Raw genomic sequence first — 121,896 nt, 5'->3', positions numbered from 1 at the left:
ACGTCACCAAAGAGCGCTTGGGTTGAATTTGTTTACAACAAAGATGGCTGCCGCTGGAGAACTGAGATGTAGATTCTGCCATGGAGTCTGTTCTAGAAGATATCGACAGCGCATTAATTTTAAAAGAGGAACAGATAAATGCGATCAAGGCATTTGTTAATCGGAAAGATGTTTTTGCCGTCCTTCGTACGGGATTCGGCAAAAGTTTAATTTATCAGCTGGCTCCGATGTTTTTTTTTTTTTTTTTTTCAAACTTTATTTAACGGACAGTCAAACAAGCTGGCTCCGATGGTCGCTAAGAATATGGGACACAACATGCGTCGCACACTCCGTTGCTCTGATTGGTTATAGGTCTATCCAATTGAGTGCAGAGGCATTTTTTTTCCTGGTTCGGTTGAAACACGCCCCATAATCACAGCCCTATGGAGCGGTACCAGACTCACATTCTGACTAGAATTGAGTATGGCTACGCCAGGCTACTGTTCTGCTGCATCTGGACCAGGACGGCTTGTCCTCATTGATGGACCAATGAATTGTGAATTCTACCAGTGAACTCTAAAAGAAAATGTCAGGACATCTGTCCATGAGCTGAATGTGAAGAGAAACTGGGTCATGCAGCAAGACAACGAGAACCAAGAACACAAGTGGTTCTACAGAAGAACGGTTAAAGAAGAACAAGATGAATGTTTAGGAACGGCCAAGTCAAAGTCCTGACCTTAATCCAATAGAAATGTTGTGGAAGGACCTGAAGCAAGCAGTTGATGTGAGGAAACCCACCAACATCTCAGAATTGAAGTGGTTCTGTTCTGAGGAATGGGCTAAAATTCCTCCAAGCTGCTGTAGACCACTGATCAGCTGTTACCAGAAACATTTAGTGACAAGGAGGTCACAGCAGAGACTGGACACAAGGAGGACATGATATGTAATATTGGCTCATTTTAGTCTAATAGTTTCTGTTCCATGTGTCTGACTGGCTTCTCTTTCTACTTTCAGGATGTTTTGAGTCATTTTTATTCAGACATGCAGAACCTTCTGATGAGTTGATAGAATAAATCCCTTGTTACCTCTGATCATCTGATCGTATCATATTGACCAGGTGTTTTTTCTTACAGCGTTTTATTTACAGTTCTTCAGTGTAGAACATCTTCTGTACATATTAACTTAAAGGATGACTTTCTCTTTTCTTTTATCCACTTCCAGAAACAACGGTCTCGTGACCTCGGAGCCGTAAAGCCCAAATCCGCTGAGTTTACAGACAGGGTTTCTACCGTGTTGAGCGACTGTCACAGGTTTGATGCCCAGTCATCAGAGTTCAGTTTCACTTCTGTGTCGGCGCTTCCTTCTCCTTCAGCCTTTTACTATTTCAGCAATAAATAAAAACTGAAACCATGAAAACATCTATATACACTCACTACATTAATCTCAGTCTGTTCTCCAGTATTTACACTAAACTCATTCACATTCAAATATATGTGTTTCCACGGCAACTGATCAAAGTCATCAGCTGATGAGGACGGTTTCATTTTCACATGTTTCCTTAATTTCCACTCCTGTTGTCCCGAGGTTACCTCCTCGTCCCCCTGTCCCCCTGCCCCCCCTCCTCATCTCCTCGTTTCATCTCCTGAGGCCTCTCCTTCTGCAATTTATGTGTCTCCCTTTCTCCTTTCTTGCTCTCCTCCTCTCCTCCTAGATGTTGCTCAGGCTCTGGGCGGTGGTCAGGGACCTCCTCCTCTCCTCCTAGATGTTGCTCAAGCTCTGGGCGGTGGTCAGGGACCTCCTCCTGTTCCGTCCCGACAGTTTCCTGAGCAGCGACTCCCTGAAGTTCTGACACAGGAGGAAGTAGATGAGCGGGTCGAGGCAGACGTTGAGCGCCGACAGGAAGAGCGTCCCCTCCTTGGCCTGGAACAGGATGAAGCGGGCGTCCCAGCTGAAGTCCGACACCTTCACCTGGCTCAGGGTGTAGGGCACCCGGCAGACGTGGTACGGAACGAAGCAGACAAAGAACACCGCCAGGATGCTGAAGATGCTTCGGTTGGACTTGCGGCAGACGTCGCTGCTGTCGCGTCGGACCCGGCGGTAGGACTGGTAGATCTTCCAGGCGATGGAGGCGTAGCAGAAGACGAGGACGAGCAGCGTCACCCAGAACAGAGAGATGCTGAAGAAGTTGGAGACCTGGTGCCACTGTATGCCCAGCGGCGTCTTCAGCTTCATGCACTGCTTGGCGTTCTGCTCATTGGCCGGCTGGCTCGTCAGGATGGCGTTGGGCAGGACGCAGAGGAGGAGGAGGCTCCAGGTGACGAGCGCCAGCACTCGGGCAAACCTGGCGTTCTGGAGGTGGCGCAGCGAGAAAACCCCGCCCACTCTGGCCCTGCAGGAAGAGGGGGACGAGGAGGAGGTGGAGTGTCCAATGATCTTGTCATAGCGCTCCAGGCTGATGAAGCCCATGAAGAGGATGCCCACGTACATGGAGGAGTAGAAGAGCACGGCGGTGTAGCGGCACATGATGACGTCGAGACGCCAGCCGCCGAGGCCCAGCTGAGCCCCCACCTTGAAGGGGAAGCTGAACAGCATGAGCAGGTCGGCCACCACCATGTTCTTCAGGAACACCACCAGGCCTGAGTCGGCGGGGACCCGGAAGAAGATCCAGGCGGCCACGCTGTTCAGGGACACGCCCACCAGGAAGATGACAAAGTAGAGCGACGGGAGGATCTGGTCGGTGAAGATGCTGCTGAAGTCTGATTGGTTGGTGGGGAGGTGGGTGGAGTTGATGGGATCCATCCCTGGAGACACAAACACAGACGGTCATGATACACGCTGAAGGTTTTCTAGTTTGAAGGTTTGAAAGGTTTTATTGTTCATTTGTGTTAAGTTTTGAGTCTCCTGCATCTTTTTGTGGGTGTTTAGAGTTAGTTTGTGTTTCTGTCCTTTGTTGATCTCTCATGTAGAGTCTTGAGAGTCTTTGTGGAAGTTTTGAGTCTTTTTGTTTAGATTTTCTTGTTGTTTCTAATGTTTTTGTTGCTGTTTTTTGTCTCTTTGTGTTTTTTCTTGCTTCAAACTGAAGCTTTGGCCTCTCAACTCTCCAGGACCTGTTCATCTCCAGACCTGAACCCCTGTGTACGGCTCATCATCGTCGTCACTCTGAGTCACAGTGTCAATAAACTAATGTATGAATGGAATAATTTCGTGTGAAATCACTGTGATTCAGACACTGAAGCGCTGGTTAAAACCAGTTTTAGATTTTCTCCACAGCTGCTTCCGTCTCTGCTGCCTTTTATGTCCATGGACTGGACGCTGCCGACTCTCAGCCACGAGCACAAATAAATAAAACTCTTGTTGGTCCGGTTGTACGCACACAAGCTTCCCCCCGGCCGCCGACTCATCCCGGTCCAACACAAACCAACGGCCCACTTCATTCCCTCTTATGAAAACAGGACGGAGGACGACGCCCGGCTGTCGTCTTCTTTCTGGTCTGATTTTAAACTCCTCTGATTTCTGCCGTTATTTGATCGAAGCACCAACGACAAAATAAAACGTCATAATCTAAAAAAGATCAATCTTTTACAACTTCCTGTGTTTATACTGAGAGGATTATTTTACATGAAACACCTGTGACTCCACAGCTGCAGCGACTTTCTCTGGAATATGAAGATTTACAGTTTTCAGCAAGCAGCTAAAAATAAAACTGAACTTCTAGAGGTCACCTGTTGACTGAAACGTCCTCGGTCTGAGTTTATAGTGTCGAATAAATACATGTAATATACACGATGCTGACAACACAGCTGCAGCAAATAACACATGAAGCACTGACTTCAGATTAATGCAGCAGAATAAACAGCAGCACATTCCTTCACCAGACCGTGTGGCTATAAAGCGATGTCGCTCCACTTCCTCTGTTCGCTCTCATCATAACTACCACAGAAACCAGATGCTGTTGTCATCTGAATGGTTATGAAACGTGTTTGCTCAAACAAACCGAGGTGGAGGTCACCTGACTAATGAACAAACGTCCTCCACCAACACATCTGATTTTATTCTGGAGAGTTGTTCTGGACTCTCTCCGTTGGGAACTGATTCTGCCCCTGCAAAGATCTGGGGGCGGGGCTTAATGTGGTGATGGACATGGAAGGTTTTCAGTCATCCAGGTCACAGGTGATCCCAGACCTACACCTGAAGAAGACGTACAGGTGTAGGAGGAGAGCTGAATCCTGACTTGACAACTTCCTGCAACTATGGATGTGATCATTAAGAGATTCTAGTCAGGAAGATAGGAGGAGCTACTATTAGCTGGGAGGCTATGAAGCTAAGAGGAGCTACTATTAGCTGGGAGGCTATGAAGCTAGGAGAAGCTACTGTTAGCTGGGAGGCTATGAAGCTAAGAGGAGCTACTGTTAGCTGGGTGTGACCTTCAGGTGGACTCCACCCACAGATGTTCCTGATAAAATCCTAAACTCTCCACCTTCATTTAGAGCTGGACACTTGGAGGAAACGTCGTCTACAAACACAACAAGTCCAGATGAGTTTGACTCAGCTTTATTTTTAGTTAAACTAAATGATCCTGATTGGTTGGAGGACTGTCCAGTCACATGTAGAGTATTTTTCCCTCTGTTATCAGCTCAAACTCGTCCCATAATGAAATCCAGATGTCTGGAGACTCTGATCCTGATGAGAGCTGAGTCTAGAGAGTCCTGCAGCGATCAAACTCCAGATCTAGGCTTACAGCTGATGCACACAGATGTAATTTGGCTTCTAGAGATGAGCTGGTGCAGGATGTGAGTCATGTATTTTAGAGAATGTGTGACTTCTGTTTACTTTGAAGGAACCAGAGTGGTATTTCATCGGTAATGTTTTCTGTCATCAGCATCATTGTTTTCTCTATAACTTGCAGTTTCCACAGAGTTTCGTTTTACTCTAAGATCAGTGGCCTACCTGTCAGAACTGTCCCACACACAACCACTGCACAATCACACCTCCCACCCCCACTCAATCACCACCAACCACACAAACAACAGACCAACATTTAATAACTGAAGTCTTCTATCAACAGGCAGACCACAGACACAGTTTTTAAAGTTGTTTTTTTATTATATTTATTACCCATACTGCCTCTACAATAACAGAAATAAATAATCCCTGTACTTCCTGTTTGTATTTGCACTTTATTCAGTTCAAATCCTCAATGGACGCTTTTTGTTCTTGCACATTATGATGCTCACATGTGCCTTAAAAGGCCCCAGGGGACAAAGAAAGTTTCCTGAATCTGAATCTGAATCTGCAATCCACAGTCAGACAGACTGAAGACGACTGTTCCTCTCCACAGGAGTGGTCCACCAACAAAGATCACTCCATAATAGTCTGAGAGGTCCCAGAGGAACCCAGGGGAACTTCTAAGCAGCTAAAGGCCTCTCTCTCATTGGCTGATGTTAATGTTGATGAATCCACTGAACCACCTTGGTGTGATGCAGAGGTTGCGCTAGACTTTTTTGTTGTCTGTCATTTTGGCTGACACGGTCATAAAAATCCAGTCATAACCCATTTTTATCCGTCACTTTAATTTTTTAAAATGATAATAATGACATATTCAATAGCATTTAATTTTCATTCATTTTTAATTAATATTCAGTAGCGGTGGAAAAAAAGATTCGGTACATATAACTGGTCATCAAAGACGACTCAAGAATCATGAATCTAGAGTCTATTTAACTGAGTCAGTTGAGTCCTACCATGTTTGATTGATAATAAACTGCACCATTCAAACATCTCACTCAGCAGAAAAACAAAACGTAATACCCAACTTGACCACTAGCAAACTAAGGCTCTCAGACACTCACCAACTTACGCACAATACGCAGAGAAACGAAACATAACCGACTCATAACCTCTGCTCATGGATTCCTGCTTAACCGAGTCAGCAGTTGATGTGAGGAAACCCACCAACATCTCAGAACTGAAGTGGTTCTGTTCTGAGGAATGGGCTAAAATTCCTCCAAGCTGCTGTAGACCACTGATCAGCAGTTACCAGAAACATTTAGTGACAAGGAGGTCACGGCAGATACTGGAAACAAGGAGGACATGATATGTAATATTGGCTCATTTTAGTCTGATATTAGTATTTAATGTGTCTGATTGGCTTCTCTGTCTACGTTCATGATAAAGAGGTACATTGAAACATTTTTCATGACTGGATAAAAAACTAGTTGGTGGAAAACTCTCCATTAGCTCCAGTAGCTGCACTGAGGTCATGGAATAAATAACTGCATCCCACACACACACGACATTTGCATGAACTAACAAATAACTGAATAAACAAACAGGACTCTAATTATAGCATGTGACGTTTTGTTTTGAGAATTAAACACAGGTCTTCATGTGAATCTTGTCAGCCTCTTTAATCAGCTCTTCTTCCTCCTCTGCAGAAAGCACAGCATCTGGGTTCACTGACAGGAAGCAAAAATATCGGAAGGAAAATACTCGAAGAAAACCAGAATCTAAGAGATAAAACCTCAACGCGCTAATTAATCTGCTAACGACCAACAGTTGGTTTCACAACCAGTGACAGAAATTTGATGCAGATGTTTAAGAAAAACAAAGATGATTAGAGTTCGTTAAGGAGCCGCTGCACATTCTACCATATAGAACAAGTAGTTTAGTTTAAGTAAGTGGGCGTGGCCTATGTAATGACATGAGGCTGAATTAAAGGAATGAAGGGATGTAAAGCTCTTGAGGGGCCAAACTGCTGTTCATGACTTATTTAATGAAACACATGGTGACTATTACTGCAGCATCAGCTTCCAGAATGTTTTTATTTAAAATATTTTGACCTCTTTTACTTTCAGTTAATTAAAGCGTCATCTAGTCCCAGTTTAGGCATCAGCAAAAGAAGGTTAATAATAACAAGCTTAATAAGAGTAATAACGACAATAATAATTTGAACAATGTTTCCCCGTTCAAACAGCCTCTGATCGACCCAGGACAACAACCTCCTGATCATCATTAGTTATATTATTTAGCAGTGACTGTACTCACCATGTAAACAGATGTGCAGATGTCAGGGTCCCATACAGACGTGGCCTTTACTTCTGATCTAATCTCTGCAGTGTGAAGTGAAGAGCACAGAGGATAAACTCTTATAGTCTGTGGAGGAGTTCCACTTCCTCTTTCTCTCTCTCTCTCTCTCTGACTATCCCTCCCTTATTTAACCTCGTCCTCTTTCTCTCTCTCTCTCTCTCTTTGTCTCTTTCGCTCTGATGGTCAGAAATACTCAGAGCAGATGAAACTTTCTGCGAATGTTCAGAAGTAAAAACAGTTGAGTTCATCATCAGCTATAATTTGATGCATGTAAGCAGCCACTCATCCAGACTCATCAAACCGACCTCAGAGACCTCAGAGACCTCAGAGACTTCTTGAACGCACCACGGAGACAATAGCTAACGAGCAGCTGATACATGACAGGAGATATCTCTTCATACCAGCAGGTGGCAGCAGTCTGGATTTGTCATTCAAAAGAGGAAACAGGTGGCGCTACTATTAGCTGAGAGACAAGGAATTTAGGAGGCTAGGAAGAGCTACTGTTAGCTGGTAGGAAAAGAAGCTAGGTAGAGCTACTATTAGCTCGGAAGCTAGGAAGCTGGGAGGAGCACCTATTAGCTGGGACACTGGGAAGCTAGGAGGCTAGGAAGCGCTAGTATTAGCTGGGACACTAGGAAGCTAGGAAGACCTACTATTAGCTGGGATGCTGGGAAGCTAGGAGGCTAGGGAGAGCTAGTATTAGCTGGGATGCTAGGAAACTAGGAGGAGCTACTATTAGTTGGTAGGAAAATAAGTTAGGTGGAGCTACTGTTAGCTGGAAAGCGAGGGAACTGGGATGAGCTACTATTAGCTGGGTTGCTAGGAAGCTAGGAGGAACTACTATTAGCTGGGACACTGGGAAGCTAGGAAGCTAAGAGGCTAGGAAGCGAAGGTATTAGCTGGGATGCTATGAAGCTATGAGGAGCTACTATTAACTGAGAGACAAGGAAGCTGGGAAGCTAGGAAGAGCTAGTATTAGCTGGGATGCTAGGAAGCCAGGGGAGCTACTGTTTGTTGATAGGACAAGAAGCTAGGTAGAGCTACTGTTAGCTGGGAAGCTAAGAAGAGCTACGAACAAAAACGTATAAACTCAGTGTTTCATGAGAGAAGTCAACCACAACCTGCAGTTCCTCTAACATCCACTAGAGGACCCAACGATAGACCCCGCCCCCAGGAGTCCTCTAAGATGGAGGCACATAGAGACGCCACACTGAGCTTCAAAAGAGCAGGTCATGTAGGCTCTGTGGTGCAATGGATAGCGCGTTGGACTTCTAGCTAACCTCTGAGGAAGAGATTCAAAGGTTGTGGGTTCGAGTCCCACTAGAGTCGTTAAATCTTGTGTCTTGTCTTGTTTTCCTTTACTCCAACATTAAACACATTTCTTCAGACTGCTGTCTGGGTCTTAGGTGGAGTCAGACACTGCCAAGATGGAGACACCCTTAAACACCTCAGTGAGCTTCAAAACAGGAAAGAGAAGGCTTCATCCATCTTTATTCAGTTACAACTGAAGTTGGAAACAACTTCCAGAAGCTGCAGCTCTTCTTGTTTGAACTTGATTTAATAAAATGTTCTATCAACAATGTGAGCACTCAGCAGATGACCTCTGTGGACTCAGAGTTTTACTACATGTCCAGATAAATATAACACGCTCATGGTTGATCTGAATCCTGAGCTGGTGTCAGATAAACTCAGGTCGTCTGTCTTAAACAACAGGACATGATTCAGACCCAACCTGGACACATGTCCTCTGTCCTTTATTTAGCTCCTCATCTTCCTACCCTCACACCCCTCCTCCCCCCGTTCCTTTCCCTTCCTTTCTCCCAGTATAACCTGCTCTGTGGGGAGGGGGAGGACCCTGTCCTCCATCCTCTGCAGCTCTGCGTCAACTTCATTCATGTTTGTTTGAGGAAATTAAACAAAGTTAATTTATGAATGAGCGTTCCAGAGCTGAGAGCTCGTCCCGGCCTTTCTAAGGATTAAACAGAGGAAAGAGGGATTAGAGATGTGTTTAAAGTAAAATGATCTAAAACACGAGTCGGCCTCAAACTAAAGATAACACTGAATGCTGCAGCTGCAACCAGACTTATATCACTGCTCCTGTGTATTTACATGTTAGAGGTCTGAACAGAGCAGCTGTGTTAAAGTACAGGGATGTGAGCAGAGGGGAGGAAAGCTAACAGCAGAATTTAAATAAGAGGCAGTGATGACGTCGGAGGTAAAGGAAGGTCAGTGTCTGTTCATCGTCATCAGTCTGAACGGGACAATTTATTTATTAATCATTTTATTTGTCTATAAAGATGGATGAACCCTCCTCCTCCTGACTGAAGCTCAGTGTGGCGTCTCAGGGCGTCTCCATCTTAGCGGAGCCTGACTCCACCTAAAAAAGGAACCTTCCTTCCTTCCTTCCATCTTTCCCTCTTTCCTCCCTCTTTCTTACCTTCCCTTCCTCTTTCTTTCCCTCCTTCCTCCCTTCCTTCCATATTTCCCTCCTTCCCTCATCTTACTTTCCTTCCTTCCTTCCTTTCTTCCTCCCCTCCCTCAATCTTTCCCTCCATCTTTCCTTCCATCTTTCCTTCCCTCCTTCTTCCCTTCCTTCCATCTTTTACTCATTCTGACCCCTTGTATAATAATAATTTGACGTTTACTGATTTAACACCGTCATTGTTTTTCTCAGCTCTGTGTAACATGTGAATGGTTCTAAATCAACACAATAGATTTGATAGATATCAGTAGAAGGACCAACTCTGTGTAACATTTCCTGTTTTGTATTAAAGTCCGTTAGAGTTCCCCCACAGCGCCCCCTTCAGCCCGGGTCCGGTTTAAGGTCAGGTCTAAGGTCAGGTGTAGATACCAGTGGGTTCATGTTGCTCTGAGGGGAAACCCAGCGTGTTCTCTGGATGTTTTGTGGACTCTGCTGGCGTTCGCGTGTCTCCGTGGACTCGTCCGCCCACGCTGCCGAGCTCAGAGAAGAATGGGAGGAAGAGGAATCCAGCGGGGAGGAGGAAGATACCCGACACGAGAGGAGGAAGTGGAGGATCTCTGTTCATCTCTGCTGAAACAACAACCAACACCTGCGCTACTGTGGTGACCGAGGGACAGTGAACGCATCCCTGCTGAGCTCTGCTGCCTTCACTCTTATTTGTTTTTACTTTGACTGAATTTAAAATGAAATGTTTTTATCTTTCTGATTCGACTGTCGTCCTCATTGCTGAAGGTCAACTGATCCCAGCAGCAGATGTTCATGGTCCCAGAGGATTAATCCTTCTGATCCTTCTGACAACTGGTCTTCAGATTTATACTGTCGCTCCACCATCAGTTAAACATTATTATCCAGTTAATTTGTTCTGTTGGCTTTTACTGCTGATCAGTTTGTTGTTCATTTAATGTGGGGTTTTATCAGTATTATATTTTTTTAAACTTTATTCATTTCCATTTATTGTTCTGTTATTTGAGGCATGTCTTTTAAGTTGTATTTTATTTATTTAACAAACATTTTACAAGTCTGTTTTATTGGAGCCGTGGAATAGAAATAAAGCTTCTGATGTGTTGAAGTTTCTCTTCTCTATTGGATTATATTTTGTATTTATTTTACATATAGAATAGAATAGAATAGAATAGAATGCCTTTATTGTCATTAAACACATGTACAATGAGATTAAAGCCGTGCTGTGAACAAAAAACAAAAATACAGTATAAACAGACATGAAAAATATATACAGTATAAATATAGAGGTGCACAGTCCTGAGGAGATTTGCAGAAATAAATATGGTGAATGTACAGTATGTAAGTATAAATATATAAATATATATTGCACATTAATGGAATATATATTTTTACATATATTTTATGTCCGTTTAATTGTTTGATTGTAGTTTTTGATGGATTGAAGTTGTATTTATTTTCATTTATTTATTATATGTTATTTATAACAATAAAAAGTTAATTTATAATTGATATTTAACACGTTTTGTTTTATTTTTATGTTCTTTCTGAATGAGTCTGTAGTCCTGATCCAGGCGGAGGCTCCGGTCCGTGGTTTAGCTCTTACCCCGGATCCGGCGACCCTGCTCGGGTTTACCCTCCCACTCTTTCACCGGTCTACAGGAAGTTGACTTAAAAACACGAACGGAAGCCGTTTGTCCCTAAAAATGGATTAATATTTTTATTTTTTACGGACTCCCAGAGCCACCGATCCCTCCAGAGGATGTCTGCCTCGGCGAGGAGCGGAGACATCATCCACCTGAATGTCGGAGGGAAGAGGTGAGGCCGAGGGGCCGCTAGCTAGCTAGCTAACCCCGGCTAGCTAGCTAACCCCGGCTAGCCACCGGACAATGCTAACACAGCGTCCATTATCGGACACACCCCTCAACATTTCGCAGATTTCCAGTGATTCTATTGTGCTTTAATCTTAAAGTCACATTAAATCGAATCAATAAACACATGTTCTTCATTTAATAGACAGTTAATTACTCACAGAATAGACTTTATGTACTTTTAACCCAAAATCCAAAGGTCGCGTCCAGCGCTTTTTCAGTTCATTGTGATTTCTTTTCAAGCTTCAACATCAAATAAATTATAAATTATAATAGTTATTAGCCAAAAAAAGAAAACAAACCCATAATAGCTGAAATGGATTTTATTGACGGGATAAATCAATTTATTGTTGGCCTTGTGTCCGACGATGGAAACAGGACAACAGTCATGGAGATGTGTTGATGTTAAGCTAGTTGTTAGCTAGCTAGCTCCTGGCTAGCAAACTCACAAAAACTACTAGAAAAACACAAATAAGTTGTAATTTATCAACAAAGTTTGTCTTTATTTAATTTATAATAACTTTGTAAAAACGTATCTATGAGAATGGAAGTTATAAATGTGGCTAACGATGCATGAATGTGATTTAGCATCTAGCTAGCATCATTTACTTTGTGGTGTTTTTAGGATTTATTATAATTTACAAAAATCACATAAAGTCTGTAAAAATAAATCTGTAATCTGATTCTCTCGCTGCAGCATTTTTAATAATCTGGAGGTTTTTAATAATGAACAGATGAATTAAAGGACATGTCAGAGAGAGTTAAAAAATAAATATACAGACACACAGGTATCAGGGCGTAGTAGAGGCATTAGGGTGTAGCAGAGGTATTAGGGTGTAGTAGGGGTATCAGGGTGTAGTAGGGGTGTCAGGGTGTAGTAGGGGTATCAGGGTGTAGTAGGGGTATTAGGGTGTAGCAGAGGTATTAGGGTGTAGTAGGGGTGTCAGGGTGTAGTAGGGGTATCAGGGTGTAGTAGGGGTGTCAGGGTGTAGTAGGGGTGTCAGGGCGTAGTAGAGGTATCAGGGTGTAGTAGGGGTGTCAGGGTGTAGTAGGGGTGTCAGGGCATAGTAGAGGTATCAGGGTGTAGTAGGGGTGTCAGGGTGTAGTAGAGGTGTCAGGGTGTAGTAGGGGTGTCAGGGCATAGTAGAGGTATCAGGGTGTAGTAGGGGTGTCAGGGTGTAGTAGGGGTGTCAGGGTGTAGTAGGGGTGTCAGGGCGTAGTAGGGCGTAGTAGAGGTATTAGGGTGTAGTAGGGGTATCAGGGTGTAGTAGGGGTGTCAGGGCGTAGTAGGGGTGTCAGGGTGTAGTAGGGGTGTCAGGGTGTAGTAGGGGTGTCAGGGCGTAGTAGAGGTACACAGATGGCAGAATATTGAACAAGTTAGTGTCTTTGAATGTTCAAGTGTTTTCAGGATTGTTCAGAGTTTAGTTTAATGACAGCTCTGGGGTAGAAGCTGTTATTCAGTCTGTTCGTTTTGGCTTTGATCGTCCTGAACCGGTGGTGACCGGGGTGGGATGGGTCTCTGAGGATGCTGGGGGCGATGGGCGTTTTGGGCGGCGTTAATGACCCTCAGCAATCAGCGCCTTCCTTTCTGCAAACCACAGCGAGACGCCGTAGCTCAGCCCCGTCTCCACGGTGCCGCGGTGAAAAGATATGAGCTCGAGGATTATCACAGTAGAAGCTGATGCCAGAGAAACTAGATGATTACTGGTGTCCCGTTAGGAGGATGAGACTGGATCAAACCTTGTGTCGTTTATTTTTATTAGTCTGAAATCTGATTTGTTCGTTTACAGGTTCAGCACCTCCCGACAGACTCTCACCTGGGTTCCTGACTCCTTCTTCTCCAGGTCGGTCAGAGAAACTACAGCTCATCATCTGGTGCCTCTAATCCATCGACGCCTCCAGAGCCAGAATTCAGAATCACAGCAGTTTTACAGACGGACGCAAGTTAAGATCAGTTAATAATTAAAAAAGATTACGTCTGCTTGGGAACGCCAGGTGATAAAGAGGCTCTGGAGGCGTCTGCAGTTAAAGACTAAAGGCATTTAAAGACGTTTTTCTTTTATTATATCTGCTGCGTTTCTATCCAACATCTTAACGGTGTTTTGTTTTTGTCTTCAGTCTCTTGAGCGGACGCATCTCGACCCTGAAGGATGAGACCGGAGCGGTAAGCGCCGCAGAGACGCAGCGTCTTAGATCCTTGTCGTTCTCGTCCTGTCTCTGACTCGTTCCCTCCTCTCTCGCCGTAGATCTTCATCGACAGGGACCCCTCCCTGTTCGCCACCATCCTCAACTTCCTGCGGACCAAAGAGCTGCACCCCCGCTCCATCAACGTGCACATGCTCATGCACGAGGCCGAGTTTTATGGCATCACGCCGCTGGGTGAGAGAGAACGACTCAAGACCCTGAAAGAAACCTTTAAAAACTCATTAATGCTCCAAACCTGTTTGTTTGTTTGTTTGTTACTAATTTGAATCTTTAGTTTAAAAAATAAGAGCCCCGTAGATATGAGTCTAAAGGGAACGTAACCGTACCCACAATCCAACTGATATAGTTTTTATTATCGTCTGTGAGTCCATCCACACGGTTCTCCATCTTCATACATGTTCCTTTGCCTCCATCTATTGGGGCATCTTTGAGTATCCATAGAGACCAGGGTCGTAAATATGGACCTGATAGTTCTGGAGGTAGTCCTGATTTATTTTTTATCTCTTTAGGCGACACCCACCTCCCAGCGGAGACGTTTTTATACCTCAGCTGACTATTTTTTTGTTCTAAACTCCAGTAAAATATAAATACGTGATTGATTTTTTGTTTTATATGTTTCTTCCAGTCCGAAAGCTGCAGCTGTGTGACGAACTTGACCGATCGTCCTGTGGAAACGTGCTGTTCAACGGCTACCTGCCTCCTCCAGGTACTTCACACAGTCATCACAGTGAGCTAGTAATACACGTGGAACCAGCTGCTGATGGTTCTGATCCAGCTGTTGATGGTTCTGGTCCAGCGGTAGGTAGAGATCCATTATTGAGGATATATATGTTTTAACCTTTGACCTTCCGTCCTCTCAGTGTATCCGGCGAAGCGTCGGAACCGTCACAGCGTGGCGGGGTCGCAGTTCATGGCGGGCCGAGCCTTGCCCGTAGAGAGGGCGCCGGTCCGACGCAGCAACACGATGCCCCCCAACCTGGGGAACTCTGGGATGCTGGGGAGGTCCATGATGGAGGAGAGGCCGTCTGGAGGTCAACATACCTGCCGTGTTTTTATTTATCTGTGTTTAAAGGAAGCCTCGTGACCAACACGTCTGGTTTCTGATCCGTCTGCAGGTCTGGTGTCGGACCCCGGCTTGGTTCGGATCATCTGTGGTCATCATAACTGGATCGCCGTGGCCTACACCCAGTTTGTCGTCTGCTACAGGTAAAAACAGTGTCCAGCTTCTGATTGGTCGGTTTGTCACATGTACCAAGTTTAAATGTGTTTACGTCAGACCTCAGCTAGAACCGGTTGTTATTGACTCTGAGACATAAACCTTATTTAGTTTTAAGACAAAGATCAACATTATTTACTTGTTCATATTTATTGATGTAAAAATAATATTTCTGAACCTTTAATCTTCACTATTATACAAAACTCTCTCCATCCAAGCTAAAATAGCATTCATCTGTCCACTTTATTAGGTACACTTCACCATTTACTGAAGAAAACTCCTAAGATAATAATTTAGGTTTGTAAATATACTGTACCCTCTAACCTGGCCAGTTCATTAGGTACACTAGTGGAAACGAATGTAACAGCCCTGGTCTAACTTATCTTACTTGTTTTTTATTATATATTTATATTTAAGGTGCACGTTCGGTCCATGCTGTTTTCATTTAGTATTAAATGCTGAAGTGTTACGGAGCCTGGCCAGTTCATTAGGTACACCAGTGAATGCGTTTCTCTGCTCAGGGTGAAGGAGTCGACCGGCTGGCAGCAGGTCTTCACCTCTCCTCGTCTGGACTGGATGATCGACCGAGTGGCGCTCAACGCCAAAGTGATGGGCGGCTCGCTGGGAGACAACGACAAGATGGTGGCCGTTGCCTCGGTGACGGAGATCATCCTCTGGTCCATCTGTCCGGACGGCAACGGGAACGAGATCGGTTCGAGCTTTTCTTACTTTACCTGGAGTTAACTCGCTGAAAGCTGAAGATGAAACTGAAAGCACGTCTCTGTCCCACAGGCGTCTTCAGTCTGAACGTCCCCGCCGAGGCGCTCTTCTTCGTTGGTAACCAGCTGATCGCCACAAGCCACACGGGGAAGGTCGGCGTCTGGAACGCCGTCACCAAACACTGGCAGGTGGGTGGAGCTTGGTCGACCCGGACGATGGCGGCTACGTCCCAGTGGACCAATGACTGGGGTCGGGAGACGTCTCCCCGTTACCATGGAGACCAGTTTACATCTAAACAGTTTACATCTAAACATGAATCAGTGTAGAAAGTTACTGATGAAGAGGAGAGGAGGAAGAGGAGAGAAAGAAGGAGGAGGAGGAGGAGGAGGAGAGGAAGAAGAATGAGGAGGAGGAGGAGGAGAAAGAAGAAGGAGAGGAAGGAAGAAGGAGGAAGAATGAGGAGGAGGAGAGGAGGAAGAAAGAGGAGGAGGAGAGGAGGAAGAAGAAGGAGAGGAAGGAAGAAGGAGGAGGAGAGGAAGAAGAAAGAGGAGGAGGAGAGAAAGGAGGAGGAGGAGAGGTGGAGGAGGAGAGGAAGGAGGAGGAGAGGAAGGAGGAGGGGGAGAGAGAGGAGAAAGACGGAGGAGGAGAGAAAGAAAAGAGGAGGGGAGGAAAGGAGAAAGAGGAGGAGGAGAGAGAAGAGGAGGAGGAGAGGAAGAAAGGAGGAGAGGAAGAAAGGAGGAAGAAGAAAGAGGAGGAGGAGGGGGAGAGAAACGAGAAAGAGGAGTAGAGGAGGAAGGGGAAGAAGAAGAAGGAAGATGGAGGAGTAGAAAGTGTAGGAGAAAGAGGAGAAGGATCACATGAACATTAGAATCTGTTGATTGATTGGTGTGATGTTCTCCGTCATGTTCTCCGTCATGTTCTCCGTCATGTTCTCCGTCCTCTCTCCTCAGAACCAGGACGTTGTTCCCATCAGTAGCTACGACACCGCTGGTTCCTTCCTGATCCTGGGCTGTAACAACGGATCCATCTACTACATAGGTATCAGAACGTCTGCAGCACTAGAACCATTCAGTTCCACCGTGGTTCTTCTGTAAACACTGACTCTGTTTCTGTCAGACGTCCAGAAGTTTCCTCTGAGGATGAAGGACAACGATCTGCTGGTGACGGAGCTGTACCGAGACCCGACTGAGGACGCCATCACTGCCCTCAGCGTCTACCTCACCCCTAAAACCAGTACGCAGCAGGACCTGATCCAGCTTCACTCAGTCTGGTTCTAGACTCTGATGATCAGCTTCACTCAGTCTGGTTCTAGACTCTGATGATCCAGCTTCACTGAGTCTGGTTCTAGACTCTGATCATCAACCTCTGACCCGTGTGTTCAGGTGACAGCGGGAACTGGATCGAGATTGCGTACGGGACCAGTTCTGGGACGGTCCGGGTCATCGTTCAGCATCCAGAGACCGTCGGCTCGGGCCCTCAGCTCTTCCAGACCTTCTCCGTCCACCGGAGCCCCGTCACCAAGATCATGCTGTCAGAGAAACACCTGATCTCAGGTAAGAGGCAGAGAGATTTACTGGACTGAATCCAGTCGACTCTAGGAGAAGACAAGGAAGACAAGGACAGACTTTAGGAAGACACAGGAGACCAACTCTAGGAGAAGACAAGGAAGACAAGGACAGACTTTAGGAAGACACAGGAGACCAACTCAAGGACATTTAGGACCAGGTCTTAGAAGCAGCTCGTCTCCAGACCAGGTCCCTGATCTCCTCGTCCTGTTCTCTTCAGTTTGTGCAGATAACAACCACGTGAGGACGTGGACGGTCACTCGCTTCAGAGGGATGATCTCCACCCAGCCGGGCTCCACGCCGCTCACCTCCTTCAAGATCCTCAGCCTGGACGACGTGGACGGACACGGAGGCTGCAGCGCCGGCACAGAGATCGGTAACGGTTCACACCTGTAGACACGTGAGCAGGGTTTAGAGCGTCCTGCCCCGGGCTGAGGGGGTTCTGTGTCTGGTTTCAGGACCGTACGGGGAGAGAGACGACCAGCAGGTGTTCATCCAGAGAGTCGTCCCAGACACAGATAAACTCTACGTCAGACTGTCGTCCAACGGGAAGAGGTAGGACACGTCCTCTAGGATTCAGTTTATTACTGAAGAATAAAAGATTCAGAGCGGGACCAGACCGGGTCTCTGCAGGTCTGGAGAGTACGACAGAGATAAAGAAGGAAAACGACTCAGTCAGTCCTGATAAATCTGTAAACCCGTGTGTCCAGGGTGTGTGAGGTGCGTTCTGTTGACGGGACGTCCATCACGGCCTTCATGGTCCACGAGTGCGAGGGCTCGAGTCGCATCGGCTCCCGGCCCCGTCGCTACCTCTTCAGCGGCCACAGCAACGGCAGCATCCAGATGTGGGACCTGACCACCGCCATGGAGATCGCCGGCAAGGTCGACATCAGAGGTACGACCGTCTGAGTGAGGGCGTGTCCAGATTGGCTCTGTGATTGGTCGGGCACTGAGTGACCTGTGCTCTCATTGGCTGTCTTTCAGCGCTCGGTGGACCGACGGAGGAGGAGCTGCTGGAGCTGCTGGACCAGTGTGACCTGGCTCTGACCAGAACACCTGACAGTACGCCGAGGGCTTCTACCTGCAGGTACCAGCACACGCTGACAGGGTCAGACATTAAAACGTTAAAATTATAAAACAAGGAACTTTAGGCTCTCATCTAAATACAACATTAGTTAAAGATGAAGAAGTTCAAAACATGTGGAACAGACTGAACCAGAGATGAACAAGAAAAACAGAGGAATGAAAACTAGTCTCACTTCCTGTCCTTCTCTTCAAAATAAAAGCAGCAGTTTGATGTAGAGGTTCTGTTGTTGTTCACTGCTCTGTTTGTTGTTGATTCTTGTCTCTTCTTGTCTCTTCCTGTCTCTTCTTGTCTCTTCCTGTCTCTTCTTGTCTCTTCCTGTCTCTTCCTGTCTCTTCTTGTCTCTTCTTGTCTCTTCTTGTCTCTTCCTGTCTCTTCTTGTCTCTTCTTGTCTCTTCTTGTCTCTTCCTGTCTCTTCAGTCTTTACTCTCAGCTCAGCGACAGTTTCAGGACCGAGCGCCTCCTCTCTGCAGCAGGAGGACGAGGAGCGGCCGGAGGTTCGGGTTCGTCGGCCTCGCTGTGCGGCACCCTCCCCCGCCAGGCCCCGCCCCCTGTGCCCCTCGCCAAACCGGGCCGGGACACCGGACTCGCCGCCGGGACGCATTCCCTCGCCGTCCCCAGCCCCGCCCACAGCTCCGGCTCCAGCCAGACGCCGAGCCCCCGCCCCTCCAGACACCCGGACAAAGACTGGGGGTCCCTGCGCAGGGGGAGCTTCGTGGAGCGCTGCCAGGAGCTCGCCAAGGGCTCGGAGGCTAACGCCGGTTTCCCGTCGGGGTCGGAGGGCGTGAGGCGGAGCTTAGCGGTGTGCAGTGAGTTGGAGGCCAGGTTCGGCCTCAGGACGCCCACCACCTTCTCCGTGTCTCCTGGCGCTCGCCACTCACCTGCAACACATTCGCCATCGCTGTCGACGTCACCGCTATCCTCGGCGCCATCGCCACAACGCAGAGCCACGCCCTCCTCCTCCTCGTCAGCAAGCCCCGCCTCCACAGCCGCGAGCCCGTCCCGCTCTCAGACGTCCTCTTTGCCTCGCCGGGGGGCTGCTGGGTCGCCCGTCGACCCCCCCAGAGAGGCCCCAGAAAGCCCCCCGAATCCAGACAGCCCCCCCGACGCTGCCGCCGCCACCGCTGCTGCTGCTGCCCCCCCCACCAGCCCCAAACCACACATGAGCGAGACCAGCTTCTGACCCCTGTAGACATCCTGTTGCCGTGGTAACCACAGGCTCCACTAACAGAACATGAATAACCATAACCTTCTTCTTCTTCTGCTACTATTTATGGCAGCTTTCATGCTAGCCAGCCACCGTTAAGACAGAAGAAGAAGACGTAGAGGACATGTTGACGCTGCAGGGACGTGGTTTTGGTTCATTTGGACCTAAAATAAAAAAACTGCTCCGGTTCAAACCTGATTCTGATCAAATGAAGACGTCGTCACCGCGTCAACGAGCCGATGGATCAGATCTGTCGTTAGAGACGAGAAGAAGAAGAAGAAGAAGAAGAAGAAGAAGAAGACGTCGCTGGTGAAGACCAACACAGAACTAACTTTTACACTGCCTTCTGTCTCTCTCTCTCCCTCTCTCTTCCTCTCTCTCTCATTCTCTCTGGTGTTTGTAGTTTTTCTAACCTTCATTCAGACGTGAATCTTTTCCAGTTGTTTTTCTAAAAACTAAACGTTTGTACAGAAACATTATTTTATAAATTTGTACGTTTGAAGACTCTCTCAGTTCGTTCTTTGATTTTACGTCAAACCTGAAGTTTTTATACGTTTTAATAATGAACCAAGAACGTCTGGAAACATTACCTTCATTTATTATTTATTACTTGTAGACAAATCTGCCTTTATCAGTTATTTTTATTTTTAAGTCTAGAAATTGTCAAAAAAATAAAAATAAAATTCAAAAAACAGAAACTATAAATGATCAAGAAGCTTTTTGAATAAAAACTGGCTTCAGTTAGACTCTGAGGTATTTTCCTCTTTAATCTTATTTAATGACGCCACCACACCAGTTCTAGATTAAACAAACAAAAAACACTTCACGTAGACCAGGACCCAGATCAACCAAGCTGGAACCCATGTGGACGGAGACGTGGAGACATCTTGGTCGTCTTCCTGCATAAGAAGTTTATCTAGAAGAAGCTTAGTTTGTCTCTTGAGCCCAAATTGTCCGTCAGACCGGACACCGCTCTGTGCAGCTGGGTTTGGATCTGATCCGGTCTCTAAGAGAACCAGGACCTGGGAGAAGACGTCCTGGAGAGACCGAGGCTCAGTCCAGACCTCGATCCAAGAGAGAAACTTCTGGTTCCACAAAAAAGAATAAAATAAAACTCTTCAGAGATCTTGATATTTGTAGAAATCTGTTTTCACTTTGACAATAATAAGATTTATTTTATTTTATAAATCAAACATCTGAGGGGTGACTACTTGTTCTTCTATGACAGTGATACGTGAATAAAGACGCAGATCTGAGGGCTATTAAACTCTAATTCACAAACATATTTCAGTTTTTCTTTTGTGTTTTTCCAACTAAATCTTCAGGAATGTTTTCTGGCTCACGTCTTCAGTGGAACCTGCTCCTCAGCTTCCTGTTAAACCAGGACTCTGTTCCAGTGAAGAGTGGCTTCAGTCCAAAGACATGTTTTTATTCATCAGAACTAAACAAGCCGTGTCCTCTGACTCTGTCTCACTGGACAACAATGTCCATCATGTCTGGAGCGTATAGATTTGTCTTTAATCTGATCAATGCATGTCCTAGAGTTGGACACTTGTGACAGTAAACGTCCAGATTGTCTTTTTTCTCTGAGACTGACGTGACTCACTTCCAGCAGATATAAATCTCTGCTATTGTTGCTGCCAACTATTAATATGTCTCGAACAGGAAGCACTGGTTTTCCAGCAAACTGTCAGACGCTCTATGTATCCTGACACCTCAGCATCAGCTGGTGTTTATAAAAAGCTGCAAAGAAGCAGCGACGCACAAACTGGTCTGAACGCACAACTGGTACGAATCACTGAGCTTCAGCTGGAGCAGAGAGGAAGGTAAGACTGGGATACATTCATTTAGTTTAACATCAGAAACAGAAGCCCTAGACTCCAGAGGATGAGTGATTCAGTGTCTGCAGGATAAACCGTGCTGTTTCCTCAGAAGATGTTCGGCGTCGAAGCCAAAGCCGTGATGAAGAACGTGGGCGCTCACGGGGATCTGATCTCCAACGAGAACCTGAACTGTAAGATGGATCTGCTGACTCTGGTCAAAGTCAGGAAGGGAAGCTTCTGGAAAATACCAAAGTACACGACCATGACGGTGAGCCTGCCCGAGCTGATGGACGGCGAGGAGGAGTTCTCTCCAGGTGAAAACAAACTGTCCTCTGACTCTGTGTTGTGTTTGTAGAAGACGTTTGATGGAGGACTGAGCTCTACTTTAAAATGTGTGATTAAACTCAGGCCACTACCACAGTATTCACATGCTGATAGTTCTATTTATCTGCTTCCATTCATTCACCATGCTGGTCATGTTTCATCATCTGGTATCAACGAGGGTAAAATGTCTCAGCTTTCATCAGTTTCTGTGATTGCTAACCGGCCTAGAAGAAGAAGAGTTGGTTGGTGTTCAGATCTTCCACAAACTGAACAGAAATGGAGAAGAAAAGAAGTAGGAAACCCAACTGGACAGAGGAACAGTGTTTGCTTCTGGATCAACTGGTCAATGAGAATAAAAGTGTTTAAGACGTAGATTTGTCTCCAATGTCACACTACAAGACAAGAAGCAGCCATGAGGAAATATAGCACAACAGATAAATGACTCCTTTCTGCTTCAGAAACTCCTAAACCTCCTAAAAGTCCTCCTCCCTGCTCTGAACAGATCTCACCTTAGGAGCTCTCTGAAGATTCTTTAGGAATACCTTTTATCTTTACCAGGATCTACTCTGAGAGAACATCATGATTCTAGGAATGTTCTTTTCTTTTGTCGTCTAGGAGCAACTCTTTGAATCTTTAGGAATACGGCTAATAATAAACATGGACATGGTCTGAGGAGCAGTAGAGTATTTAAACAAATCTCTAATGGATTTCTTTCTGCTGTTTCAGAACCATGAACAGTGCTTTGTTTGCTTTGCTGTGTGTGCGTCATGATTTTGGCACACACTGAGTTATTATTATTATTATTATTGGTCTCTGTTCAAAGCTCAGATTATAAATCCAACCCTGGAAGCTCCTGTTGCTCCTCCCCTCTGCTCCTCCCCTCTGCTCCTCCTCTGTTCTGTCAGTGGCTGGTGTTTAATCACCTCAACCAGTCCCACCTGAGTAGATGTGAATAAAGGGGGTTGGTGTCGAGGCCTCAGATGATTTCAGAGGAAGAAGCTCACCTGTTGCTTTCTATTTTCTTTTAATGAAATATGTTTTGTTGCTTCGTCATGTGTCTCCGCTATATGTTCACTTATGTTATGCTCCCTCGAGCCATGTTGTATCATAAAGACCGAATGCTGGAGGTCTTTTGTCTGAGGGTGCAACTGGGGGGGTTGTTGGTGGATGTTCATGTCTCAGAACTGACCTGGTGTAGAAAGCCTCCAAGTGTTGGTGTGACTACTTTATTAGAAGACTAGTTGACGTCTAGTTAGTTAAGAATTCAGAGAGGAAACCAGACGAGTTCTGATTTTGTGGTTACATTCACTGGCCTTTGTTTTTACAGTGTTTTAAGATAAAGACTCTTAACTCCAAGAAACTCATTTTAAATCAACCAGTCATCAATCATTCCCTGAGTTCAGATTAGTTTCTAGTTTAGTTTGGTTCTCAGCTCCAAGGCCAGAATCTTTTAAAAGGCTCTCATTACTAATGAACAGACATCACTGATTCATGTGATCATTTCTACTAGTGGTTGAATGAGTGAGTTAAACTCCTCTTCCTCAGATCAGCCCTGTTGAGTAGCTGGTCTTTAATGTGACCCAGGACTCACTGTGTGTTCACACTACCAAAGGAAGCAGGTCACATGTGTCCCAGACCACCTCCACATGTGGACTGACACCAGATCAGTGTTCACACCTGGACCTGTTTAACCTGGACACTAGAGACCAGATCAGTGTTCACACCTGGACCTGTTTAACCTGGACACTAGAGACCAGATCAGTGTTCACACCTGGACCTGTTTAACCTGGACTCTAGAGACCAGATCAGTGTTCACACCTGGACCTGTTTAACCTGGACTCTAGAGACCAGATCAGATCAGGGGACATTTGAGTCTAGAGTTTCATTAGAGAATCACTCAGTTTAATCTGAACATCCTCCATAATTCCAGGTGAGTTTCAGGTGGACTCCAACCTGAGATGTTCCTGATAAAAACCTAAACATTTGAAAGAAACGTCTTCTACAAACACAACGAGTCCAGATGAGTTTGTTTTAGTTTAGTTTTTTGGTTAAACTATGACCTGGACGGTCTAGAACTTCCACAGACATGTTTTGGTTTTAAATTTGATTCCAACCTCCTCCCAGATTATGTAGAGGAGGAGCTGGTGAAGGACTTCTGTACTTCCATGGAGACGAGTGGGAGTGGTAGTGTTGCTGGAGGGGACGCTGTTCTGGGTGAAGCTAAACTGTCAGCCAACGTGGACACCGTGGACGGTCTGGCTCTGCCGGTCAGCATGATGAAAAAGAAAGCAGACATCAAAAAAGTCAGGAATAAGTTTAGCGGCAGGTACAGGACGTCTGTGTCTCTGTCTAAATGTCTGTCCAGAAATAATACAGATTAATAAAGACCTGACCTGCTTCCATCTGTCGATGCTTAATTCATCAGGAAAATAAAAAGGAACAACGTGGACATGCTGGGACTGAAGGAGAGAGACAAGCTGACGTTTGTCCACCAGACGGTTTACAACACCGGCCCCGTCAAACTCATCAGGAAGTCCACGAGCGACGGGCTGCTTTCAGGGTCCTGCCAGAAAATGATGAGTCTGCTGGTGAAGGTCAGAGTTTGAACAGAGTGGCTCTTCACTAGACTAGTAGACAGAGGCAAAGTATGACACCAAGAAACAGGGATCAGATTCTGTCAGGCCAGTCACCATGTGGTGCATAGTTCATAGAGATTTGTGAAGATAAACCGGGTTCAGACCCGTTCAGACCTGTTCAGAGCTTCTCTGAGAACTCACCGCAGTTCTTCAGCTTGTCTCGATGTCTTCTGTGACGAAGATGTTCAAGGTTCAAGGTTCTTTATTTGGCCATTTGTGTATAAACCAACAGTCCAGACACATTGGAAATCTTGTGCAGGGCTCCCAGAGTCAACAGTTTAGGTAGTTAAGAAAGAAAAAGAAGTATAAAATATAGAAATCACTATACAACGTGGGGCGGCACAGTGGGAGTGGTAGTGGTAGTAGACGGAAGCAGTGGTTAGCACTGATGCCTCACAGCAAGAAGGTCACCGGTTCGAATCCATGGGCCGGCTGGCCTTTCTGTGTGGAGTCTGCATGTTCTCCCTGTGTCTGCGTGGGTTCTCTCCGGGTACTCCGGCTTCCTCCCACCGTCCAATGCTCATTAGGTTAATTGGTGATTTTAAATTGGCCGTAGGTGTGAGTGTGAGTGTGAATGGTTGTCTGTCTCTGTGTTGGCCCTGCAATGGACTGGCGACCCGTCCGGGGTGTACCCCTGCCTCTCGCCCGATGACAGCTGGGATAGGCTCCAGCAGACCCCCGTGACCCTTAACAGGACTAAACAGGTATAGAAGATGAATGAATGAACTATACAACGTTAGGAAAGGCACAAAAATATAAATACAAAATATAGAAACATTATACAACAGTAAGAACACAATATAAGAAGTATGAAGGCGTTATGCAGAAGATGGTGATATGTACACATTTTTAACTTCAGGATGTCTCTGATGATGTCTCACATGATGTCTCACTCTGTCTCTGAATCTTTGTTCAGGGCAGCAAGAAGGAGGAGACGTCCTTCACTGTTCCAGAAAAGTCCACCTTCGCCTACGGCCTCACGGAGATCGTGTTGAAGGACGATGAGCTGAGTAAGAACGCTGTCACTGTGTTCATGTGTTTCTGAGTAGAACTCATTTTAACTTTTGTTTTTTTTTTCTCATTCAGACATAAAATGTGAACCCTGGACTCACAAAACTGGTTTTGGTAGGTGTCTGGTTCAACAGGACGTCCCATCAATCCTGAATGTTCATTCACTCACCTATTCTACCTTTAGATAAATGAACTGACCTTACCTTCAGACCTTACAGTACTCAAAACTGCATGTGATGAATGTTGATGCTGATGAGAACATGATGAGGATCATAAACTCCACCGTTCACGTCAACCTTCAGGTTTTATTGATCTTCATGTCTGTTCTCAGATCTGCTCCTCTCCTCTGACAGCGCCAACACAGCCACGCTACAAGATGTGAAGGAAGGTCAGTGTCTGAGTTCATGAAGAATCAGAAAAGATTAACCAGCACATCTCTGTTCAGGAAGCTTCATGTTCTTGGTTCATATCACAAAGTTTCCAGTTAATGTTTCTGAAGTCAAACTGGTTATTTCACATTTTACTGAGACTCAATGTTTCGTGACTTTAAAGGAGTAGAGATGAAGGAAGGACTCCTGCAGCCGCTGGCAGATCTTCCTGAGTCAACCCGTCGTGATCTGCTGAAGAAACTCTGTGAGGTCCTGAAGAACCGGGACGACCTCTCTGAGCTGGAGGCGACGGTGAGATGATTGACATCTGGTCTGGTTTAGATCCTGGAGAAGTCAGGACTTTATCTTTTAACATGATTCACACTCAGAGTCAGGAGTCTGATGAATACAGTCCTAAACTAGAAAGAATTTGGCATTCCACTAATTCTGAAGAAGCTCGCATAGCCTGGAAAGATAGTTTAACAACTTATAAAAAAGCTCTCAGTAGTATTAGAACAGCATATTATTCATCATTAATAGAAGAAAACAAGAACAACCCCAGATTTCTTTTCAGCACTGTAGCCAGGCTGACAAAGAGCCACAGCTCTGTTGAGCCATCTATTCCTTTAGCCCTCAGTAGTAATGACTTCATGAGCTTCTTTACTAATAAAATTGTCGGCATTAGAGAAAATATTCAAGGCATCCTTCCAACAGCTGTTAAAGATGCAAGTACAGCGACATTAGAAACTTTTGTAAGACCTTATCAATATCTGGAATCCTTCTCCCCAGTAGATCTTCTTGAGCTCTCTTCAACAATTACAGCATCTAAACCATCAACCTGTCTTCTAGATCCAATCCCAACTAAATTGCTCAAAGAAGAAGTTTTTCCATTAATTAACACCTCCATATTGAACCAGATCAATTTATCTTTATTAACAGGATATGTGCCTCAGTCTTTTAAGGTTGCTGTAATTAAGCCCTTACTCAAGAAAGCCACTCTAGATCCAGATGTTTTAGCCAACTATAGACCAATCTCCAACCTTCCTTTTATTTCCAAAATTCTAGAAAAATTTGTTGCTAATCAGTTGTGTGACCATTTAAACAGGAATGGTCTGTTTGAAGAGTTTCAGTCAGGTTTTAGAGTTCATCATAGTACAGAAACAGCTTTGGTTAAAGTTACCAATGATCTCCTCATGGCTTCAGACAGTGGACTTGTCTCTATACTTGTTCTGCTAGATCTTAGTGCTGCATTTGACACTATTGATCATAATATTTTACTACAGAGACTTGAAAGTGAGGTCAAGATTAAAGGAACTGCATTAGACTGGTTTGAATCCTATCTATCTGACAGATTCCAGTTTGTTCATGTCAATAATGATTCCTCTACTTATACAAAAGTAAGTTATGGAGTTCCTCAGGGTTCTGTGCTAGGACCAATACTCTTCACGTTATACATGTTGCCATTAGGCAAGATTATTAGAAAACATGGCATAAACTTTCATTGCTATGCAGACGACACCCAGCTATATTTATCTATGAAACCAGATGAAACTAATCAGTTGGTTAAACTCCAAGCATGCCTTAAAGACATAAAGGCTTGGATGACCTGTAATTTCCTACTCTTAAACTCAGACAAAACAGAAGTTATTGTATTTGGTCCTAAGCATCTCAGAGATTCATTATCTAATCACATGGTGTCTTTGGATGGCATTACCTTGGCCTCCAGTACTACTGTAAAAAACCTTGGTGTTATATTTGATGAGGATATGTCCTTTAAATGTCACATAAAGCAAGTGACCAGGACTGCCTTCTTTCACCTGCGTAATATCGTCAAAATTAGGAACATCCTGTCTCAGAGTGATGCTGAAAAACTAGTTCATGCATTTGTGTCGTCCAGACTGGATTATTGTAATTCATTACTGTCTGGCTGTCCAAATAGCTCTTTAAAAAGCCTCCAGTTGATTCAAAATGCCGCAGCAAGAGCATTGACAGGAATTAGCAAGAGAGATCATATTACTCCAGTTTTAGCTTCTCTTCACTGGCTCCCTTTAAAGTCTAGAATAGAATTTAAAAACCTCCTCCTTACATACAAGGCCCTTAAAGGCCTAGCTCCATCGTATCTTAAAGACCTTATTGTACCATATCATCCCAGCAGATCACTTCGGTCTGAAAGTGCAGGCCTACTTGTGGTTCCTAGAATTTCAAAAAGTAGAATGGGAGGTAGAGCTTTCAGCTATCAGGCTCCTCTCCTGTGGAACCAGCTCCCAGTTTGGGTTCGGGAGGCAGACACTCTCTCTATTTTTAAGGTCAGGCTTAAGACTTTCCTTTTTGATCAGGCTTATAGTTAGGGCTGGACTAAACCATCCCTTAGTTATGCTGCTATAGGCCTAGGCTGCTGGGGGACGATGCACCAAACACATGTCCTCCTCCTTTCTTCTCTCTCCTCTCTCGCATCCTCCACTTTCTTTTCTCTGGCACAGAGCTCTTGCCCTCTAATTTCCTATATACTACTAGTCATACAATTCTGTGCTATTACTATGTAGAATGTTTACTGCTGTGTGTGTCCCACCCCCCTTCCCCCCCTTCCCCCCTCTTCCCCCCTCTTCTTGTGAGTATCTCTGGCCTGGAGTGGTGTGTTTCCCGTGGAGCTCTATACTACATCTGTTGTCGTGGTCTCATCAGCCTGCCCAGTCTTCATGGAATCCTGCAGTTATCCACTCCTACCTGAATGAACAATTCTCCAACCTGCCTATGATTCCTCTTACATTTTCAAACTGTCATGTAACATCATCAGTTTGTATCATAAGATTCCTCATGTACACTTTAGTCAGATATGTGTATCTATGACAGATGTATGTTTATCTTGCTGTTCTCTTCTCTTCTCTCTCTGCTGTTCTCTTCTCTCTTTCTTCTGTCTGTACCCGGCTGGCCTTAGGCAGATGGGTCCCTCCATATGAGCTGGGTTCTGCTCGAGGTTTCTTCCTGTTAAAAGGGAGTTTTTCCTTGCCACCGTTGCCTTCAGGCTTGCTCTGGGGGTTTCAGGCCGGGTTTTTGTAAAGCGTCTTGAGACGATTTGTATTGTTATTGACGCTATATAAATAAAATTGAATTGAATTGAATTGAATTAAACATCTGCAGCTTCAAAGTTAAAGACATGAGTGGTGATGATGATGATGATGATGATGATGATGATGATGATGATGATGATGATGATGTCCTCCTCTCAGATGGAACAGTTCAGTAAAGGGACATATGAGCGTCCTCAGAATCAGACCGTCTCCTCCTTCCTGGACGTCCTGGAGGTTCCTAACGTCTCCTCAGATGTGAAGGATGCGGTCTACATCCTGGTCAGCTCCTTGGACGGTGAGAACATGAGTTTGATGGTTCAGTCAGAAACAAAGTGTTGGCACTTTTTACATCTCAAAGATTTCTTCTTCTTCTCGTTATTTTTGTGCAGCTCTCCCAGACGAAGCTCCGCCCCTCCTGACCTCCTGCAGTGAAGAAACCCTGGGAGTCCTCCAACATCTGGTTGGTCCACTCACTCACCAACATCTGTTTTAGGTTTCTAAATCTAGATCCACCAGGTCGTCTCACAGTCGTCCGTCTCTCGTCCTCAGGTGGACGCTCTGAAGGAGGACGGCCAGGCCAAGCTTCCAGAGTCTCTGCCTCCCTCTCTGCAGGAGGAGGGCGAGCTCCGCTGGGCGGCTGAACTTCTGTGTTCGACCAACGACAGCCTGAGAGAGTTGAGTGATAACTGGGGGCGTCCAGAGTGTCCCCCCCAGACGCTGATGGAGGTTTTATGTCTCACGGTTCAGGGACTCGTCGCTCTGCAGTGACGCTGCGCAGACCCAGAGTTCATTAACGCGACAATAACTCCAGCTTTGATTTAATCTCCTGTTTCCTTCAGAGATCAAAGAAACATAATGACTAAAACTAAACTTTATCGTTGAAAGAAATGTTTATCCATGAATAACTTCTGTTCCTGATTCTTCTTCTTTTATTTTACATAAATCACCGCGATATGAACCTGATCTGATTTAAGATCTGTCTGTAAAACTGTGGGATTGTTTCTAATTAAAAACAAAAAAACCAACAGACTTGATTTGATGTTTTTATTCCAAAAGCTTTTATTCACCAGTTATCAGCAACTTCTTCTTCTTCTTCCTCTAATCAGCAGCCGACAAATAAATAAAATAAATAAGAAATAATAAAAGTCCACAATAATAAAATAACATCCGTTGGAACGTGTCATTGCTGGCAGCAGCTCCGCCTCCGGTTACTACGGTAACCAGATCATCTTTGAGGCAAACTGGCACAAAAATATCTGATGATGATGATGATGATGAACCTTGACTAAACCCCGCCTCCTCTGAGTTCTGGACACGATCAATAGAGATACTGATGGATGAATGAATGAATGAATGAAGAGCAGCTCTGATGTTTAAATGTTCAGAAGAAAAACTGCAGCTTCTTCCAGAGAAGCTGTTTCTCTAAACTTGATCAGGTTTAAACAAACGGATGCAGGAAAAATAATAAAATGTTCTATAATTACAAAAACTATTATTGATCTGATCCAGGAGATGAAGAATGAAGTTTATTACTTTACTGTCAGCAGCGTAGCAGCAGGCTAGCTCACTGATGCTAAGGTCACTTTAAAGATACAACTCTACTGAGAAATTTTTGTTTTTATATTCAATAATTAAACCGTTTACTTTGTCTGAAACAAGTCTCTGCAAAAACCCTGCAGCTCTTTTCTACAGAAGCCAGTTTCTGCCAGAAATAGTCAAAGAGTCCTTCCAGGTGTCTGTCCTAAAGTTGAGTGTGACTGATTGTCCTGACGTGTTCAGGCCTTGGCGTCGAGCATCTCCAGCAGCAGTTTGTGGAGGGGGATGCAGCGCTGGCGGTGCAGCCTCAGGAGGGTCTGCACGGCCCGGTCGGCGGTCTGTCGCAGCAGAGGGAGGCTCATCAGCAGCCGGCCCGCTCGGTGCTGCTCCCTGCGGGACGACTCGTACTCCTGCAGGGCTTCGTGGAGCCCGTCCTGAAACCTCTGCAGCGAGTCGGGACAGTCCACCGGGTCTGCATCTGATGGAGACACACACACGTAAGGTTACTGTGGGTCAAAGTAACTCAGGACAGATGACCTTGATACCAGGTTCAGTATTTTTATGGATTCTATAATGTGCACAATGTCAGCATTTAATGATGTACAGCCCTGAGCCTTGATTTCATACATGGTCCGTTGTCTCCATCTAGTGGACTAATGGTGGTACTACAGATAATAAACACAATATACAGCCATCTTGTAGTGAAAGTTAGCTTAGCATTGATATGTAGCATGCCTTGGTGACTGGTTTCCCTGGGGAGTTCCATGTGTGAACAACATGGAGGAAATCTCCATCTTCTTCTGGATTGTATAATGATCACAATGGTAGAATGTGATGATGTCCAGGCTAAATAAAATGTCCAAAGGTTGAATTGTGTGTACGTTGCCTCCTGTAGTGGAATCAGTAGGATTTTATTTTCAGCGTGGACCAAAGGTCAAGGTCAAACCGAGCGTCGTCTTCTATTGTTTGATGTCAAACAGCTGATCGGTCCACTGCCCGTCCATCAATAAACTTTATTGATCTGAGGCTCAGACATAGAGACACTGTCCAGACCAACAGCCAGCCACCAACAGTCTGGTCTCTAGTCTGGTCTCTAGTCTCTGGTTTGAACCTGGACATGATCTGTCTCTAGTCTGGTCTCTAGTCTTTGGTTTGGACTTAAACCTGTTCTGTTAGCTGGAACAAACAACCAGCTTCCCATGATGCACTGCTTCCACAGTAGAGTTGTCATTGATTGTCCGCTGTTAGCATCGTTAGCTTTCTAATGATTTGAGTGTCCGTACCAGAGTTGGCGAGCGCCACGGCCTTCAGCGCCGCCGCCTCCTCAGGACTCAGCCTCATCGTCTGGTATTTAGCCGTCAGGTGACGCAGCGCCTCGTACATGTCGGCCAATCCCGCAGCGCGACACTGAGCCTCGTCCAGACGAAGGTTCCCAGCGAACACAAGCTCCTCCCCCGGGGCGCCTTGTGAGCGCCAGGCCACGCCCACCAGCAGCGCCTCCATCCAGCCACTCTGCAGCAGTGACATCTGGTCGACCAATGAGAGTCCAGAGAAACCTGAAAGAGGCGGGAACAGAGGTGTCAATCAGATATAGTCTGGTCTCTAGTCTGGTCTAGACCTACTCTAGTCTCTGGTCTCTAGTCTGGTCTCTGGACCTCTCTAGTCTCTTGTCTCTGGTCTATAGTCTGGTCTAGACCTGGACCTGGACCTGCTCTGTCTCTAGTTTCTAGTCTCTGGCCTCTGGTCTAGACTTGGATCTAGACCTACTCTAGACTCTGGTCTCTGGTCTCTGGTCTCTATCTCTGGTCTCTAGTCTCTGGTCTGGACTTGGACCCGTACCTGGGATCTGTTTGGCCCAGCCAATCAGAACCAGCAGCTCCCGGTTCAGGAGGTCACAGAGGGTCAGCAGGGTGCTCAGGCTGCTGTCATTGGTCGAGTCGTCCTGATTGGCAGCCAGGGGGGCGGGCTCTGTCAGCAGCAAATGAGAAATGACCTTGTTTCCTGAAAGACATGAGGAGGAGACAGATGAGAATGAGACAGGAGGATGATGAGCTGAGTCCAGGATGAAGGTCTGGAGACGTTCAGAGGACTTTGACTCACTGCTGCTGATTGGATGGTTGAACGGCGTTTTACATGAACCCAGTCCTGACTCCACCCTCCTCTTGTACTTCTGCCGTCCCCCTCTGACCCGGTCCATCCGGACACCTGTAACACACAGAGGTCATTCAGTCATCCTTCCTCCGTCTTCCGTCCTCCGTCCTCCAGTCAAACATTTAAATGTCCCTCAACCAGAACGTGTGGTCCCGTTGACGTACCCTCTCTCATCATCCCGGCCCGGAGACACTTCTGGAAGCGACAGGCCTGGCAGGCTTTCCTCCTCCTCTTCGTGATCTCACACTCGTTCATCACCGGGCAGCTGTACTCGATGTTACCTAGGCAACCAAAGAACAGGAAGTAGGTGAGTGAGACGTAGAGATTTCACCTGGACCTGGTCCGAGGACATGAGACTCTCTCAGTTATTAGAAACTAAAGCTGAAGACCAGAACCCTGACGGAGACTGGATTCAGAGCAGGACTGGGTTCACTGGTGTACCTAATGAAGTGGCCAGTCACTGTCAGTTAATTTATGTCCATCCTCTGGGTTTGATCTGCTCTCTTTGTCTTCATGTTTTCATTCTGTCTGTTCACACACAAATCTATAGAGAGTCCAGACCCCCTCCCTACCTCCTCCCTCACCCCTCCCTCACCCCTCCCTCACCCCCTCCCTCCCCACAAGTGTTTATTGGGGCTTAAACTCCTGTTAACAGGATATTGACGGGCAGAGATGCTTTTCAGTCTCCTCCTCCTCAGCTGCTTCTCCAGTTCATGTTTTCACAACTTTCATGTCACAGATAAAGTCCAGAGGGTTAATCAGCTGATCTCAGATTCTCTCTGAAAACTCAACCTCAGACTCTGGACCTCGATCACGTTCTACTGCTCCGTCACCACAAACTTCACCACCAACAACCTGTCAGCAGGTTTATTTTATTTGAAGCTGCAGTAAACTCGTCCTCAGACGTTCAGACACTCTGACATGAAGCCAGCCTTCGGCAGCGTGAGCTCCTAACGTCTGCTGCCTCTGGTTTCCTGCTCTGAATCAATCTTTCAATCAATGGTCTGACCCCAGGGACGCCGCTCTCTGCTCTGAATCCAGCTGCAGACAGAATCAAGCTTCACACAGTAATCAATGCAGCCAGCACTGACTGTATTGATCAGGCCTGTTTATTAATTCTCTTATTAGTCTCTGACGAGGTCTTTATTTAAGACCTGTGAGATGAATCCTCCTACAGCAGCTGTTTGGTCGCCGTCCCAGCGGCTCTGACTAGAATCTGACTAATAAAACTCTACCTCTGACCCGGACACTTTCATACTCTCTCACCTTGTATGGTCCTCTTGAAGAAAGCCTTGCAGGCCTCGCAGGACGCCACGCCGTAGTGATAACCTGAGGCGAAGTCTCCACAGACCAGACAGAGCCTCTTGGGGCCGGAGGCACCCATCGGTGTCAGGTAGTCCCCTCTGAGGATGGAGTTCACCTGCAGACACAGAACAGTTGAGACCAGAGCTGAGCTTCTAGTGTCTGTCTGGATGGGACATCCATAAATGGAGGACATGTCCAACATCAACATGAAGCACTGTCAGACAGCTGGACATGTCACCTACACTGTAAAAACTGAGCTTAAAACAACAAGAAGAAATATTTAAAATGTGTTTCTAAAGTTCTAACAGTTAATTAAGACAATTTAGGAACAAAACAGAATCACAAACAACGTATTTAAAACGTGTTTTATCTTGGTTAGAGTTTTTTTTTTACAGTGTACTGTATAAATCTCTGTATCTGAGAGAGAACCCTGAACATGTTCTAGATTTATTTAATCACACGTCATTTTTCAGGTTTAAACGTTAACACATGACAAATCTATCTGTCTCTGTTTTATTGTTTTGGACTTTGTTGTTGTTGTTGAGTCTCTTTGTGTAGATGAAGTTGACTGGTGTCTCTCTTTAGTTGCTCTCAGAGTTTTTGTGGAAGTTTTTAATCTGTTGTTGTGTTTGTAGAAGATGTTTCCTCCAAGTTTTCAGCTCTAGATGATGATGGAGAGTTTCACCTGGACCTGGACCTGGACCTGGACCTGGAGGAACCTGTTCTTATCCTGTCTCTAACAAACGTTTCTTTAATTAACCATTAATGTCCAGAGACTCCACCCACAGATGCTCCTGATAAAAACCTAAACTCTCCACCATCATGTAGAGCTGAACACTTGGAGGAAACATCTTCTAGTCCAGATGAGTTTGGTTCAGACTTGGATATACCACCACCAGCAGCAGCAGCAGCAGCAGCAGCAGCTCTGAATATGAGCCCTGCTGCCACAAATGATCTTGACCAGGGACCCCTCCAAAATACAGGGCCAATCTGGGGCCCTACATGTCCAACCAACCATGTCCAACCAGCTCTACTGAGTCACAATAAACAAAACCATCAAATAAAAAGTTTCTTCACCTGAGCTGAAAACGAGTCCGACTGTGAGACCGAGTAACAGATCGCAGCGCTGCCCCCAACGCTTCCTCCACTAGAACTAGATCCTGTTGGGGAGTCCGGCTCTGGAGCTCCACAGAGGAGGCTGTAAGAGGAGGAGGAGGAAGAGGAGGAGGATGCCGGGCTGGGGAGTAGGAAGGCTGGGTGTGAGGGGCTGAGAGTGGGTGTGGTGTCCAGGGGGAAGGGGGGACTGAGGGGTGAGGAGTGGAGGAAGGAGGCTGGAGACCGGGCTTCAGGAGAAGGGGAGGAGGAGGAGGAGGAAGAAGAGGAGTCCAGGAGGCTGAGGAGGAAGAATCACATGAGAAATTAAAACATATAAATAGATTTTATTTTTAAATTAACTAAACATTTAGTTGAAAGTTGTTTCAGTTGCAGAGAAAAACTTTTACAACTAAAATATAAAAGTTTAGACGTTGTTAGTGAAACTGCTGCAGACTCTAAATGATTAAACCACCTCACCTCTTTAATAAATAATAATAATTATAATAATTAACTCACCGCTGTGCACCCAGGAAGTGGAAGTCGTCGGTCAGACAGAATTCCTTCAGCTCCATCCTCAACCTGAACCAAGATCACTGCAGGAATAATAAAACTAAATCAGATGCATTCACAGGCTCAGAGCTCAGTCTGTAAAAACAAAGACTCGGTCATGACACTTCAACGTCCAACAGATGAAGTTTGAATCATGGAGGAAGAACTGGTGGCGTGGTAAAGGAACGATGGATAACTGAGAGTCTGAGGAGGCAGCAGGTTCATTTATCTGTTTGTCCCGACGTCACAGGAGGAGGGGAGGCAGTGGATGGAGGGGGCGGGGCCTGCACACTCAGCCAATCAGGGAGGAGGGGATTGCCTTCTCCTCCTCCTCCTCCTCCTCCTCCTCCGATCATCTCTATTGATTTGGACAGTGACAGATGTAGGCCAGGGCAGCCCCAAGCTCCTGTCTGCTGATGTCAACCTGCAGCTTTAAACTACTTCTACTGTTTCTATATGAACAGAAAATAAAATAAAATAAAACACACAGTTAAACCTTTAAATCTTTACTGAGCACAACTCAAAATAATAGGTGGCTAAAAATATGAGACAATGACTTAAATTTATTATGAAATACAACGAGAAAGCATGTGTCCTGATACATATCCCTGATTTATTTTATTATTTATTTAATTTATTTATTTGAATAAAGTTTTAAAATGTTCCAGTTTCTGACGCGCTATAAAAACTTGTTTCTAATATTTATTTTTTAGCATTTTTTTTGCATTTTTCTATTCTACTGCTAAACCCAAACCAATCAAACTCCTCACAGATTCATGTAGTTTCTCTGGATGCTGTTACTTTGGCCTCAAGCTCTACCTGGATGAGGATGTGCCCATACATCATGGATTTACCTCCAGAACATTTATCACCAGTGAGTATCTGCCATTCAAACCCAGAGAGATAGAACTGTGCATCGTCGGCGTAGAAACGTATCTGTGTTTTCTGCTTTTGTGACCGAGTGGCAGCAGAAAGGATCCTTGAGGAACTTCATATCTTAAATAATAAATCTGACTTAAAAGCTGAAAATTTCTGTTAAAAGTTTTTTATGAAAAAACGGTGAATTGAGGGGACATAAAAATGTAAAAATTTTCTGTCGTGTCTGGGTCGAGGGTGGGTTTATGTGAGGAGAGGTTGTATTTTTAAATCGTCATGTTTTTATAAACCTCTTCACATTCCTTCAATAAACATGGTGGGACAACAGTCGGATCTTGTGTTTGTGTCGGTTTAAATGTATTTCTGCATAAAGTTCTTAGTCTGTTGTGTGAACAGACAACTGAAGTCTCACTGCAGTCTTGCGATAACTAGTGGAGCAACGTTGTGCAACCGGATCAGTGGACGTATGAGGGAGATCAACAACACGGCAGAAGCTCCAACTCTGAGAGCAGCGTCTGGATTTAAAAAGAAGAGCTGGACAAAAGGAAAGATCATGAAAAGATGAGGAACTGGAGACGCCACGAACCTCTGGAACCAACCAGGACGTTAATACGTTAATGGAAACTAAGAACACACTGAAACATCTCAGGAAATCAGCAGAGATACGAAGCCATGGTGTTCTCAGTGGTGACCCAGAAACAGAGAGGAGGAGGAGGAGGAGGAGGAGGATGCTGAAGCAGCACTTTCAGACGGTGTGAGAAACAAACGCACACACACACACACACACACACACTCAGTCCTAATCTTACACTGAGACGTTCAGATCAGTCTCACCTACATGATCTGATGTTTCATAACAGCTACTGTCTGTCTGTCTGTCTGTCTGTCTGTCAGGCTTTGACTGGTTCTCCTCATATTTATTAGAGAGAAGGTTTTATGTTACTGTAAATAATTTTAAATCATCTGTGTGTAATATGAAATACGGTGTTCCTCAGGGCTCTGTTTTAGGACCAATTTTATATTTTATCTTCTTTATACATGATTCCTTTGGGAGACATCATTCACAGCAGACATGGTGTCTCCTTCCACTTTTATACAGATGATACCCAGATCTACCTGCCTTTCAACTCATCAGACAGGAGTTCATTACACAACTGCATGCCAACCTCCTGCACTCAGACAAAATGGAAATAATGATAATTGGACCCCAGCAGCTGCCAAAACAAGTTCCACCCTTGGCTGGTTCCTTCTGCGAGAACATCAGTAGGCCTACTGCTGTGAATAACCTCGTTGTCTGGTTTGACTGTGACAGTTCACACTTTACTTTCAGGGGAACATTTCCAGACCGTCCAAAACTCAGCTTCCAGGCTTTTGACCAGAACCAGGAGAAGGGATCACATCACTCCAGTTTTAGCAGATCTCCACTGGCTCCCAGAATGTTTTAGAATTGATTTTAAGGTCTTATTGATCACTTTTAAATCTCCTCATGGCCGTGCCCCGGGCTACATTACTGACCGTTTAGCATCATACAGGCCAGCTCAAACCTTGAGATCTTCAGGCAGAGGTCTACTGTGTTGTGTTTTACTTTTAACTTTTCTAACTTTGTTTTATGTGCCTGTTTTAAAATTGTAAATTTGTTTTTGTGAAGCACTTTGTAATGTTGATTTGAAAAGTGCTATACTATCTATCTATCTATCTATCTATCTATCTATCTATCTATCTATCTATCTATCTGTCTATCTATCTATCTATCTATCTATCTATCTATCTGTCTATCTGTCTATCTATCTATCCATCTTGTTTTCATTCTGACTCAGAGGAAACACAGAACCAACCTCTTGGTTAATCAGCTTCACGTTCACCTGCCGCCTTGTTTCCGAGCCGTGGACGGAGGGAACATCCAGTAACTCTGAGGCGTTCACTCCGCTGACCCACTCACCTCCGTCAGTCAGATCTGGGTCAGTGATGCTCTGAGTCAACCAGCTCTGTGCAGGACCTCCACCCATTACATCTCCCCGTATGCTCTGGAGCAAACACTGCTGCTCCTCCCTGACACCCTGAGAGGAGCTTTTATCCAACATGGCTCCAACAAACAAACTCATCCACCACTTTTAGACGCAGATTCTTCAGGGGTTTTTACTTCTAAGTTGGGAGTGAGTTGCTTCTAGTATCTTGGGTGGTTTTAGGTGGCCTACACGATGCTTGTGTGATCCTTTTATGCTGTACCTCATCAGTCTGGATCGCTCTGTGACAACTCCACCCAAACACTAGTCAGCGTTGTCTCTTTTTTGTCAGTCAGGTTCATTTTTGTTTCTACTTTCTGCTTCACTTTCAACAATGGGGCTAAAACTTTTACTGAAATTTAGCAGAAGACGAGTCGTATAAGCATCCTTACCAACTTTATTGATCCAAAACAATCAATTCAATAAATTGTGGATTTGTAGAAGCAGCCAGAAATACCAAAGCAGAAACCAAGTGGACCAATCACAGCTCTTGTGGTCTGCGTCTCCATGATGCATAGTTTCATTTCTGGGGAGGTGCACATCAGTTACAGCGTTAGAGTCTGGGTAGGGGTCAGCGCTGTCACCGTAGCCTCTGAGTCAACTACACACAGAAGCATAAAAGGTTGGTTGGTTTGGGTGGGTCGTCCACAACTTGCAGGGTTGGTGGTTCAGTCCCATGAGAACCTTAAATTGCTCCCAATGCCAGACGAGGTCCTTGTGTGGCAGCTTCCACCTTTGTTACTGGTGTGAAGTCAGTTAGTAAGGCATCTTATAAGAGCATGTGTTTGAGTGATGGTAGAAAGAATCAAGTGTTGGTGGTTTGAAGCTGCAGCAGGACGGTGGGCGTCTGTGTTCCAACATTCACCGACGGTCATTAATTCTGGGTAGTGACTAAAACAATGATTCTTTTTTCCTCTTGTCTTTTTCATATTCATCTTATAAACAGACTTGACCTAAATTCAAGACAAACCCAGAGTGCACACGTTGGTTTTGTTGTGTTCTTCAGTGATTTGTTTCATAAAGGGGTCTGGTCTTCCTGAGCCCCAGGTCTCCTCTGGACTCGGTCTGGACTCTCTTCAGTAGAGATATAAGCAGCGCTGCTCGTTCTGTGAAAGTGAAAGCTGATATTCCGCTGGCTCACAGGTTCAGCCTCGTACTGGGTGAACCTCTGTAATCCCATTATCGCTGCCTGAGGGTGAGAGTGTGTGGACAGATTGGCCTATAATATAAAGTGGCTTACAGCCCCAAATCCACATAAACAGTGTGAGCATTAAGGTTATGGAGCCAGGTGGAGGATTTGAACGGGCCAGCACGCGAGCATCACCCGAGGTGACTCGACAACAACAACAAACGCTAGCACACGGCTAGCCTAGATGCTAATGCAGCTTTTCCAGCAGTGGGTCAGTGTAAACCATGAGCTCAGAGGATAAAGCCGAGGGCTCAGGAGAACCAGGTAGTGACTGAGAGCAGAGGAAGAACTTTACACAACCCTGATTCTACCGACATCTGTTTAAAATGTTGCATAATAAATGAAATTAACACAGTTACACACCAAACACTGACTGATTCTTATATTGTAAAATCTGCTGTAGATCATCAGCTGTTATTAAAAGAATTCTTTAAACTTCTACAAGTCAAAGTTTATTTCTAAAGCACATTTAAAAACTGTTGAACCAAAGTGCTGAACAAGCAGAACAACAGAAATAAACAATCCCCGTTTAATAAAAAAATGAGTTAAAATAAGCAATAAAACACAAGTAAAACTGTCTGTTAATAAACTGTGTTAGTAAAATAAAATCCAAGATGTCCTGCTCAACTTGGACTGAAGGCCAATGAGAGGAAGTGGGTTTACAACAATGATTTAAAATGCTCCAAACTCTGAGCAGCTTTGATATAAAAGGGTCAGCTGTTCCAGAGTTTCTGGGGCCACCACTGTAAAGGCTCTATGGCCTCTGTTTCTGAGCCTGGATCTAGGGAGGTCCAGTTGTAGCTGGTCTGTTGATGGTAGAGCTCTGGATGGGGTGTGACGTAGGTAAGATGGTGCCCGGCCATTAAGACTCTTAAAAACTAGTAGTAAAATTTTAAAATGAATCCAAAAATGGACTGGAGGCCAGAGTAGGGAGTCCAGTACTGGTGTAACTTGACCTGGTCATTTTTAGGACTTTACTCAGAAGTCGTAATTTAATAAAGCTCGTCTTGACTACTGAACTAATCTGTTTGTCAAATTTAAAGGCGGAGTCAACAATCACGCCAAAGTTTCTTCTGAGAGTAGGATGCTAGACGGCCGATGGCACTGTCAAAACTGGGTGTCTAAATAATAGATTTTCAGTTTTGTTTTTATTTAGCTGAAGGACGTTTGCCTCCATCCATGACTGCACATCCTTCAGACAATTTAGCAAAGCCTGTATAGAGGTGTTGTTGTTTGTTTGGCAGATCAATTTGTAAAACAATTAAATGGACCCCAAGGGTGGCATGTACAATGAAAAAAGGATGGGTCCCATGATAGACCCTTGAGGAACACCACAGCTAAGAGGGGATGCTATTGAGGAATACATATTTGTAATTTACAAATTGTTAATTATTCTGAGAGCTGCATTTGTTTTGGTGACATGTCTGTTTTCATATTTATACTTATTTTTTTAAGCTGCTACAACACTTAAATCTTCCCATGGGAATAATAAATTCTAATTTTATATATATTTAATTATTTGTATCATTTTATAATTTATTTATATATTTAAATGATTGTATGGAAGGATGAAACAAATGTCAAATATCTTCTTTAACGTCACTCATGTCGTCTTCATATTTGAAGAAAACATCAACAACCAATCACACTTCTTCATTCTAACCTCAGCCTCACTCCCTGGCCACTTCATTAGGTACACTAGTGAACGTATTCTAATGCTTCATGAAGGTTCTGGTGTTCAGCTTTAGTTTCTAATGACTGATAGAGATGCTGATGCTTCTTCTAAAATATATTTCATCCTCCACAGTGATCATCCAGGTGAGTCACCACCTTTCTGGACATTATTTAGATTAGAATGACTTCACTGGTGTACCTAATAAACTGGCAAGTGAAAGTATATTAATACAGAACTAGCACGTTCTCTTTTTCTCAGTATTATTGATTAGAATCTTATTTAATAAGTTAAATATAATGTGATTAAATTCATGTTTATCTGTGGAAGGCAGAGGAGACGTATTATGATGAGTTTTTAATGTTTCCTGCTTTTATTTTTTTATACTTCCTCTGACTCCCCTCACCTGTCCTGTCTTGTGTCTTTCTGTTTGCATGCTCCGCCCCTCATTAGTCTCACCTGTCTCTCGTTATTCCATCAGCCCTTGTGTGCATATATAACCCTGCCTTTCCCTTTGTCTTCTGTCTGTTTTATTTCTTCTGGGCTGTTTCCTTGTGGTTCTTCTTTGGTTTTTGTTCTTCAGCAGGTTCTTTTAGATCACCTTGACATTCCTGCAGCACCTTGATTTCTGGTTCTTTGAGTTTTTATGAAAGTCGTTTTGTCTCCCTCCACTTCATTAGGTACACCAGTGAAACCAGTCCTGGTCTAAATCTCCATGTCCAGAGGAACAGTGTTTGCTTCTGGATCAACTGGTCAATGAGAATAAAAGTGTTTAAGGTGTAGATTTGACTCCAGTGTCACACTACAAGACAAGAAGCAGGCATGAGGAAATATAGCACAACAGATAAATGACTCCTTTCTGCTTCAGAAACTCCTAAGCCTCTTAAAAGTCCTCCTCCCTGCTCTGAACAGATCTCACCTTAGGAGCTCTCTGAAGAGCTGAGATTCTTTAGGAATACCTTTTATCTTTACCAGGATCTACTCTGAACTTTGAGGAGAAATTCTTAGAAATCAGTTTTAGTTTCTAATAACTGAGAGAGATCAACTGTGTTTTTATTTAGTAGAACTATTGAACTGACACGTGTTCCTAATATTTTGACATTGTAGTCAGTAGGCTAGGCTACTAGCCACTTTAACAGCACCACAACCTCCATCGTCCACAGTGGGAGGAAGCTGGAGTACCCCGAGAGAACCCACAGATCAGACCTGAACAAACAGCAAGGAGACGTCTTTTAGTAAAAGTGTGTGCAAATATATTTTCATTTCTTGTTATTACAAACAACAGTGATAAAAAATAAAAAGTGAGTCATTAATCATCTTGGTCTCTGGGAGATACAGTGCATGTTATACTTCAAACAGGAGGAGGAAACAGAAACGGCATCAAGGTGATAAACGTTCTTCTGTGAGAGGGTGAATTAATATATACACGATAAGACTGAGTGCAGCTTACAGCACAGTAACAGGAAGAAGCTGCACATGATGGAAAAAATATATATAAAAGTACAAACATGTCAGTAATTCATCAACACATTTAGTATTCATACACGAAAACTAAAAAAAAAAAAAATCATAAAAATCCCAAATGCAGATCCAGACGAAAATTACTTAGTGACTATTTTCAGCAGCGGATTAAGACGTGGAGTATTGTTGGCAGCAGGACGGTGTGTTATAAGGTCAGCTACTGCAGCAGTGAAGAGTTTTACATGAACAACAATGGAGGAGAATTAAAGGTGTCAGGGTCTGCATCTGAGATCTGATGACAACAAGAAAAACTAAAGATAATCACTAGACCAAACATCAGGCTAAAGAATAATGCTTTTAGTTTGTCTCGCTCGTCCAAGGAGCTCATGCACCAACGTTAAAAAGATTCAAACAAACGTGTGTCTATGAACACCTGAGCAGAATCCATTCATGACGTTTCCCAGACGAATACTTCTTGGTCTAAATGTTGTAAACCAAAAATGAAATGTGATTAAAATAGAGTCAGTATGGCGTCTCTAAAACACCACCATCATCCTGTAAGAGGATAAAACAGATATAAAATCATCAAATGGAGACATTTCAACTTTAGAAATGTAAGAAATTTTGTAAATTGTGTCAATTTCAAATTATTTGCCACCAAAAAAAAAAAAAAAACAAGAAAGATCAACCACAAAGCTAACACCATTTAGTCTCGTGGCTCAATAACAAATAAAGTCAAATTCTAATAATTCACCAATTAAAATAAATTAACATCTGACATAATGTGGATTTGTGGCTTTAATCCTGTGAGCTAACTCCTATGAAACCAAACAACTCTTCCCTAAATTCCCTACATTTCCGCACTACAGCTACCACTTCCCAGTTTGTTTGTTTGTTAGCTAAAAGCTAGCACCTCACTGTCAGAAAATATAGTTCAACAATTTAAGTTATTTAATGTGGTCATCTAGATGCATCAGTTCCATATTTCAGTCATCAAGTTATTTCCAGCACTACTTAGCTTGGTTATTAGCTCTTAAGCTAATGGCTAGCAGTTAACTGGCTCATACATATTGTCAAAATATATAATCTAGCAATTCAATTTAATTAACAAGGAAATTTGAACTCATTGTCTCAGTATCTCAGTGGCTACAGGCCTTCGAGCAAAGTGTTTTTTTAAGTGGAACGATGTTACAAGCAAACATTTACTAGCGTCTTAGCTGTGCACTAGCTAAGGAGCACCTGCTAACTTTGGATATTAGTTCCTGGGAAGACAATGACTCTTTAATAAAGCACTTTGGGAGCTTTGGGAATTATTTCAACAGTGTAATAAAGTCTGAAACTAAATATCAGCTACATATTTTTTTGTTATTGCTAGTTAACAGGTTTATTGACAGATATCGTAGCTGCACTTTAGCACTTGGTGTATCTTTTTTCCCATGCTGTCCTGAAATGGCTGAAATCATCGTGGTCATATCACCAGAGCTGATTAGCTCAACAGAAGAGGCTGAATCTGAGCTCAGCTTCTCTTTGGTTAGTTCCCTAAAAATATAAAAGAATACACTTAAGCTAGTTTCTGCTTCTGTTGCACAATTTCAACAATGTTCACACTGAAAATATCTCTGATAGAAATAAGATGGCTGTGAGTCTGCATGAAGGATAAAACACATGAGCTTTGGGCGTAGCTCGGTTTCCAGTGCTAACTTTGTTTACAATACAGGGTTAAACAGGGTTAGCCTGGTTTCAACCACTGGGCTAAACAGGGCTAGACTGGTTCAGACTCCATGCACCACGCTCTTTATGTTGACTTTCATGAAGCATTTTAATGCTTTCTTACCTTTATGCTATATTTGGTATTAGCAGTTTGTGTTTGTCTAAATAATCTGATACCAAAGAAAACATTAAAACAGGATGAAACTCTATTGTTCTGCTGCAACAAGATAGAGATAGATAGATAGATACTTTATTGATCCCGAAGGGAGCATCTTCTCTCTCTGATTTCTAAGGTTTGTTGGTGTTAATTTGTGATCACCCTCAAGGGGTGATGGATCTATAAATATACGCGTATCGCATGTGTTAAACTTTGACTGGATTTGATGCAAATTGCTGAAATTTGGCACTAAAGGTTTTGCAGTAGCCATGTTGGCTGTAAGATAAACAGAAGTTTAACCAAAATAACTGAGTTTAATTAATGTTTTTCTCCTCACACACCCCACGGACAAGGACAACCTCTGATTAAAACCAAACTAATGTCACAAAATGTGACCTGAACATCATAAGAAGCCACCCAGATCAGTTCTAGCCCGCCCAGTTAAATGAACCTGCACTGACATAGTTACTGAGCCGGAAAGGAAAACTAGTGGATGCATTGAATTAGTTGAAAACAGACTGATAAGATAAGAGGCTCTTCAATCAGGTGTAGCCATGTGTTGTACAGGCTAACCCAGCCTAGCCTTGCCCAGCTTAGTGCAATCCAGGTATTTTAGTCCAGTCTTGTAAATAAATCGAGTTCAGTCTTCCGCCGTGACGTCTAGTCGACAGTATGTACTGGTCTAAACGAACCCGGTCTAGTCCGGTCTAAGCAGCGACGCAGTGGTTCGGTCTGCGGGACATGATGTATCCTCTCCTGCAGACGCATCGGAACGAGCCGTCAGTGTTCACACATCGAGCGTTCACACACGGGAACGCCACGCCAGCGCTGTCCTCACACTCGTTTATATCTGCAAACACACAACGTCATCAGTTATGTCAAGACTGGGAAGACGGAGCAGAAAATATCTATATTTGTTTGTGTTTAGCTGTAAATTTTTTCAATTTTTTTTGTAAGAAAAAACTTCAAATTTTTTTTTACACTCTCAAACACAACAAGCTTGTATTTAACTTTTGGAACACTTCCCTCATTCCTTGTCTTAAAATCAATACCAAAATGTACTTGGAAATTAGCTGAAAAATACAGGATGAAACAAACGCTCAGGATTCAGACTTCATGATCTACCTATACAGGTCATGGAGGTCATGTCCAGCTCGTATCCTTGGTAACAGTCACAGGTGTAACCCTCTGCGACGCGAATACACCTGCCATTGTCACAGCCGTGCAGTATCCCACAATCCTCCGCTGCACTCAGGCCGGCGTACGACTCGTAACGTCCTGAAAGGCAAGAGAAGAAGATAAGTTGGAGAGAAAGAGGAGGTGGTGATACGTCCTGATGCTGGAGAAACTAACTGCCATTAAATGGTCATCCAACAGGGTTGTCTGTGTTTTCTTTGTTAAAGTCCCACAAATAAGAGGGAGCTAACCAGCTAGCCTCAGCTAACAGACAAACTTTGAATTTCACAGTCAGCATGTCAGAATTTCTTCTTCTGTCTATCCACACAAATTTCCATCAGCTATGCACCACATGGTGACTTGACTGACAGAATCTGAGCCCTGTGCCTCAGTTTCATATATAGTCCTTTGTCTCCCTCTAGTGGACTAATGGTGGTACTACTGATAATAAACACAATACAGTCATAAATGATATCATTGCTATCAGGGTGTTTTCTACTATCTGATCTAGAAGACATTTTAGTTCATCACTAATTAATCAGACACAATGTTACTGACACTGAAGTCTGACCTATCCATAGAGACCAGGGTCCATGGAAACCAGGGTCCGTAGAGACAAGGGTCCATAGAGACCAGGGTCCATAGAGACCAGGGTCAGGAACATGGACCTGGTTTATTTTGAGTCTATTTAAGGGTAAATAAAAATGAATCTGTGACTGAGCAACAAGCTGCAATTGGACTCACTCTCATACACCCTCCTTGGTGGTGCTCCTCCTCCTCCTCCTCCTCCCCCTGCTCCTCCTCTGTTCCTGTCAGAGAACGGAGTAAACGGCGGCCCCGGCCTCCACGTCCTCTCCTCCTCTTCCTCTTCCTCCTCCTGGTCATCGTAGCGAGCTCCCGGCAGCGGAGCCAGGCTCAGAGGAGGACCATCGGGACGGGATGGAGGAGGAGGCCGGGCCCCAAACGAGATCTCAGCTCGGGGGTCGGGAGGAAGGCGGAAGGATGGAGTCCTGGGGTCGGAGCTGTCAGGGGCGCCGTAGTCCCCTTCAGAGTAGTAACCAGTGCTGAGAGACGGAGAGAGATAAGTTCAGATAATATGATCCATGAAATGTGAAACAAGTGATGGAGGGTCAGTCCTCACCCATAATCAGGTCTGCGATAGGATTCGTCCGGCAGGCCGAAGGTGCTGGGGGTCCTGCCTCTAAAGCCAGACCTGCTGCCCCCTGCTGGAGAGTAATCATCATAGTCAGGACGACTGAAGTCTCTACCGGGAGGGAAGAAGTCCCGACCATAGGGGCGAGGTAGAGCTGAGGAGAAAAACAAACTCGGTTTATTAAATTAATAAAACCAGGAATCAACTGGAGAAATAAATAAATAAATAAATAAATGTTCTCTATACCGCTCACTCCTCCTCGTCCTCCTCCGGCTCCTGGTCTCGCTCCTCCTGTTTCTGAATCGGTTGAATCCGGGAAGTTTTCCATGAACAAAGAAGGAGGAAATGAACTGCACAGATTGGCGTAGTCCTCTGCAGAGAGACAGGACACGGTTATTCTATTGTTTTAATTCTTCAATTTACAGTAAAAATCAATAACTTTTATACAAACACCAGAGAACCATGCTCAATGCCTTTTAGCTTTTTTATTTTATCAGTGTTAATTACATTAACGAACATGATGATGAAAAATATTTGTCAGCGACCATGTTTTCTATGACTAAGTATCAAATATCAATATTTGAAATATCAAATGAATGTTGTTGGTTACAGTTTGACTAAATGTAATAATTAAAAGTTGACAGAAATGCAACATCGACTAAAACTATGAAAGATACAAATGACTAAAATGTGACTAATTTCATTTTGTCATTTTCCAACTAAATCAAACATGTCTGTCACCATTAACACTGTTTCAGACATGGGTTGATCAGACCACATGATGTCTGTGCTGGTCTTTACCAGAGTCGGTGAGCGGACAGAGAGCGCAGCCCATCCCCCAGCCTTCCCCATAGAGGCAGCAGCAGTCCGTGAAGGTAACCTGAGCTCCGAGCAGAGGACTCTGACACAACAGGTCTGCAGAGACGTGCTGCCAGCACACAGAAAGGTTCTCATCTGGAGAACATGAGAATAATAATGCTGTGAATTCAAGTTAGTGTCTAAAAATAACAACAAGAAAGAAAGAAATGGATGGTGGAGCCGAGAGAACTTCTTTCCAGCAGTAATGAAGAACCACAGGTTTAGATTATATGTTAATAACTTATTTTTTCCTAATCTGATCGTTAACATCCGTTTCTATGCAGATGATACAATATTGTTCACATCCAAACTAAAATCCTATTCGCACGGGATTAGTTTTACCTGGAGACATCATATGATTCAGAGATGACGCCCCTTACATCTGTCTTTCATGTGGGGCATTCACACGGGATAAACAAACTCTGTGTTTTACTCTAATTTACTATCCATAGTTATGTCTCCGCTGCATGACAGACGACATTTTACACTTTCTGACAGATTTAGTTACTTTGCAAATTTTAATGGATAAAAAAAAAATACATATGTTTGAGACTATTGATCCTGGGCAAGAAATTACAAATGACCGGTTAGTATTTAAATCAGCTCCACCTTTACATATGAACACATTAATGCTTCATTTAATGATTTCATCTGTCTAAATGGATGAATGGGTGATAGACATCTCCACTCTGAAGCCTAACATCTGTCCAGACTTTGATTTACAGAACATCCTTCATAATTCTTAAGTGACAAGAGGCAGAAGAAAAAGTAAAATCCAAGCCCCCCCTAAAAAAAATCACAGACGCAGATTCATACTGGCTGGAGTCTTACCCACAGTGAGATGGGAGGAGTTGACACAGTTGCGTTGGGTGTCGTCGAGCACTAGAGGAGGCTGACAGCTGCAGTAATACGAACCAATTGTGTTGACACAAACTCCTCCTACACAACTCTCCTCCTCACACTCATCATGATCTGAGACAGAGATCAAACACTTTTTCACTGAGATACAAAATAAACTGTGCAGTGACAACTCTGATACCAATAATATGTGTGAAAACAAGTACAGGGCAACTACAACTGGTGCATGGATCAAGAATTTCCCAAAATGGACAGAAAAGGGTTTGACAGCCACACAATCAGGGGTGTTGAGCTGGAATGCTGCAAGTCTGGCATCGTCAATGTGTCTTTGTTATTAAACAGAAGAAATAAATGTTATATGTCAGAGTGGAAAGTGTTCAGGGATTTACTGATGCATAAATTAAAGATGTTAGAGCTGTATATTCCCTTCTTTGATAAGGGACAAGTTTAAAAAAACAACCACACAATCAGAGGGTCTTAAGCTGGATTGCTGCTGCTGCTGCAACTTCACCACATTACAATGTTCAACTAATGGCACAAAAACTAAATCAGAGGCAGACAAACAGAAAGCAGACCAGACTTTAAATGAGTGTGTTGTTCTTACCGACGCACTCCAGCAGCGTGCTGTTGTAAACATATCCACTGGAGCAGTAGCAGCTGTATCCAGGGATGTTGTTGACACATACTCCATTCTTACAAACCTCCGGCTGGAAACGCTTACACTCATCCACATCTGGGGAACACAGAGAAAAACAAACATATGAGCATCCAAGTATGGCAAAAACAAACACAAACTCAACCACATTAGAATATATGCAAACACACATGCTGGCAATGCACCAAAACACAAAAACATACGCTGCACACATCTAAGAGAAATAAATACAAGTATGTAGGGAGGGATTACTACAAACTTTATAGGGGTAAAACATGAGAAGGCAGAGATAACTGTTGGGGTTAGAGGTCATGATGGGCGATATGTAATTATGACTCATTGTATAATTCCGTGCAGTGAACATCTGATAATTTGAAGACCCTTGGAGACTGTCATGGTTTGTGGGACATCGTGGGTTAATGTCTATTTACAGGAGACATTTTCTATTGGGACAGGTGGGAAAGTGTTGTCATAGCGTAGTGCCATTTTGTGTCCCAGCAAGGTAGATAGATAGATAGATAGATAGATAGATAGATATATAGACGACTTTATTAATCCCTTTGGAAGGTTCCCGCAGGGAAATTGACAACAACACTGTGAAAACATTTCTGTAATGTGAGGACATTCCTGGATTATGAGGACATTCATGATTAAAAGAAATAATTTCTGTACTTTGAAGACAGAATCTTGGAAGTGGCTAACCCAATATGGAATATTTTATTAAAATATTATTCTGGTTTTTGAGTTTGAGTCTTGATTTTTTCATGTTCATCTCCACAAGTGTTAAACATCATGAGAAATTCTCTCCATGCTGACTGAACATTTAGAGACACACAGTTGCAGTCAAAATTATTCAACCTCCACCGGAAATTACATTTATTGGCTAAATGTACAAACTAGCAGCTGTTTACAATACAAAAATCAAACAAGAATAATATAACAGCTCAACACGACTAATATTACAAGCGGTTTCTCCAGATTCAACATAAAATGTCTCTTTTAATGATTATTGCGATCTCAAAAACAATCAACAACCTGCAGAGAACTCCTCATAAGAGCACACCTTTGCAAAGCTGATGTGGTCTCGAGCACAACCAGTTAAGGACTTCATTAGTTGCATCAGGTGTGCTTGAGATACAAAACCTCAAATACCTGTACTGTTGACGTTTGATTGCAAATTAGAAACATGACTTAGTCAGCAAAACTGAACAGCTGAAGATTGGGCGTCATTGGACCTTCCAACAGGACAATGATCCCGAGCATATCTTAAAGAAGAAGCACTGGAAGATACTAGAGTGGTCATCAGAGTTGCCTGACTTGAACCCAATTGAAAATCTCTGGTGGGATTTGAAAAAGGCGGTTGCAGGACACAAACCCAAGAATATTAGTGAACTGGAGACCTTTGCCCATGAGGAATGGGCTAAGATTCCCCAGGAACACTGCCAGTAGCTGGTGTCTGGCTATGCATCACATTTGCAGCAGGTTATAACAGCAAAAGGATGCTCCACTAAGTACTAAAGATGCTCGTCATGAAGGGGTTGAGACGACAGCAGTCATTAAAAGAGGCATTTGGAGAAATTACTTGTAATATTAATTGTGTTTAGCTATTTAAGTTGTTCTTGTTCGATTTTTTATTGCAAACAGCTGCTAGTTTGTACATTTTGTCAATAGACAACTGTTTGAGTTATTTAAAGGTGACATAGAATGATTGAACGGGGTATTTATCCTTGATCTGTGATGTGACATGCAGACAACAAAATTTTGGTTGGGTCTGTAATGCCTTAGAAGCTTCCTAAAAACCTCTCTCAGAAAGCTATATTAGGGTGGGGGATTTTAAACGCGTGGTTTTGCACCTATTTGGCGCCCCTTCGGGCTTAACTGGCAACCTCATTATGAAATGCAAGCACTTGACGCTGATTGGCTGCATTTGCTGCCAGGCCCCTCTACTTACCGAAGGGAGTTTTGGTCGGTTCTGTACGTGCCAGCATGCGGGACTTGTAGTTCGTTTAATTACGTATTTTCCATAGCGTTTTACTTAACTATCTTGCGACAAACTGTGACATTCTTGACATGTAAAATCATTTTTTATTCTGAAAAACAACATATGTATAATCCAAGGCACAAGTCGATCGGGACCAGAAAATAATTTATCTTTCGCCATAGACTGCCGTTCACAAACGAAGTAGCAGTCTGTGGTTGAATGTAGTTGGAATCCGATTATAAATGAACAGCAGCCACGCATCTCGTGCATTTCTTTCGGTGGGAATGTAATGGAAAGTTTGCACACCGCTTGCACAGCCTGGAAGAGCACACCTCGGAACGCGACTCGCCATTTCGCCTTGAACTCCGCAAGCACTGCTGCAATGTACTTCCCGTTGGAGGCGAGAGGGCGGATGTATGCAAATTATTTTGAAGGGGAGGGAATTGAATGAGAGTGGGGGGGCAGTGAGATGCATTTTACGTAATATGTATCCGTTGTTCAGATTGGGCCATTTTCTGGCTGACATTTCTAAAGGAGGAATTTCTATGAAACGGAGATGTTCAGAATGTCTAGCACTTTTCGTATGTTCGTGAATGCGGGCAGACTACCGTTATTCAACTAAGACAAGGTAAAAACGTTTTTTCATTCTCTGTCACCTTTAAGATGTGTTTAATACTACTAATAATAATAATACATTTTATTTATAGGCGCTTTTCAAAACACCCAAGGTCACCAAACAAGTAAATCACGGTTTAAAATACATAACAGACATTAAAAAGCATTTAACAAACTACAAGTAGTGTTTGTTGAGTGTTTGTACCTCTGTAACTGAAGGCTTCTGGTCCAGCAGTAATATATCCTCTCCCACTGGGACACAGAGACAGAAACTCAGCTGCAACACAGAGAACATGTCTGATAAGTTCTGATAGTTCAACTATTACAACACAAAGAACTACACAAATAGAACTGCTGTAAACATGTTGTATCAGATGAACTCTTTTGGCTTCCTGAGTGTCTCACCTGTATCTACGGGGGGGCAGGGGTGGAACTGACACCCCAGCCCCCAGCCCTCCCCCACGGTGCAGCAGCACTCCTGCTGGCTGGTGTTGGTGGCCAGAAGGCTGCAGGTCCCCGGCTCGGCCAGGTTGTAGTAACACTCCCTCAGCTCGCCGGGACGAGGTGCTGGGAGCGGGGGCAGCACCGGAGACAAGTCCAGACTGACATGGTGGGAGGGGAGGGATGAGAATGAGGATGAGAAGGCGGAGGTAGAGGAGGAGGAGGAGGTAGAAGAGGAGGAGGAGGAGGAGGAGGAGGAGGAGGAGGAAGATGAGGAGGAGTCAGGGCTGGTAACTCTCACTGTTCCTGCAAGAAAATATGAGAAAATGACAGAATGAGTTATTCTGATGTGGTGCATTTTGAGATTTTGTCATGCACTGACATTTCTGAATTATGCATCTTGGAGACACTTTGTGTCCTCTGAGAGGGGGTTTCTGCACTGTAGGGAAATTGTTGAATTATGAGGACATTTCTGAATAATGTTGCAGTTATTTTGGATTAAAGTGAAGCCTGCAAAGTCACTGTCACACAAAGACAGAAAGACATGCTGTTGTGTGTTTGTGTCTACCTTGTTGGACAGTGTGGACACACTGTCTTGTTACTGGGTCAAATTGTCTCCCATTGTCACAGAAACACGAGAAGGATCCTTCTGTGTTTGCACACTTAGCTGAACCACACACCCCCGGCTGTGACTCACATTCATCCAGATCTGTGAGACGGACACAGAAAGACATCAACAACCTCGTTAGCTGAGGACACTGGAGCATCCAGTATCCTGGTGCTGAACATGTCCTCTGGTTTCTAGTCCTGGTCTGTTTGTCTCTTGGTTACATTTAACTATTGGGAGTTTGGAGGACACACCTGCTTGTGGACAGCACTGAGGCACTGTGAGGACATTAATCTACTTCCTGCGCTGTGAGGACATGGTTGAATGATGAGGACATTTGTGAATGTTTAGATTACAGTAACTCCTGTGGAGACACGTACCCTCGCAGGACTTCCCGTTGGCAGTGGAGGTGAAGCCCTTGTCACAGACACACATGTATGATCCAATCAGGTTCTGACAGACGGCGTTACGTCCACAAACCGTCTTATTGACGCATTCATCAACATCTGAGAAAGAGACGGGAGACGAGAGGGCGTCTCATCTCAGTACTTTAGACCTGTTATCGTTCATACAGACATTCGTAACGAGCTCAGACTCACCGACACACCCGCCGCTCTGAGACACCTGGTAGCCCGGCTCACAGGAAGTGAGACAGCGATAAGAACCAATGGTATTCTCACATCGCTGCGAGGCGCAAACCGAACCGCCGGACGAGACGCACTCGTCCACATCTGAGATGCAAAGAGAGAGAGACACATGAAAAAATGTCTTCACTGACAAGGTTTAATGGACGTGAAGGGAGGGAAAGACATTTAGAGAAATGACTGGACATAGATGGACATGAAGAAAGTCCTCATGTCTTTATATGTGCTGTTTGATTCATGAAAGTTATTTTAATCCCTTACAGTGAGGACGTTTTCTGCACTATGAGGAAATTTTTGAGTTATGAGGACGTTTCCTCACTGTGAGGACATTTCTAGATTATGAAGACATTTCTGCACCACGAGGACATTTTTGAGTTATGAAGACACTATTCCTTCTTTTTCCCTGAAGCCACAATAACATGTTGAAAGGGCTAGGGAATGCATTATGTCAACAAAATGTCCTCGCGTAGAGGACAAAACAGACATGAGAGGGCGTTTACCGAGGCAGGCCGTCCTCTCGGGGTTGGTGGTGAAGCCGGTCTCGCATTGGCAGTGGAAGGATCCTTCAGTGTTCACACAGCGACCGTCTGAACAGACGCCTGACTTCACGCACTCGTCCACGTCTACACAAAGAATCATTCTTCTTTAACATTTAATATTACATAATTAGTGTTCCTAATATTTTGGCTCCCTTGTGTTTGTTGATGGGATGAAATAAAACCAGTAGCTGAACATTTTATTATAAATATACACAAACGAATAAATGAGAGTGGAATAAAAACCTAATTAAACATGTTCATTTAATTAACTTTACAGTATCAATAAACTCCTGGGGACATCCACTAAATGTAGCAGTTTAATTATTCATTATATTTTATTTTATTATCTTTATGAATCATTATTGTTCAGATAAATCTCTAGTAGTAGCTTCTCAGATGTAAATATTTGCACCTTTTTTTGACTAAATAAAGCAAATTGATTAAATTATTCTGGACTTCAGTGACTTGTTGCAGGTTCCGGGCAGCATTCCTCTTCTTTTATTATGGAACGATTTTTCTTTGAGTTTCAGGCTGCTGGTTGGTTCTCCATCCTTGTATTTATTCCACGGGTCAGACAGTTTGGACACTGGACACACTGGGACTCACCGAGACAGGCCGTCCTGTTGTCACTCAGTGTGAATCCCTGCGAGCAGACACATGTGTAGGATCCAGGTGTGTTCACACACTCTCCTCTGGAGAAGCAGAAGTCTCCTTCCAAACACTCGTTGACGTCTGAGGACATTAAAATCACACATTAACCTCTTAAATACTAGAGTCCTGGAAGGTAGGGCTCACCTAGAAAGACCCAAAATTAATCAGGATTATCTCCAAAACCAGCAGGTCCATACTCCTGACCCTGGTCTTTATGGACCCCAGTCTCTAGGAGCCTGGTCTTTATGGACCCTGGTCTCTATGACCCTGGTCTCTATGGACATCATTCAGCACTTCCCTGACTAGCTCATCAGTCGAGTTCAGTATTTTTATGGATTCTATAATGTGCACAATGGTATGAGAATCCATGAAAATAGTTGGAATAACAGTGCCATTTTTTTTGTAATTTCCATGACTCACCTTTGCATTGTCTGCCCAGGCCGGAGGTTCGATACCCTGGAGGACAGTCACATCTGAACGAGCCGATGGTGTTCACGCATGTACGCTCGGCCTCGCACGCTCCGATGCTTGCACACTCGTCAATGTCTGCAGCAGAGAGAGAATGAAAATATCGTAACGTGACAATAATTCACAACTTTTCTTCATTTTTTAAAAGTTAATAACACAAACAGTAATAATTGAGTTGGAATATATATAAAAGTTGAAGCCTTTCTATCCCACAGTGAGGACATTTGCAGCGTTGTAGAGAAATAAGCATTCAATAAGTAAAAAAAATAAAAACACAAATCATATGTATGTATATTGCACGACAGATATTAAGTATATTACGGTTATGAAATGTACTATGTAAGTAGAAGGTCCTCACAAAGATAGAAGGAGTTTGTGTACCTGTGCACTGTCTGTTGGTCAGTGTGTATCCTGACCGACATGAAACACATCTGTACGACCCCACAGAGTTCACACACATCTGTCCAGGACACTGGGACGGCTCTGAACACTCGTCTACGTCTGAACACACATTGGACAGATGTTTACGTTCCTTCTGTCACTGATTATTAGAATGATGAGGAATGTGCTAGCTTAGCTTAGCACACAGACTGGGCCTGTACCTGTACAGGTGTTGTTCTGGAGCTTGTAACCATGACGACAGACACAGCGGTAGCTTCCAGGTGTGTTTTCACAGCGACCGGTGGAGCACGGAGACCGACGACACTCATCGATGTCTGAGGACGATTAGAGTTTAGGTCATGACCATGAAAATAGAAATGTTTTATTACACGTTAATAACCAATACCTGTATAGCAGGTGTGTACAGCAGGTGTGTGTTACCTGTACAGAGGCCGTTGAGCAGTCCGTATCCAGGCTGGCAGGACACACATCGGTACGATCCTTGACTGTTGATACATTCCTGACCTGGACACTGCAGAGGATCTATACACTCGTCCACATCTGAGACACACGTTAAAAACAAGGTGTGTGTTCAGGTAAAGGTGAGACAGCAAATATAATCCAGTTTGATTAACAGACCTGACGTTTCATCAGAACTAGTTAAGTTTTATTAAACGTCCTGATCAAATCAAATCAAACTCTGACTCAGAGATCATTCATTCATCTTCTACAAATCTATTAATCTGATTTTCAGTGTTCTGACGTGTTTACCTGTGCAGGTGTTGCCGGTGAGCCTGTAACCAAGGTGACAGACACACCTGTAGCTGCCGGCCGTGTTTTCACAGCGACCGTTGCTGCAGGGATTCTGCTGACACTCGTCGACGTCTGAAGATCCATCAGAGAAGAAGAAGAAACACTTTATGTTACTGGTCCTGTTGTTCACAGCTAGATTATTTATTTGAATTCATTTGTTTAATTACTTTAATTAATTCATTATTTTCTGCTAAAACTCAACTATATAGAAAACAAATGTTTTTATATATTTTCACATATTTCAAAATAGTTTTTATTTTTTATATTCTACTAACTTTCTGAATATTTTATCGATTTATTAAAGAAATGTTTACAGATTTTATTATATGTAAATATGTGACTTTAAAAAATATTGAATGAATAAACATTTCACTCTTATTTTTCAAGTAGCCTGTGTATTTTATTTAATTACTATTACAAATAAATCTTACTACTAAATACTATTATAAATCTTATTTTATCTAAAATGTTATTTTTGTTGTTTACAATTTATTTTTTTATTTACTTCTTATAATTATTGTGTGGATGAAAAATAACTGACATTTAACAAGCAGGTTATTTTAGGACCGCTAAATTAAATGTAAAGTACAAGATCTGTAAAAATAAAGTAAGTAGGAAGTAGATGTCACCTGTGCAGCCGGTCTGTTGGCTGTTGCTCCTGAATCCAGACGGACAAACACACCTGTAGCTGCCAAGGCTGTTCACACACTCTCCCACCGAACACACACCTGGAGTCTGCACACACTCATTCACATCTACACAATAAAAATAACACACACACAAACACACACATCCGTTTCATTAAGTGAATTATTTTTTTTATGCAGACGACACATTTGCTTCTTTTGTCAAATAAAATCAAAAATCTGATTGTCAAACCTGAACCTGAAACCTGTTTCCCATGTAAAGGAAAAATAAAATCATAAAAAAATTATATTTATTTAAATTATTTATTTAAACACAAAATATTTAAAAGATTTAAAATTGAAATATCAGGGGAACAAAATACAATATCCCAAAATGTTGGTAAAATATATGAAAATGTTGAGTAAAATATTTTTACAAATCTGTAAAATATTAACAAAATATCAGAAAATATAAAATAAAGTAATAAACAATTAATATGAACAAATTATAAAAAATAAAATTTACAGAAAAAGTTTTGTCAAATATTCTCCAAAATATATATCAAATATCTAAAAATGAAAGATGACAACATCAAAAGCATTTTAATAAATGTGATGATGAGATGAGTGTGTCTGACCTTGGCAGAGTGTGCGCTGAGAGTTGGGCTGGAATCCCTGATCACACACACAGGTGTGTTTCCCACCCGGCTGATCAACACAGCGTCCACGCCCACACACACCTGGTCGGCTCGCACACACACTTCGAACCGCTGCACACAAACACACAAACTTTATTATTCATTCATTCATCTGAATGCTGATTTAAAACCGTCCCGTCCCTTTAAGGAGGACCTGCAGACAAAAGCTGGTACTCACTCTGGACTCTGCCGGGTCGGGGTGTTGGCCTTGGCGCCGGTCTGTTCTGAGGGGGAGGAGGGCTCTCGGAGCTGGGACTCGACCCCCGTTCGGGGATCCGTGGTTGAGCTGGAACAGGGAGGGCGTCCCCTCTGGCTGCTGGCTGATCGGGGCGAGAACCAGAGGAAGACCGTCCACCTGCTGAGAACAGAACCAAAAAATCTTGTTGTTAAAACACAAGAAAAACAAGAAGGTCCAGCAGACGTCGGTGGGTCAGAATCCGTCACCTTGACTTCCTGTCAGCGGATGCTGAGGTCTTGGTTGTGTGGTAAAGGAGGGCGCGGTTCTTCCCTGGGAGGCCGTGGTGGTGTTGGGGCTGCCAGACTGCACGGGCCTGGAAGAGGTAGAGCCTCCGGCCGGACGGGCCTGAGGTTGAGGCTGAGGCTGAGGCTGAGGACGGGCCTGAGGTTGACTGGGTCTGGTAGAAGGTTTCTCCTGAGACCTGGAGGCTCCACTGCTACTGGACCCAGAATCAGAACCTGGGAGGACGATGAACGGATCAATAAAACATCTACAGAGACCAGAATGAAGAAGCTCTGAGCATGATGACGCGTACCCTGGTTGTCCTGGACTCCTCGGGTCAACAGCTCATCACCGACTCTCTGGTTGATCTGAAGGGCTGAAGGAGTATAGTGGTAGCCAGGACCAGCTGGACAGATCTCCTTAAAGGACACTAGAGGACAAGACAGAGGACAGAGACATCTCAACATCTGAAACAGAAAGAGACAGGAACTACAGAAACACTGTCCTCCACAGAGACAGGAACTTTCTGACTTCCATGCTGTCCTACCTGAACCAAAATAGGGACATCTCTGGCAGTCCGGTCCCCAGGCTTTACCGACCCGGCTGCAGCAGCAGATCTGTTTGGTGATGTTCCTGACGATGGGCATGGAGCAGGAGGACGGACCCAGACCAGAACCCAGGATCCGGTAACACTGACCCTTCTCCTCTGATATCACACTCTGGGCTGAGGTGGACAAGGGAGGACAGGGACGAGTTAGAGAGACAGAATGGAGCTTGAGACGAGGGGACGAGGCGCCAGCAGAGCGCTGCATGCAGAACCAGTCCATGCTGTCTGTCCTCCAGAGACACATTTAAACAGCCTCAGCACGAACCAAGCAAGACATCACAGGACAAGACAGACTCTGTGGTTGGAGGGAGGACAAATGATGCAGGGATAGACAAGACAAGACAACTGAAGACTCTTTCACCATTTAACGAAGAAACATGAGTTAAAATAAAGAACACAAAGAAAAAAACACCATCAGCAGATATTCAGAGGAAGAACGCAACACCAGTGACAAAACTGGTGCTAGAACTTCTAGGTCAAAGAACTCAACCAGCAACCTGTGAATAAACTACAGACTCTGACCAGGGGGCGCTGTAGAGACACCACAGCAAGTTAAAAGACAAACAGGAAGTGGAACAAACCAGGAAGTAAAGCTACAAGTAAAGACCATTCTTCCTCCCTCCCTCCAATTTCAGTTTCAGTTTAAATAAATGTCTCTGTTGGATATCAGAACGTTTCTGTTTCCAGGAAGAAGAACAAACTTGTTGCAAGTAAATCAGATTTTCAGGAGACGAACACAGAGACGCTGTTAATGAACCAGCGTTAAGCTTCCATTAGAGCGTTGTCATCGGTTACCAGCCAGACCAGCATCCTCCTCCACCTCCTCCTCCTCCTCCTCCTCCACCTCTACCACCTCCTCCTCTGGTTCAGTGAATGCCGGTCAGAATAAGCAGAACAACAGTCAGACTTTACAGAAACCATCTGAGCAGAATAAACTTTAAAGACGACGAGATCAGCTGATCACACTCAGAACAAAGACGTCTGTCGACCTCCAGGATGATGTCAATAAATTCATCTTCAGATTTAACATTTAATCTGTTGAGTTAATTCATGTTTAAACACACGGTTCTTCCTGCACTGATTCAAATTAAAGCTTTAATGAAGAACTCTCTGTTTCTAATAACTGATACTAATGATGAATGAAATGACTGATGATTTGGAGCCTGAGAAGCAGCAGATTAAATTCACCTATACTTTAATTTTGACCTTTGAACTCATCGACAAACATGTTGAGAAAATGTTTGAGACTTTCAACAATTAAAACTTTAAATAACAGGATTTTATTTTTAGGAAACAAGTGACTTTCAGGATATTTCTTGACCTGCAGTTTAAAGATCCAACAATGAGAATAAAATAAAGACTCATTTACACAAACAGAAAATAAATCTAAACATCTCGTCGTCTTCAGGGTCCACAGCTCAGACGGATTCAGGAAGTCCTGACAGGAGTCGGCTTCATTCCTCATTTCATTCCCAAGCCGACGGCGGAGTGTGTGTATGTGTGTGTGTGTGTGTGTGTGTGTGTGCGTGTAGGGGTGTGTGTGTGTGTGTGTGTGTGTGTTACTTACAGATGCAGATTCCATGTGTGGCGTCGAGGATGAACCCCAACCTACAAACACAGCTATAGCTCCCCCTGGTGTTCACACAGACGCCGTTCTCACACAACCCCGGCTGGAGGCACTCATTCACATCTACACACAACGACACAACGACAACACACAACAACACACAACAACACAACGACACACAATAACACACGCACACACCAAAGGTGGCACACGGTGAGAAATCCTCATGAGGAACTTTTCTCAGTAAAGATTCTCAAGTTAATTCTCTGCAAACACAACAGTAAATGTTGACTCCTACTGACTCCTCCTATCTCCCAGCTGATTCAACAATGGTCAAAGGAGCTGAGGCTAACAACAGCTAGCAACCTGTGAGGACACCCACCTGTCAATCAAAGAGGCCAGGCCCCTTAATTCTGCAGAACTTTAACCATTGAGCTAATTTAAACTGATGAGTTCTAAAAACATTCATTATGAACGCAGACGTAAGTTACAGAGACCAGGACTGATATTATTATTTTTAGAGGTGCGTGCAACAAAGTTGCAGGATCCCTACTGATCATTATGATATGTTTGCGTACAATCATGCCAAGTTTCGTGATATTCGGGCTGTAGGGGGCGCTACAACGACTACATGTTTGTACCTCACAAACCACCACAGTAAACTGCTTTAAATTTGACAATAATAATCTGTGGATGACTCCTTACAAGCCCACCAAGTTTCATGCAATACGGTCTATAGGGGGCGCTACTGGTGACGTGTAAATAATTGAGTCCTATCTCCTGCTCAGTTGGCAGACCCAGCTTTCCCCTAGTCACACTTGACCTCCTGTCAGGTCTTTTCCCACCTGCTTTAACTTATGACTCCCTCTAGTGGCAGACTGAGGCAATTGCACCTGTGGAAAACTGCATACAAGCTCACCACATTTCATCGCTTCCGACCCGCCTGACTCTCAGTCACTTCTCAGCTTAGGATTTCTCCACAGACACTTTGCCTCCTTTCAGGCCGTGTCCGGCTGTGTCCGACCCGCTTATGCCTCTGCGTCCTGCTCGCTTGCGGTCATCTAGTTATTATTATTATTATTCCTTCCTCCTCTTTTTCCTGTAAACACCTATGGAGACTGACTCACTGGTGGAGCCTCTAGTGGACGCTGGAGAACTGCAGTGTTTATCCTCATGTTTCAGACCTGGACGTTTCTCTCCTCACATCTCCAAACACCAGAGCAAATTTCTCATCATACAGATGAGTGAAATGCATTCTGGGACACTGAGCAATCCCGCTAAAATTAGGATGAGGAAAGGAGGAAACCAAAATCTTCTGCACATATAAAAATATTTTTCAGTGTTTGAGCTTCAAACATCTCCTCGTCTTAATGGAGGATCAGCGCCACCTGCTGTTCATGTGAACATCCCATAATCTCTTTTTAATCTGACTCTGACGTCTCTGTGCTGGTTTGATTAATGACCATCAACCAAGCGGTCACTTCCTGTTCGTGTGTTTGTGTTAAACTCACCGACACACTGCGTTCCATTGGCTTGTTCAAACCCAACAGGACAGTTGCTGTTGCTTTGACCTGATGACGATCAATGATGTGGATTATTAACGAATAATTATCTGATCAACATTTACAAAACCATTTAGAGACCTCATAAACCGCCATCTGGACCTCTGCGTCTATTGGATAATCCTCCAACCAATCGGAGCACTAAATTATGTGACACTAAACTGACTATGAACATCATGCTTCTTCAACAGCAGCCATTTTGTCTTACAGTAATCCAATTTAACGTCTTCTGAGCGCCGTGTTGTTAAATTAGTTATTTTATGAGACTGCCGTTAGCTTTTTTAGGCTAATGTAGAAGCTAACCTTACATTGTTTAGGATGAAATAAGGGCTAATGTTATGTTGTTCAGGCTAATTAAGTGGCATCTAAGGCTAACTAAATAGCTAACATTAGCTTCTTTGGGCTAATTAAGTAGCTAAAATTGGCTTGTTTAAGATAAAATAGCTGCTTACATAATATTTCAGTGAATATAGTTGCTTATGTTATTTTCTTTAGGCTAATGTTAGGCTGGTTGACATGACCACTCACATTAGCTTGTTAATCTTTTAAGCTAATAAAACAGCTAATGCTATCCTGTTTCAGCATCAGTAGCTGCTTATGAATGCAGATTGAGGGCATAGTGGATTCTGCTCCAGCAAAGATCTGCCGGACCAATCAGATCATTTGTGGGCGGGGCTTAAGTAACAGTGACGTAGTTATAAACGTCATCTGAGTTTAATAGTTTTAAATGTCTCTGATTGGTCGGATGACTGTCCAGTTGATGCAGAGGTTGACTTGTTTTCTCTTTATCAGCTGAAACATAATGAATTCCAGATGTTCTCAGACTCTAGGGGGCGCCATCGTGAAAAAAAAAAAAACATACAAATTCCTCTTTTATGTTTTTTCTCTGAGGAGAACAGCTTTAAAGGAACATGGTCGCCTCTCTCTGCTCTGACATTTTAACACAAATACATAATCCAGCTGGCAGAGCACGGCACAGTGTTCTTTAAAGGTGCATGTCGTCATCCTTCACACGCTGATGTGAAGCTGGACGCCAGCGAGTGAGCTAACACCACTTCCTGTGAGTGCAGATGTTAGCAGAGAGTGTGTTAAAGGCCTTCAGTCCCTCAGAGCTGCATTCCTGCAGCGTGAGTCAGCTCCACAAGAAACAACCAATCGTTACTCGCTGGGTTTAGTCGGTCCTCACTGCTACTCCAGACCCAGATACAGGTTTCAGATCCTCAGAACAGTGTGTGTCAGTTATTTGACATTTAATTCTGTCTATAGTTCTCAGGTAGTTGTTGCTGCAATTGGTCAGATGTTGTTCATCGGCAGTATGAGATATTTATCTGTATTTATCTCACTTTAAGTGTTTGCTGCTACACCTGCATGTGGGATTCTGAGGGAGCTGCAGCTTCTCAAGGAAACATTAGGATAAGTGGTAATAGATCATGGATGGATATTCATGGTTAAGGTAATATACTATGGATCAGAAACAAACACACTCTGGAGAACATGTGTGATATCGTTATACATGCTACAGCTTAAAAGTTTTCTACATTTCTGAATAAAAATGACTCAAAACATCCTGAAAATCGACAAAGACATATCAGACACATGGAGCAGAACCATTAGAGTAAAGTGAGCCAATATTACATATCATGTCCTCCTTGTGTCCAGTATCTGCTGTGACCTCCTTGTAACTAAATGTTTCTGGTAACTGCTGATCAGTGGTCTACAGCAGCTTGGAGGAATTTTAGCCCATTCCTCAGAACAGAACCACTTCAGTTCTGAGATGTTGGTGGGTTTCCTCACATCAACTGCTTGCTTCAGGTCCTTCCACAACATTTCTATTGGATTAAGGTCAGGACTTTGACTTGGCCGTTCCTAAACAGTCATCTTGTTCTTCTTTAACCGTTCTTTTGTAGAACCACTTGTGTTCTTGGGCTCGTTGTCTTGCTGCATGACCCAGTTTCTCTTCACATTCAGCTCATGGACAGATGTCCTGACATTTTCTTTTAGAGTTCACTGGTAGAATTCAGAATTCATTGGTCCATCAATGATGACAAGCCGTCCTGGTCCAGATGCAGCAGGACAGGCCCAAACCAGGACATTAGCACCCCCATGTTTGATGGAGGGATGAGGTTCTGATGCTGGAATGATGCAGTGTTGGTTCATCTCATTTAAACCAAACTATTCTACTTTGGTCTCATCTGTCCACTAAACATTGTCCCAATAGTCTTCTGTCTTGTCCACATGATGTTTAGAAATCTTACTTAGAATCTGCTTAGAAGTTTCCCTGGGTTCCTTTGGGACCTCTCAAACTATTATGGAGTGATCTTTGTTGGTGGATCTGACTGTGGATTATTTGTGGGTTCCAAACTCTTTAGAGATGGTTCTGGAACTTTTTCCAAGTCTAATGTGTTTGATCTGGTTCTTTCTCTACTTTCAGGACTTTCGTGAAAATCTGATGATGTTTTGAGTCAAAACTACAGATATTTAAGCGGTACTACATGCAGCTCCTGGTGGAAGTTTTCCAACAGTCATAAAGTTTCACAGAAACAGATGAGTGTTTATCTATCTTTGTGAGGTCCAGGAGCAGCCTCTCAGAAACACACCAGCATGAAATCACAGCTGGTTTCTGTTCTACAGCAGCTCCATGACTGACAGAGCAACGACGGGATAAAATAAATGCATCACGTCACTGATAGTGTGTTTGAGTGAGAGCTTGGCAGCACTCAGCTTCGTATTTTTAGAAAACATGGTCAGAAAACAAAGAGTTTTCTGGTTTGTCTGAGGCCGGTGTTGGTGGTGTTTGTACCTGTGTTTTCAGGACAGAGGACACAGTCGGAGATGCCCCAGGCCTTCCCGAGACCTCGACAGCACATTTCTTTGCTCCTCAGACCAGGAAGAGGAGCGCTGCACTGAAAACACAATAAACACATTCTTTTAATATACCTGTCAACATTTCATCTTAGATATAAGAGAGGATCTTTTGGTCTGATTAGATTCTCTGAGGAGGTTTTCTCTGGTTGAGAAGAAGTCGTAACTCTCGATGAAACCGTTTTAATCTGCTGCCAAAATCAGTTTGTTCTGAATGGAACGAAGCCACAGAAAACACAAAGAGCGCAGCATTTCTTCTTCTCTGGTTTTCTTTGGCGAAAACAAGAGCCTCTCTAGTTTTTGCCTCTCACCTGTCCGTCTTTGACCTCTCTGAAGCAGTACTTGAAGCCAGACTGCTGGGTGTAGGTTCCGCCTCCGCTCAGCGTCTGGGCCTGGACTCCTCTAACTGCTGGAGCCGGAGCCGGAGCGCCCGCCGACCCTGAAGAAGACGAGGAAGAGGACGCGAGCGTCCGCAGGGTGGGGCTGGAGCCAGACACCTGGAGGAGACCAACAGGAAGCTCAACCTGCAGCCTCATGACTCTGAGTCCAACCGTCCAATCAGAGGAGCCCTTAGTGTTCTCACCTTCAACACCTGGTGGATCTTCACACTGGCCTCTGGGGGGTGCTGGACTCTGACCTTCACCATGGAGGGGCCGGAGGCTGCACACACAGTTCACATTCAAATCCTTTTAAATGACCCAGTTCTTTATTAAATGAATCAACATTAATTAAGTTTAATTAATGTCAACAACCTGAATGCTGTAAATAAAAGTTTAAAAATGTGGATGGAAAAAAAAAAAAAAATGTCAGTAAAATATTTATATGTAAAAAAAATGTAAACTATTTATAAAAATGCCAGAAATATGTTAATAATATAATATAATATAATATAACTAGTGCAGTGCCCGTCGGAAGTATGTATTCCTATAGTGGGAGCCTACAGGTGCTGTGTATGAGGATTAGTGGAAATATTAGAGCGGAGAAAACCTATTTTACCGATATATTTTACATTTCTTATCCAAACAACGTCAAACTTAGCAATGCACATCTTCGTGCCCGTAGCGAGACACCTGCCCAGTTTCAAATCAATCGGGCCAACGGTTCGCGAGATATGCGTGCCACAGACACACACACACACACACACACACACACAGACGCTTCTTGATTTATAGATAGATGGCGGACTACATGCTAGTTTTCCTGCCGGAGAAGATATTGAGCCTATTAGGGTTACCAGGGCAAAATATCATTTCTCCTTGAGTTTGGTTTCTTCTAAAGCCGATTTGTAAACAGTGCTCAAGATTTGTGCGCATGCTCCGCCTCTTCCTCTCCGTTTTTGGTGAATTTCTGAAAGTGGCTGTTTTTGATGCCATGGCAACCGGAGTAGTGGAAATATTAGAGCGGAGAAAACCTATTTTACCGATATATTTTACATTTCTTATCCAAACAACGTCAAACTTAGCAGTGCACATCTTCGTGCCCGTAGCGAGACACCTGCCCAGTTTCAAATCAATCGGGCCAACGGTTCGCGAGATATGCGTGCCACAGACAGACAGACAGACAGACAGACACACAGACGCTTCTTGATTTATAGATAGATATAATATAAAATGGTAAAAATATTATTTTAGTATCTGAAAACAATGTAAAACAAATATTTGGAAAAAAACAATTAAAATCATTCAAAAGATTAAGTCACAAGTCTACCAGCTGGGGTCAGAGGTCAGAGGTCAGCCTCACCTTCAGTCCTTATCATCTCCTGGCTGGGTCCCAGCGGCAGGAGGAACTCAGACTGGGTCAGCCCCTGATTGGTTGCCATGGCGGAGATGAGTCCAGGTTTGACGATCTCGTTGGTGGAGGAGGGCGAGGCTGCAGCGGCGGCGGCGGCGGCTGCAGCTGCGGCAGCGGGGGTGGCAGGGATATGGCAAAACTTCCCGGTGAAGTTTGGAGGACAGACACAACGATCCTTCTGCAGACAGACTCCCCCGTTCTTACAGAGCAGAGGACACAGGACTGCAGGAGGAAACAGATGAAGAGTTTATTCATTTATTCAACTATTTGACTCATGTAACCGCCCACGATCATGCTCTGATTGGCCCGGCAGATATTTGCTGCGGCAGAATCAGTTCCTAACAGAGAGACTCCAGATCAACTTACTATTGGAGACATGGAAGTTGGTCTGGACTAAAAAGAGAGAAACGTCCTCTTCTTCTGGCTCACGTGTCTGATGGATGACGGTTGGTGTGTCAGATTATTTTAGCAGTATAATATAAGATGAAAATTCTCCAAAACTCCAAATCTAAACATGACGGTACCAGGAAGTTAATAATCAGAGAGCTCATGTTTTATATTTAGTTGAAGAAAGATCACATACACCAAGAAATGTCACTGCTGCACAGATGCTGCTGATGATCCTTCAGGTAATTAATGAACCATCTTATTTAATAAACTCATAAACAGGTGGAAGCAACAAACTAAACTTTGCATCCTGTTAATGTTCTGATAAAATCCAGATTATATTCACAGGAAAGTTTTAATCAATGGAAAGAGACGAGTGACTCAGGTCAAATGATGGATGAAAAATGAGGAGTTGTTGTTGATGTCTGCAGGTTTCTTTCTTTGGAGCTCAAAACTAAACCAGCTGCACTGAAACCAGCGATAGTTTATCTAATTTAAATCCTGTCTGTGATGTTTTATGATTAATTAAAGTTACTGATTTCTCTCTTTAAAAACTAACCTTTGGATTCTGCTGAGATTTAATAAACCCATAAACTAAATTTAAGTTGTTTTCTTAAATCCAGACCTGTTAGAGACTCTTCATGGCAAAGATTTATTAACAGACTGAAGTAAACTCAGTATTTGTTTCTGACGGTTCCTGGTTCTATCACGTTACTGTTCGTTGCCTCTGATCAGATTCTAACCAGTGAAACAAGTGAAAAGGTCGTGACCTGCTCAGTTACAGGTCTCTGAGTGTAACTGAGGGTCTGTGGCTCTAAAACAAAGCCTGCTGCTCGGCTGGGATGGGGGTGAAGGCGGACCGGGCGCCAGCAGCACCAGCCCGCCACTTCCTGCTTCCTGTCCGGGCTCCTGCCACAGGAAGCTGGTGTATTGTTAACCGGAGTTCGGCCGGCGTGGAAGCAGCCGCCAAGGAGCTGAAAACACGGAGGTCAATGGAGGCAGGAAGGAAGGCCGCGGGTTAATGCTGCAGCTGATCTGAACGGTTCACGGTCTGTGACCAGTAAATACCGACCTAATCTCAGACTGACCCGTTCAGAAGATGAAATTGTTCTAGAAAATATCGAGGTCATCTCATACACACGGACCAAATACTGTTTCTCAAAGTACCACAGGCAGCGTACACACAATTCAACCTTTGTTTACCCTGGACATCATCACATTCTACCATTGTGCACGTTATAGAATCCATAAAAATACTGATATTTCCTCCATATTGTTTACACTTGTAACTCCCCAGGGAAACCACCGATGGTTTTGTTTATTATCAGTGGTACCGCCAGTAGCCCACTAGATGGAGGCACTGCACCATTTATAATACTGAGGCACAGGGATCTGATTCTGCTAGTCAAGTTACCATGTGGTGCATAGTTGATGAAGAATCGTTTTTGTGTTACAGGTGTAAAGTCTGATCTTTTACAGACATTAGCAAAAAACACAACACACTCTGACCTACTTACCACCAGTTTTTCAAACACTAAAACAATATTTGCTAATGTTAGCTAACATTATGAGAACATTACTTTCCTGAACGCTTGTCATGGAGTATTTCTACATTGCTGTACTGGTCGTTTGACTTCAGTGTAATGATGAAGAACTTCCGTGAGTGTGAACATGTCCACACCATCCTTGTTTGTTTATTTGACCCAGTTATCGTCCAGACGTCATCCTACAGATGGACCACATTGACACAAACAATTTGGACACAGACAAGAGAGCGATGGAAAGAAAACGAGTGCACCGGAATAAACAAAGAAAGACTGAATAGATGGAATAATATAAACTGTAAGAAGGGAGGAAACGTGCTTTACGCTTTGCTGGCTGCAACCAACAGTCAGTATTAAAGATGGCCAACATGTCACCATCTCTACTACTGTACACCAGTGAAGTCACGTTAAGAGGAAACTACAAACTGATGGATGTGAGGCTCTAAGGATCAAACATGATGTTAACCAATGACAGGTGTTTGTTAAACAGGGTTGTGGCTGTTTTGTGTCTCTTTTCTGGTCGCTCTGCACGTCTTTGTGGTCTTTTGTGTCCATAACAGTAGTTGTATGTGTCTTTTGTGGTTGTTTTGTCATGACTGATGCCCTTAGCTGTCGTTGGACTGGTTGAAGTTCAGGTACAGGTGAGTCTCCAGGAAATAAACATCTTCTGAAGTGATGGAAACGCATGAGAGAGGTTTAAGTTAATGATAAATGAAAGACACATGTCCTCCATGTTTCTGCTCTTTAGTCTTTGGAGTCGTTTCCTTCCAGATGTTGATCATCAGTTAACTTCTAGTTGGGAAACTTCAAACATACAACAGAGAAGTTGTCACAATAGAGTCGGCAGAGTTCTTTACAGTCAGAACCGGAGTCATTGTCTATGTAGGAGGACGGACTGAATACCGACCGACAAATCAGTCTTTGAGGCAGCGTCCTCCTCTAAGGACACATCCTGGTGACACTCCAGAGTCTGAGGAGGTGCGCCACCTTAAGGACAAACTCAGACTCAGCTAAATGTTCTCATCCTGACACTGTTCTGAAAATATGGACGACTGCAGATTAATGCTGTGGTCGTTTGAGGTCATTCAACTCTTTGTGGTCGTTGTGTGTCTCTGGCTCGTGTTTTTGTCTTTGTATCATTTTGAGCGTCTGTTTTGTGTCTCTTTGTGTTCATTAAAGTCTTGTTGTGATGTCCCGAGACTCTGAACAGTCCCGTTCACTTCATGGAGGTCTGAGATGATCTTCTGTTCTTCTGCCTTCAGGTCATGTTAAACCAAACAGAGGTGGATGTTTTGTCCTCAGCTGATTCAAGAAGAGAAACTAATCGATGAGATGGATCTAAGGAGGGATGGAAGCAGCAACTCTTCAGCTCCGTGCTCCTGTAGCTTCAGGCCGTCTGCCAGTTCAGACCTGCAGCCAGCAGGAATGATTTAAAACCGTCTGACCTGGAATCAGTTCACAACTATTCACTGGCTCGGCTTCAGCCTGCAAACTCGACCAACCATCAAAGAGCTGCAGGTCACATGACTCAGACGGAGCGCTTTCATCCACGTAAACTCATTCAGTATGTCCAGAAGTCAGGACACAGGTTTGTGTGTTAAATCAGATTCAGAGCCTTTAGGAGAGTACGATCGATGTCAAACTCCTGAAACCATCACAGTCCTTATTTTTATGTGAACGGGAGGAAACGGCTCAAAGGTCCACATCCACATCTGAACATTATGTTAACAACAGCTGCGTGTGTTGGAGCAACGTTAACTTCTTTAGGCTAATATTAACTTGATTATGCTACGGTTTTATGTTCTGTACATAAAGCTGGATGCAGCGAGGTCTGACGCCATCCGTTGGAGCAAATCTGAAGCACAGAGATGCAGCTTAACATAGACGCCATCTTTTCTGTTTGAAGCCAGGACCTTGTGTTGCCTTCCACAGTCTGGAAACTCAGCACGATACCTAGCTTATCGCTCTATGCATGGTTTAACTACTTTAGCTGAACTGACAGGTCAGTCTTTGCAGGAAAAGTCACACAACAAACTCTGAGAGTCTTGTTAACGCAGCTCTTGCACATAGAGTGGCCTACATTTCTGCAGATAATTTTTTTTTCCTTAAACAGATGCTGTCAATCAATGGAATTTTATAATTTTTGATTTCCTGCATAAATTCTTAGACCATGAGGACTTTATCAAAAGACGTATTGGTTTTTGAGTCGGAGCAGCGTCTGGTGGTCGTTGGTGGAACTGCACTTTAAAGCTAGCTGAGTTAACGGCTGCTGGTCGTTAGCATGGAAGAAAAGACAAACAACCTGTTTCTGGTTCTGATTCTTGTCACAGTATAGACTGAGGAAGAGTTACAGTCCCTGGCCACTTCATTAGGTACACTAGTGAAAACAGTCCTGCACTAAATCCAGTCTTTGTAAAGGTTCAGTGTTTTCATTGTGGAGGCTGTGGTTTGTAGAACTACTGAATCTCGTCTCAACAAATCAGAAGTTTTCTGAACATTATTTAGATTAGGATGCATTCACTAGTGTACCTAATGAACTGGCCAGGGAGTGTAGATGTTACACTTACAGACTCTGAAGCCCGGTCCGTGGGGTCCGTCTCTAGTCCCCTGTCCTCCATCAGTGCTGCTGTACAGCGTGGTCACGTTTCCACTCTGGCAGTAGTTGACACATCGGCCCTGGCTGCAGCGCACCTTGCAGATGGTCGGCGTGAACATCACCTTGATCCTCTCCGCCCCTCCTCCTCCTCCTGCTCCTGCTCCTCCTCCGCCTCCTCCTGTCTGTCCATCAGCTGGCAGAAGAGAGGTGAAGAAGATGAAGATGGACAGAAAGCAGCGGAGCCTCGGCTGCAGCATGTTGAGGGTTGCGCTCAGAGTTTGTGAGGCTGCATCGCCAAGAACTCGCTCTGCCTCGTTCTCTTCCCTCTCACTGGAGTGAAAACAAGCGTCACAGGAAAAAAGGAGGGAAGGAAGGAAGAAGAAAACGAGCAGCCGCTTCCCCCTCCTCCTCCTCCTCCTCCTCCTCCTCCTCCTCCTCCCTTCACTCCACTCGTTTTTTCCCTAAACACTCCTGAGTGTGAGGGAGAGGGAGGTAGAGAGATAATTGAAAGCAGTGTGCAGGACTGGGCTCAGCTCCAAACTAAATGTTTAGCAGGGAACTGATCCATCAGTCCTCTTCTCCTCTTCCTCACTCTTCGCTCCCGTTCTCATTTTATTGGCCCTTCCCTCGGTATGAGCGGAGGCCCTCCGACTCCAAACTCAGTTTCATAACAGAGCATTAGAGGACGTCAGGCCCATGATGCAACCCCGGTTTTAGGTTTCAGCCTCGAATTCACAGAATGTTTTAAAGTAGCTGCAGACGCCAAACCTGCAGCAACATGTCAACGCAACGCGCTCCCGTCATCAGCTACAGGCCGACAGGATTCATCTGGATCCTGGTTATGTTCACTGTTTCATCTCCTTTGTCTTTCTGGTGGTTTTCTGTTTGTTTCTGCTCATTGAGGCAGTTTTGTTTCCGTTTGTGGTTGTTTTGTGTTTACTTGAGTCAGTTCTGTTCTTCCTTGAGGTCATTTTTTTGTCTTTGTGGTTGTTTTATGAAAGTTGTATCATCTCTGGCTCTGTTTTCTTTCTCTTTGACATCATTTTGTGTCTCTTCATTGACGTTTTGCATCCGTTTCAGACTGTCTCTCTGAGGTCATTTTATCTTTTTAAGGGGTCATTTTGTCTTTCTGGTCGCTTCTGGTCGTCATTTGTCCCTTTGTGAATGTTTTGTGTCTATACATGGGTGTTTTGTTTTTCTTCATGGTCATTTTGCATCAGTTCGAGGTACTTTAGTAAAAGGTCTGCATCTCTTTGTCGTTGTTTTCTGTACGTTTTTGATCATTTTGTGTCTTCATGGACGTTCACATTCTTTTAAAGAGGCAGGAATGCCACAAAACTCTTTCTAAAAGGAAAGATGAGTCAAGAGAACTGGAATACTTGAGGAATTTCAACATTATCTGATCATCTCACACACAAGGAGGCTCAGTGTTCCCTGTTCCAGAAGTTCAACCTGCCAGAGTCAATGATGGAGCGTTTTAACGCCGCTATCTTTAGTTCCAGCCTACATCACCATCTGGTTCGCTGCTGCACAGAAAACTGTAGCTGCTCATGAAAAATGTTTCCTGAGGATCGAGCAACTTGCTGCTGTTACAGGAAGAAATACAGACCTCCAAGTTAACTATCGATACTACAATACCCATGAGCCTCTGCTGCTGTAGGGGAGAAGGTATGAGTGGACACCTCAGGAACCTCCAGGACGAACTTGACTGATAACCGGACTCCAGACCTGACTGCAGGTCTCCATGTGATTAGACTGGTTTTCCCTAAAGGGACCGTGGCCCCTCCTCAGGGGCCCCAGCGGCGCAGGAGTCCCTGGTATTTGGTTGAATAGAGGCTGGTTGTTCCTGTAGATGTTTGTCTATGAGCTCATGTCCTGAACCAGTGGGAGTGGAACAAAGTAGAAACACAGCAAGAGTATTATTACAACCTGCTCCTTCAAGCTCCACCGCTCAGAGAGACCCTTGTTTATCAGGATTCAGGTGGAAAACATGGAGAACATGGAGAACATGAAGAACATGTTCTCGTCACTGTCTTCAAAGAAGCAGCAGCTGAAGGAGAGCATGGTAGAGCAGATAAAACTCATCAAGGAACAGATCGTTTCACCAGAGCTGAACTAGTTTACAACAAAATGACCCCTAAAATTAGCTCTTCCTAGCCACCTAGCTAACAGTAGCTCTTGTCTTGTAGCTCTTGTCTTTGTGGTGCGTTCAAGTGTCCGTTTGGCGACTTGTTACCTTCAGCGATCCATCACTGAGCCTCCATCTTAACCTCCATCCTTGGACCAGAGTCTCCTCACAGCTGAACAAAGACAGGAACTGTTTTCTGGTCTAATCCCAGAGATCAAGTGCTAACACTTAGCTTATCTGAAAACCTCCATTAGCTCAGCCTGGGCTGGAAAACAACAACATTCCATCTTCGTACGTCTGCTGGACATGAGCTCTGTTTGTCTTTCAGCGCCAACATATCAGCTCCTCGCTGGGAAAAATGCAAAATAATGACCTGTGCGTTGTGGTATGTTTGTTAAATACACGCTAATATTCTGTTAGCCTGACCTGGCCTGCTCTGGTTTCTATAGCAACACCAGATTAAACATGACTCACATGAATACTGAAAGTTTAAAAAATAATCAGTTAATATTTATGGCCCAATAAATGATCAAGATCTCATTTTGCTAACAGGCTAACAGGCTAACATGAAGCTAACTAGCCGTTGTCTGGTACGTGTGTGATACATGAACTGACCAGTGGGGGCGCTGATGTGGACGGTGTAGCGGCCCCTCTGGGTGTGGAAGGACTTCACGCTGGTGGTCGCTGAGGAAGAGGAGGAGGAGGAAGAAAGTCTCTTCCTCTCCTTCTCGATGTGCTTCATCAGCAGGGCAGCCATCTTGTCTCCTCTTCCTCTTTGTGACAGAGTCTTCCTCAGGAGCACGGCCTGGGCCTCCCTCAGACTGTCAGAATAAAAGTTCATCATCAGATCAAACCAGACCACGTTCTGGTTAGTATAACACAACAATCTGCCATAACATTATGACCCCCTGCTAATATCCTGTTCTGTGGAATCTGGAATGTTAGCAGCAGATGTTGGACGAACCTGGAGAACCTGGTGAATCTGGTGAATCTGGAGAAACCTGGAGAACCTAAACTAAACCAACTGAGATCCACTGAGTGTTCTGACTCTTTTCCATCAGAACCGGCATCAACTTCTTCAGTGGAACCACACGGGTCAGAACATGGCCCTCTGGTTCTCCTCATTCTTACTTGGACTGCCTCCTCCACCTTCTTTTTCCTCTTCTTCCACCTCCTCCTCTTCGTCTTCCTCCCCCTTTTTTTCCTCATCCTCCTCCTCTTCCCTTTTCTCACCCTCCTCTTCCTCCTCCTCCTCCTCCTCCATAAATCCTTCCACTTTAACATTTTTCCTGACTACATGTTTAACTTCCTGTCTCACATATATTCCACCTGCTGACTGGAGCCACGAGAACCAGACGATCACCTGTCAGTGGTCATAATGTTATGGCTGTGGCCCATGCTGCACATCTGTCATGGCTCTCAGTGATGAGAAGCAGCGCTGCAGCAGCTTTAATCAGCTGATAACCGGCATCAGTCACTCAGACGCCCTCCAGTCTGATCCCAGTTTATTTACAGTCACATGTTCCAGCTGCTGCTCTGACTCAGAGGATTTAACCTCCTACAGTCGACCAGCCACGACATCGACTCCTCACACAGAAAAGTTTGCTCCTGTTCTTCAGTGAAACCAAAGTTCAGTCACTTTTCTTTTATAATGAGTCAGCTGCACTTTTATGTTTCACATCTTTCATCCATACATTGAATCAGAGATATTTAAACTAACTCAGGTGACATGTATGACTACTGTTAATCTTCTGTCATCACCACATTAAGCCCCGCCCCCAAACAATCTGATTGGCCCAGCAGATCTTGGCGGGACTAGAATCAGTTCCTAACAGAGAGACTCCAGATCAACTTTTCAGTCATTTCTCTTTTCTCCTCGTTGATCCCACTCTCAGTCGTCATCTTCATCAGCTGAAGTTTCTCCAGATCCATCTGGACACGATGTTTGACTGTGTCCATGTTCAGCTTGAGGTCAAAGTCTGAACTCGACGTCATTCTGTTCAGATCTCAACCAATCAGAGACGTTCAGATGCCACTGCATGTGTCCAACTCATCTGCTACAGTCAACACGATGACCTTAGACTCAGTGTGTCAATGAATTAAAGCTCATAAATTTAAGGTTTAAAGATGATGATGACGATTTGGGTTCAGGGGGCAGACACCCTCTCTACTTATAGGACTAAGACTTTCCTTTTTGATCAAGCTGATAGTTAGAGCTGGGCTGAACCATCCCTTAGTTATGCTGCTATAGACCTAGGCTGCTGGGGGACAATGCACTGAGGACATGTCCTCTACTTTCTTATCTAATTCTTCTTTACTAGTAGTCATGCAGTCCTGTGCTACTACAGTACAGCATGTTAACTGCTGCTCTCTCTCCGCCCTGATGTGTCTCACCTGTGCCTCATTATTTCCCTCTGTATTTAGTCTCTGTGTTTCATTCCTCCTTCACCAGTTTGTCGTTGAACCTCGTGTCTTTTGGATTCTAGTCTTGTAAGTAAAGACTTTCTATCCACCACCTGAGTTCTGAGTCATGCCTCTGTGTTGTACTCTGACCAGTTCCACATTATAGTCTGAACCAGTCGTCCAACAGCGTGACCCCTGACCTCTGACCTCTGACCTTTGACCCGGGGTCGTGTTGATTGTCGGAGTCCAGATTCGCATGCAGACGGAGATCCGACTCCAGGACAACAACGACAGCTGTTTACAGAGGTCAGAGGTCAGCTGACCACGGTCCAGCCCTGTCACTGGTCGGAGCGCTTGCCCCCGGTTGCCAGGTTCAGAAAGAAGAGATTAGGGAGGATGGAGAAGAGAGAAGAATGTGTACGAGGAGACAAAGGAAGAAGAAGGAGAGGGAAGAAGAATGATGGGGGAGGAAAGACGAGAAAGAAAAGAAGAAGAAGAAGAGGATGGAGAGAAAAGAATAATATGTATAAGGAGAAACAGTAAGAACAAAAGAAGAAGAAGAAGTTTGTCTAGAGGGGGTCGTTGGTTCTGGAGGAGGTGGCTCCTCTGTCCAGGAAGTAAAAACACTTGAGTTAAAGTCAGTGTTGATTATAAAGAGTAGAGCTCCACCTGCTGTCTGAGCAGAGAACTGCAGTCAGGAGTTAGAAGAGGAGAAAGGTTTTATTACCTCAGAGTCGTCTGATTCTTTCCTCCGCCCGTCTTCACCTCCCTCTTCTTACTCTCCTCCCTCCTCCTCTTCCCTCCGATCGGACTCTCCTCCTCTGTCCATCCGGGATCTGACTCCAGCTCCAGGCTTCGAGAGACGACCAGTCTCCTGAGCTCCGATTCAGGTCCAGGGTTCAACTCCAGGTCAGAGCTTTTAGGTGAAGAGGCTGCAGGAGGAGGTGAAGAGGCTGCAGGAAGAGGAAGTGAAAAGGCTGCAGGAGGAGGTGAAGAGGCTGCAGGAGGAGGAAGTGAAAAGGCTGCAGGAGGAGGTGAAGAGGAAGCAGGAGGAGGAGGAGGTGATGAGACTGCAGGAGGAGGCGCTGTGCTGCCTGCAGGCCTGGTGGCCCTCGCTGGGGTCATGGCTGCTTCAGGAGGGCCGAAGGAGGACTTGAAGGGGGGCCTCGGGGCCTCGGTGGGACGGACGGACGTCAGCGGGTGTCCTGGCAGAGTGATGGTCGCCGTGGAGAACTGACAGCGGTTACCGTGGAAACCCGGTCTGCACACACAGATGTTAGCGAGTCGACACGGTGCTCCGTTATGACAGGGAGGAGAACATCTGGCTGCAGGGACAGACAAGAAGACGGTGAGAGACAGAGTTAACTGACGTCACGGAAAAAATAAAAACTAGAAAATAAACAGACGCCTCCGCACAGAGTGAACATCATTTAGATTCATTAAAGAAGACGTTTACCACAGGATCAGATCAGAAATATTAGAACTTAGGAGACAAACATGAACATTAGTCATCAGAGAATGGACACGGGCCTTCTGAGGGTGTCCTGTGGTGTCTGATCAACAGAATGCTGCCATCAAGGAGTGTCATTGCTATGGGGTGGGGGTGCCTGGTCTGGTCTAGGTGGGTGCTACATGTCTAAGTAACATCCACACCAATGAATGCCAGGTCCAGAAGTTTCCCAGCAGAACACTGAACTGTCACAAGATGGTTTAAATGTTATTCACTTCTGTTAGAATCAAAAACTAAGAGCTGACATATAAAGAACAAAGAAATATCCACATCATGTTGAACACAGATGTTCATTCAGGTAACAGGTGAGTTTATTTCTGCAGCTTCTCAGGAAAAACAACATTTTAACTTTGTCAGAGACTCTTGTTTGTTGGTTTCAGTTCCTCCAACCGTTCAGAACAATGTGGCCAAACAGAAAAAGATTTATGCTGAGCCTTAGCTCTATATGTATGTGTGTGTGGGGGTGGGGTGGGGGGGTTAAATCTCGTAGGATAAACCTGTTTCCGTTCACGAGTTTCTGCTTCACAGCTGAGCCTGATAATCTGCTGCTAACCTGAACCAGACCAAACAAAACCTTTATATTTATTTAAATTCTTGGTTTGAATGAACAACTTTAATATATTGTAATATTTATATCTAATATACTCCAAAATAAAACAGTCAAAGACAGACCTGTTATCAGTTATTATTTTTAATGGTCATTATCTAGAAGCTGCCTTCATTAAAGGACCAGTGTGTTGGATCCGAAGCCACCTAGTGGTGAGTTTGTAGATCACAACAACTGAATATAACAGTCCGTCTCCATCTTTGTCTGACTTACTCTCAGCTAATTCAACAACAATCAGAGAGGTGGAGCTAAAGACAGCTAGCAACCTGAGGGGACAACCACCTGTCAATCAAAGAAGCCACGCCCCTTCCTTCCTTCCTCCTTCTTTATTTCTCTTCCCTAGTGTTTCTCATTTATTCATTGACTGACTGTTGGAGCCTCTAGTGGACGTTAGAGGACCTGCAGGTCTGATAAAACCACATTAAACTCATTGATAACAGCTGATCAGACACCAATGAAAACAAGATTATAAAAACTTTTTTTATTTTATTTCTGCCTCAGACTGAAGCTCTATCACCGACCCGCCGTTCTGATCATTTATCATGAAGCAGCTCTGACTCACATCCATCATCCGTTCACACTTTGATCGGACACATCTGCAGCAGCTGTGATCTCTGGACTCCTCAGGAGTAAAGGTACACACACTACATTACCCATGAGCCTCGGCAGCTGCATGGACAACTTCCTCCAGGAGATAAAGAGTTGAAGTAGAACTCTTCAGAAAGTTTTTAAAAGATGAAACGGTTTAATCAGATTGGTCCAGAAGATAGAGACTCAGAGACTTTCCTCTCCTAATTCATTCTTCCTTCCTTCCTTCCTTCCTTCCTTCCTCAGTCCATGGTTTGATTCCAGGTTTTGTTTTTCTAATTCTCCGTGTGTCCAGTAGATGATTTTCCAGATGAAAAGGAGCAGTGTGGGACGTCCTGGTTCTTTCCTCCAGGTGAGTTTCATTTAGCTCCAGCAGCAGTTTCCTGTCTGTGTCTCTTAAACATCTGCAGCTGCTGCAGAGGTTTTACAACGACCTGACAACACCAGGACTGAGAAGACAGATGTAGAGGAAACGTGCTCAGATTAGAAACGTCTGGATTAGGAAAGCAACAGCAGCTGCAGCAACGACGACGATGACGACGCTCACATTTAACCTGCACTGGTTCTCAGTGGCTCATCTTCATCCATAAAAGCTTAATTAGGAGACGGTAATAGGTGTTAGGTTATTCTATTAAAATACTCATCAGCTAATGAGGACGTTTTGAATCAGACCGACTGAGGTTTGATTTAAAGTGGGATAAAAACCGGTGGCAGAGGCTCGTACTCACGTTTGGTGCATCTCCTGGTTTTAGGCGACAGACTCCATCCAACGCAACATCGATCTCCACAAACACGAGGTCTGCAGGGACAGATGAAAACACTTTAGTCACTCTGGAAACAAACGGATTCATAAAGGTGAAGTTCAACGACGTTTACTCCAATCAAACAGCTGATCCAGGACAGTTAATGATGTGTGTTCCCATCGGCCTTCTGGGAAAAAGAGTCAATTCACAGACAAACCCTGACTCCAACACCCCCTCCTCCATCAAAGTGACGCACCAACGTGACTTCACAGCTGAGTGTAACAGGAAGCGTTTAGACATCGACTCAAGTCATCCATCCTGAAGAAGAACAAACCCAAATGTCCAGAACCTTCTTCAGCCACAGGACGGACAAGGAGCCCACCAGAAGACGGTCATGGAGAGACAGAAGACACTGAGAAAGACTGAATCCAAGTCCAGAACCAGGCCTATACAACAGAATACAGGTGACTGTAGTCTGAATAAAGGTCCAACACCAGTCCAGATCTAAATCTGGACCCACTCCAATAAATCCAGATTCTGTCTAAGAACTGTCCAAACCCAGAATCCTGATCTCATTCATGGAGTCAGTTTGGATGACATGAAGAGAGATGAGAGAGAATTTAAAAGCATCATTATTTCATGTTTAGTGGCTGAAGCATTCGTTGTTAAAGATTGGAGGTGGAGGTTTGTCAGGGTTGAACTTCTGCCTGATTGGCTGAACACACGAGGTCTAAACTGGTGTGGATGTGACAGGAAGTGCTGGACTCTGAGCTGGGTTCAGGTTTTAGAAGAAGCTGTCGGTTAAATGTGTCGACAGCTTCTCTGCAGAGGATTTAATCATTACTCACAGTGTACTGCTCGTATTGTGGCAGCAGAGGAGGCCCCACGGACTCAGCTTTACCAGTGTCCCACATCCAGACGGAGGAGACCTTTATACTCAGACTAAACTAAAGCTGATAGAAAGTTTAAGACCTTTAACACCAAATAAGAGTCTACTTTATGCATGTCACAGGGCATTTTCTCGACAGTTGCCTCCAGATGAATTATTTTACTTATAATCCAGTTTATCACAGATCCAGTGGGCCAGACGTTTACATAGAGTTAGTGTTTGGTAGATTTGCCTTTAACAGTTTGACTTGGGTCAAACATCCAATCAATCCCGACAGGTTTGTAGCGTGATGCTGCCACCCCCATGCTTCAGCGTAAGGATGGTTTTAGAAGCTACTGATTGGCTGATTATATCGCTCAGGAAGAAGATGTGTTCAGTCTCCAAGAGGTGAACGTATTTTAGTGCAAAAACTACAAAGTAGAGCTGTCACAGTTAAATCCTTTCAAATCAAATCAGGAAGTGATCAAAATAACAGTAACGTTGTGGAAAGAAAGCAGAATCTGAAATGTGGTCGTGGACATATTTTCATAAGACACGAATATTTCTCCACTCCCATGGTGATAAGATTACTAAAAACTCGGAAAATGTACATTTAAGGAACATTTAAAACAGGTTTTTGTTAAAGTGTGACATAACTATGAAAACAATGCAATTAAATACTTGAATCTATTGCCAGGACTTTGTGAAGACAAACATTTCAGCATCCTCAGCAATAACAAGTAAGAAGCTCCAAAAAGATCCTAACTTCTGGAGAAATATTGACGAGAAAAAGTTTTTTCGTAATGACCATTGTAATGATCAAAACATCTCTCATGTCTCAATGTTTCATCAAAACAAAACAAAAACTGACAAAACAATCAGCAGATATTGTTTAATTATCTTGTGTGGTGTTTGTGAGTCTATCCACATGATTCTCCATCAACCATGCACCACATGGTGACTTGAATGACAGAATCTGATCCCTGTTCCTCTATGGTTTATGCTGCATATCATAAAGATTAATATGTATTTACTATACTTGTTCAGGTTAAGTCCAAGTGAGAAACATACAGGCTTGTAACTTGTACTGAAAATGGTGCATTTGGGTTTTAATTTCTGAAATAGTTGTCTTTAACAAGAACATGGAAATGTAACATGTAGATGAAACTCACAAATAATGTTTTAATAATTATTTTTTGGTGTATTCATTTATCAGGAATCTTACCTGTTGTATTCTATTTTACTTGTTAAAGGCAGTAGGATGTGTAAAGCTGCTGTTATACTACAGTATGATTTTATATCTTAAATATATGATTAAATATGTTTAATAAATATGATTATTCTCAATAAAGGTGTCATAGAGAATTTAAATAAGCTCTTCCAAGCCCGTATGCTCAGCTTCAGCTTCAGCTCTCGTTGGCTTAGATTCCACAAGAGGTTAGAGATAAAACTTTAAAACTGAGACTAAATCAAGATCAGTGCTGGGTTTAAATCCTCTCTGGTCCTTTAAATGTAGCGTCCTCTCTTCAGATCAGGTGTTACCGAGTTCACAGCTGCTGCTCTCAGAGCGTAGGAAGCAAACACCAGCTTCAAAGACATGACTCTGCTTTGGTGTTCAGATAAAACTGAGCAGCCTTTCACTCCTCTCATCCCTCACAGAAAACTGCCACAACTCAGAGGAAACCTGCCTTCAGCTGCACAGGAATATGAAACAGAGGCTTCAGCAGCTTTGAGTCTGAGATCAGATGAAAGCAGGGACGAGTTTTTATCTAAATTCAAAAAGCGTGACAAACTTTAACGTCTCCACCTCTTTTACCATCTGGAAAAAATGTTCTCATGTCCAGTAAAACAAAGACTATTGGTTTCTTACTTTTTACACTGATATAAGACACCGTCATTAACGGTATTTATGTTTCAAATGTAAGAAGAGCTACCTCCGACTATACGCTAGTTATATTTAAGATAAGAAAATTATTTATTTATTTCCCCGCTGTGGGATAAATAAAGCATTATCTTGCCTTATCTTATTTTCTTATCTCATGTTCTGATTGATTCATGGTTACCATGGTAACCCGAGCCTGGAACATCCACTAGAGGCTAACTGTAATTGGTTTATATGTGGACGGGAGTTTATGGAACATTAGCTGGTTTAGACTGACGTTGTTTAGGCTAATGTTAGCTGGGTTAGGCTAATGTTAGCTGGCTTAGGCTAATGTTAGCTGGGTTAGGCTGACGTTAGCTGGGTTAGACTAATGTTAGCTGAGTTAGGCTAATGCTAGCTGGGTTAGATTCATGTAGCTGGATTAGGTAAACATGGATGGCTTTTGTTTAAGTTAACATTGATGAAATTAATCCAAAAACCTCAGAGTTACTCACTTTAACTTGATAGCATTGTTGTGCCAATGCTAACTAAACGGATGCCTGCTGCTAGCTTGTGGATGGCTAACTGGCTAACAGTTGTTGATGACTGAGCTAACTAGCCACCTTGGTTTTAGTCTATGAGTGGATGACGTTAGCTGGAATCAGATGAGTAAATCCTACATTAGTGACCATGGCGTCATGTAGCATCAGTCAGTCCTTTCACACTCTGATACAAACTCTTCAGGGACAAAACACATTGACTACAGACCCCCAGCCTTTACCCTGACACCAGATCTGAACAGGTTTTAACTCTCTAAATGTTGTAGGGCCCAGAAACGGACCCCCACCAGGACCACATGGCCCCACAGTGTCAGTAAGCTGCAAGGCTTCGGCCCCCACAAGGTAATAAAAACCAGAGCAAACACAGAGTCAGTTCACAGGGTTTAGGATCAGACTCTCTGGTCTGGTCACGGTGTGTTTGTGTTGACTTTGCGTCCGTCACTTGACCGTCACTCAGACTTGCACTTGAAGCCGGTTACACACAGAATTTCACACATTCCTGAGGCGCCTGAAGCACACCTGACAGATGCTACATGCTTAATGTTAACAGCTTTAGTCACAGGTTAATGCAGATTTGTCTCACATATTCATGTTCCCCTGAGGATGATCCTGCACCTGCAGAGAACAGAGGGGTGTTTGTGTAACCTCTGCAGAAGAACTCTGCATTTTATTCTGTGTGATCACAGAGATTAATTATTTATCAGCTGCATTAAAGTCTGAAGGTTCAAGAGACTTTTTGTGAGAAGTTATCTGCTTGTAGATGTTTTCTGTCTCTAACTGATGAACTTTACATCCAGAAATCACCACAGTAAGTGAAGTGGATTGTTTCATATTCCTGTGGAGCAGAGTTCCTACACAGAGGTCCAGAGAAACATGAGTTTTTAAATTCATTAATAAAATATAATCATTAATAAATAATCATTAATAGAATTTTTAAAAGCGTATTTTTAAAGTAGTATTTCAGTCATTTAAAAACAATAAACCACTATAAATAACTTTTAATTACCCGCTCAGAGCTGCTCTTCTCCGGACACCGGGCTTCTCGCTGCTCGCTGTCCCGGTTCTCTGCCTCCTCCGCCCGGGCTGCAAGCCTCCGTCCTCCCGGTGAGGAGGCTCCAGAGCCGCGGTGAAAAGAGTCAGAGTCCCGCTGGTCCACAGGAGGAGGACAGAGACCCGCATGTTGGACACAAAGAGACAGGCTGGTGGTCGATGGGATCACAGAGAGCTGAGCATCCTCTGAGTCAGACCACCGAGGTTCACGGTCAAAACAGACGCTCCACATTTATATGAACTGCTGTCAGCCAATAGGAGCAGAGGAGAGCAGACCAGCAGCCAATCAGAGGGAAGTCTGTCCCCTCCCTCAGCCCTGATCTGATCTGATCTGAGGTCCTGGTCCCATCAACCTGTCACCAGGTTTCATTGCTTGTTTCTTTGCTAAATAAATATTCTGCATCATTCTCACCTGTAACATCTCAGAGACCAGTTGGATCCTACCCTAGTTTGCTGCATGTCTACTTCATGCAGATATTTCCTGAATGATTTCCTCCTCTCCTCTTTTATTCTGTCTCCACCTCAAACAGACGTTTCCCCCAGTTTGAGCTGCTCAAGGTGTCTTCCTATTAAAATGTCCAGTTTTTATCTCAGGAGCTTTGAGACTGTTGTTGAAAGCAAACATAGAAAATTAAATGAACTGCAACTGAATAAGGAAACATGTTTGTTGTGCAGCTTCTTGGTGGAGACTCATTTAAATAATTCAAAAAGACTTCAATCAAACACAACAACAAAGCAAAGACAACCGTTCATGTCTGTCTCTCACAGACACTTAAAGCATTTGTCTCAAATTCTGCAACACAACGAGCCAGCAGGAGATAAATTAAAGTGGACATCTGAATAGAGCTGCAGAAAACTGTGAACGATCGAAATCCAAAACTAGAAACTGCAGTCATGTGAACATGGCAGCAACACTGGTGTCACCGTTTCCTTCTGTCAAAACTGAAACTCTTTAAAGTGAACTATCCACTCAGCATTAAAACATATTCTATCTGAAATAAATACAACTATTATTATCCTTTGGTAATGGCACAGTATTCACCAACAGTCTTTCAGTCGCAGTGACTTTTATCTTCCACTAGATGTCACTGTTGTTATTGATGACTCTCAGCTGCACAACGAGGCAAGTCAGCTTCATTCATGTAGTTTATGTCCCAGAATGCACCTGTGCAGCAGGACTATGGACACTTGGGTCCCAGTACACTGTACGTTTGGACACTGATAACATTTTTATCTGCGGTTCACACAAAGAAGTGAAGTTACTGTTGTTGTTGAAGGTCAGACTCTCAGCTTCAGTTTGAGGTCATTCACATAGAAGCTGGAGGAGCTACAACCATCACTACATCTCAGCAGTGACAGTGACAGTCTGAACTCTGGAACCCACAGACGTCTCCAAAGAAATAGTTTCCTCCTTTGTGTTGCGTTGCCAGGTCTTTGTTGCAGCTGTCTCAGTGCAGCTCCATCAGGTTGCAGGATATTCCACTTCTTCACCTCCAAGAACTCTTCACATTATGTTTTGGGTCATTGTCTGTTTGTCTGAATCTGAGCAGACTCTAAACACTTCAGAGTTCATCAGTAAACGCTAGTGATCCACTGGAAGCTCTTGTAGAGTGTTCCTCGTCTTCTGTGGACGTCCAGGTGTTTTTATGTTGCTGAGATGTTGGTCTGTCCTCTCATAATGTCTCTGCTGTGTCTCTGGTTGGTGGATCTGTTTGGTTGTTGCAGACTAACAATGACCTGACTCACCTGAACACAAACCTCAATGCCACACTTTGAATCAACTCCATTCCTGTTGTAGGTTGGTGCTGATACCACAGTGTGTAGGTTTGTGTGTGTCGTTGGTCCGCCTTAAACAAATGTTCATGAAATAAAACGAGATGTGACATGGGATGAGCACTGTTACTGTACCTGGTCAACAACAAGGTACAACAATCACAATAAAGAATCCTTTATCAGCGTTTTACCGAGTTCTTCATAGACTCCAAAATGAAGAGCTCACGTTCATTCATTCATTCATCTTCTGCAACCTCTTGTCCTGTGAAGGGTCATGGGGCTGGAGCCTATCCCAGCTGTCATTGGTCTAGAGGGGGGGTCCACCCTGGACAGGTCTCCAGTCTATCACAGGGCTAACACAGAGAGACACTCACACCTATGGCCAATTTAGAATCACCAATGAACCTAACCAGTATGTCTTTGGATGGTGGGAGGAAGCTGGAGAACCTGGAGAGAACCCACACAGACACAGGGAGAACATGCAGACTACACACAGAAAGGAACCAGTCGGGCCACGGATTAGAACCCAGAACCTTCTTGTTCATTGTTTCCATTTTTTTGAATAACCATTGTCTGTATATACAAGGAAATAACTGTTTGTGGATCAGCTGCTTCTGCTGCAACGGAGGCAGCTTCTTTTTCAGCTGCACCAGCCATGCTGGATGCTGTAGATAGATAAGGTTTTATTTGTCACATGCACAGTGAAATGTATTTTTGTACCTGCAACCAGTAGTAAAAAAGTTCTACAGTAAAACAGTAGGCTAATAATTGCATATAGTGCACATGGTAAACAATGTAAGTGTAAATGTAAAACTGAATATAACTGATATAACTAGACGATCGCAAGTGATCATAAAGGGGTCCATGCCGTGGTTAAGTCGTCCCCAAGCGGGACGCAGAGGCATGAGTCACCAGTAGCGCCCCCTATAGACCATATTGCAGGAAACTTGGTAGTCTTGTATGGAGTCATCCACAGATTATTATTGTCAAATTTTAAACAGTTTACTGTGGTGGTTTGTGAGATATAAACATGTAGTCGTTGTAGCGCCCCCTACAGCCCGAATTTCACAAAACTTGGCATGATTGTACACAAGCATATTATAATGATGGTTTCATAAGGATTGGGTGAATACTTCAAAGGTTATAGGCCTTAAAGTCATATGAAATCCCTGTCATGAAAGCAGCAAAGTCGGCCAAGATGAACTGGGGCCCATTATCTGTGGGGATAGTTTTGGGCACACCCCAACGGGCAAACAGGGAGGAGAGGAAGTCAATGACCGCCATGTGGGATGCCATGGAGCGCTCCACAAATGTCCACCTGTATGTGGGTCCACAGCGCTGGAGGCCATGGCAGAGGCTGCAAGGGTGGAGGCGGGGGAGGGCCGGTCTTACTGCTGGTGAGGCAGGCTGTACAGTCTCTCACCATCGTCTCCACGTCCCTGTAGATACCAGGCCACCAGACCAGGCTCCTGCAGTGTTGCTTGACCTTTACAACACCCAAGTGTCCTTCGTGAGCCATGGCCAGGACATGCTCTCTCAGGGCACAGCCCTCTCGCCACGCAGACATCATTCCAGCAAGATAAGTCACTCTTGACCCTGTGAAAGGGTGCTAGTTTCTCCGGGACTCTGGTTGGGCAGCCCTCTCGGAAGAAAGTGACCTCTTGTCCTCTGGAGGGTTGCGGGGGGCTGGAGCCAACCATTCACACTCACACCTGAAGCCTACGGTCCACACAGAAAGGCCCCAGGCCAGTGGATTCCAACTCAGAACTTTGATGTGAGACATCAGTGTTAACCACCACACCACTGTGCCGCCCATAGACATCTGTAATCTGTTCATTTATAACAAAGACTTTTCTCATCATCATATAACAATGAACAGTTTGTGTCAGAAAAGTTGGTTTAGTGCTGGAATTAGTTGATGAAGTTCAACAAATAGTAATGACTGAAACTAACAAAGATTATTAGACTCAAAACATGTGGTTTATGTGGTGACAAGTAAAGAAGAACTCATTAGCATCGACTCTGAGAGTTCCTTGTTTTTTAGTGAATTCTTAAACACTTCTTCAAAGTGTAACCTCCCTTCTGACTTTTCTACAGACCTCATGACAATGTAAGTTATTCTATCTTTAATGTGGCATAGCTGTAGATGTAGATTTAACACATATTTATGATGAAACAGAGTCTAGACATGTGAGGAAGGAAGTGAAGTATGACTGTGCTGTATGATGAAACAGAGCATAGAAATATGGAGTGTGAATATGCTCAAGTTAAATTTAAGAAGAAAAGCACTTTACATAAACAGACAGTTTTGTATTGACGGCATTGATGCTGAAAAAAAACTAGTCTTGCTGTCGTACATGTATGTTTTCTTGTTGTGTAACATTGAAAGGACACAACACTGTAAACCAAAGTTGAGGATGACACAAAAATGTATTCCTAATATTGCCAGACACCAGAGTGCACAATAAACCTCCATGCTGAAGGTCCCACATCAGTTGAAGGGAGCAAAAATTAGCCTCAGTCTTTTCCCATGTGTCACACAACACATGGGAAAAGACTGAGGACTGGCTGGTTGAGTTGATAAATGTACCAAAGCACAGCAGCATGTTAGTCTGTGGGACAGTCTGGCTCTATAGCAACACAGTCCAGAGTGGGCTTAGTCTGCAAAAATGTTAACATGATTTAAAATGACACGTTCTTTATTATCATGGTAGCTATATATTCATGGAACACATTTTTAGTATGTATATTATTATATAAAATTACACTACAGGTCAAAAGTCACCACCAAAACACCACACTTTTTCCAGTTTCATGTAATCAGTTTATAGACCAAAATGTATTCTAAACTTTTGACTCATCAGAGTAGCCACCTTTGGCAGATATAACAGCTGAACACACTCGTGGCTTTCTTTGTACAACAGAAATCAAATATTCTCCAGAAAGTTCTTCCCAAGTCTGTTGCAGAAGTTCCCATAAACGTGTGGCACTTGTAGGTTGCTTGGCTTTCACTCTTCTGTCCAGTTCATCCCAAACCAGCTCCATGGGGTTTAAGTCTGGAGACTGTTCTGGCCACTCCATGTTTTCAAGCTTACCATCTTGTTCTTTTTTCCTGAGGTAGTTCTGTCATAGCTTGGACTTGTATTTTGGGTCATTATCTTGCTGTAGGATGAACCTCTGACCAACTAGGCTCATACCAGAGGGTATTGCATGGCGCTGCAGAATGCTGTGGTAGCTGTTTTGGTTCAGGTTGCCTCTCACTCTGTACAAGTCACCGACCCTGGATCCAGCAGAACAGCCCCAGACCATCACACTTCCTCCTCCATGTTTGACAGTTGATGTCACACACTGTGGAACCATCCTCTCGCCTACTCGACGGCGTACAAAGATCCTGCGTGATGAACGGAAGATCTGAAATTTTGATTCATCAGTCCATAATACCTTCTTCCAGTCTTCAGTAGTCCAGTGGTGGTGTTTCATGGCCCAGGCGAGCCTCTTTGTCTTATTCTGACATCTTAGCAGTGGCTTTCTTGTTGCAACTCGTCCTGTCAAACCTGCAGCTCCAAGTCTTCTCTTCACAATTGAAACTGAGACTTGCTACTACGACCACTATTAAGCTGTGCTCGAAGCTGTTGTTGTTGTAGCCTGAAGTTTCTTTTCTTTGCTATTAATTCAATTCTTGTTGGACATTATGAGCTTCATGGGATAATTATGATTTTCTCAATCAGGCTATGACAAGAGGCTATAATTATAGTGCTGCATGTTTTAATGAGATTTTTATGAGATAAAGTCTCGTGTTTTTTTGTCGTTTGTCATGATGACATTTGTGAAAGTTGTGTTAGCCACTGTTAGCCAAAATGAAGCAATTAAAATGATTATATTAATGACTGTAGAGTCTTTTTCTTCTGTGTTTAATAACGTCAGTAGCTTTTGTAGCATCATTAATATTTGACAGCACAAAATGCAAATTGGTGTGAACTCATTGATGAATGGGACTAAAGTTTTAAAACTGTGTGTACAGACAATTTAGAATCATTTCTGTGCATATGTGCGGTTCATGCATGAGGTTCACTCACACCTACAGCCTATGGTCCACACAGAAAGGCCCCAGGCCGATGGATTCAAACTCAGAACTTTGATGTGAGACATCAATGTTAACCACCACACCACTGTGCCGCCCATAGACATCTGTAATCTGTTCATTTATAACAAAGACTTTTCTCATCATCATATAACAATGAACAGTTTGTGTCAGAAAAGTTGGTTTAGTGCTGGAATTAGTTGATGATGTTCAACAAATACTAATGACTGAAACTAACAAAGATTATTAGACTCAAAACATGTGGTCTTATGTGGTGACAAGTGCAGAAGAACTCATTAGCATCATCTCTGAGAGTTCCTCATTTTTTAGTGAATTCTTAAACACTTCTTCAAAGTGTAACCTCCCTTCTCACTTGACGTCATGACAATGTAAGTTATTGTATCTTTAATGTGGCATAGCTGTAAATATAGGTTTAACACAAGGTTAATATAATGTACAATGATCCTTTGATTTACTGGGATTAATGGTCATATTTATAAAACTAAAGGCTAAATCATGGGTCACCAAACTACGGCCCGCGGGCCGACTCCGGCCCGCCACCCCCCTTTGACCGGCCCCCCAGCCCCTCTGCCCCCCACCACTTGAACCAGCCCTATGAGGCAATCCCCAAAAGTCGTCATGGCCTATTTTTTTTAATTGCTTTTTGGAAAATAATAGCATGCCTGCATCTGGTATTCTGTTGATTTTTTCAGTTAAAAATTGATATTTTCATCACATGCTCGAGATCATAGCCGCGGGAACATATTCTCAGCAGGGGGTGCTGAGAAAAAAAAAGCTCGGCGCTGCAACTCGATACATTAATAAAAATGTTTAGTTTATCCTACAACAAGAACAGAAGGGATTTTGAAAATGAGATAAACGGGTCCAAAACGGACCCGGGCCGGATGAGCCTTTATGAGTCCGCTGCGGGTCCGCGGTATGTATCAATTTGCGGGTCCCAAACGGACCCGCGGCGGAGGTGAGGCTTTAATCGCGGATGCAGCGCAGAGCCACGGCGGATCCGCGATCTGCCTTCGTAGCGGATCTGTTCCTGAGTGCATCTGGACCCCGATACGGGTCCGTTTCGCGGGTCCGTTCCGGAAGCCGCCATACATCCTTTTGCTGTGTGGGACACCATGGCAATATTGTTACGTGCAGCGGTGACACATAGTCAACAGCGTTATTCATTCACGAAGCACCCAGAAAATACACAATGATACAAGTGAAGCATGTGTAGCCTACATGTAGTATACACACTGATATGAATCTCATTATTAGAAATAAAGAGAAAATCATGAAACGCAAGACATGAGATCAGTTCTCAATCGAAAACCGAAAGGAACTTTTAATTCAAAGATAATTCAGAGCTGATTGGTCCTAGGTTTGTAATGACAATGAACCCGGAGCCTCGGCCACATTAATTAAGCGTCCAAAAATCTTAACTTGCACAAAACAATATATTACATACACATAGTGGAACCAGAACAAACAATGTGTCACAGAGTCCGTGTAACTGTTCATGGTGCTGATCACTTTGGCAACAGTAAACAATTTGTCCGTGTAACTGTGGTGCTGAACCTTGCGTAAAGGCGTCGTGCTGCGCGGTTGCAGCATTTGAAAAAGAAACGTGACTTACCGCCTGCATCACACAGCTCCAAATGTGGCCTTCCTCTCCGGGTTGGCGCTGATCAGACTGCGACAATTTATAGTTATTAGTGTTTCCAGTTTTAACTTTTAGCATTTTCTTTTTTTCCCCACTTTTCACTTTATTTCGTGTATTTATTTTTGGGTAAATACATTTTTGGGGTGCAGCACCCCCTGCTGGTGGGGCTGCTCGAGATCAAGCGGTACTGCTCGAGATCAAGTAGTGACAGACAACGTATGCGCAGAGAACTGCCAGTGTTCAGGACAGCAAAATGGCTAGCAATATTATTTAGGTCCTAAATAATGTCTACTGAACATGCTCACCTGGATAGGCATAAGAGCTGGCTAGTTGTTCTATTACTCATGTTATTATAATTTCAATGTTTGTTTTTTTATTCTTTTATTTATTTTATAGGCCTGTTTATTTGACCTTAAGTGCTGCACACAATTATTATTAATATTATTAATAATATCAACAGGCCTACCTATAATCTTTATCTTTATTACAAAATAAATAAATGGAATACCTGTGGTATTGCAAATTAAAACAAAGTGTGAAGACTCGATTACTACTTTTGCAAAACACTAGTAAAGATAAACAAATATGTGCCAGGAATCAAGTGTTGATATAGTTATGTGGATATAGTAGTGGGGATGGCTGTGCCAGGCTACTAATCTCTACTACACAATGCTGGTGGTCATTTTGGTCTGGGTCATACAATTCTATGTTATATAGCTGACCAGGCCCCGGCCCCCCATCACAGTCAGGAACGATAATGTGGCCCCCAGAGAAAAAAGTTTGGTGACCCCTGGGCTAAATGTTACACTAGAAGATGTGAGATATTTTCCTTTTTCTAAATGTGACACTTCAGTCCATCAGTCCACTGTGTTTTAGAGGCTGTTGTAGCTGAGTCTATTAGAAACATGTTCTGCTGGGAAACTTCTGGACCTGGCATTCATTGGTGTGGATGTTACTTAGACATGTAGCACCCACCTAGACCAGACCAGACACCCCCACCCCATAGCAATGACACTCCTTGATGGCAGCAGCCATCCCCAGCAGGATGCAGCCTGACACAGACACACACACAAAAACACTTTAGGAACAACTAAAAAAAAAAACATGAAGAACAGCACAAGGTGTTGACCTGGCCTCCAAATTCACTAGATCCCAAACTGATCAAGTATCTGTGGGATGATCCACAGAGGCCCCTCCCCTCAAAGACCGCCCCGCCTGTTTTGAACCTTTGTTGGACATGGTAACCCTAATCATATCTTTTGAAGTCAGTAAAGAGTTAAAACAGCCCTGATACTTTCAAGTACTCTTTAAATATGTTTCTGTGTTTCAGGTGTCCAGTGTGAACAGTGGAGAGTCAATATGCTGCAGACTGTAGAGGCTCTGAAAGGATCCTGTGTGACCATCCCCTGCTCCTTTGATATAGAGAAGAAACATGACAACAACTTAGATCAGACATGTAAAGCAATGTGGAATAAGAAAAGTAATGATGAAGTTGTGTTTGATACCAAAAGTAGTACACATGGAGAATTGATGGAAGTACTGACAGACAGAGACTGCACCACAACCCTGAATAACATGGTTAGAGAGCACCTCAGCATGACACAGGGCTGAGGGTCTTCATCACAGTGAATCAGTCACAGGAGTGGGAACCTTTCACACTGCTCTGCACCTGTCAGGATTCAATTCAATTCAATTCAATTTTATTTATATAGCGTCAATAACAATACAAATCGTCTCAAGACGCTTTACAAAAACCCGTCCTGAAACCCCCAGAGCAAGCCTGAAGGCAACGGTGGCAAGGAAAAACTCCCTTTTAACAGGAAGAAACCTCGAGCAGAACCCAGCTCATATGGAGGGACCCATCTGCCTAAGGCCAGCCGGGTACAGACAGAAGAAAGAGAGAAGAGAACAGCAAAGAGAGAAGAGAAGAGAACAGCAAGATAAACATACATCTGTCATAGATACACATATCTGACTAAAGTGTACATGTGGAATCTGATGATACAAACTGATGATGTTACATGACAGTTTGAAAATGTAAGAGGAATCATAGGCAGGTTGGAGAATTGTTCATTCAGGTAGGAGTGGATAACTGCAGGATTCCATGAAGACTAGGCAGGCTGATGAGACCACGACAACAGATGTAGTATAGAGCTCCACGGGAAACACACAACTCCAGGCCAGAGATACTCACAAGAAGAGGGGGGAAGAGGGGGGAAGGGGGGGGGAAGGGGGGTGGGACACACACAGCAGTAAACATTCTACATAGTAATAGCACAGAATTGTATGACTAGTAGTAGATAGGAAATTAGAGGGCAAGAGCTCTGTGCCAGAGAAAAGAAAGTGGAGGATGCGAGAGAGGAGAGAGAAGAAAGAAGGAGGACATGTGTTTGGTGCATCGTCCCCCAGCAGCCTAGGCCTATAGCAGCATAACTAAGGGATGGTTTAGTCCAGCCCTAACTATAAGCCTGATCAAAAAGGAAAGTCTTAAGCCTGACCTTAAAAATAGAGAGAGTGTCTGCCTCCCGAACCCAAACTGGGAGCTGGTTCCACAGGAGAGGAGCCTGATAGCTGAAAGCTCTACCTCCCATTCTACTTTTTGAAATTCTAGGAACCACAAGTAGGCCTGCACTTTCAGACCGAAGTGATCTGCTGGGATGATATGGTACAATAAGGTCTTTAAGATACGGTGGAGCTAGGCCTTCAAGGGCCTTGTATGTAAGGAGGAGGATTTTAAATTCTATTCTAGACTTTAAAGGGAGCCAGTGAAGAGAAGCTAAAACTGGAGTAATATGATCTCTCTTGTTAATTCCTGTCAATGCTCTTGCTGCGGCATTTTGAATCAACTGGAGGCTTTTTAAAGAGCTATTTGGACAGCCAGACAGTAATGAATTACAGTAATCCAGTCTGGACGACACAAATGCATGAACTAGTTTTTCAGCATCACTCTGAGACAGGATGTTCCTAATTTTGACGATATTACGCAGGTGAAAGAAGGCAGTCCTGGTCACTTGCTTTATGTGACATTTAAAGGACATATCCTCATCAAATATAACACCAAGGTTTTTCACAGTAGTACTGGAGGCCAAGGTAATGCCATCCAAAGAAACCACATGATTAGATAATGAATCTCTGAGATGCTTAGGACCGAATACAATAACTTCTGTTTTGTCTGAGTTTAAGAGTAGGAAATTACAGGTCATCCAAGCCTTTATGTCTTTAAGGCATAAAGGCTTGGATGACCTGTAATTTCCTGTGATTCGGTTTTCCACCTCCTTTTCATTGTTGGGTGTGTCTGTCGCTCCGTATGTGTTTTCTGACTGGAGGTTTGGACTCTGTTGGCAAGTCACTTGAAATTAACACAGAGCCTATCCCAGCTGTCATTGGTCTAGAGGGGGGGGTCCACCCTGGACAGGTCTCCAGTCTATCACAGGGCTAAAACAGAGAGACACTCACACCTACGGCCAATTTAGAATCACCAAGCATGTCTTTGGACGGTGGGAGGAAGCTGGAGAACCTGGAGAGAACCCACGCAGACACAGGGAGAACATGCAGACTACACACAGAAAGGAACCAGTCGGCCTGGATTAGAACCCAGAACCTTCTGGCTCTGAAGCATGTTTTTATTAAATGTTTTTATTAAAAACATGAATGTCTACAGCAGCTTCAAGGTGAGAAAAAAGGGTGGTCCATGGTGAAACACATTTCTGATGACAAGTCCATAATATCTCATTCTCTCTCTCTCATTGGTTTCTCTGTGAGTTCCTCATTTTTTAGTCAGTTTATAAACACCTCCAGTGTAACCTCCCTTCTGAGGAAGCTGGCTTTTCTACAGACCTCATGAAAATGTAAGTTACTTTAATGTAGAATAACTGTATATCAAAGACTAATACGAGGTTAATATAATGTTCAATGATCATTTGATTTAGTGGGATCAGTCGTCATATTTACAAGTTTGAAGTCAAAGAAAAAGGTCAAACAGTTCCACTGGAAGAGGTGAGATCTTTTCTTTTCTAAATGTGACACTGTTAACAGTACTCTGTGTTTTGGAGACATTGGAGACTCATTCGTTTTATTGTCAGTCCTACCTCTTAATAAAGCATCGACAGGTCTAGAAAGCAGACTGCACAGTTGATCTCATGTTAATATCAGGTACTTTAAAGCTGGACAGGTGACCAGAGACAGACTTCATCAATAGTTCTAATAGACATTCATACCAGTAACATCTGATTCTGTTCTAACATTGACAGTAGAGTCTGGTCTAATCAATGCATGTGTCTTATGTAGAGAAGCTCAATCAGTCGACGAGTAGAAGAACCCAGTCCTTGGTGAACAGTGTTAAACATGTCAGCCCATTGACTGTCTTCACCTTCTTCTTCTTGTATTTCAGGTTTTCTTCTCAGGATGACGTCCTGTGTGTTCACCCTCTCCTTCCTGCTCGCCCTGTTTATCTCCAACACAGCTGCTGTCGATCCTACCGGCGTCAAGATACAGGTCACAGACAGAGGGGTGGATGTTTGTAAGAGCTGCACACTGTAAAACACAAAATCATAGTTTATTTAATGATTGTTCCAGTAAAGAAAGATCTGGTAGGTGCAGAATGAATGTCTATTACATGAAAACATGAGGAGGGCTGCTCAAATTTAAAGTGAATTTGAAACACGAGCAGGCAGGAATGACGTAGAACCTTTGATTTGACAGAAAAGAGAAAAGAGATGAAGAATGAGAGGACGAGCCCACATTCACCAGAGAGGAACAGATATGAGAATAATTATCTGTTTTATTTGTATGATGAAGTGAAACATATCTGTTTCAGAATTATTATTACTTTAAAATACTTTTACTGAAGAAATGATCAGTTTGATCAGTAACATAGTGCATTAAAATAAAATAAAAAAGGTAATGATGAGATTAGACGTAGTAGGAAAAAAATAACTGATCAAGAAAAAACAACAACTGTTTCAATGTACAAAATAATATACTACTTGATAATTACCACCACTGATAATGCCTAAACATGACTTTTAATTTCACATTAATCAGTTGAGGTTCTTTCTTTTAATACTTGTGTTTTTGCAGTGAAGGATCTGGGGCTGGCATGTTTGGACACGTTGCTTAACAGAGACCTCGGTGGCACATCAGGGTGGTTCTATGAAGCTGAAAAGTAAATTAATTCTTCTCTTTACTATGTCTAATGTTTAATAATAAGAATAAGAAAAACCTTTATTCGTCCCACAATGGGGAAATTGCAGTTTGCAACAGCATGCAGAAGTGACACAGATATAATAAATAATAGATATATTGCACATATTAGGAGTGCTCGTTGTGGAGCCAAACAGCAGCAGGAAGGAAAGACCTTCTGTATCTTCACACATGGAGGGTGAAGCAGTCTGTCACTGAAGCTGCTCCTCAGTCCTGTCAGGTCTCCATGCAGGGGGTGGGACTCATTGTCCAGCATAGAGGACAGTTTAGCCAGAACTCTCCTCAGAGGACGATTGATTTTATTTGTTTTATTGTTTTCTAACTCTGTGACAGAAACTGTGACGGCATGTGTACCATAGCAACATGCATCCATGTACATGTGGCTTGGCCTCTAGCAGGGACAGGAAAGTGTGATACAGTAGATTAAGAGAGTGAGTCTCAATCCTCTTGACTGATGCTCAGAGGTAGAAATGTAGGTTTAGGTTGGTGGTGGCCTGATGTAAAGAAACACACTAAGAGCTGGATATTTGTAATCTGATCACTGAGGTCTCTAAAGGTCTTTAAACTGAACAACATGCACAGCAATAAATTACAGTATAGATGTGTGGACATTTGTCCAGCAGTCATAGATTTCCTCTGGTTCCTAATGTCATGATATCTCTAAGAACCTTTCACTTCCAGTGTTTTGATCAGTTCACTTCCATGTTTAATCTACATTTATACAAATAAAAAGAAAACTAGTGACATTGTTCATGGATCATATCTGATCATATCTGTGTCTACTGCTTCCTCTCCTCTTTGCTCATTGTTCTCTTTCTCTCCTCTCAGGGTCACATTAACGAGTCTTAAAGTGAATCCACATGATGTGACTGTTACTTTTGTGAAGAATACTGGTGTCCAGTTTGCAATCAACGCCCTGTCCTTCTCTGGGACAGTAAAAGCATCTGCCATAGGTCTCAGGTATGTATAAAACTTAAAGCCACAAATGCTCCTACACTATTTATCAGATTCAATGTGATGTGTCAGAAACTGAATTCTGAACTTTGAGCTGCAGATCCACTCACCTAATCACTACAGGTGTTTAATACTGTGGACATAGAGGAACTCTCTGTCGTCATTATATATCAGACTCACAGCTGTGGCTTGTGAAAGCAACTACCACCAACAAGAAACCTGAATATAAAACTAAAGAATGACAATAAGAAAAACAGAGTTCAAAGTATAAAGAGTAAAATGTCTGGTTTAATTAGAACCATGTAATGTTTAGTAATAACAGAACAATAATAGAAACTGGACACTGTAGTAGTTCAGACCCATGTCTGAGGAGAGGAGGTTCTTATTGTTACTGTTCATGTGAAGGTTAGTAGAGGACTGCTTATAGTTTGGAGCCATTCATTCAGACATCATCTACTGAATTAAACAAGGCTGAATAAACTAGTGAGCTAGCATTAATTCCATCCAGTTCAGATAAAGCTGACATCATCTCCTTTCACATCAGTTTATGATGAGATATGAGACAAGAACAGAAAGAGGGAAGAGATTCTCTACTTTCTATCAGATGAAACACTGTGAATGAAGTATTTTAAGTTGGTGCAGATTCTTTGAAAAAAAAAACAATGAACATACAGCAAATGAAAAGATAAGTTTAAATAGATTAACATTCAATAATACACAGGATTAGATGTTACAATCCCTTGTGCCAAGATCCCAGGCAAAACACATTTAAAGGCCCTGTCCAACTAAGAAACCCTACCAAACCTATGGTCATGTGATATGACAATTAACCTACAATCTAAATAAACTAAGTAAATGCTGCTGGCTTGTAGGCCCACAGAGCAGCAGAGGATAATTCAAACATTGTGAAACATACGCTAACCAAACGCTGCTGGCTTATATGGCCCGCTCAGCAGCTAACCATAGCTACCAAGCAACACGAAGACATCAGGAACCTGGCCTAAACAACAGCAGTATGCAGCATGTCATTGGGGTTTTCAAGTGGGCACCTCCCTTCACCCATGTTTTGTTAAGTTAGGCCCACGACACCTCGAGAAGGCTTAACAGTGACTTCCAGCGTCCTGGAGTCACCCCCCTCCACACTGCCACTACACAACCCCGTTTTCCTCACCATTCAATGTCTAGCAACAACTAATATTTCAATCATTAGCCGAGTCCTTTTATGAACCACGAGCCAAACAAACAAATCTACCGTGGTTTGCCCTGTTGATGCGGACTGAACCACGAACCAAACAAACAAATCACGTAACAAACAAACAAATCTACCATGGTTTGCCCCGTTGATGCGGACTGAACCATCAAACAAATCGACCGCATCTATCATGATTTGCAAACATATTAAAGTCACGCAGCCACCCTTACCTTTAGCTAGTTCCCCAGCTAGCATGCTTCCTACGTACCCATAGCCACTCGCTCGCTCTCTCTGTTGCCTGGGACATGTTACATACTGCAGTCCTTTGGCTTTTCCCCCGTATGCCCAGCTCGCTCAGAAGAGCAATCGCTGACTATGCCACAAATCCACGGCAGCCCGCTTCTACCGGGCGGACATAAGCTCTCTTACGCTCGTTAGCCTCCTCAACTCTATCTTCCCACAGGACAGTGAGTTCTATGAAATAGACTACTTTCTCTGGCTCAGACCACAACAGCAGATCTGGGGCCTCATGTACGAAGGTTGCGTGTGTACAAAAACATAACGTATGTACTCGCTCACGGAAAAGTTCAGATGTATCAAGAGTGAAATGTCCGGGAACTTTGTACGTGCCTACGCCAACGACGTGGCTGGCGTACGTTGGATTCTACAGATGTCGATCCTTTGGCGACACTTAGAGGTGATGCCGGGAAACTGTCATCATAAAACTCTGAAAACTATTGTGATGTGCACATCAGAGACACACGAAAAATTAACACTGATGAACAATTAACACACCCAGGTGTCTGTAATTATATGAGTGGATATAAAAGCACGCGCAAAGTGGTGCAGAAAATATCGTTAACAACAATGGCAGCTTTAGCGTTATTAGAAGATATCGCAAATGGTGCAATAAGAAGAGAGCGTGTATTCAGAGACAGAGATGATTTACTGGCAAATAATGACAACTGGCTCATCAGCCGCTTTAGGTTCCCGAGGGCAATCCTTCTGGAACTGTGCGCAGAGCTGCAGCCGGCATTGGAGCGCGACACAGCGAGGAGCAATGCGTTGCCTGTGTCCGGACAGGTACTGACCACACTGGGGTTCCTCGCAACCTGGGCATTCCAGAGGGAGCTGGCCGACCGATCGGGACTGAGTCAGTCGACCCTGAGCAGAGCCATGCCAGCAGTGTGGGACAGAGTTATCATTACATACACTTACTCATTCTTATGTTTTCATTTTCTGATCGCGCAGAGAGGGGAATCTCAGGTGCAGGGTCAATTTAAATATAATTTGCATATTTAAAAGGGGCGTGGACAGGGAGTTGCATATTTAATAGGGGCGTGGACAGTGATTTGCATATTTAAAAGGGGCGTGGATAGGGAGTTGCATATTTAAAAGGGGCGTGGACAGAGAGGAGTCGGGTCGTTTTAGAAGGAAATCCACGCAAGTCTTCGTACATGAGGCCCCTGGCCATAGCCAGGTGCTAGCTATCTCGGCTGGAATAACTAGTTGTCCATTTAAATCCGCCCTCATCTCCCAGGCTCCTCCTACTCTTAGCTGTCCCGTGTTATGCCTGATGCCTGTTGGTCTAGCCTTTCCTCCCTTCCAGCCTATGAAAAAGTAAATGTTTACAAAGACCTACAAAAGTAAATAAACTAAGTAAATGCTGCTGGCTTGTAAGCCCACAGAGCAGCAGAGGATAATTCAAACATTGTGAAACATAAGCTAACCAAACGCTGCTGGCTTGTATGGCCCGCTCAGCAGCTAACCATAGAACCTGGAACCTAGAACCTGGCCTAAACAACAGCAGTATGCAGCATGTCATTGGGGTAATAATTCAGAGAGAACAGAAAACTTTTTCTCAGGATTGTCCTCATGTAAAGTTTCATTGCTGAGATGAAGCTTTTTAAACTCATGTGTTGCAGATCAGATGTGAAGTTCAGCGTAACACATGTGAAGATGAACCTTATAGTGAAGCTGAGCCGAAACCAAGAAGGACACCTTAATGTTGAGGTCGAGAAGAAAGACTGTGACATCAAAATTGAAGGACTGCAGATACAGGGCACCAACGTACTGGGGTAAGAAAGACCAGATGAGTTGTTTGGTCAGTTTAATTCCTTCTCTGTTTTGGTTCCACTGGTGTTGATGCTGATATCTCAGGTCCTGTGTCTGGATGTTTCCTCTCCTTTATATATAACTGAAGATACTGAAAATGATGATGTAAATAATTAACATACCATCATGGCTGAATAACTAAATAAGTTAAATAACTGGTTTCTAATTTGTCTGAACCTTCAGCTGGAACATTTTTCTCTCTTTGTTTTTCAGGGCAGTTTTGGGCTGGATTCAAGGAGCTGTCAAGTTCATCTTAAACAAAATGGTTTGTTCCACTTTAATTTGGATAAAAGTCACAGGTTTAAATTCAGCAACAAAACAAAGACCTACAAAAGTTCTGGTTTTAGGGAGTAGGGAGCAGAAAGCAGACAACCTCAAACTAAAAAGAAGAAGAGATCAGTACCTGTCATCTGTTCCTTTAGGACAGGACTAACTGTCTCGTTGTCTTTCTGTCTGCAGCTCTGTTTTGTTGTTCGGCGTAAAGTTGTCCCTTCTATAAACACAATGATGAGGAAGATGACTATGGAAATAAATCTGGGTGACCTCATCAGAGACCGCAACCTCAACATACACATCGACTACTCTCTGAGCAAGAACCCTGAAGTGAAGTCACGCAGCCTTGCTGTGCCTTTTAAAGTGAGAAACTAACATCTACAATCATCTGACACTCAACTCAACATGAGCCCATGCTAGAAAGAACCCCGAAACACCTGTAGAGGAACCAGAGACTGGTCTATTGTACTGTTTCAGTTCTATGATCAACTCTAAAACATGTTTAAATGGTCACATGACTGATTAGCAACAACTTTCACGTTGAAAAATATTTGGAAAAATTTAACCTAAACTCATCTGAGGAGAGCACACACTAAAATAAATGAAATGAAATGAAATGAAATTATATCTACATTACCCCCTTCTATCTTTTGGCACTATTGACACTTAATCACACTACTCCATATATTTATGTATGTAAAAGAGGTACTGGATTGAGACCTCTGAGTAAAATGGAGGACTATGCTAATTCTTTATGACTGCAATCTCCACAGGGTCAGTATGACATCTGATAATGCCAATCAGGAATTCACACTCTTCTGACCATGCCACTGATTTATTATCAGATACTTGTTGAATATGGTTTCTACAAAGAATAATTAAATTAAATATTAAATATTTAATAATAATTAAATACTTCAAAGACAATACTTGACTGCAGTGTGCAGTTAATGGATGGGCTCTTTGTTTTAACTAGATGGTTTAGATGTAATTATAGAAGGATGAGCTCAGAAGGAGTCCAACTATAGATCAGGTCTTACATGTTTCCAACGCCCCTGTCAGAGATGAACCAAAACAAGATCTATCTGGAAGCCAGTGGAGGGAGGCTAAACTGGTTTCATGTGTTTAGTTTTCACTTATAAAAAGAAAGATTCTATCTTTGTTTACCAGAACTGACATTCAGTTTTCTCATAGAGATGTTAAATGCTTAAGCTCTACTTTTACATTTAGGAGTTATTTCTGACCTGTGCTGCAACTATTATCGTTTCATCTTATATCATGTTAAGTATTTCATTAATGGTGCTAACAACACATCTTGTTATTATCAATGTGCCAGAGGCCGCTGACTACCAGCTTCATGATAACAGGAGAATTCATGTTAGTCTCAGTGAAGCGTCAGACAGGTGAAGCTGAACTCCGCTGTGATATATAACTTGTATATGTGTGTGTTTCAGGGCTTGGTGTTCTTCCCAGGGAAGACTGTTGCCACCTATTCCTTTACAGCTGGTGCAGAACCAGCTTTTACAGAAACAAACCGGGCAGTTTATGTTGGTATCTCTGAGTTTTTCTTCAACAGTGCTGCCTTGGCGCTGTACAATTCAGGAAAGATGATTCATGTTGAGGTAAGAACAGTTGGAAAAAAACACACTGAGGACACACCTGAATAAAGTGTTCCCTCAATGTACCAGGTTAAATAGTTGTATGGATTCTATAATGATCACAGATGTATTGTGTACGTTATAGAATCCATACAAATATTTAACCCGACTGATGATGTCCAGACTAAATAAAATGTCCAAAGGTTGAATTGTGTGTACGTTGCCTCCTGTAGTGGAATCAGTAGGATTTTGTAGCCAGATTCCCTTTCAAGAGGTAAGAACCAAACGTGGAACACTTTGGGTTCTTTGGTTCTCCACATATCCAGATGGAGAGTGGGCCTGGTTCTATTTTCACTAGAACCTTTGTGGTATTTCTCTAAACTCTTAGTCCAGTTCTAGTCAAGGGGTTGCTGAATGAGTTCAGAATGATATCATTGCTATCAGGGTGTTTTCTACTATCTGATCTAGAAGACATTTTAGTTTATCACTAATTAATCAGACACAATGTTACTGACACTGAAGTCTGACCTATCCATAGAGACCAGGGTCCATAGAGACCAGGGTCCACAGAGACCAGGGTCAAAGAGGCCAGGGTCCATGGAGACCAGGGTCAAAGAGGCCAGGGTCCATAGAGACCAGAATCATAGAGACCAGGGTCATAGAGACCAGGGTCAAAGAGGCCAGGGTCCATAGAGACCAGAATCATAGAGACCAGGGTCATAGAGACCAGGGTCAAAGAGGCCAGGGTCCATAGAGACCAGAATCATAGAGACCAGGGTCCATAAAGACCACTGTCCATAGAGACCAGGGTCCATAGAGACCAGGGTCAGGAACATTTTGCGTTGCATTGTTACTAAGTTTTGTAAATAATTGATTGTATTGTGGGACGTATTTTGTTGTTTGTGTTAGTTTTAGTGATGGTTTCTAAGAGTAACTTAAAAGAGGACTCTGACTGAATTACCAAATGAATGTGACGACTTGAGTGCAGGGTGGACCCAAAATGCAGAGAGACTTGTAGCCGGTTTAACAAAGGTTTATTTCAGCATCTTCTCTAGGCAATAACAACAACTCAAAAAAACACTTTGGGTAGCGGAGCACTGCAGGCGGTGGTGACTGGAGGCTGGCTGACAGTGAGGACACTGAATCATCTGACGCTGGTGTGGAGGGTGAACCAGGTTTTTATGGAGTGGTGATGGATAGAACTCAGGTGTGCTCTGCTGTGCTCCTCAGGAACAGTGGGTCAGCCACGCCCCCAGGCCACCACCTGCACTGCTGGAGAGAAAAAGGAAAGTCTAAACACAGCCACAAACTATATGAACATAAGACAAAAACTCAGACCATAACAATCAACCTATGAACCAAAGTATATAAACTCAGGGTGCTACGCTATTGGTGAAAGAAGACAGAAGACCTACACCAACATGAAGGAAAGAATGCACCAGACACTTTAGGGTTGAGATTAAATTTAACTTTTGTGTTTTTGTCAAATAACTGTGATTAATATGAAAAAAAAAATAATAATGTACTGCTGCTCCTCTCATCACCTCCTCTGTTCTCCTACACAGAAACTCCCCTTTGGTGTTGAGACGTTTGCTGGATTGCCAAAGGTACGAGTCAAACAAGCTTCAGTTGTTTTGGTTTGTTTCAGCACAATAGACATTAGAGAATGGAGAGGTTCATTTAATGTCTGAGTGTTTCTGGATTTTAATCACAACACACTGAAATAATCAGAAGCTGTCTTCATCTGACTCTGTGTTTCTGTTCCTACTGAAGCCTCCATTTAATGTGAAGCTGTCTGGGGCTCCAATCATCACAATCACTGAGAAAGGATTCTCTGCTGATGTGAAAGTTACAATACATCCTGAAAAACAACCTAAGAATGTTCTATCTGTGGTAATCACACCATCTCACACAGAGTACAGTATACTGTAAAAATGTCATTTAATGCTACGGTACAGTCAACCAGACAGCTGTAAACACAGAGAACCACACTGAGCTGATCTGATTCTGATTTAAGTCTCTGTGTCCTTCAGAGTTGTAAGGTTGACCTGAACGTCAGAATCGAAGGAATCAATCTGGTTCTCGACCCTGAAAACCCCAAGTAAAAACAAAGACACCCATCACACACTCTGCTCTACACTACAGTATGTGTGTCACTCAGTATACAACACAACCATCTGTATTAACATGCTCTAAAACCTTTACAGGTGTGAAACCCAAGATAGATCAAAACTTGTGGTAAGACAACAGTTCAGTAATTAATCTAACACATTTCTCAGTAATAATGCTGATGACAGTAACAGTGTGTGTGATGTGTTTCTGTAGAAGTGGGCTGTGAACAAGGTCCTTCAATTGGGTGCTAAAGTCTATGAAAAGAGTAAGCATTAACAAAGACAGTTAACTGGCATGGTTGATATGTTAGAGATTAAACTGGATTATAATGTGTGTGTGTGTGTAACCTGGTTTGATAAAGGTTTGCCGATACCTCTTCCTGAAGGACTGAGCTTCATAGAAGGAAATATCAAATATCACAAAGTGAGTCTGTTTACAGTTACTACACGTTACTACATGTTACTACCAGCCCACTAGCTCTTAGTGGACTCTAAGTGGTATCTATTACTACATGCATGGTCCATGTAGTTTCAGACAGACTACTGTGTTTACCTGTGTGCAGGGCTTCATGGTGGTGGGAGGAGACCTGAACTTGACTCCCGCCGGGAGGAAGAAGTTCCTGGCGTTATTGGGCCCATAACTGCAGCGTCTCTGCTCTTCTTCCTGCAGCCGTTGTTGTCATTCATTGGTCACGTTAGAAAATGACGCTGGTGTTGATCCTGTTTTCTTACTACTAGCTTCCCTTTAGTGCAGACTGTTAAAGTAAAACGTCAGACACTGCATTGCACTGCAGCCTTTCAGTCACACAGCTCATTTATCAGACTCTGTGTCTTCAATAAAAGCTTTAGCATCAACAGGCGTCATGTGCTGATTGACAGAATTATGCCTCCTTCAGATGGAACATGTCCTCATGGTTATGACATGGCTGGACACATAAAATAATAGTCAGACAATTCTATGTTTTATTTTTGTGTCAAATTTGATGAATTGACATTTATGGTAATTTACTGTACACAGTTTTCTTTTTAATTGAGAACAACATCAACATCAACAAAGTACAGTTCATTGTATTTGACGCTGACACTTCATGACAACAGGAAGATATAATAAACAACAACATGACAACAAGTCATTAGATTACAAAGAAAAACTATCTTTGAATGTTTCATGAATTCCAATCAGAGTCAACAAAAAGCTGCAGTAATGTGCTACAACAGTACAGGATGTTAATACGTCTGGGTTGTTTGGGGGCTTGCTCAACGGAATGAATTCATGTCAATGATAGATAATAATGAGAAAAGATTGTCATGATTAACGTTGAGTCTGAAATTTGACTTTATATCTTATAGTTTAAATTTTTTGTTTTAAATTTTTTTTAATTAAAACCTACCTATAATTAAAACACTTTGACTAATTGTGTAATGTTTTTTACTTTTCTTCTTTAATCTACTTCCTGTATAATTTTCGCGTTATACCGTTGCTGCAAACTGTAAGCTGGTCCTGATATTGGAGCTCACCGTTAGCGTCTCTGTATTTAAATTAAATGAATTTATTCACTAGCGGACTTTTTGACCAGTATAATGTTACACCTGTAGGTGAAAATGATTCTCGTGCCTCCTACTGGTCATTTTATTTTAAAGTCCTTGCTTTCTGTTGGCCATTAAAGATCACATGGTTAGGGTCATAGTTCAGACCAGCCATTTTGGATTTGTTATCTGCATGTCAATATGCTACAGAGCAGTCCTTGTTTAATCCGTCGCATCTGTCCATGTTGAGCCTCAGAGAAGCTTTGTTCATAAGTTTATATTATGTGTTACATCTTTATAGACGAGAATTGATGAATAGTTTGTCATTTTTGTGAAGATTTAAAAACCCTAATAGTAAGATTGCTTTTTTGTCACATGTAGTGCAGCTATCTGTCTAGTTTGTTGTATTTAGCAACTATTAACATTATTATACTGTTTTTTTTTGTACATTAAGACATTTTTTTCTGTATTTATTTTCAGTTTCACAAAAAGAGTCTGGCATTGTAAGAAAGCTACTTCACAAAGATTTACAAGTAAACAGCCTTCAATTTAACTTCCACGTCTGAGTCATCATTAACCTTTCAGTGCCTGGCACGTCTGTTTAGCTATCTGTCACTTTGTGTAGAGCCACACACACATAGTGGACAGAATCATAGACATATATACATAGACGCCTCATTGAGCACTGGACCGTACGTCAACGTCGCCGCCATATTGGAGGAGGCAGCTCTGTCCCGAGAACCAATACAAATTAATGGAATGAACTTTATTAAGCGTCTTCTACAAAGTACTATAAGCATTCACACATTCACACACGAACGTACACTCCTGATCAAAATTTTAAGACCACTTGAAAAACTGCAAGAATTTACATTTTGCACTGTTGGATCTTAAGAAGGTTCTAAGTAGTAGTAAGTAGTCTAAGTAGTGCTTCAAAATGCAAAAAGAAGAAATGGGAGTGAGACAAGAAAAAAATTTGAGTATGCAATTTATTGCAAACAACCATTAAACTGAAATCCACTGTCTGGAATTGGTGTCCATTTTTGTAAACTTCCCTTGCCATCCAACCCCAAATGTTCTCAATTAGATTTAGATCAGGGGAACACGCAGGATGGTTCAAAAGAGTGATGTTATTTCTCTGGAAGAAGTCCTTTGTCAGGCGGGCATTGTGAACTAATTGAAGGAAAAAGCCCCCAGATCATGATGGCGCCCCCTCCACTGTGCCGTGTAGAAAACATCTCAGGTGGGATCTCCTTGTCATGCCCTTAACGTTGGAAGCCATCAGGACCGTCAAGGTTAAATTTTTTCTCATCAGAGAATAAAACTTTCTTCCACCTTCCAATGTCCCATGTTTGGTGCTCTCGTGCAAACTCCAAATGGGCAAATTTGTGCTGTTGAAGGAGACGAGGTCTTTGAAGACGTTTTTTGTTCTTAAAACCCTTCTCTCACAGATGCCGTCTAATGGTTATGGGACTGCAGTTGGCACCAGTGACAAGCTTAGTGTCTTGACGGACAGCCAATTGGATCCTCCAGCTCAGGGCCGGTGAAATTTTTTTGGGTCTACCACTTGACTTTTTTTTCCCCATAACCCTCAGGATCTTTTAAGAAGTTTAAAATGACTGTCTTACTGCGTCCAACCTCAGCAATGGCACGCTGCGAGAGGCCTTGCTGATGCAGCTCAACAATCCGACCGCGTTCAAAGAGAGAAAGCTTTTTTGCCTTTGCCATCAGGAGGTCATGACAGTGTGGGTACCTGACAGAAAATGACACTGAATCCACATTTTTGCGAAGATTTGGGCTTTAAAAGGCTGTGGCCTCAAACTTTTGATCAGCTGATGAGAAGCCTATTTCAGTTTAATGGTTGTTTGCAATAAATTGCTTACTCAATTTTTTTTCTTGTCTCACTCCCATTTCTTCTTTTTCCATTTTGAAGCACTACTTAGAACCTTCTTAAGATCCAACAGTGCAAAGTGTAAATTCTTGCAATTTTTCAACTGGTCTTAAAATTTTCATCAGGAGTGTATATATCCAGGGAACGGCTAGGAACCAAAAGCAACGTCTGTAACACCCTGAGTAGTTAATGTTATAGACGTCGATCTTTTGGTTTCGCACATAAAGTGCATTTAACTACTATGCTCCTCATATCTTTGTCTCTAACAAACTGAAAATAATGAACTGTCCGACATCGAGCCTGCTTCAGCCCTACAGGAAGAAATTTGTGCGGAATTTCTCTCCTCTGCTGATCTTGCGGTGTTATTGGCGATAGTATAAAAACAAAACACCATTTAATTTCGGGTTAAAATGCATTGTAACGCACGTTACTGTCCTTTGTACAGAGTAAAACTTTTTTTTGGAATGCCTTACATTACCGCGGTACAGCAAAAAGCAATACATTACAGTAATTACATTACTCCCAACACTGTTAATCACCTTCACTAACTCTTTATAAACTAAATAAATGAGCTGATGAATGAGTAATGAATGTTAGAGCTGGAATAAAACATGTTTCTGAAGATTAAATAAAGACTTTGAAGAATAGAAGATGATAATAACTCTTTTAAAAACAACTACATTTAACCAGAGCCCTGAACTCTTTCACAGGAAACACCCCCACCCACTGGTTCAGGTACGTGGACGACCCTTGGGTTAAAATCAAGATGCAGGAAGTGGAATCTTTCACACTGCACATCAATGCAGTGGACAGCAACATCAAGTTCACTCGGGAGGACATCAGCAGAGGTAGTCTGGCTTTCCTGGACTGTCTGGTGCATGTGGAGCTCCACCAAAAACTGTCCTAGCTCACTGTGCCCCCCTCCACCTGTCAGTGGATAATCAGTTTCCTGACTGACAGAAGGCAGCAGGTGAAACTGGGTAACTTCACATCCAGCACCTGGTCCCTCAGCACTGGTGACCCCCAAGGATGCGTTCTCTCCCCACTGCTCTTCTCCCTTTACACCACTGACTGCACCTCTAGGGACCCTTCTGTGAAACTCCTGAAGTTTGCAGACGACACCACCGTCATTGGACTCGACGGCGACGAGTTTGCATACAGAAGGGAAGTGGAACAGCTGGTCCTCTGGTGCAGTCAGAACCACCTGGAGCTAAACCCGCTCAAAACTGTGGAGATGACAGTGGACTTCAGGAAAAGACCCCCATCAACCCCTCCTCTCACAATGCAATACTCAACAGGACAGTCCCTACAGTAGAGTCTTTCAGGTTCCTAGGGTCCACAATCGCACGGGACCTGAAGTGGACCTCCCACATAGACTCTGTAAGGAAGAAGGCCCAGCAGAGGCTGTACTTTCTGCGTCAGCTCAGGAAGTTCAACCTGCCTCAGGAGCTGCTGAAAATCATCTACACTGCAATAGTCCAATCTGTCCTGACCACATCAGTCACAGTCTGGTTTGGATCCGCCACCAGACATGACAGGGACAGACTGCAGAGAACAGTCAGGTCTGCAGAGAGGATCATTGGTACCGACCTTCCCTCCATCCAGGACCTGTACCGGTCCCGGGTCAGGAAGCGGGCCAGGAAAATCTCCACAGACCCCTCACACCCTGGTCACAACCTGTTTAGACTCCTCCCCTCAGGCCGGCGTTACAGAGCACTGTACGCCAAAACCACCCGTCACAAGGACAGTTTCTTTCCCCGGGCTGTTGCTCTGATGAACTCTGAGCAGTCACAGAGTGTGAGTCCATCCACATGAAAAATAATCAATAACTCTGCACTATTGTATATACTCACTGTACAATAACATTGGTTTTGTGTGTTTGTGAGCAACGAAGTGCAGGGGCCCAACGGGGCCATGCAACGGAGTTGCAAGGACCCTGTTGTTTTCATACTTTTTATTATTATTATTATTATTTGGTGTCCTTTTAAAATGAAAATGACGTCTAAACATGCACGAAAAGTCCTGAAAATTCTTTCGCCCGAAAACTTTAATGTGTCAGGGCCTCGAGCACGGGCGTGGCAAAATGGCTCTGTAGTGCCATCTACGGACCAGCCCCTGAAGCCTGTTGCATCTAAAAATATGGAAATATGTCACATATATGTAACATCCCAGGACGCACAAAAAAATCAATTGGAGCCATATTCTAAACCCAACAGGAAGTCTGTTATTTTGATAAAACTGTGAAAATTGGACAAAAGTTTTTTTCGTAGGGTGAGTAAATCAGGCATTAAACCTTATCAGATTGACTTCAAAATTTAGAAATAGGTTGTCGAAAGACAGGCAAAGAAACTTAACAAAAGTTTTTGACTTTTGTTGAAGTGGCGTGGGTGTTTTGGCCCCTCAAAGTTTCATGACGCGCCATGAAACAGGAAGTTGCATTAAATGTGCTGTAATTAAGTCCAGAGTGCATCAAACTTTACAGTGTTGTTAATGGTCCCTAACGGAACACATCCATATGTCAATATTCATACAGTTATTGTAGCGTCACCTATTGTGAACAGGAAATGTCTGATTTTGGACAGTGTTTATAATGTGACCTGCTGTTACTGTCAGGATGATTGGATTCTCATCAAATTTTATCAGGACAGACTTATTGCCGTTGTGATGACTTACTGTGAAAATTGTGAGTTTTCGTTAAAATTTGGGCCTGTTCTAGTTGTTAAAGTGAAATAGTTTCTCTGTCTTACTGTGTCCATCATCATTTCAAGTAGTGTGCTACTTTGTCCAGCAGATGGAGCCATACCAGTGTGTGTGTGTTGTTTAAACTTGTAATGATGGGTGTAGCTGTTTTAACATACTTTGATGCCACAGAGAGAATAATTATACAATTGTTTGTTGATGCCACAGACAGAATAAATTCAAAACAGCCAAGACTTTCACTGTCTTACTGATTCCATCATCATTTCAAGTAGTGTGCTACTTTGTCCAGCAGATGGAGCCATAGCATTTATCTCTGGTGGATGTCTGTCTGTGAGTGTGTATGTGAAGCTGTTTTAACATACTTTGATGCCACATAATAATAATAATAATATAATAACATATGCAATTAAAGCTGCAAGCAGCGTTGAACGGGCCCTCGCAATCCACGCCAGTCGGCGTCCGGCAAGGACGGGGTCACCGCAGATCTCAGGGGAAACAAAGGAGTAACAATGCACCGTGGCACGATAGCGAACAGTTCTCCAATGAGAGGCAAAGTCTTCTTGCGTCAAGGATTTATTTTGTCACTCCCAATTGAAGTTTTCCGTAAAACTAAAACACATACAACAAAAGATGATTAAATATAAAATTAAGAATATATCTTAAGTATCTCTAAGTATCTCTTACTTCTCTTTACATCTAGTAAAGACTGACAAATAGGCCGACTGTAAATGTATACATATACAACTACTCCCCCTTTAAGTTTACTAGTCTATATTTTTATTTTTATTTTTATTTTATTTTATTTCTCTACCAGTTACACTTATAGGCTATTGCTTACCTTGTGTGCAAACTACTGTTTAATGTAGAACTTAGCCTATATATTTTTTTTACTACTGGCTGCAGGTACAACAATACATTACACTGTGCATTGTACTATGTATAACTGTGCATGGGACAAATAAAATCTATCTATCTATCTATCTATAACAACGACGGACAATCTCCGCTAGCTTAATGCTAACGTACAATGCGAAACACCATAGACAGGCTAACGGAACTAGCATCGCCATAGCGGCGGCTACACCAAACTCTTTTGAATGTATTGTCTCTGTGGCATCAACAAACAGTTGTATAATTATTCTCTCTGTGTCATCAAAGTATGTGGCTGCAGGTACAACAATACATTTCACTGTGCATTGTACTATGTATAACTGTGCATGAGACAAATGCAACCTGTCTATCTACCTATCTATCGATAACAACAAAAAATAATCTCCGCTAGCTTAATGCTAACGTACAATGCGAAACACCATAGACAGGCTAACGGAACTAGCATCGCCATAGCGGCGGCAACATCAAACGACCGCGACCTTATATAAGCAGGTTACAGCAACACACATGACTACGCATTTATAATACTCACAGACAAATGTTCTCTTAACTCCTGAACGATCATTAAGGCTGAAGTTTAGCTGCAAAACGACTTCTTCTCTTGAAACTACTACTATCGCAATCGCCACACTGCCACCCTCAGGTGGAGACGTGCATGCCAGAAGCGGCAGCACAGATAGTCTCGGCTCTTTTGACTGTATTCTCTCTGTGGCATCAACAAACAGTTGTATAATTATTCTCTCTGTGTCATCAAAGTATGTTAAAACAGCTAAAATCATCATTACACGTTTAAACAACACACACACACACACTAAAAGCCAGCCAGCAGAGAGAAATACTTTGGCTCCATCTGCTGGACAAAGTAGCGAACTACGTGTGCACTGATGATGAAATGAGGGAGAAAGAGCAACTTTTCACTTTCACTACCATAAAAGGCCCTAAAGTTTAACGAAAACTCACAATCTTCGCAGGGAGTGACCATGAAGATCATAAGTATGTCGTGATAACATCTGAAAACAATAAAAATCATCCCGACAGGAATGGCAGCTCATACAACAGACTCTATTTAAAATCAGACATTTCCTGCCCACAATAGGTGGCGCTACAATAATTGCATGAATATTGACATATGGATGTGTTCAGTTAGGGACCAGTAACAATACTGTAAAGTTTCATGCACTTTGGACTGAATTAAAGCACGTTTAAAGCACGTTTAATGCAACTTCCTGTTTCATGGCGCGTCAAAAAAACTTTGAGGGGCCAGCAGACCCACGCCACATCGACGAAAAGTCAACAAAAAATATGCTTATGTTCATCAAGTGTTCAACTACCTAATTCCATAGTTTTTAAAGTCAATCTGATAGGTTTAATGCCTTAAAAAAAATTGATGATTAATTCCAATTTTCTCCAATTTTCTCCAATTTTCACACTTTTAATCAAAATAGCAGACTTCCTGTTGGGTTTAGAATATGGCTCCAAGAGACTTTTTTGTGCGTCCTGGGATGTTACATATACGTGACATATTTCCAGATTTTTAGACGCAACGGGCTTCAGGGGCTGGTCCGTAGAAAATCCGTAGGTGGCGCTATAGAGCCATTTTGCCACGCCCATGCTCGAGGCCCTGATACATTACAATTTTCGGGCGAACGAATCTTTCTGCCAATTTTCAGGACTTTTCGTGCATGTTTAGGCATGCGTAGGATTTTCTAAAAATCCTGGAAAATAATAATAATAATAATTAAAGCTGCAAGCAGCGTTGAACGGGCCCTCGCAATCCACGCCAGTCGGCGTCCGGCAAGGACGGGGTCACCGCAGATCTCAGGGGAAACAAAGGAGTAACAACGCACCGTGGCACGATAGCGAACAGTTCTCCAATGAGAGGCAAAGTCTTCTTGCGTCAAGGATTTATTTTGTCACTCCCAATTGAAGTTTTCCGTAAAACTAAAACACATACAACAAAAGATGATTAAATATAAAATTAAGAATATATCTTAAGTATCTCTAAGTATCTCTTACTTCTCTTTACATCTAGTAAAGACTGACAAATAGGCCGACTGTAAATGTATACATATACAACTACTCCCCCTTTAAGTTTACTAGTCTATATTTTTATTTTTATTTTATTTTATTTGTCTACCAGTTACACTTATAGGCTATTGCTTACCTTGTGTGCAAACTACTGTTTAATGTAGTACTTATATATATTTTTTTACTACTGGCTGCAGGTACAACAATACATTACACTGTGCATTGTACTATGTATAACTGTGCATGGGACAAATAAAACCTATCTATCTATCTATCTATCTATCTATCTATCTATAACAACGAAGAATAAACTCCGCTAGCTTAATGCTAATGTACAATGCGAAACACCATAGACAGGCTAACGGAACTAGCATCGCCATAGCGGCGGCAACATCGAACAACGGCGACCTTCTTATAAGTATGCTTATAAGTATTGCTTACATTGTGTGCAAACTACTGTTTACTGTAGTACTTATACATTTTATATATTTTTTACTACTGGCTGCAGGTACAACAATACATTTCACTGTGCATTGTACAATGTATAACTGCATGTGATAAATAAAACCTATCTATCTATCTATCTATCTATCTACCTACCTATACATCTATCTATTTATCTATCTACCTACACATACATCTATCTATCTCTCTCTCTATCTCTCTATCGATCTATAACAACGACGGATAATCTCCGCTAGCTTAATGCTAATGTACAATGCGAAACACCATAGACAGGCTAACGGAACTAGCATCGCCGTAGCGGCGGCAACATCAAACGACCGCGACCTTATATAAGCAGGTTACAGCAACACACATGACTACGCATTTATAATACTCACAGAGAAATGTTCTCTTAACTCCTGAACGATCATTAAGACTGAAGTTTAGCTGCAAAACGACTTCTTCTCTTGAAACTACTACAATCGCAATCGCCACACTGCCACCCTCAGGTGGAGACGTGCATGCCAGAAGCGGCAGCACAGAGAGTCTCGGCTCTGATTTAGTCTATATTTTTATTTTTATTTCATTTTATTTCTCTATCGGTGTACATTACACTTATAGGCTATTGCTTACCTTGTGTGCAAACTACTGTTTACTGTAGTACTATATATTTTTTACTACTGGCTGCAGGTACAACAATACATTACACTGTGCATTGTACTATGTATAACTGTGCATGGGACAAATAAAACCTACCTATCTACCTATCTATCTATCTCCCTACATATCTACCTACATATCTATCTATCTATCTATCTATCTACCTACATATCCATCTACCTACATATCTATCTATCTATCTATCTATCTACCTACATATCTATCTATCTATCTATCTACCTACCTACATATCCATCTATCCATCCATCTATCTATCGATCGATCTATAACAACGACGGGTAATCTCCGCTAGCTTAATGCTAACGTACAATGCGAAACACCATAGACAGGCTAACGGAACTAGCATCGCCATAGCGGCGGCAACACCAAACTCTTTTGAATGTATTCTCTCCGTGGCATCAACAAACAGTTGTATAATGATTCTCTCTGTGTCATCAAAGTATGTTAAAACAGCCTCACCAATCATTAGAAGTTAAATCAACACACACACACACTGACATTCAGCCAGCAGAGAGAAATGATTTGGCTCCATCTGCTGGACAAAGTAGCGAACTACGTGTGCACTGATGATGAAATGAGGGAGAAAGAGCAACTTTTCAATTTCACGACCATAAAAGGCCCTAAAGTTGAACGAAAACTTACAATCTTCGCAGGGAGTGACCGTGAAGATCATAAGTATGTCGTGATAACATCTGAAAACAATAAAAATCAGACCGACAGGAATGGCAGCTCATACAACAGACTCTATTTAAAATCAGACATTTCCTGCCCACAATAGGTGGCGCTACAATAATTGCATGAATATTGACATATGGATGTGTTCAGTTAGGGACCAGAAACAATACTGTAAAGTTTCATGCACTTTGGACTGAATTAAAGCACGTTTAAAGCACGTTTAATGCAACTTCCTGTTTCATGGCGCGTCAAAAAAACTTTCAGGGGCCAGCAGACCCACGCCACATCGACGAAAAGTCAACAAAAAATATGCTTATGTTCATCAAGTGTTCAACTACCTAATTCCATAGTTTTTAAAGTCTATCTGATAGGTTTAATGCCTTAAAAAAAATGGATGATTAATTCCAATTTTCTCCAATTTTCTCCAATTTTCACACTTTTAATCAAAATAGCAGACTTCCTGTTGGGTTTAGAATATGGCTCCAAGAGACTTTTTTGTGCGTCCTGGGATGTTACATATACGTGACATATTTCCAGATTTTTAGACGCAACGGGCTTCAGGGGCTGGTCCGTAGAAAATCCGTAGGTGGCGCTATAGAGCCATTTTGCCACGCCTGTGCTCGAGGCCCTGATACATTACAATTTTCGGGCAAACGAATCTTTCTGCCAATTTTCAGGACTTTTCGTGCATGTTTAGGCATACGTAGGATTTTCTAAAAATCCTGGAAAATAATAATAATAATAATAATAATAATAATAATTAAAGCTGCAAGCAGCGTTGAACGGGCCCTCGCAATCCACGCCAGTCGGCGTCCGGCAAGGACGGGGTCACCGCAGATCTCAGGGGAAACAAAGGAGTAACAATGCACCGTGGCACGATAGCTAACAGTTGTCCAATGAGAGGCAAAGTCTTCTTGCGTCAAGGATTCATTTTGTCACTCCCAATTGAAGTTTTCCGTAAAACTAAAATACATACAACAAAAGATGATAAATATAAAATTAAGAATATATCTTAAGTATCTCTAAGTATCTCTTACTTCTCTTTACATCTAGTAAAGACTGACAAATAGGCCTACTGTAAATGTATGTACATATACAACTACTCCCCCTTTAAGTTTACTACTCTATATTTTTATTTTTATTTTATTTTATTTCTCTACCAGTTACACTTATAGGCTATTGCTTACCTTGTGTGCAAACTACTGTTTAATGTAGTACTTATATATTTTTTTTACTACTGGCTGCAGGTACAACAATACATTACACTGTGCATTGCACTATGTATAACTGTGCATGGGACAAATAAAACCTATCTATCTATCTATCTATCTATCTATCTATCTATAACAACGAAGAATAAACTCCGCTAGCTTAATGCTAATGTACAATGCGAAACACCATAGACAGGCTAACGGAACTAGCATCGCCATAGCGGCGGCAACATCGAACAACGGCGACCTCCTTATAAGTATGCTCATAAGTATTGCTTACATTGTGTGCAAACTACTGTTTACTGTAGTACTTATACATTTTATATATTTTTTACTACTGGCTGCAGGTACAACAATACATTTCACTGTGCATTGTACTATGTATAACTGTGCATGTGATAAATAAAACCTACCTATCTATCTATCTATCTATCTATCTATCTATCTATCTACCTACCTACCTACCTATACACCTATCTATCTATCTATCTATCTACACATACATCTATCTATCTCTCTCTCTATCTCTCTATCGATCTATAACAACGACGGATAATCTCCGCTAGCTTAATGCTAATGTACAATGCGAAACACCATAGACAGGCTAACGGAACTAGCATCGCCGTAGCGGCGGCAACATCAAACGACCGCGACCTTATATAAGCAGGTTACAGCAACACACATGACTACGCATTTATAATACTCACAGAGAAATGTTCTCTTAACTCCTGAACGATCATTAAGGCTGAAGTTTAGCTGCAAAACGACTTCTTCTCTTGAAACTACTACAATCACAATCGCCACACTGCCACCCTCAGGTGGAGACGTGCATGCCAGAAGCGGCAGCACAGATAGTCTCGGCTCTGATTTAGTCTATATTTTTATTTTTATTTTATTGTATTTCTCTATCGGTGTACATTACACTTATAGGCTATTGCTTACCTTGTGTGCAAACTACTGTTTACTGTAGTACTATATATTTTTTACTACTGGCTGCAGGTACAACAATACATTACACTGTGCATTGTACTATGTATAACTGTGCATGGGACAAATAAAACCTGCCTATCTATCTATCTATCTACCTATCTATCTATCTACCTACCTATCTATCTATCTATCTATCTACCTACCTACATATCCATCTATCCATCCATCCATCTATCTATCTCTATCTATAACAACGATGAATAAACTCCGCTAGCTTAATGCTAACGTACAATGCGAAACACCATAGACAGGCTAACGGAACTAGCATCGCCATAGCGGCGGCAACACCAAACTCTTTTGAATGTATTCTCTCTGTGGCATCAACAAACAGTTGTATAATTATTCTCTCTGTGTCATCAAAGTATGTTAAAACAGCCTCACCAATCATTAGAAGTTTAACCAACACACACACACACTCTGACATTCAGCCAGCAGAGAGAAATACTTTGGCTCCATCTGCTGGACAAAGCAGCGAACTACGTGTGCACGGATGATGAAATGAGGGAGAAAGAGCAACTTTTCACTTTCACTACCATAAAAGGCCCTAAAGTTTAACGAAAACTCACAATCTTCGCAGGGAGTGACCATGAAGATCATAAGTATGTCGTGATAACATCAGAAGACAATAAAAATCATCCCGACAGGAATGGCAGCTCATACAACAGACTCTATTTAAATCAGCCCACAATAGGTGGCGCTACAACAATTGCATGAATATTGACATATGGATGTGTTCATTTAGGGACCAGTAACAATACTGTAAAGTTTCATGCACTTTGGACTGAATTGAAGCATGTTTACAGCACATTTAAGCACGTTTAATGCAACTTCCTGTTTCATGGCGCGTCAAAAAAACTTTGAGGGGCCAGCAGACCCACGCCACATAGACGAAAAGTCAAAAAGAAAATATGCTCATGTTCATCAAGGGATCAACTACCTAATTCCATAGTTTTTGAAGTCTATCTGATAGGTTTAATGCCTTAAAAAAAATTGATGATTAATTCCAATTTTCTCCAATTTTCTCCAATTTTCACACTTTTAATCAAAATAGCAGACTTCCTGTTGGGTTTAGAATATGGCTCCAAGAGACTTTTTTGTGCGTCCTGGGATGTTACATATACGTGACATATTTCCAGATTTTTAGACGCAACGGGCTTCAGGGGCTGGTCCGTACAAGGTCCGTAGGTGGCGCTATAGAGCCATTTTGCCACGCCCATGCTCGAGGCCCTGATACATTGCAATTTTCGGGCAAACGAATCTTTCTGCAAATTTTCAGGACTTTTCGTGCATATTTGAAGTCGTGAGAATTTTTTAAAGACCCAGAAAAGAATAATAATAATAATAAAAAGAAACAGTACGAAAACAATAGGGTCCTTGCAACTCCGTTGCATGGCCCCGTTGGGCCCCTGCACTTCGTTGCTCGGGCCCTAATAAACAGTACGAAAACAATAGGGTCCTTGCACTTCGTGCTCGGGCCCTAATAATAATTAAAGCTGCAAGCAGCGTTGAACGGGCCCTCGCAATCCACGCTTGTCGGCGTCCGGCAAGGACGGGGTCACCGCAGCTCTCAGGGGATACAGTGGAGTAACAATGCACCGTGGCACGATAGCTAACAGTTCTCCAATGAGAGGCAAAGTCTTCTTGCTTCAAGGATTTATTTTGTCACTAAATTTATGTACATATACAACTAGCCCCCCTCTGAGTTTACCAGTCTATATTTTTATTTTTATTTCATTTTATTTCTCTGTGTACATTACACTTATATTGCTTACCTTGTGTGCAAACTACTGTTTACTGTAGTAGTACTTATATATATTTTTATTTACTTCTGGCTGCAGGTACAACAATACATTTCACTGTGCATTGTACTATGTATAACTGTGCATGTGATAAATAAAACCCATCTATCTATCTGTCTATCTATCTATCTATCTATCCATCCATCCATCCATCCATCCATCTATCTACCTACCTATACATCTATCTATCTACCTACCTACCTACCTACCTACACATCTATCTATCTATCTATCTATCTATCTATCTATCTATCTACCTATCTATCTATCTACCTATCTATCTATAACAACGAAGGGTAATCTCCGCTAGCTTAATGCTAACGTACAATGAAAAACACCATAGACAGGCTAACGGAACTAGCATCGCCATAGCGGCGGCAACACCAAACTCTTTTGAATGTATTCTCTCTGTGTCATCAAAGTATGTGGCTGCAGGTACAACAATACATTTCACTGTGCATTGTACTATGTATAACTGTGCATGTGATAAATAAAACCTATCCCAGATAGCAAGCCTAGTCGGCCCGATTCTGGCTGAGTGCCGGCAGTGTCGGCAGAGGTCCGTGTCGGCTGAACCACAGCAAACACAGTCGGCCCGATCTTGGCTGAGCGCTGCCACTGTCGGCAGAGTTCCATACGACTGAGGCACTGTCCCCCGTTGAATGGGCCGACACTGACACGCAGTAGCTGGGCCGACTACTTTGTTTCTTTACTTGGCCCGATAGAGGTTTGATGGGCTACTGCCAGAGTTCAAAGCAAGTTCGGCAGACGGATCTCATACAGTGTGTGGCCCGATACTTGAAGAACGGACATTGATCAGTATCGCGGCAAAAATGAAATATGAAGCTGTAGGCGGACACTAAACGTATATGGCCCAATTCTGCAAAATGACTGTCGGCCCATTATGTGGAAGAGAGGTAGAGCAACGTTTATCAGCAGATCCAATATATGCGACTTCATCAGCTAATATGTTTTTTTCCCAGAACACACTCCATTAATTAATGTTAGGCGATGTCAAAGGCTTACAAATCGGGGGATTTATTTCTGTAGACAGTTGACGAACAACAAACAAAATAGCCTAGTAGCCTATATCAAAGCAATTATATTAGTCTACACCTGTCATTTTTTTCTGTAGCCTAACATCTGAAAGTAGCCTATCACACTCCATAAAACAGCCTAATCCATGTTCGCGGCAAAAAAACACTATTGTATGGTGGATGAGCATTATACAGGAGACGGCCCGATTCCATTAAGTGGCTATCGGCCCGTTACCTATGGAACGGCCACAGGCCGACTTTCAACGGCCCCACGGAGCCAAGGCGGCGCGAATCTGTCTCATTTCTCGGACACCGATCTGGTAAGTGACACCTCTGAGATTTTACTTGCTTAATCATGAATGTAATGAGTGTAAAGGGTCATAGAAATAGCCTAAACATTCAACGAGGGCCTTTTAAAATATATGCATATTACTTACAAGACGTCTGATTTATGATGTAAATAGGATTCTCCCCGCAATTAAAGTTAATAAGGGCCATCTAGGTTAGTAGCATAGGCTACATAGATCATGCTCTGCCCATTAAATGCATAGTAAAATATTAAATGCCCGCATAGTCTACGCAAAATCGAAATATCGTGATATGTAGTGCTAACGTTGTTTAAAGTTAGTAAACTTAGCTAATAGCCTATTTGACAGCTGCCGGTATTAAGATTTAGGCCCCTTGAGCTAACGTTAGCATTTCAGAATTGGTTCATTCAGCTCATTCATTCATTGACGCACATTTTCAATTATCGTGGGTAACGTTAATGATCATCTTTTGGATTTTGCTTAACTCTTCAAATCGAATCTCTTTTATCTGTGCGAAATCAGCCATCCTTACACCAGAAGACTTTGACAAGATTTGGGAAAGAGTCTGTAGTATTTTGAATAACATTAAAGCTTGAATGTGGGGAATTAATTAAAAGACTCCATTTTCAAGAATCTTTCCCAAATATTGTCAAAGTCTTCTGATATGGGTAGCATTACTCGACAATTATGCGCACTGCTGCTCTATCATAATTCCACTGCGTTAGAACCATTGAGAGTGAGGAGTCACGTGCCGATTTGGGTTGATTTGGGCGGGGTCTGAGCCGGTCGGCCATGATGGTAGGAGACTCTATCGGTTGCCAGGGGCAACGCCTTCAGAACTTAACAGAGGCACGACTGAACATTCCAGAGCTCTTTAATTTTTGTGCGTTTATTATTTCGGCGGGACAGATCTACGAATACAAGAAAAGTAATAAAGTAAAGCAATGGAGAAAGTTAAGGCGAAAGAAGCTTACACCTACCGCAAAACAGCGGTAGGTGCGGTCGTGTTCGTGCGTTGTGTTTATTAAGACCAACAGAGACCGAACCACTGTTTTCGTTGATTTATTCGCCGTACCTGGCAGGACAGTCTCGTGAAACTTCCAAATAACTTGCTCTCACACTGTAGCGCAGGGAGACAGCGCAGGAAAAGTTGTCATAAAACATTTACTCAATACACGTCTACAGCTTCTACCAACGGACCTGAATCAAATAACTTTACATTTAAACTTTTAAGTTATATTTTTATTATTGAATTCATAATTTACACAATTTAGTGGACTGGATGGTCCTTGAATATGTTTATTATCGTTAATAAACAACGTTAGGTGTGCTGGTTGCTGTTTAAAGTTCTTACCATAAATGACATTATGATCTGAAAAAGACAGGTACATTTATATTTATTACAAGATGATTCTCTTTCAGTAACCAGTTAAAGTCATGGCTACCCTTGATCGCCCTTCCATGCCTGCTAAACATAGCAGGAAATGTAAGTATCATCTTGGCTTAATATTTGACTGGTATTAGTGTCTTTAAAGGACAAACATGTATTTAAAGTACTGGTATTATTTTTTTTCCATTTAACCC

At 43.0% G+C, this 121,896-nt stretch overlaps 6 protein-coding genes across 9 annotated transcripts; 3 read left to right on the top strand and 3 right to left on the bottom strand.

Annotated features, from left to right (window-relative positions):
• Nucleotides 1-1,737: 1,737 nt before the first annotated feature.
• LOC311498813 (P2Y purinoceptor 14) lies at nucleotides 1,738-7,484 on the bottom strand (the record flags this gene model as incomplete). Its single annotated transcript, XM_084559551.1, has 2 exons — nucleotides 7,024-7,484; nucleotides 1,738-2,780 (listed from the first exon to the last, which is right to left on the bottom strand). Exon 2 carries the CDS (start codon nucleotides 2,776-2,778, stop codon nucleotides 1,738-1,740), a length of 1,041 nt encoding a protein of 346 aa, XP_084415677.1. The 5' UTR covers nucleotides 2,779-2,780; nucleotides 7,024-7,484.
• A 3,684-nt stretch (nucleotides 7,485-11,168) lies between these two features.
• Nucleotides 11,169-20,023, top strand: shkbp1 (SH3KBP1 binding protein 1). Its single transcript, XM_084559134.1, has 17 exons — nucleotides 11,169-11,326; nucleotides 13,170-13,223; nucleotides 13,498-13,543; nucleotides 13,626-13,758; nucleotides 14,210-14,290; nucleotides 14,445-14,615; nucleotides 14,700-14,790; nucleotides 15,322-15,512; nucleotides 15,593-15,708; nucleotides 16,471-16,558; nucleotides 16,637-16,753; nucleotides 16,903-17,073; nucleotides 17,306-17,461; nucleotides 17,544-17,640; nucleotides 17,796-17,980; nucleotides 18,070-18,172; nucleotides 18,590-20,023. The coding sequence occupies exons 1-17, from the start codon at nucleotides 11,271-11,273 to the stop codon at nucleotides 19,350-19,352; spliced, it is 2,619 nt and encodes an 872-aa protein (XP_084415260.1). The 5' UTR covers nucleotides 11,169-11,270; the 3' UTR covers nucleotides 19,353-20,023.
• Nucleotides 20,024-20,581: 558 nt separating this feature from the next.
• LOC311498508 (gasdermin-E-like) lies at nucleotides 20,582-29,626 on the top strand. 3 transcript variants are annotated; one of them, XM_084559136.1, is made up of 11 exons: nucleotides 20,582-21,202; nucleotides 21,286-21,513; nucleotides 23,648-23,849; nucleotides 23,949-24,117; nucleotides 25,076-25,169; nucleotides 25,246-25,284; nucleotides 25,502-25,558; nucleotides 25,723-25,850; nucleotides 28,766-28,901; nucleotides 28,996-29,066; nucleotides 29,156-29,626. In XM_084559136.1, exons 2-11 carry the CDS (start codon nucleotides 21,312-21,314, stop codon nucleotides 29,372-29,374), a joined length of 1,317 nt encoding a protein of 438 aa, XP_084415262.1. In that variant the 5' UTR covers nucleotides 20,582-21,202; nucleotides 21,286-21,311; the 3' UTR covers nucleotides 29,375-29,626. The 3 variants fall into 3 exon arrangements, with proteins under 3 accessions (XP_084415262.1, XP_084415263.1, XP_084415261.1); XM_084559137.1 differs by having other exon boundaries at nucleotides 20,583-21,202; nucleotides 21,312-21,513; XM_084559135.1 differs by having other exon boundaries at nucleotides 20,584-21,202; nucleotides 21,309-21,513.
• A 517-nt stretch (nucleotides 29,627-30,143) lies between these two features.
• LOC311498307 (estrogen-related receptor gamma-like) lies at nucleotides 30,144-38,199 on the bottom strand (the record flags this gene model as incomplete). The annotated part of the gene is made up of 9 exons (XM_084558840.1): nucleotides 30,144-30,620; nucleotides 31,426-31,698; nucleotides 31,982-32,347; nucleotides 32,458-32,574; nucleotides 33,560-33,713; nucleotides 34,676-34,991; nucleotides 35,210-35,272; nucleotides 37,235-37,287; nucleotides 37,954-38,199. The coding sequence occupies 9 exons, from the start codon at nucleotides 38,197-38,199 to the stop codon at nucleotides 30,382-30,384; spliced, it is 1,827 nt and encodes a 608-aa protein (XP_084414966.1). The 3' UTR covers nucleotides 30,144-30,381.
• A 4,002-nt stretch (nucleotides 38,200-42,201) lies between these two features.
• Nucleotides 42,202-71,168, bottom strand: ltbp4 (latent transforming growth factor beta binding protein 4). 2 transcript variants are annotated; one of them, XM_084559377.1, is made up of 33 exons: nucleotides 70,822-71,168; nucleotides 66,273-66,545; nucleotides 65,116-65,192; nucleotides 64,844-65,029; nucleotides 64,471-64,573; nucleotides 61,620-61,679; nucleotides 60,109-60,231; nucleotides 58,482-58,658; nucleotides 58,248-58,364; nucleotides 57,919-58,170; nucleotides 57,653-57,832; nucleotides 57,415-57,546; nucleotides 56,780-56,905; nucleotides 56,109-56,222; nucleotides 55,779-55,898; nucleotides 55,559-55,672; nucleotides 55,338-55,457; nucleotides 54,909-55,034; nucleotides 54,444-54,569; nucleotides 53,799-53,921; nucleotides 53,254-53,385; nucleotides 53,035-53,160; nucleotides 52,616-52,756; nucleotides 52,012-52,353; nucleotides 51,812-51,883; nucleotides 48,960-49,088; nucleotides 48,329-48,469; nucleotides 47,441-47,593; nucleotides 46,886-47,011; nucleotides 46,628-46,793; nucleotides 46,231-46,550; nucleotides 45,436-45,588; nucleotides 42,202-45,160 (listed from the first exon to the last, which is right to left on the bottom strand). In XM_084559377.1, exons 1-33 carry the CDS (start codon nucleotides 71,105-71,107, stop codon nucleotides 45,018-45,020), a joined length of 5,079 nt encoding a protein of 1,692 aa, XP_084415503.1. In that variant the 5' UTR covers nucleotides 71,108-71,168; the 3' UTR covers nucleotides 42,202-45,017. The 2 variants fall into 2 exon arrangements, with proteins under 2 accessions (XP_084415503.1, XP_084415504.1); XM_084559378.1 differs by lacking the exon at nucleotides 52,616-52,756.
• An 18,793-nt stretch (nucleotides 71,169-89,961) lies between these two features.
• LOC311498306 (phospholipid transfer protein-like) lies at nucleotides 89,962-105,099 on the top strand (the record flags this gene model as incomplete). Its single annotated transcript, XM_084558839.1, has 16 exons — nucleotides 89,962-90,001; nucleotides 92,016-92,141; nucleotides 95,076-95,204; nucleotides 95,765-95,849; nucleotides 96,716-96,847; nucleotides 99,959-100,111; nucleotides 100,362-100,413; nucleotides 100,608-100,784; nucleotides 101,876-102,043; nucleotides 103,585-103,626; nucleotides 103,793-103,912; nucleotides 104,053-104,120; nucleotides 104,227-104,257; nucleotides 104,345-104,396; nucleotides 104,493-104,554; nucleotides 104,694-105,099. The coding sequence occupies 16 exons, from the start codon at nucleotides 89,962-89,964 to the stop codon at nucleotides 104,769-104,771; spliced, it is 1,515 nt and encodes a 504-aa protein (XP_084414965.1). The 3' UTR covers nucleotides 104,772-105,099.
• Nucleotides 105,100-121,896: the final 16,797 nt, after the last annotated feature.

This window comes from Chelon labrosus, assembly GCF_963514085.1.
Source record: "Chelon labrosus genome assembly, chromosome: 13".
In the NCBI taxonomy this organism is placed as follows: Eukaryota; Metazoa; Chordata; class Actinopteri; order Mugiliformes; family Mugilidae; genus Chelon; species Chelon labrosus.
This window is presented reverse-complemented; position numbering and strand designations above follow the sequence as displayed.

Coding starts and splice junctions, on each gene's coding strand:
- LOC311498508 (XM_084559136.1), top strand. CDS start 21,312: ATGTTCGGCGTCGAAGCCAAAGCCGTGATGAAGAACGTGGGCGCTCAC. Junction 24,118..25,075: donor TGATGAGTCTGCTGGTGAAG/GTCAGAGTTTGA, acceptor ATCTTTGTTCAG/GGCAGCAAGAAGGAGGAGAC. Junction 25,559..25,722: donor GCTACAAGATGTGAAGGAAG/GTCAGTGTCTGA, acceptor GTGACTTTAAAG/GAGTAGAGATGAAGGAAGGA.
- ltbp4 (XM_084559377.1), bottom strand. CDS start 71,107: ATGCTGCAGCCGAGGCTCCGCTGCTTTCTGTCCATCTTCATCTTCTTC. Junction 55,673..55,778: donor GCTCAACGGCCTCTGTACAG/GTAACACACACC, acceptor AATCGTCCTCAG/ACATCGATGAGTGTCGTCGG. Junction 55,035..55,337: donor GACCAACAGACAGTGCACAG/GTACACAAACTC, acceptor TCTCTGCTGCAG/ACATTGACGAGTGTGCAAGC.
- shkbp1 (XM_084559134.1), top strand. CDS start 11,271: ATGTCTGCCTCGGCGAGGAGCGGAGACATCATCCACCTGAATGTCGGA. Junction 11,327..13,169: donor CTGAATGTCGGAGGGAAGAG/GTGAGGCCGAGG, acceptor GTTCGTTTACAG/GTTCAGCACCTCCCGACAGA. Junction 13,224..13,497: donor CCTGACTCCTTCTTCTCCAG/GTCGGTCAGAGA, acceptor TTTTGTCTTCAG/TCTCTTGAGCGGACGCATCT.